This window comes from Castanea sativa, chromosome 1 (assembly GCF_040712315.1).
Source record: "Castanea sativa cultivar Marrone di Chiusa Pesio chromosome 1, ASM4071231v1".
Lineage (NCBI taxonomy): Eukaryota > Viridiplantae > Streptophyta > Magnoliopsida > Fagales > Fagaceae > Castanea > Castanea sativa.
The window spans coordinates 62950658-63094836 of record NC_134013.1 but is presented as its reverse complement, the minus strand read 5'-3'; the positions used below and the strand labels follow the sequence as shown (position 1 = coordinate 63094836).

Here is a 144179-nt window from a genome sequence, read left to right as displayed (position 1 = left end):
ATAAAGCATGTAGGAAATTATAGCACAAAGCTGGAGAAAACCAAAAATCAAGCAAACCCATTTCTGAACGATAAAAAAAAATCCCAAAAAAATCACAGCCATCTCATTGAAACCAACAGCCTAAAACCAATCAAATAGAAAATGAGATCACATACACATTTGTTGACAGACCAAATCAAATGCAGTAATGCACCCATACCAAAATTTAAAATCTATAAGAACAAAAAGATTTAAAGAAAAAAAAAATCTCAAAGTTTATATCTCACAAAAGAAAAAGAAGACTAACCACTGTCGCCAATAAGGAGAAGCTTGATGAGGTAATCGTAATCGGCACGAGCCTTTGCTGGTGGTGCAGCCATCGTTTTATCTCCAAAACCCACAAACTCGATTCCTCTCTATCTCTCTCTCTCTCTCTCTCTCAGTCTCTGCAAAGTGCAAACAAACCCAAAAAATGAAAGAGAAAGATATAAATGGAGTGTGAATGTGAGAGATCGAAGTTTTGGAAATGTTAGCAAGTGGTCTGCAACATATTCAGAAACGATCCAATAGTTATATAGTTTTTTGAGTTTGAGTTTGAGTTTTGGGTTTGGTTTGGTGAATTTGGGTGACTGTGTCTCTCTCCGCGTATAAACTGCGATAAATATAAATATATATATATATATATATATTTATATTTATATTTTGAGAAATCTGCTATAAATATTTTATCACTTCACGCTCTTTTTATTCTTTTTCTTTTTTGACGCACAATATTTAGTAACAATTGCATGCAGAGTTTAATGCACATTTTTTTTTTTTTTTGAGAAGCGTTTAATGCACACATTTTAAAACGTAGAAGGATAATCTTTTTAAGTGGTAAAGAGAGAAATGATATGGTCACAATATTTTTACAATAAATTTTAGGCGAAAATGCACTTTTCGTCCTTACATTTTGGGTCAATTCCTATTTTGGTCCCAAAATTGATTTCGTTACGAATTTCGTCCCTAAAAAAAGAAAATCGTTTTTAAAATGGTCCCTGCCGTCAACCCATTGACGGAAACCTCCTACGTGGCAGACGGAAGGTCCTGCTTGCTGACGTGGCGATGACGTGGCCATTAAAATATTATTAAAAATAATTATTTGGAATTTTTAAATGCCACATCAGCATTTTAATTAATAAAAAATTTTAAATTTTTTTTTAATTCCTCAATTTTAATTTTAATTTTAATTTAAAAAATAAATAAAAAACAAACAAAAATTTTACTTTTTTAGTTTTAAACGATTTTTTTATTTATATAATTAAATTAATTAGAAAATTCAAAAAGCTTGATGTTTCTCATTTCAGAGAACAACAAGCTCAATTGTTTTACTAAACAATACCAAAAACGTCTTCCTCCTCCCTCTCTCTAATCAACAAGAACGAAGGCCAAAAATCAACTCAAACTTTCCTCCTCTCATCAAGAACACCTGAAGCCAAAAACCAAAAAAAGAAAAGAAAAGAGGAAGATATCGATCTGGGTTGAACAAGACGGACTGGGTGGTGGAGGGAACGAGCCGAAGGAAGATTTGAACGATGGAGGTGACGAGCCTCGGTGGATCTGGGCTGTCGGATTTTCTCTCCGATCTCTCTGGGTCGGGTCTTTTGGCTTTGCGTGGTGGGTCAGATCGACCTTTCTCTCCTCCACCGACCCCAACGAGTCCACCTCCACCACCGAAGCAGCGACACTCTTCTTCAGGTCCACCAAGTCGAAGGAAGATCTGAACGGTGGAGGTGACGAGCCTCGGTGGATCTAGGTTGATCTTGATTTTGATCTGGGTCTCCGATCTCTTTTTTTTTTTCTTTTTTTTCTTTTTTTGTTTGTGTTGTTGTGATCTGGATTGGAGTTATTGGTTGTGGGTTTGTGTTCTTGTAATTTGGGTTTGATTGGGAAGAACATTGCTGGGTTTGATTGGGAAGGACATGAAGAACAAGTGTAATGATCTTGTGAAAATTAATAATGATAAGTAATTTTTTTTAAATTAAATTAGATTTAAGGTTTTTTTAAAATTTATTTTATTTTTTATATTAATTTTCTGATGTGATTCTGTTTAAAAAAAAATTAAAATGCTGATGTGGCATTTAAAAATTCCAAATAATTATTTTTAATAATATTTTAATGGCCACATCATCGCCACGTCAGCAAGCAGGACCTTCCGTCTGCCACGTAGGAGGTTTCCGTCAATGGGTTGACGGCAGGGACCATTTTAAAAATGATTTTCTATTTTTAGGGACGAAATTCGTAACGAAATCAATTTTGGGACCAAAATGGAAATTGACCCAAAATGTAAGGACGAAAAGTGCATTTTCGCCTAAATTTTAAGTGACAAGTTGTTCATGTTGGGTTAAAAAAGTAATCTCAATGCTAAATTTAAATTTGAACCAATAACAACTAACTACCTATAATTTGTTGTAAAAATGTTATAGACGTAACATTTCTCAAGTAAAAAGTAGTAAATTGCTGACAATAACGGAGTCAGGAATTCAGAATTTGTGATTTGGGGGCAAATTTTCCTTTCTTGTTTTTGTCCCGACTTTTAATGAAAAACTTGTTTGAGTTTGTTTGTTTGTTTGTTTTCTTTATATCATTTTCATTTTCAATAATATATTAAAAAAAAATGTGATTGTGAGAATGAATAACAGAATATGAAAACAACTTTTTGGAATTATAATTTTTAGCAAAATGAGTTTGATGGCTCTTTTGCAAAAAAAAAAAATTGAAAATTATGAGAAAAGATTATGAGCATATTAGTTGAAAAAAGTAGTTTTTTTTTTTTTTTTTTCATATGTAAGAGTCAAATGTCAAATAGGGTACCCAATACTTTTTGTTTTCACATGAATAAGTCATGTTATATTGTTTTTATAGCCAAATTTCACTTATATTCTCACATAATTAGTTTTAGTAATTTGATACATGTTAATTACAACTTATGTCGCTTATGTTAAACTCATAAAATGGTTAAATTATAGTAATTAAATCCATATAATAACCATTTGGGCATCTAAAGCACTAAAACCCTAGAACTTGACTCAAAAACAACATCAAATTATGATGTTGTATTATTTCCAAATTTTATTACAATACACTCAAACCATTTAATGGCTTAGGATTTGATCTTCTTGGGTTTTACTTTGAATTAGTTTACTTCAAATCAATTTACTTTGATCTAACTTTGAATAATTGTGCTTCGAGTTAGTTTCTTTATTGATAATTCACTTCGAATAAGTGGCATCGGAAATAACACAGACTTAGGAATTAGAACTTATTCTCTAAGGAATTGTAATCACTTTAGCTTTTTCATCTTCCATTGTTAACTTGCATTACAATAAAAAGTCATCTTAATTGTGGCATTTCTAACCCCAAATCCTATTCTATGATGTCAGATTCCACTTTGAGTTGGGTTTTCACGTTAAGTTTCACTTGAAGTAACTTGTAAACATTAATAAAGACCAAGCTTTATTAAAAATTGGTTTCTGCTGACACTTTTCTACAGGTTATGCAATCAGTAAGAGAAGGTGTTCCATTAAAAGGTTTGTACTTCTTTGCAGCAATTTTATCACACTTTTGCATCTAATTCTAAATGCAATTTTGTGGCTCCACATTCATCTACCAAAGTAAACCCACCTCTCGATGCCCATAATTCACTTATAAAACTCGTGACAGAACCAACTGATCTAGAGAAATGCCTTAGTCAATTACCTTCACTATCTCTAAGGAGGACTCCTTCCCCTGCTAGCCTAAGATTACAGATTGAGGAGTCATCTGTATTGAGTTTTCTTCTTTTTCTGGTAAAAATCCGTATTGAGTTTTCACCACTTCAAAGGATGGTAATCATATTAGGCTTGGGATAGACACTTTGGAACCATGAAGAAGAACTCCACAATCTTTTTGAAAAAAAACTTCAAGAAATGAAGTTTTTACCACCCTACTCCTGAAAAAAGAAAAAAATTTCTCTGCAACCATAATTGTTAAATACCATAGGAAATATGAACTTCTAAGGAAAGTGAAATCTACAGAAAGGAAGCCATTGCGAAATGGCAAGTAAAAGGGACTAGCCAAGGGACCAAGAATTCCCATCCTAGTCCAAAAGGATACAAAAGAACAATCCTGAAGTACACATGTTGAATTAATTGTTTTAGTGTGTATATATACACACACACATACCAACAAAGAGGATAAGTAGCAGAAAGATTGAAGCATCTTGAACCGAAAACTTAACAAACCGGGACATTGTTGTGTAAGCACATCCAAAGGCAAAAAAATTAGATTCCAGGCAGGGCAGTAAATAAACTAAGCTGATCTTGAACAACTTGAGCTCGACTCGATAAAAAGCTTGTTCATGTTTGTTTGTTTATAAACAAGCCAAGTTTGAACCTTAGTTCTAGGCTCGTTTAATAAACAAGCTGAGCCTAAGCAAAAAAATTTGTTCATGAATAAGCTTGTAAGCTATTAGGCTTGATACACAACAATTCAAGCATAGATTCATTTATAAGTTTATATGTATTAGAAAAATATACTCATTACACATATCTTAATAATGACATAATCAATATGAGACAACTACTTATATTACCTTAATTTTTTCCTTCCCTTTAAACTGATAAAGAACCACTTTAGACTATAGTTATATTTAAAAATAAATAAATAATTAAGTAGGCCATATATGATCATTCCCTATCAATCAACTAAAGTAAAGATATGAAACATGTTAGTATTTTCTCATTTATAATAGTTACAAATAGATATTTTTCTAGTCCTTTACCATCTAACGTGAATGTAAAAATTGTATTTTGAATAATTATTGAAACTATAGACAATGAATGATGAATGAATGAATAATTATGTAAATTATTAATTTGAATAATGGCTAATCACAAGTAAGACTAGATGCATGATAAAATGAGTATACTATTTTCTTTTTCTTTTTTCTTAATTTTAGAGATTTAAGTATTTAATAATGTAATTTTTTTTAGATCTCAAGTTCAAAAACTTGACCTGAGCTTGAGTTTGAGCTTGATATTAAGCTTGAGTTTGACTTGACTTATTAATCAAGCCAAGCCGAGCTCAAGCTTTTTGGCTTTCCCACAAGCTCAAGCTCAAACACTATTTTTAGACTTGTCACAAGCTCAAGTCAAGCTCAAACTTTTGATTTTTCCTAACGAGCCAAGTTTGAACATGCACTACTTAACAAAGCTCGGCTCGTTTACAGCCCTAATTCCCGGCTTTGCTTCCAAACCCAGCTTCCATATTTAGTAGTAGTGTATTGATACAAAAGATGAGACATTCTTCAATGAGTACAGTTGGTCCACTTTTGAGTTCAGTTCACACTAATGCTGCAGGGAGATATGCCTTATTTTGGTTTGGGAGTCACTACTAGTCTACTACAAGTCTAGCGCCATGATTGGTTTCACAAGTGGTAGCACGCACTAATCTTTGACAAGATGCCATGATGATCACCCATATTTTGCTCATACCTAAAGGTAACTGTAAGTAGCTCATGATGGATACGGTGAGTTGGATTTTTGTTCTATACGTATTCAAACTACTTTGGGGTTCACCATACTCTTTTTGCTGTGGTTTTGGGGGTTCACACAGTCTTCAAAGGGTATGCTTGGAACTCATTGTTTCATCTACTTTGGGTTCATCAACTTTTTTTTCTTTTTCTTTTTCTTTTTTAACTTAATAAATAAATAGTGGATGAATAAGTAAGTAGTCATTCTCATGTTGAGAGTGACCAACACTTTAGGAACTCTTGAAATTAAAAGAAAACAAAAGGTGATACTTGCGAGTCTCAACGTGAATATCAAATTCAAATACGGCTACTGCATTTTCGAAACGCCAAGGTTTCACAAAAGTTGCAAGAGAAAACGTCCTACGTATACATATATGATTCCAAAATTCCTACAGGTCTAATTTAATTTGTGGTCATCAAAAAGTTGTGCTTAGAAGTATATACCAAGAAGATCCTCCAACCAACCCCACCCTTTTCTACACCTACAAAAAGGTCACTCTTTGAATAATTGTGCTTTGAGTTCGTTTTTTTTTTGGCTAACCTTGAGTTAGTTTCTTAATTGATAATTCACTTCGAATAAGTGGCACCAAAAATAGCACAGACTTAGGAATTAGAACTTCGGGGCTATTTGGTAAGGTGTTTTGAGCAATAGTTTTCAGTGTTTAAATAACATTACACGTATTTTCACACTTTTTCACCTACACGTATTTTCAAAAAATACAAACAATGTTACTATACAACATTACCAAACGGCCCCTAAGGAATTGTAATCATTTTAGTTTTTCATCTTCCATGGTTAACTTGCATTACAATAAAAAGTCGTCTTAATTGAGGCATTTATAACCCCAAATCCTATTCCATGACGGTAGATTATGTTGGAGTAAGTGTGTTTCAAACTCTTAATCTATGCTTGTGTCCCACATTGGTTAGAGATGAGCTCTCATATAGGTTTATAAACCATAGCATCTTGAGTGGTAGATTGAAAGAAATGGGCTAAGGGTTAGAGTTGGGCTTAGGTTGAACTTGGACTTGTCTCTATCTCTCTTGGGTCTCATTCCTTTTCTTTCCTTTTGCCTTGGCCCAATCTGATTTTGCCTGTTGGGGCATTTAATGAGCAGCCCGTTGGCTGCACAGTAGCCGTTGGTGCACAGCCCAGCAGCCCTCACATCTTAACTTAAAACCTTAAAAAATCATATTATTCAACACACATAATTTCTCTCTTCTTCTCCAGCCGTATCCCTCTGTTTTCTGCTCTGTTTTTTTTCTTTGCTGCACAAAGATTTCAGCTCAGAAAATTTTAGCTTCAATTTTTTTTAAGAAAATGAAAGGCAAGTAAGGTTGTTCCTAGTTATTCTTGATTGAGTGTGTGATCAACTTGTGGAAATTACTATAGTCTAATCTTGGGGGGTTGTTCGGCCAAGAGAGTCATTCACACCGAGTTCTACTCTGGGTGGCACGAATCAACCTTTAAAGACAATGCATTTTACGTGATTCTATAGTTTGTGAGATTTTTCTAACTCTATCTATTTATTTTTGTCATTGCTAAAATTTTTAGGGTTTGTATTGTTGAATCAAAACTTGTTTATAAACTTGTCATTGCTAAATAATTATTTAGCCATATTTTCCAACAATTTTAAAGGTTGATTAGTGTGTTTTAAAAATGAAGAAACAAGTTGTTGATTCTCTTAAGGTCATTTCGGAAATTACAAAGCTTGAGGCTTTTGATGGAAATAATTTTAAGCGTTGGAAAGAAAGGGTTTTGCCCATTTTGGAATTTACCGAAATTGATCGGGTTCTTTATGAGCCTAAACCCGAAGATGATCCTAAAAATATAGCAAAGTGGGAAAAAACAAATAAATTATGTGTTCATACTATTAAGTGTGGTTTATCTAACAAGTTGTTTGATAATTATTGTCATTTTACTTGTGCTAAAGATTTATGGGATGAACTTAATGATCGTTATGGGTTTGAGGATGAGGGTGCTAAAAAGTTTGCTACGGCTAAATTTATGTCATTTCAAATGGTTGAGGAAAAAAGTGTTTCTAGCCAAATTGAAGATTTTCAAAAATTAGTATCCGACTTAGCTAAAGAGGGTGATGTCTTACCCGAGAGGTTTGTGGCTCATGGCCTTGTGTTTAAGTTGCCGGACTCTTGGAAAGAGTATAAACACCGGTATAGCCACCATAGAACCTATTTGAATCTTCAACAAACTATCGTTGATATTCAAATTGAAGAAACAAATAGGATGTCGGAAAAGGTTTCTAGAGCTAAGGAATTTACTTCCAAGGCTAATATTTGTAAAGGGAGGACCCTCTAGACCTCCACAACAAAATAAGAAACATGATTTCAAAGGAAAAGGAAAAGGAAAAGGAAATTTTCATAATAAAAATGGCCCAAATCCTCAAATCCAAAAGAAAAAGGGTAATTGTTTTATTTGTGGTAAGGTAGGTCATTATGCAGCAACATGTAGGGTGAGGGGGAACTTCAACAACAATAAGAACAACAACAAAGGCTCTACATCAAATAAGGCAAATGTGGTGTAAACTGAAGAGATCATTGCGGCCGTGGTGTGTGAGGCACACTTGGTGACAAAAGTGAAGGGATGGGTAGTTGACTCGGCTTGTACAAGACACATTGGTGCATTCAAAGAGGAGTTTAGTTCCTACACTCCTATGGCGGAAGGAACCGAATGTGTCTATGTTGGGGACAATAGGTCTGTGCCGGTGAGTGGTAAAGGGAAGGTACTCTTGAAGCTAACTTTCGGTAAAACTCTTTCACTCAATAATGTCCTTCATGTACCTCACTTGCGACATAATCTCATTTCGGTACATTTACTTGGTAAAGCCGGTATTAAAGTCTTATTTGATGGTGGCATAGTTACCTTAACTAAGAATGAAGTCTTTGTTGGTAAGGGCTATGATGATGACGGGCTTTTTGTACTTAATGTTGATCAAGTTATTAATGAAAGTGGTTCATCTTCTTGTGCTTACTTAGTTGATTCCATTGATGTTTTGCATGGTAGACTTGGACATGTTAATTTTGGCTATATAAAGAAAATGAAAGAATGTGGAATTATTAACTCACTAAATGAAGCTAATATGGACAAATGTGAAGTTTGTGCCGAAACTAAAATCACCAAGAAACCTTGTAAATCCATAACAAGAGAAACCGAGCTTCTTGGATTGGTACATAGTGACTTGGGTGATTTAAAACACACAATGACTAGAGGTGGTAAAAGATTTTATGTGATATTTGTTGATGACCACTCTAGGTTCACTAAACTTTATTTACTAAGAACCAAAGATGAAGCTTTGGAGATGTTTATAAAGTATAAAAGTGAAGTTGAGAACCAAAAGAATAAAAGAATTAAAAGACTTAGAACCGATAGAGGTGGTGAATATGAGTCTAATCCTTTTAAGGAATTTTGCGAACAAAATGGCATAATACATGAGGTAACTCCACCTTATTCTCCGGAATCTAATGGAATAGCCGAAAGGAAAAATAGAACTCTTAAAGAGATGTTGAATGCTATGCTTGTTAGTTCTGGGCTATCTTCCAACATGTGGGGGGAGGCCATTCTTTCGGCTTGTCATATTCAAAATAAAGTACCCCATAAGAAAACCGGTAAAACTCCTTATGAACTTTGGGAAGGGCGTAAGCCTAACTTGGAACACCTCAAAGTGAGGGGGTGCTTGGCTAAGGTCATGCTACCCGAGCCTAAAAGGAGAAAGCTTGGTTCTAGAACATGTGATTGTATGTTTATTGGTTATGCTTGCAATAGTTCATGCTATAGATTTCTTGTCATCAAAAGTGATATATTAGAATCATACACTATTATTGAATCCGAAAATGCCATATTTTTTGAGCATGTGTTTCCTTTGAAAAATAAGGAAAAAGTATTGCATGATTCTATTGAAATTTCTAATGACTTTATTGATGATGTGCAAGAAATAAGAAGGAGCAAGCAAGCTAGGAAGGAAAAGGATTACGGTAACGATTTCCTTGCCTATGTTGTTGAAGATGAACCTGTAAGTTACTATGATGCAATTAAATCCGTAGATGCACCTTTTTGGTTGGAAGCAATTAATAATGAATTAGAATCTATTATGTCTAATCATACTTGGGAATTAGTTGAGCTTCCACCCAAGGTTAAACCTATTGGTTGCAAATGGGTGTTTAAAAGGAAATTAAAACTGGATGGTACAATTGATAGGTTTAAAGCTCGCTTAGTAGCCAAGGGCTATAAGCAAAAACATAATGTGGATTATTTTGATACTTATTCTCCAGTTACTAGAATTGCATCTATTAGAATTTTATTTGCCATTGCTTCTATTTACAAACTTGTAGTACATCAAATGGATGTTAAAACTCCTTTTCTAAATGGTGATTTAGAAGAAAAAATTTATATGGAGCAACCCGAGGGTTTTGTAGTTCTTGAACAAGAACGTAAAGTTTGTAAGTTGGTTAAATCTTTATATGGTTTAAAACAAGCACCTAAACAATGGCATGAAAAATTTGATAATGTTATGCTTACACATGGGTATGTGATCAATGGTGCCGATAAATGCATATATAGCAAGTTTATTAATAATGAAGGTGTTATTATATGTTTATATGTTGATGACTTACTTATATTTGGAACTAGTCTTGATGTTGTGCATGATGCTAAACACTTTCTTGCCTCTAATTTTGATATGAAAGATTTGGGTGAGGCAAATATAATCTTGGGCATCAAGATTCTTAGGGATAATGATTGCATTACACTATCACAATCTCACTATGTAGAGAAAATTCTTAAAAAGTTTGAACACTTTGATATGTCATCTATGTCTACTCCTTTTGACTCTAAGGTTCACTTGTTTAAAAATCGTGGTGATAGTGTTTCACAAGATAAATATGCACAAATCATTGGTAGTTTGATGTTTTTGACAAACTGTATTCGCCCTGATATTGCATATGCTGTTGGTAGATTGAGTAGATATACTCATAATCCTAGTATTGAACATTGGGATGCAATATCTAGACTATTAAGATATTTAAATGACGCTTTTGATTATGGTTTGTCATATTGTGGTTATCCTGCTATATTAGAAGGATATTGTGATGCTAATTGGATTTCTGATACAGATGAGGTAAAGTCCACTAGTGGATATGTGTTCACACTAGCTGGAGGGGCTGTCTCTTGGAAATCATCCTAGTAGACTTGTATAGCGAGATCCACCATGGAATCAGAGTTAGTAGCCTTAGAAAAGGCTGGGTCCGAAGCCGAGTGGCTTAGGAGTTTGTTAATTGATATACCATTGTATACTAACTCTATTGCCTCTATTTGTATGCATTGTGATTGCCAGGCTGCCATAGCACGTGCTAAGAACAAAATCTATAATGGGAAAAGTCGACATATCCGATGGCGGCACAATATTATAAGGCAGCTCATTGATAATGGTGTAATGTCCTTGGACTTTGTAAGGTCAGAAAGGAATTTGGTTGATCCTTTGACCAAGCCACTAGCAAGAAGGCTGGTGAGTGAGACATCAAGGGGGATAGGACTGATATCCAAATTGTGACACTATGGCCAATGCCCAACCTCTATGATGGGTGATTCCACGCAAGGGGTTAAATGGGTAGAGGTCATTTGTGGTCCATATGGGGACTGTCAGTTTTATGTGTTCCGCTATCTCATTGAGGAGATTAGTGATGAGTCCATCCCTATGGTGTGAGACAGTGCTAAGTTGCAGATTGTTGGAGGTTGAGCTCTAGCTCTTAATGGATCCATAGTCCCTACCTGTTGGGATGGGGTGTACTGCACACACTCTTGATGGATGCCACCTATGTAGGAGTGGAAGTTGTGCCGCTTCCTATGAGACTTGGGTAGGTCTCTAGAGCTCTCATGAAACCCAATGGCGCATGGCCTGTATAAGGCGCCAACCCGCTTATGGAACAACCTTAGTAAAGAAAGGTATGTGGGTGGTAAGTTTGGTTATCTAATAGCTTGGTTAAAAGAGTCTAACTCTACCATTGTCTAGTAGTTCCTACTTATTTATCCTAAGTATGGTTAAAACCTTATGGTACCATATTGATGCATGTCTTCTTGAGTTTATTGCCTTTCCTAGTTTAGTGTTTGTAACATGTGGGGGATTGTTGGAGTAAGTGTGTTTCAAACTCTTAATCTATGCTTGTGTCCCACATTGGTTAGAGATGAGCTCTCATATAGGTTTATAAACCATAACACCTTGAGTGGTAGATTGAAAGAAATGGGCTAAGGGTTAGAGTTGGACTTAGGTTGAACTTGGACTTGTCTCTATCTCTCTTGGGCCTCATTCCTTTTCTTTCCTTTTGCCTTAGCCCAATCTGATTCTGCCCGTTGGGGCATTTAATTTGCAGCCCGTTGAGGCATTTAATGAGCAGCCCGTTGGCTGCACAGTAGCTGTTGCTGCACAGCAGCTGTTGCTGCACAGCCCAGCAGCCCTCACATCTTAGCTTAAAACCCTAAAAAATCATACTATTCAACACACATAATTTCTCTCTTCTTCTCTAGCCGTATTCCTCTGTTTTCTGCTCTGTTTTTTTCTTTGCTGCACAAAGATTTCAGCTCAGAAAATTTCAGCTTCAATTTTTTTTTAAGAAAAGGAAAGGCAAGTAAGGTTGTTCCTAGTTTTTCTTGATTGAGTGTGTGATCAACTTGAGGAAATTACTATAGTCTAATCTTGGGGGATTGTTCGACCAAGAGAGCCATTCACATCGAGTTCTACTCCGGGTGGCACGAATCAACCTTTAAAGACAACGCATTTTGCGTGATTCTATAGTTTGTGAGATTTTTCTAACTCTATTTATTTATTTTTGTCATTGCTAAATTTTTTAGGGTTTGTATTGTTGAATCAAAACTTGTTTATTTAGCCATATTTTCCAACAGATTACACTTTGAGTTGGTTTTCACGTTGAAAGGACATAGAGAAACCAGAAAAACAAAGAGAGAGAGAGAGAGAGAGAGAGAGTTTTTCTGTTATTGAAAGAAACTGAGATTGATGAAAAATGGCTTAATTACAATTGAGTTTGTTATGTAAATATATATATATATCAAGAAGAAAGAGTAAGAAAATATTTAGAAAAATATCTCACAAATCGAGATTTACACGAACAAACAATAACTAACTCTCACACGTGCACATGTATGAACACTTGGCTAATCTAACTCACATAACATAAACAATAGTGTTCTATATAACAAAAATGACATTGTTTCTATACATGAGAGTCTTTCTTCTTGGACGACACCGTTTTTGGTGTTACCATTGGAACAGTGTTTGCTTCATTTGTAACATCAAGCTTTTCAATTCTGCAGCTTGGGCTTTCATCCCCCTCAAACAAAAGGGGAATTTCCACATGAGTTTGGATGTAAGCCAATGAAACCATGGAGAGGCAAACCTTTAGTAAAAATGTCAGCAAGCTGATCATGAGAAGAAATGAATTTCACCAGACGATCATGCTTGAGAACCCTTTCATGAACAAAATGGTAGTCAACCTCTATGTGCTTGGTTTGAGTATGGAACAGAGGGTTCGAAGCAATAGCCAAAGTATTGACATTATCACACCACAGTAGGGGAGGTTGAGGAAGAAAAATACCCAAATCTCTAAGTAGCATACGAATCCAACAAAGTTCAGTAGTTGAAGTGGCTAAGGCTCTATACTCGGCCTCGGTAAAGGATCTAGAAATAGTTGTTTGTTTCTTGGAAGACCAAGTAATGGGGCAATTGCCAAAGAAGACAACAATCCCAGTAATAGACCTACGATCAACTGGATCCTTTGCCCAATATGCATCACTATAAGCAGATAAAGAATAGGGACTAGGTGTAAAAGCAAGACCATAATGTAAGGTGCCTTGAATGTATCTTAAAATACGCTTAGCAGCTTGAAGATGGTTTTGAGTAGGAGAACTCATAAATTGGCATGCCTGCTAGACTACAAAGTACAAGTCAGGCCTAGTGAAAGTGAGATACTGAAGAGCACCAACAAGACTACTACATAGAGTAAGGTCAGAGAGGAGAGAGCTGTCATGAGGAAGAAGGTGTTGATTAGGGAAGCAAGGAGTCTTGTAGGTTTGCAATCAGTTATAGTAAACTTGGGTAACAGATCAGAGGCATACTTGGTCTGATGGACAAACAAACCTGTTGAAGTATAGTCAATTTGAAGTCTAAGAAAGTAGTGAAGACGTCCTAGATCCTTGAGATCAAATTCAGAACTTAGTTGATGAATGAGAGAGGCAGTGAAGGTAGAATTATTGCCAGTGATAATGAGATCATCAACATACAATAAGAGAAAGACTAAATGACAACCATGTCTATAAATGAATAGATTTCCATCTGCACCTGAGGCTGAGAAACCAAAGTGAAACAATTGAGAAGTAAACCTCTCAAACCAGGCCCTAGGGGCTTGTTTAAGACCATAAAGAGTCTTATGAAGTAGGCGGACATGCTTAGGGAATTTAGAATCAACATACCCTTGAGGTTGAGCCATATAAACCTCCTTCTTCAAAAAATCATGCAAAAAATCATTACTCACATCAAGTTGCCTCAATTCCCAATTATGGTTCATTGCCAAAGCCAATAGCAACTTGACAATGGCAAGCTTCACAACAGAACTAAAAGTCTCCTCATAGTCTAATCCATATTGCTGAAGATAGCCCTTAACAATCAATCTAACCTTGTATCTAGCAATTGTACCACCACTATTCCTTTTCAACTTGTACACCCATTTACAAGTAACAATATTCTTATTAGCAAGTCGAGGAACCAAAGACCAAGGCTTCTGCTGTTGAAGAGATTTAAATTCAGAATCCATAGCTGCAACCCACTAAGGATGTTTAGCAGCAACAGCAGAAGATGGTGGTTCTGTCATAGTGCAGTCATGATGAACCTACAAAGCTTTAGGCTTATGTTTTGATCTTGTAACCATAGGATGATTATTATGAGTGACAAGTAAGAAGGAAGTAGGAGTAGGAGTTTGAGTAGAAGGAGAGGGAGAAGGAACAAGAGTGGAGCTAGATGGGTTAGATAGAGAGGCAGTAACAACAAGAGGCAAATCAGGTGGAGATGGTAATAGAGAAGTAGTGAGGTCCAAAAGAATTGAGGAAGGGGAACTACCAAATGAACAAGGAACATCAGCAATATTAGAGATAGAAGTAGATGATGAAGGAAACCAATGAGAAAAATCAAATGTGAAAGGAATATGAGGATCAGTGTATGCAGAATTATGAGCAAAAGGAAAAATAGATTCATTGAACAAAGCAAAACAAGCAATGTAAATTCTATTAGAAGAATCAAGACAGATATAACGCTTGGATAAAGGAGGATATCCAAGGAAGATGCAATCTTTGGACCTGGGTTGAAGCTTATTTTTGTTGTAAAGTGTCAGGTATGGATAGCAGACACAACCAAAAGATTTAAGAAGAAGGGGTGGTCTAGAATAAAGAGTCTCCCAGGGAGACTTGAAATTCAAAATAGAAGAAGTAATCTGTTGATAAGATACACAATAATGGAGAAAGCATAAGACCAGTAGTTATAGGGCAGATGGGATTTGTAGAGAAGAGAAAGGACAATTTCAATTATACACCTATGTTTTCTCTCAAAGACACCATTTTGTTGAGGTGTATGGGGACATGAAGTCTGATGAAGAATTCCATTTGAAGAACAAAAGGCTTGAAAGGCAGTGTTAGTGTACTTAGTACCATTATTTTCCCTAAGGACCTTGATCTTGGTAGAGTATTGGTTTTCAACAAGAGCTATTAAGTGCTTAAACACAAATAAAACTTCATGCTTATGTTTCAATTAAAATAACCATGTAAATCTTGTGCAATCATCGACAAAGATCACATAGTAATTGAAGCCAAGAACAAATGTGAGAGGGGCAAGACCCCAAACATCACTATGAACAATATCCAAGACAAAATTAGACACAATGGAAGTTTTGTTCAAAGGGGATTTGTGCATTTTAGCACTTATACAATATGTACAAGAAGAACAAAGTTCATCAATTTTAGACAAAGACACATTCTTTATTACATCTTTCAAAGTAGAATATAAAAGTCTAGAACTTGGATGTCCAAGTCTGTGGTGCCAAACTAAGAGCTGATAAGGTTTGATAGAAGTGAAAGCAGACACACTGGACTTAGAGTTGAAAGCAGCAGAAGATGAAAGTGTGGAAGCAATTGGAATGGGATACACTTCGTCCTTACTGAACCCTTCGTAGAAGATCCTCCTCGAAGGCAAATCCTGAATTGAGAACTTCTCAGCATCAAAATAACAAAATGCATTATTTTAAAGACACAATTTATGAACGGACAAGAGATTGGATGCAAGATCAGGAACTCTAAGTATATTATTAAGCCTAAAATTATGAGTTGAAGTTTGAAGCTCACTATGACCCACATGAGTGACAGGAACCTCTTGTCCATTGCCTACTATAACTATCTCATTACCTTGAATTGGTTGCTGATGCAGTGACAACTGAGATAGATTGGGGGTAACATGGTCTGAGCATCCAGATGCAGTAAGCCAACCATTGTAGGTCTACACTTATGAAGAGTTAGCTCCATTGAAGCCAACTTAGCAGGAGCATGTTTTCCATGATATGAGAAATCCACCTGTGATAGCAATCTATTGCTAGATGACCATTCTTACCACAGATTTGGCAAGTTGGCCTATTGGATTGAGATTGACCTTGTCCTCCTTGAGACTTAGATTGATTATACTGTGAACCTGAATTAGGATTATAACCTGAATTACCATATCCATCAGAATTGTAACCACCATTACCATATCCACCATAATTATGACCACCATTAGTATTATATCCATGACCTCCCCTTCCTTTTTGATTATTATTTCTACCACCTCTTCCTCGGGGAAAGCCTTGACCTTGAGGCTGAAAATTCATTGCCATGGCCACTGAATTAGGATCAACATCATTATATCTCTTCTTAGTCACTCTCTCTTCAACATTGAGTAGAGTGTTCAATTCTTCAACAGATAGAACATCACTACAAGTCCTGATTGCAGAACTAAAAGAATCACATTCAGATGGTAATCCATCAAGAACTATATGAAGAAGCTCTTCATCATCCAGAAATACTAAAACAGTAGCTAGCTTATCACGAGTTTGCTTGATCTTTTGAAAATAACCATTTATTGAATCAGTATCTTTCTTGATTGCATTCAATTCATTTCGAAAACTCATCACATGAGACCTTGAAATTGAAGCAAATCTCTTTTCTAACACGTTCCACACTCCCTTGGCAGATTTTTGCCCAATAGTGAGAGCAAGAATTGAAGGAACAGAGTTGAATTAATGAAAGAAAACATAGCTTACTCATGGTTTTTTCAAAAAATGGAACTAGGATTAATCTCAGTAGTGAAATTACCAGATGAATCTTTTAGATAACTATTTGAAGCTATGATAGAATCATCAATCACATCAATCATTAAGTAAGTTTCAATAATTACCTCAATTTGATGCTTCCAAACGATGTAATTGTCATAGTCAAGCTTGACAGTCATCATCGAAGACATATTAAATAGCAGAAGCAGTGAGGCATTAGCAGGTAAGGCTGTAGTAGATATAGCGGGTATTGAATTTGAAGTAGAAGATGAAGAAGTTGAGCTTGTGGAAGCCATTGTTGTGGATCGAAGCTCTGATACCATGAAAGAACACAGAGAAACCAGAAAAACAGAGAGAGAGAGAGAGAGAGAGAGAGAGAGAGAGAGAGAGAGCTTTTTTGTTATTGAAAGAAATTGAGATTAATGAAAAATGGCTTAATTACAATTGAGTTTGTTATGTACAAAATATATATATATATATATATATATATATATATATCTAGAAAAATATCTCACAGACCAAGATTTACGCTAACAAACAATAACTAACTCTCACACGTGCACACGTATGAACACTTAGCTAATCTAACTCATAACATAAACGACAACGTTCTATTTAACAAAGACAACATTATTTCTATACATGAGAGTCTTTCTTCTTGGACGACACCATTTTTGGTGTTACCATTGGAACAATGATTAAGCTCTTCAATTCTGCAGCTTGGGCTTTCATACGTTAAGTTTCACTTGAAGTAACTTGTAAACATTAATAAAGACCAAGCTTTATTAAAAATTGGTTTCTGCTTACACTTTTCTACAGGTTATGCAATCAGTAAGAAGGTGATCCATTAAAAGGTTTGTGCTTCTTTGCAGCAAATTTATCACACTTTTGCATCTAATTCTAAATGCAATTTTGTGGATCCACATTCATCTACCAAAGTAAACCCACCTCTCGATGCCCATAATTCACTTATAAAACTCGTGACAGAACCAATTGATCTTGAGAAATGCCTTAGTCAATTACCTTCACTATTAGTCAATTACCTTCACTATCTCTAAGGAGGAGGACTCCTTCCCCTGCTAGCCTAAGATTACAGAATGATGAGTCATCTGTATTGAGTTTTCTTCTTTTTTTGGTAAAAAACCGTATTGAGTTTTCACCACTTCAAAGGATGGTAATAATATTAGGCTTGGGATAGACACTTTGGAACCATGAAGAAGAACTCCACAATCTTTTTGAAAAAAATTTCAAGAAATGAAGTTTTTACCACCCTACTCCTGAAAAAAGAAAAAAATTTCTCTGCAACCATAAATGCTAAATACCATAGGAAATATGAACTTCTAAGGAAAGTGAAATCTACGGAAAGGAAGCCATTCCAAAATGGCAAGTAAAAGGGACTAGCCAAGGCACCAAGAATTCCCATCCTAGTCCAAAAGGATACAAAAGAACAATCCTGAAGTAAACATGTTGAATTAATTGTTTTAGGATATATATATATGTATACACGCACACATACCAACAAAGAGGATAAGTAGCAGAAAGATTGAAGCATCTTGAACTGAAAACTTAACAAACCGGGACATTATTGTGTAAGCATATCCAAAGACAAAAAATTAGATTCCGGGTGTTGCTTCCATACCCAGCTTCCATATTTAGTAGTAGTGTATTGAACTATTGATACAAAAGATGAGACATTCTTCAATGAGTACAGTTGGTCCACTTTTGAGTTCAGTTCACACTAATGCTGCAGGTAGACATGCCTTATTTTGGTTTGGGAGTCACTACTAGTCTACTACAAGTCTAGCGCCATGATTGGTTTCACAAGTGGTAGCACGCACTAATCTTTGACAAGATGCCATGATGGTCACCCATTTTGTGCTCATACCTAAAGGTAACTGTAAGTAGCTCATGATGGATAGTGTGAGTTGGATTTTTGTTCTATACGTATTCAAACTACTTTGGGGTTCACCATACTCTCTTTGCTGTGGTTTTGGAGGCAGTATATCGCGTACCCGGCATATATATATGCCGGGTCTCTCACACACGGTCTTCAAAGGGTGTGCTTGGAACTCATGGTTTCAACTTTGGGGTTCGTCAACATTTTGTTCTTTTTTTCTTTTTTAACTTAATAAAAAAAAATTGTGGATGAATAAGCAAGTAGTCATTCTCATTTGAGAGTGACCAACACTTCTAGGCACTTTTGAAATTAAACAAAGAAAAAGTTGATATTTGAGTCGGAAAACATTTTGCTTAAAAGGTATTTTGCAAGTATCAAAGTGACTATCAAATTCAAATACGGCTACTGCCATTTTCGAAACGCCAAGGTTTCACAAAAGTTGCAAGAGAAAACGTCCTACGTATACATATATGATTCCAAAATTGCTACAGGTAACTTTTAATTTGCGGTCATCAAAAAGTTATGCTTAGAAGTATATGCCAAGAAGATCCTCCAACCCAACCCCACTCTTTTCTACACCTACAAAAAGGCCACTAAGTTTTTTTCAACTTTCTAAGGCTTCATAAACTTGTCTTCCATAATGTCCCTTCACTTTGGCATATATCCACTGTAATTCTTATAGGGATCCTATGGATTTGGAGCCTGCAGGAAGTAGCAGTGACAGTGAGGATGATGCCGATGATGATGACGGCGACAATAAAGAGATACTCATCCTGAAAGTTAGCTCGTGACAGGAAGGAAACTTGCACCACGAGGGCAACTACTATCTTTGGCAATGTAATATATGTGTAACTCTCACTTGAGATGATAATAATCTTAGATGTGCTCAACCCATCTTGAAGGTGGAAGTGCCATATTTACCGTATATCTAATGGCCTCAAAATATATCTCGGAGAAATCCTGCTACATCATGTACTCTTTATCACGTGAGTTTTGGATTTTAATGTTTATATATTTAACTTGTTTAAATATTACCGTTACTATCATATCTTTTATCTCTTCCTTTTAAAAGTATTCACTTCTGATTTGAAAAAGTTTAGCCAAATTTCACAAAAGTAACTTATTTTTTTAAATTTAGAATTTTCAATTGACCTTACATGTATCTCAATCTTCATTTTATAATAAATCCAATTAAAATAATATAAATAATATTTTTTTTTTTCCTCAAACATCCACCATGCCCAACTCAACCCATGTCATATAGGGGCTAAATCAACCCACACCCAACCTCATTATAGCCACCGTAGAAATTAGCTATCTAGAACTAGATCAGCATCACGGTTCAATCAATCCATAACAGAGATTTGACGAGAAGATAACACCAAATTGACCACTGTAAAAGATGTTCCACAACAATAATTCACGACGGCCTATGTTGGCACCTAATGACCACCGCTCATGTGAGAGAGAGAGAGAGAGAGAGAGACCTAACTTCTAAGAGTCAAAGGAAAGAGGAGTTGAAGAGGCCAGAATTGAGAAAGAATAAAAGGTAATTAACAAATAGATGAAAGATATATAATAATTAATAACTCATTGTAGCAATTTAATAATAATAATAATAATAATAATAATAATAATAATAATAATAAAAAGTTGTAGACATGATGTAGAACCAATTTTGTATGTATATGACTATAATTTGACCAAAAATAATATTAAGAGCATTGATATTAATACAATAATATGATTGATTAGAAACTTAATGGACAAAACTTTCTTGCAAACCAAATTGCCATTTATGTAAAAGTCAAAAATCTAATCTCGTATCAACAAACACAAATTTAATGCAATCAAATGTTGCTATTAAAAATAGAGTTGTTTCAAATGATGATCATTCTTTAGTTGGAACTTTTGGGATTTAATCAAATTATAAGATTTCTAGAGACAAAGAGAAGGAATGAGTTAAATTTTTTGATAATTCGATAATTACGATGACAAAGGAGTTAAAGGTAATGAGAGAAATGAGTTAAAAGGTAATGGGAGAACTCATTAGTATTAGCGTTGCTTTGGATCAACTTTTCTCAACCCTCTTAAAGAAATCCATGTCAAATAGAGCTTATGCCCAAACACCAACTATGACTAGAAATTATGTGAGGCTACTCAATTATAGCTAGTTTAGGGTTTGAGAGTATAAAATAGTCAATGTCACTGATGTTTTTGAAATTTGTTATTGGACGAAGTTAAAGTAACTTGATCTAATGGGCAATTTAACACGTTAAAAATACAAATCTAATTCAAGATTCCTTCAACACAGCTAAAGAACTTCCACCTTAAAATATTCAAGCAAATTCTAACAGCGGGAAAAAAAATCTTGGAAATACAAGGAATATGTCTTGTTTTGATATAAGATAACTAATGTTAATTGTTTTTAAATTTTAAACCTAGTTTTAGGTATGCAGTAACCTTTTGGGTCTAAAAAGTGGTTTAAATGGGATTAGACATATAAAAATAGTTGTAAATAATAGTTGTATCAAATTTACTTCAAAATCAAGCCTTTAAAATTTTGGGTGCTTCCATATTCCCTTTGGAATTTTATTTGAAATATGAATTTTTCACATGTATGAACTAAAATTGGTTCTGATTTGATTTTAGACAAACTTGATAAATAAAATTACTTAAATAAACTGATTAATACAATGACCAGACCAAGTGGATACTTCAATGATCAAAGCCTAAAAAATTGTAGTAAATTGTGATTCATATAACCCGATTGAACGATAATCAAACATGTAGTCTATCCAAAGGTGGAAGACTGAGAGAAAATGAAAGGCAACATTACAGTCTTCATAAAATGTGGGTACACAAATTGCCACTCACACAGACACACATTGAATGAAACACAGAACCATCCTATATTAACCGAGTTGGAAATACACCCAAAAATTCCTCTCAAGCAGAAACTTAGAGATCACTCTTGAAATTAAGCCTAGTAAAAAAATCCAAGCACTTTACCACCAACATTCTTTCTCCTAGCCTCTTCGTGATCCATGATACCAGCAGAAGTCGTCAACACAATATATCCAAACTGCAGTTTTCAGAAATATATCACTCAGGGAAAAAAAATAGCAATCTGTATAACCAAATCAAATTAAAAAGATGTAATGCAGATCAAAGTCCACTTTTAAAAAAAAAATATATATATATATATATTTAAGTCACAGAATTTCATTAAAAATGAGCAAGATAAAGTGCCATCCTAATACACAGGGCGTATTAAAAGCATAGCAAAGAAAAGCAAAAAGGGACAAGGAGAGAAAAAGACATAAACAGCTGATAACAACAACAATAACAGATTTGACCATCCTTAACCGATCCCAATTTTTTTGGGATCGGTTATGGATCCTAAACAGATTAGTCAAATGAGGCCATTAATTTACATTAAACATTCTTCATAAATTTAACCATCAGTATAAGCCAATCATCTGAAGATTATATTCACCCTAAACCAAACATCTTTCATCACTCTTACCATTTAATGAAAAAGGAAACGACATAATCATATTAAGGTAAAATAACATATTAGGAGACATCTGGCTTGAAGGCTTGCAGTAATAAAGAAACAGCAAATTTCCTGAAAAAGACTTTACAAGAAGCATGTGGTGCTAACCTGTCTTGAGGGGAGCAGCCTTGCAGTCCAACCTTCAATCTCTTTGACACCCACATCAAAACGAGGACTAATAACCCCACATTTGTTGAGCCTCCCGTTTAGTTCAACAACAATTTTGCCAGCCCTGTGGTCATCAACATACTCAAACTCCCCAATGTAACCTATAGAGCAACATCAAATATATTAAAAGAGAATTTAAAATGTCTGAGTATACAAAAATAAAAAAATAATTAAAGGTGACTTATGATAGTATACCATGCTTCTGCATAACCAGGAGAAATTTAATGATGACTTTTGAGGATGGCCTGATCATGACCTGGCGCTTCCCCCGTTTCTCCGCATTGTACATGCTCTTAAGAGCATCATTCAAAACACTCACTCGCACCATTGCTGCAGCTACATATTTTAATAACCATATCAATGACTAAAACAAGGGTCTGGCACACAAAGCAAATATGCAAAAAGAAGTAGACACACACACACAAAGAAAAAATATTTCTGAATCAAGTATGAAACATTCTATATAATTTTTGTAATGGCCCTGTATCCTTTAAATTTTGGGGGAAAAAAATAAAAAGAAAGAAATGATGCGTATTTATGTCAATCTAAAATATCACAACCACATTACCCTTAACCAATGAAGCCTTCAACGAAGTTTATGCCATTAAGAACAAATCAACTATAACCTACTCTTGTGGCCAGTCATATACATCATATAGCAAAACCCAAAATTTCACAATTGCTACAAAAGCCACTAGCTTTATATCATATGGCAAACCCCAAATCAAGAAATCATTCAATTTAACAACCGTACCCAGAACAATGCAAAACCAATTATATAACACACATCTAGTTGCTAACAACCATACAAACTCAAAGAATAAATGGAAGCAAATGTTTCTATTATGTACGCTCCAAAAAAAAACCACTCATTTGCTTAAATCAGTTGTGCTCTAACCCCACTGATCACCAATCCATTTTTAGATTGAAAAATTCAAACAGGCACGCACATGGTATTAGCTAAAAATCGAAAACCAAAAACCCAGTAACAAGGAGCGAGCACAAAAGCCAAAATGAAACAAAACCATACGACACACGCAGATAGATAATAATAATAAGAATAAAACAACAGATCGAATATCGAAATATTGAAAGTTTGAAACAGAAATCCTAAAACGAATCGTAGAAGTTTGAGGATTTTGTTTTGTTTGGTCTGTTGTTCTTACCGTAGGTATAGAAGTAGAGAGAGAGAGAGAGAGAGAGAGAGAGAGAGCTGAGCAGAGGCGCCTCCAAGAGAGAAAAGCTTAATAGAGCCTTCCTTCGAAATTCCTCTATTTGGTTTTGGAAAAGAAAGACATTGATTTACCAATTTGGTCTTCACCTCAGCTAGGGCTCCAATGGGCTCTCTCCTCTGTTAATGGGCTTTTAAAAGTACTGGTGGTTTACAACTGTGTGTTGGTCCAAGCTCGTCTTAATGTAGAAGCAACCCATAAAGACTTTATAATGGGCCCAATTAAATGTTTGAAATTGGCTCAACTCACTATTTTCTCTTACTTTGCATTATTAAAAAAAAAAAAACTAATTTATTATAAAATAAAAAGGGAAATTAGTAAGGCTAGAGTAACTAAATATAAGATTTTATATGTGGGTTCCAGTTAGCTCAATTAATAAAGTCTCTGATGATTGTATAAGAGATTTGGGGTTTAATTCCCGCCTACACCAAAAACTGATTGGTATCTTGGTTTGATAATAAATAGTTATCATCAAAAGTGGACGCTATAGATTAGAACTCTCTAAAAAAAAATTAGAATTTTATATATAAGTGATCATCCACTTTATATTTGCTGTAGTACAAGTGGTTCTTTTCCTTTTTATACAATATATGTGTCTATTTTTTGCAACTACATACTATATATCATATACTATATAATAAAAGTTGAGTTTAGAAACTGTGGTTACGCCAAGTGACTTCACCAAATTGCAAAAAAAAAAAAAAAAAGATTTAAATATATATATATATATATATATATATATATATATATATATATATATATATATATATATATATATATATATATTTGTTCTTATCTTCTCTTCATATAATTTCTAAGTTGTTAAAAATCTTAATTGAATTACGATGCAAATTCTAATCCTTTTATTATTAATTTATTTTTTACTTAATTTATTAGTCTATTTTTAACTATTTTCTTTAACAAATACTTCTTATAACGTTAGACTTCTATAGCTCCATGAACCTAAACTCTATATACAAGGTTCCTAATAGAGATATACTTATTTTACTATTAAAATGATGGAAATCTTATTAAGCTACAGTCAAAACAAGTCAAATGTTACAAAGTTGATGATATTATAAAAATGAAAATTTAAAACTATCATACGAATTTAGAATTCTAATCCTTTTATTATTACTATATTTTTTACTTAAATTATATTACTACACATATAAATAAACAGCAACGTCACTTTTTTTTTATCTATGAATCCTCTTCACACATAGTTACTTTTTTTTTTTTTTTTGGATTTCCTCTTCACATGCTACTTATTTTTTAGATTTAGATTTTAGCTTCACACTTTCTCACATTTATAGATAAAAACAACTTCTTATTTGTTCTTATCACTAATTTTTAAATAAAAATAACAACAATTTTTTAGATACATGCTAATGCTATCTCGTGAAATTTTAAAGTTTAAAAAAAAAAAAAACCAACGTGCATAGTTAGGAAGAGTTAGACATGTGCATGAGTTGGAGAGTTATATACTTATATCTATTTGATTATTGAGATAAAATTGATCTTCATTGTGAATGAGTTATAGTATAATAGTAATCCCTAAATGGGTAATCTATAATTTATATTTATCCACTATATATATAAGCTAATAAAAAATAAAACAACTTCACAGGATGCAATCAAGCAACTTTACAAGATGTGCAATCATGCAATAAGACACGACAAGAGCTTATGTGTTTATGATGCTATTTTGTTTAACATAAGCCTGGAGGAGATTTAGAGTACAAGGAATAAATCTCAGGCCAAAGCCTCTATTGACTTTCAACATGAATCCCAAGTTAGTTTCAATTGTGCTTATTTTCCTTTTCTTATTCTAAATGTTATGTATGTTGTCAGACTCATTCTTTTTTTTGTTTTTTTGGTTCTAAACTTCCAATTACCCTCTTGGAAAAATAAGGTAAATTTAGATATAATTCTTACTCTTAAGGACAACCATTCAATTCCCATTTAAATAATTTTTTAAGCAATTTTTTTTCTCTATTAACTCTACTTATAATTTTTTCAATAATTTTTTCACTAATGAAAATTGTTGTATATTCATTATGTGATTAGTTATTCCATTCTAACCTTTTGTCTTTCTTAAAGTCATCATTTTTATTCTCATATAATCATCATCTCAATGTATTAAATTTGTCCTTAATTGTGTGTAGTGTTACTATCAGAGAATTAAAATCTCCTTTATAAATTCAAAATTTTTATTTAATTTTTTAAGAAAGTAATTTAATTATATTTTTGAAATAAATTGTTTAATTTACATATACTTGTCTATTAAGCTGTGCGTCAGACAAGTATAACACTAGTATGTAGTAAAGTAAAGTTTGTAGGCCGAAGAGTAACAGATAAAGTAGAATATTTGATTGGAAGGTGTTGTGGTAATTATGCAGCTTGTTAAAAGGCCGTAATTTATCAAAATCAGCTAGCAACCTTATCACTACAGTAAAATCCAGCCAGCAAACTTATCTCAAGTCCAACACAATTATCTTTTTTCTTTATTCAATTTCCTTATCTTTTTTATCTATTATTTATTTTTTAATAATTCAATAATTAGAAGATGGAAGATTTGAAATTTTGAACCACATCATGAGAAGCCAACCAATTGACATACAAGGCTTTTAACATCTTCTTAGTTAATTTATAATAAGATTGTGAAAACAAAACACTATACAATATATGATAATATGATTTTTTTTTTTTTTCGTTTGAGGCATTTCTGTGCGAAACATAAGATGACACAATTTTGGGTTTTGTTAAATTTTTTGGGGGAATATGAAGTTTTGCACTGCTTGAAATACTAAAAGTAGAAATTCTACTCATGGCTGCATTAGGTATCTTGCAACATTAGTATTTTATTTTTTAGCTTCAGGGCCTTCCAAGCAATTAGAAAGTTCACTGCTTGAAATACTAAAAGTAGAAATTCTACTCATGGCTGCATTAGGTATCTTGCAACATTAGTATTTTATTTTTAGCTTCAGGGTCTTCCAAGCAATTAGAAAGTTGTTATGTGTGGATGTTAATTTCCAATGGGGATCTTGATGGTTGTTTTCCAATAAATGATATTCCTTGCAGGGCTTAATGGAATATCATTTGAATGCTAGAGTATTTATTGATTTTGTTACTTATGATAGTTTTTTTAGATACATAGTCTTCATATTTTGTAAAATCACATTGTGTTTTGGTATTGTGGATATGTGGGATTAAATTATTGGTATGGTGATTTTTGTGTGTTTTTTTTTTTATGAACCAAATATTTGAAATTTTTTCTAGAAGTAATCAAATATAAGAAAATAAATTTTTTTTTTCAAAAAAAAAACTTGATGTTTTAAGAAACGGTCTCATAAGATCTCTCTCATAACTTGTGGGACGTCCATGTGTTGTGAGAGGTTATCACATTACAGCATTACTTTTCCCAAAAGCCCAAGATGAGAGAACAAACGACTAACAGTTTCAAAAAAAAACAAACGACTAACAAATTCAAAAGAACGACGTGTCGTTCATTGCTGTGTAAGACGACAGTTCCTTCGAGAAGAATAAGATAAGGTTGCCCAGTACACTCTCTTCTCTGTGTGAATCATTTTGGTTCAGAGACAGAGTAAGAAAGAAAAATGGCGGCCATGTCTATGACTATGAGCTTGAACTTAGCTGGGGCGTTCAGAGGGCTAAGCTTAGCTTCAAGCTCATCTTCCTCCTCTTTCTTCAGAGGCGACTTTGGTGGGTCCTTACAAATGGGTCCCACAAAGCTGGTGCCGGTCACACGGAGAATTCCGCTGACCATTCAGAATGCTCACAAGAAAGGTGCCGGAAGCACCAAGAATGGCCGAGACTCCAAAGGTCAAAGACTCGGCGTCAAGATTTACGGTGACCAGGTCGCCAAGCCTGGCTCCATTATCGTTCGCCAGCGAGGTACCAAGGTATTTGTATTTATCATTATCACTGCCTCTAAATTTTGGAGCTTTATATCTTTGTGCTTGTGGGATTTCATTATAATCACTCGTAATATTGCATATGAAAACTAAAACATTATCACTTATTATATAATTTCACAAATTTAATATATTGTAGTGTAGCCAAGGTCTTAGGTCTTATAATTTCATGTTCAAGGATTTTTCATGTTCATATGGGTTTTGGTTATGACTTATGTGAATTTCTATTTGAGGGGTGCAAATGGAAACAATTGAACAAATTTGTGGTCTTAATCCTAAACTTTTTAAAAAGCTCAGGTTTTAATTTGAAAGCACCCCAAATTGTAAGAAAATTAGGTAATTTACCTAAGCCTTTTAATAAAGTTTAGCTACTTGGTGCAAGAAGAGTGTAACCACTTGTTGTAGAGAGAAGATAACCATTTGGCGTAATTATGGCTTCTAGAACTCAAATTTTATTGTGTAGTATATGATATGGTATGATATGTGGGTTTGTGTCCAATTCGATTTACCAACACTTTGATTTGAAAATTTACACATGCCAATGAGTTATAGTGCAAACGGGATTAGAATCCTCTACATGTCCTAGTGTAACTATTTTGGATTTTTGAAAATCCTATCCATCTATTTTGAAATGAATGTATTGTATGTTGCAATGTCATCAACTCTTAAATAAATGAGTGTCACCATTGGTATATGTATAAATTATTGATGTTGTGCTAAAATCTAATTTACTTGTTTCAAAATGGATGGATAGGATTTTAGAAACTCCAAGGTGGAGTTACCGTAATAACTTTGGAGGATTATAGTCCAGCTCAAATGGAACCTCGTCCCCTCCCTAAGAGAAAGTGTGGACAGTATATTTGTAGGTTCAAAATGCACTCACTGGGCGGGGGGGGTGGGGGGGTTGGGACGGCCAGGGGGTGTAAACTTACCAATTAAAAAAAAGGTTACAGTTTCTGTGTGCATGAGTTTTAATTGTATTTGGGTTTGGTTAATGAATTTAATATATTGAGATTTTAATGAAGCTGTTATTTTGTTTACTTTCCAAAGAAAGTGATTTGAATATTTGATTTTGCACTAATTTTGTTTGATGATTAATGTCCACTTGGGTAAGTGCACCTTTAAAACCACAGGATGACAAATTGAATTTATCTCAAACTAGAGCTGTGTATGTGTAATTATCCCCCACTTTGGTGAGCAATATGAGAGGTACTTATTTTGCTTGTGTTGGAGAAGGGCTAAAAGTAATAACAGTACTTCCTAAGTGCTACCTATATTGCTGCCTTGGTTGATTTATTGGGAAATACTCCCCCAATTGGATATGTCTTGTGTTTGGAATTGTTTTGTTATAATTATTTTTCAATCATGATTTTGCTTGAAGTTGGCATATGCATAACTAATTTTATGTTGCCACAGCTAATTCAGTTGTGCCTGGAAATTTGTCTTCAGTTTTGCTACAGTTCCGAGTTGGCTGGTTAGCTCTTTTTGAAACTGTATATACATGGGCGTAGTTACTAGGCTCCCCTTTGACACTCTTAGGTTACTAAGGTATTCATTTTTCATTGTTCTCATGAGATTACTCATGAATATAGTTAAGAAAAGGAAATTACTGAGGCTAGCTGCGATGGCTAGCTAGGCAGGTTGTAAATAAGTAGAGGAAGTGAAATTGCAAACAAGGGGAAAGGATTGATGCAAACAACATGTTTTGATATTATAAGATTAGATACCACTCCACAAACTACTAAGAGATTACATGAAAGGATTGATACAAACAACAAAGGACAAATCCTTCCCTTGGAATTTATTAAGTCTGATCTGATGCAGTTCTGTAGTATTTACTGTATACACAGAAAATTTTAGAGGTTATGCCTGTCTTTACCAGGGAAATTGCCGTGGTAAAAGAAGCTTGGGCGGGCCTAACCTAGTGGTCCTTGTGGGTCTTTGGTAGTTCCATTTATTCTCAGTTAGGATATGATACTCCATGGTTATCAAGAAAAAGTACTCAAGTTATGTTCCTTTGGAATTGCATAGGTTCTGGTAAGCTGAAATTCATGAGGCTTACAAGCTATAGAGGTCAGGTAGAGGATAGAACTAGTTTATGAGGGTTTCTTAGGAAAATTAAGGCCTTTTGGTCTAACTTTTATTTTCATTATTTGGTGATATTATGAGTTAGGATACTCTTTCTATTTGAGTTTGGGATGACTGACAATAATTGGATCCATTTGAGGAAACAGATTGTTTCGGACTCAAAATTCACAGGTAGGTTTTGGGTTGCAAACTAGTTTGGAACTGAAAGCTACTTTCGGAGATAGATGTTTGAGGGATGCTTAACCCTTTACAGTACTAAAGAGCTTTTGGCATTATGGCTTCACCCCTTAGAATGACTATTCTTATAAGTAGTGGGGGTAAAAAAGGACAACGTAATGAAGAAGTGGGAGCTTTTGGCATAATGAAGAATTTCCCTTGTTTGGGTGAGTTTGATACTTTGATTATGGAGGCTACATGATGTGCAGCCTTCAGTCTTAATTTGTATCTGCCCATGATCGTGCAATTATATGCCAAGAGCTTTGCAGCTCAATTAGCACCTTTTGGTGTTTCCAACTGATGTCCAGGGTTCGAATCTCCCCTCCCTCATTGTAACTATCAAAAAAGATGATCGTGCAATTATATAGAAATTAGAAAAGCAGTACTGCTTAGAACACAATGAATTACATGTATTTCCTTAGTAGAGATAAAAATCTCCATTCTTGTGATTGGCCAGCTGCCAGCATCATGTTCATCAAACTCAGTAAATTGATAATTAAATATAGAGGTTTAGTTGGGAAATTTGCGTATAACCTGTGTATAATTTTTATAGTAATTCTCCACTTCTTTACACAAAATAATTTCAAGCTTCTCTATTAGTATTTAGAAAGGTTATTTATCCCAAGAAAAGAAAAAGTACTTGTTATTAACAGTTCTTCATCCCTCAACGTATTGTCTTCCAATGACACCTAAATGTTTTCTTTGCAATAATTCAGTTTCATGCAGGGAACAATGTGGGGCTTGGCAAAGACCACACGATATTCTCCTTGATAGATGGACTAGTAAAATTTGAGAAGTTTGGGCCCGACAGGAAGAAGGTCAACTTTAAAGTTATTAAACCTTTCAGTTCTTGTTTTGAAGAGCTACATTTTTCATGGTGACTTAGACAATGAAATTCTATAATTGGCAGATCAGTGTTTATCCGCGAGAAGTACAGCCGGAGAACCCTAACAGTTACAAAGCAAGAAAGAGAGAAAACTTCAGGTTGCAACGTGAACGCAAGAAAGCAAGAAAGGAAGCTTACATTGCTCAACCCCAACTAGTTATGGCTTCTGCTGTTGCTGCGCAAGATAGCCATCCCACTTGCTAATTATGACCCGTGTCTCTCTATCCTAATCTTTTTGCTTTGCATATAGATTTGAATCATTGGTTTTTTTTTATTTTTTTGTCCAGTAATTGTTGATATTCTTATTGAGAAGTGTCACTGGAAATACTTGCATCTTATTTGCAGATTTGAGTTCCGATTTGTTTTTATTCTCTCCTTTTCGGATAAGTGGTCCATAGTTTCTGATACTCAGTTCAGGTGTCTGCAACGTTAAAGGTCTCTAAAAGTTATGATTACCTCTAGAAATTTGACAAATGGCTGGTCGTTAAAAGGATTTTCCTTAATGGCCTGTTTGGGAGTTTAGAGAAGAAGGAGAGTAGAGGGGAATAGAGGGGAGGAGAGTAGAGGAGAATGATTACCCTCCACCTTGTTTGGATGCTTTTATAATTAGTAAGGGGGAAGGGAGTAATTAGCCATTCCCTTATTTTTAACATTGTAATTTTATAAATATAATAAGGGTAAATTAGGTAATTTACTTTATCAATAATTTTATGTGCTCTACTCTCCTTCCAAATCTCTCCAATTTGGGGGAATTAAAAATGAGGGGGTTGGAAGTAGTTGAAACCCCTTCAAACCCCTTCAAACCCCTCCCCCTCCTTCCTTAAAAAACTCCCAAACAAGATAATTGAATTACTCCCCTTTCCTCTACTCTACTCCCCCTCTTTTTTTAAACATCCAAACAGGTCATAAATTAACAAGTAAGGCTTTGCACCGACAAAATTCATGACTCGGAACTCGGAAGTAAACAAAAGAAAAATAGCATAATTATGAAATTGTTCCATCACATCTTTGAGGTGGGAATCAACATATGCAGTGTAGGCGAATGTGCAGTCTCATTACCTTAGCCAATCGATTGATAACCCATTGGCCTGTTGACACTTGACACTATTAATTGGTGTAAAACCAACTTAATTCACAACTAGTTGGGGAGAGAACATGTGATGTGTAGGATGTACGAATCACATGGTGAGGTAGACCTTATTGTTGTCATATATATATATATATATATATATATATATATATATATATATATATATTGGTAATTAGAAACAAAGAGAGAACAACTAAGGAAAAGGCTCAGCACAACGCCTGTTTGCAAACAAACCAGCCTTATCACACTCAAAAGCAGACTGAATTTCCTCAGGAGGACAATCATAAACAGAAAATTATGCCGCTTGTTGTCTTCCCATCTGTTAGCCTCTCTAAAGCGGTGCTTAAATCTGACTTGATGAATCCTCAGAACCAGCTGCCTACAATCATCCACTATAGGCGAAATCATCAAGTTTGATTGTAAAGCATTACACAGGACATCACAGACCGCCTTTGCATCCATTTCAATCTCCACAGCTTAGAAATTTCTCTCAATACACAGCAACAGCCCATCTCGAATTGCCCAAAGCTCAGCCATGAATCCAGAAGTGATGCCAATGTGTCTAGAGAAACCAAGGATCCATTCTCCATTCTCATTGCGGAAACTCCACCTCCACCTGCTAGCCCCGGATCACCTAAAGCCGAACCATTTGTATTGAGTTTGATCCATCCTCTTGGGGTTTTATCCCACCTAATTTGTTTCAGAATGTACCTGGTTGGAGCCTTCCAGCTTACTGCACAGTAAAGAAATTCACTTGCTCTTTGACGAACTTCAACATGAAGCTCGGGGGGAAAGGTTTGTTGTGGAACACCAAAGCATTCCTTTTTAGCCACACACACCACACAGCAAATAAGAAAGTAGAACTCCAGTCAGGTTGAGCTCCAACAACCCCCATCTTCCCCTTAACATTAGCCTTAAACCAGCTCAGCATATCACCACTAAAAAAGGCATGATCATTAGGATTAATACCCAAACTCCACCAGACCCTCTTAATCACCTCACAATCACGAAGAATGTGGAGAATAGTTTCCGTTTCCTGCTTACAAACCGGGCAGAGGAGATCTGAGTTAATTCCTCTCTTGGCTAGACAAGATTTCACCCCAATACCAATATGTAGGCACTTCCACACGAAAAATTGAATTTTTGGGATAGTATTAAGTTTCCAGATCCAATCTCCCTTAAAAGGGGCATGGCTATTGACTGTAGCTAACTCATAAGCACTTTTTAAATCAAAAACTCCTTGATTGTTATAAGCCCAGGCAAGCTTATCAGGGCTCGGATTAGAAAAGGCCTGAGAGGTTGCTTGAACTTCTAGTTTAATATGCAAAGGAATAGACATTGATATTTTTGACCAATCCCACCCCCTATCCGAAACAACATCCCGGACTCTAAGACCTTCCTCTTCCTGCGTGAGAGGTCCCTGAATGACACTCCTTAGCGTTCCAAAATTAGCCCATCTATCATGCCAAAGGCTTAAGGTGCTATCTTTACCAAGAGACCATTTAGCACCTTTTTGAAAGGTGCTCATACCCTTCTGTATCCCTTTCCAGACACGGGAACAAGGAAGCTTAGCTTGATTTCGAGCATTTAATCTTTGATGGTTATAATACTTTCTTCTTAAAACAGTAGACCAGTAGGCATCTTGCTCCGTGTGGAACCGCCAATTCAGCTTAGCTAGAAGGGCCGTGTTTCTCCCTTTGGCTGACTGTAAACCCAACCCTCCTTCCTTTTTTGGTCTAGTAACCTTCTGCCAACCCACCCAGTGGAGTTTCTTGGAGTTTTTTGTCATGTATGGTTACTGTCGAAAACCCCTTGCTTTCAGGGTTTAAGTGATAGTCTACTATTGTGATGCCCCATTTCTATGGTTCTACTCCCCCACTATTTACTTATCTTAAAACTCCTTGCTTCAATCCGGAATCTGCACCATATTTGCTGCTAGAGGTTTTATGGCTATTGCCTTTACTGGCATGCCCCTCCATTGTAATTTATTCAGCTGTAGCTTTTAAACTATCAACCAAACAGTGGCCAAAACTATAACGCAAAATGAAAACAAGCCATTATCACTGCATTATAAAGGCTTTTCCCTGTAAAGAAGCAATGGGCAGAGAACAAAACTTATCATTATCTATTATTTATTTGTTAATTTCTAAATTAAAGCCAACAAGGATGATCAATTGATTAATATGGAGAAAACTAACAAGAAGAATGAAACTTGTATTCCATCCTGACAGATTAAAGGGTTATAGACTAAGAATGAAAGTTGCAATATAAACCAGCTCAATTTAACTCAAAAGTCTAATCTGAAAACAAGAAAATGTACTCAAATAATGTATCAAATACAAACAAAAAACGTCAGAATACAGATCTTTGATCTCCCATGTGCTGTGACTACCCTACCGAGAACTACCATCCTTCGTGTTGGCCTGCAATCTAGACTGACCTGCACATTTAACAAACATTTAGAAACTTACCGTTCACCAAAGAGCAAAAAAAGGTTCAAGCACACATTAAACATATATGTGTGTGTATATATATATATATATATATATATATAATCAAATCCCTAGATTCTCTCTCCAAAGAAAAGAAAGAAAAAATGTAAATCCATTTATCTTCAGAGTAGTGCCATTATTAAATGCATCCAACAGAGATGAACATTGACCCTACTAGAGGTGTTGAAAACAAAGCAAAGAGGGTTTGAAAAGTTCATAAACTTCAATCAGACTTATAGAGTCCCAGTCAATCAAGTCATTCACAAACTTATAAAAGAGAAAAAGGATTGTCTAGCACTTCCCATCTGATAAGAAATTCAGTGACAAGAGACAACCGTTAAACTGTACAAAATACCCAACAACCTCAACTACAACACTAAAGTGATAATCTATAGTTGACTAAAGCAATATTAGATTTCATGGCTTAGAGATAAAGACTAGGCAACCAATTTACCAACAATAATTATAAACATATATGCAAACAAGTTTAATCAATAAAGCTGTAATTAAAACTTAATGATGGTATCATCTGTCAAAATGCCACATTGCATCCAATAAACATAGCAACAAAAGGGGATGAAATCTCCACAATATGATAATACAAACTCTGAAAGCCAATATCATATGTTGAACAGTCTTACAGAATATGATGATAATATACATAATTTCTCATTTTGTAGAAAACAAGACGCGCTCATTCCATAGATATATAAACCACTCTAAGAATGCACAAACAATGAAATCCTAATCTCATAAAATTCGATAGGTTCTCAAAAACAAGTCAAACATTCATCATGGATGCAATTTTTACAGCTTGTTTGCAATGAAGGAAAGGATTTATAGGCATTTTTAGGGAGTATTCTATCTATATTCCTGTTATGAAATTTAGTGTTAAGGAATAGAATGGCTATGAGAGGATGCCGAATGTGAATGCTCATTCCATTCCCTCCTAAGCATTCCTCACAAAAGTGGGAGGAACACTCAGAAACAGAGCTGAAATATCAATTTTATGCCCACTATGAACAAATAAAAGACAAAAGAAAGACTAGTAAAATTGCTATTTCTTTCCATTCCGTCCTTTATAAACTTTCGAACACACTAGAGTCTAGAGAATATACAACTCCGTATTACTTTCAATTCCATTCCATTACATAATTTTATAAACTCTCAAATATAAGAAGATTAGTAAAGAGTAAAGATTCAAAATCCAAACTTTCCACTCTTCTCTGGCATCAAATCAGCAAGAAAACAAATCATAAACTCAAAATCCGAATCTCATTAAAGTTAAACATCACAACGGACCAATGCATGAATTTTCCAAATTATTGATACAATGATATGTAATAATTCAACCATAAAGGTTCACAAACAAACAGAAATCCAGAACTTAAGCTACACCCACCAAAAAGCAAGCTCTTTTTTAAGTTTTAACCATAACAACAATAAGCAGATACAGAAAAAAAGTGAGAAATTGAGAGAAAGAAAGAAGCCTATACGTACATCAAGAGGAGCCAACGATGATGTTGTTGATGGGGATGAAGATGAGCTTGACGAAGAAGCCAACGAACCCCATAACCACGAACCCGATGGCCGTACGGAAAGCCACCTTGGTGAACTCTACAGTAACAGTAACCCATCAGATCAAATATTAGGAATCAGAAAAGTCCAATATTTAGAGATCCAACATCGGATCTAAAAAAAGAAGAGGTGGGTTTTGAATATGGTTAGTGAATAGATAGATAGATACCTTTGCGGTCGGGTTTGTGGCAGCGTTTGACGAGGCGGACGCTGTCCTTGGCGAATTCTCTGAGTGGATCGAACACTGAGTCAATGGCCTCCATCTCTCCCTTCTTTTTCTTCTTTTGGTATCACAATCACAATCACAATCACAAACAAAATTTATTAAATTCGACGAGATGAGATTGAAGGATTTGAGGATTTATTATTGAGGATAGCTAAAACCCTTCAAGATAGTGGTGCGACACCGTTTTTGTTTTTTTTATTTATTTATTAATGTTTTTGTTTTTTAAAGTAATAAAAGTATTCGACCAATGGTAAGAGTAATATGACGTGTAACAATAGAGCACAAACACATGACATTATTTGCATTCTCGTTCTTAGGAATTTCTATTTTTATATTTATTTAACCTATATATTACTATATATATATATATATATATATATTATATTATCTATAATTATATCTTACACATGGGGATGGACGGCAAGAGTGTGAGATACACATATTATATATCACACTTACACAAAATACTAATCTTACTTCCACACACATGCAGATAAAGTTCGTAAAATTGTGGAATATATAATGAAAGTCTTAAAATTATTCTTTCTTTTTAATTTATAATGATAAAATTGACTAACAAATTCTTCTCAAAAAAAGGAAAAATGACTAACAAATAAGCACAATTTCATAAACATATTATCATTTTTGTTGGGTATTATTTTTCTTCTTTGTTGAAACTCTGTTTAGTGTTTAGCGTGTGTGTTTGGCAAAAATTAAAAAGTTAGTTTATTTTACCATTCAACTTATTTTTACTACTATTCATGAGTCATACTGCACTTTTTGATACTATTCATAAGTCTTACTGTACTATTTTAGCCAATTTTTACCTTTATCTATAGTATTTTCAACAAAAAAATTTCAATTTTAGCAAAATAAGCAAATCCCAAACAGACTCTTAGTATTCGTGTGCTATATCTTTTAGTAGGAAGATAAATCTTGAGTGCATTTTAGTTGAAATTATAAAAGTTAGTTAATAATTATTCACTAAGGTAAATTAAAATAGTTTAGAAATTTAAAGTCTTCACCTTCATTCATTTTGTTAAAAATTATTTTTCTATAATTTCTTTCCACAATTTTCAGTGTTTGTTTCAATGAAAATTCTTGATCTACAAAAAAATATACATTTCTTGGAGTCTTAAAAAATAGAAGCTAAGCACTCACTGCGATCATTGCCACACAAACCACCTTTGTTGACACTACACCTACAAAAAATATTAGTGACTTTTGCGAGTCAAACAAAAAAAATCTATTTTGGGACGGATTGAGATCCAATAGTCATAGTGATAGAGATGTAAAAATTGATATGGTAATTTTTTTTTAAACCATTTTAACTCTTAACCCTACTAGCTTTTACTTCTCAAATAGAGATGTAATTGCATGGTATAACACCGGATCTAAAGGTTTGAAATGGAGGAAAAGAATAGGTTGAAAATTAAAGAAAACAAGCATTAGTAATATCATGTGGGGATGGGGATTAGAAGTTAGAAGTTCTCTTCAAATTAAAACCAGCCGCTCCTGACAAGCGATTATACTTCATAAATGATTCTTCTGAGGTCTCCATATGAGCCTATGAGGGGACATCTGTGATGTTATGGAAACCACATGGAGTCGCAAAACAAAAGGGGGAAAGGAAAAGCTCAAACTTCCTACCATCTGATACCTCTGATGGAAATTCACAAGGTAGATTCTCAAGAGAGAGAACCTAAACATCATCTACCACATTGAAAGTCTTTCTAATAACCTTTGTTCCCCCTTCTTTTTTAATCAGCTTCAAAAGTTGTAGCAGAATCAATCAACAGAGATGGTGGAAGGAGAGGGTTTTATAGTGAACCCAAATTTGGCCAAAAAGAAGACTTGCTATCTCTTTGTTCCAGCTGATGTCGGGTCTGGCATTTTCTCACGCTGAACGGCGCGAGGGACAAAAGTCAATCCACGAGTGTGGCGGCGACCAAAGCTGACAGATGAAGGAGAGTCTGAAGTGCTTAGTTTGGAGATTCCTGAGATGAGGCCATCGATGGATTCATTGTCTACTTCCATACATGAATCTTCCTCCCTCTTATGAGTAGCTTGTTTGCGTTGGAGTTTTTGCCTCTGTTTCTTTGATAGATGGGCCTTCTTGTAAAACTCAAATGAAGTGGGAAATTTATGCTTGTCCACTAGATGCCGTTGTCGACTTTTATAGCTCTTGAACTTCAAACCACAGCCTTCCACCAGGCATTCATACTGTCAAGCAAAATTTAGGAGGATATTTATGTGAAATCAAATGATAATGACTAAAATCAGATAAATGAAAACTGCACATGAAACATTAAAATACAGGATTTTACTACTGCTGCAAGTAATGATCATCAATTTAGATTCTGCAACCCAGAAAGCATATAAATGGACAAAATGCAATCTAGGAAACATGAGACTTCAAGAGTACCTGATAAAAGAAAGGTTGCATCATCCTTAAGTATAATCCTGATTATTATTCATTTCATTTAATCTCTCTCTACCTCTCCATCTCTCTCTTGGCATAGGTTTGTGTGTGTGTGTGTGTGTGCATGACCCTTGTGAGTGAGGTTGAGGGGACAGGTTGGTCATAGGGCATGTCCCATATAAGAAAATTGCATGTTTGTCCCAGATGACCACCCAAAAGGGAGAAATATAGAAAACAAAGCATAAAACAACTAGAATTTTTATGTTTTGGGAAGTTGTTCTCGCACCACACACAATAATAGGAGTAATATCAATGATGTAGGAATACTACAAAATGCAAGTTGGACTGTCACTTAAACTTAAGAATGACAAAGGTACAAACTACAAAGCACGATATCCTACTAAAGGTTTAAGAATAAAAAGTTTTTGTAAATATTCAGTCACAAACATCAACATATAAGATAGTAAAGAAAATATACCACAGCATAACCACGTGCAACTTTAGCCTGAAAGAATGAATCATGTAGTTCAGATACATGTATGCTGAGCAGACGCGATGTTGGGTAAACTCTAGAGCATACTGAACAGGAGGCAGTATGCCGTGCATTATAATGATCTTCGAAGTTCTCCAAAGAAGTCAAACGTGAACCGCAACCAACAATTGGGCAAAAGATCCCCCTGCGCAGACATTAGTTTTAAAGTTGGGGACATTAAGAACAAGCACATGAACATGAATATATGTCAATGTTACACCATAAAGTTGAAATAAAATAATAAAAGCACACTCCTTTTTTCAAAAACCAGTCAGTTTTGGCCATAACAAAAGGAAGCAGTCCTTATAGTGACAACTGGACTTATATAACTAATGGATGAATGAACTCTCAATGAAAACCATAACAAATTAAACTCAAAAACTGCAAACTTATCACTCCTATCCCACGATTAAATCTTAGAATCGTCTTACCAACTTAAAAAGAGGGGTGAGATAAAGAAGAAAACAAGAGAAAGAGAAACCCACTAACTTGAAATAAAGTTAGAATTTTTTTTTTCCATGTTACAAAACTGCCTTCCTTTTTTTGTGGCTGAGTTTCATTAAGGCTCTCACCTCAAGCACTTTACAATCTGTCCAAGGCACTTGGGCGCTTGCCTAGGCTCTAAAGGCACCTCGCCTCAAGGCTTCAATCCTCAAAGGTGCCTTAGTGGTGCCTATTTTAGCCTGAGCACCTGGGTGAGAGCTCAGCTCACCTTTGATTACACTAAAAGAACTAGAGATCGTTTACACCAACTTGCTCAGCTGATGGAAACACTGAAACTGGACTTCTATAACAAATGAATTAAAAAAAAAAAAATCAGTGAAAACCCTAACAAGCATATGTTTAAAACAGCAAACCTATCACATGACTAAGGCTTAAAAGCATCTCACTAGACCATGAATATTTGGCTTCTCAAACATCACACATGTGAAAGCTATTTACCTTTTAAACTCTTTAAAACTACGCATCTACCAACCCTTATGACTTGACCATCAATTATTAGTATCTCACAATGAAAGAAGTATATAGCAACATATAAACTGTACACTGCACAATAAACTTGTAGACAAAGAATGAAATTACATGTAATGTAATCATTATTACCCGCCTTCCTCAACTACCATATTCTGAAGCTGATGTTTCTCATCTTCAGTTAAGTCCAATGCCACCTGCATATTAAGAGAAAATTGATAAACAACACTAAATATGAAACCAAAGTAATAATTAAATTGTCTCTTAGAAAACCAATTATGTAGGACACAAACAAAATAATAAATTTAAATCATTTTCAGTTATCTAGAGTCACAAAAAATTTCACAACCGCTAAGGTGACACGTCGTTATTCATAGTTAAAAAAGTGGTGTGTAGTGGGTCCAACTAAAAACCAGTAAAAACTTGCAAACTCAACTGTTGTGAAAAACATCGTACTTGTAGTCTTGCAGCATTACTCATCAATTTAACCGAACCCTGTAGTCTTGCAATACTAGCTTGATCTTAAGAAATGCTCAAAAAATCTCCAGCAAAAAAAAAAAAAAAAACTATAAAACCTAGTTGGTTCAAACAAATTTTCTACATTTCTGAGCTTATAATAAATGGGGACATAATAGCATAATTAACAGCCCTGATTCTGATAGCCTAATACTCTACAACTAAGAGAAAAATCGCATTAGTAAAATGATTTACAACATGATTAAGAAATTAAGGACCTGTTTGGCGAGAAGTTCCCTCTCGATGTTTCCAGAAGCAAAGAAAGGAGACTCGGGTCCGAAACTTCGAGGATTCGATTTCCAGTACGGAAACCCTAATTGCTGTTTCTCTTCTTCATCATGTTCTTCCATCGCCATGCTCCTCTATCTACCACTGTGTATGAGAGAGAGAGAGAAAGAGAGAGAGAGAGAGAGAGAGAGAGGAAATTGGTGAATCTGAATTTCAATTTGAACGGTACCGAACCGTTAAGCAAGAAGGTTTCAGTGCAATAAATAAACTGTGGGTTTGGACCGTGTTGTTGTTCGATCATAGTCTCGGCCCAAAAATCAATCTATGTTGGCCCTTTCTTTTGGGATTTTTTTTTTTGATAAGATATTTTTGGGAGTTTAAGTGTCAAAAAAGGCCAAATCGGCCCAATACCACCATTTCTAAAAAAATTTAGGCAGAAAATACTGTTTCGAAACTAATTGGGGATGTACCACTTTTTCCAGTACTCGAGTTTGGTGAACTCGAGTACTGGATTTTACACCTCCACCGTGGCATGCCAGCGTGGAATATCTATTTTAAAAAAATTCACCAAGTACTCGAGTTCTTCAAACTCGAGTACTGGCAAATCTGGTACCCGAGGTTTTCAAACGCGAGTACTAATCTAGATTGACACTGGAATTGCTGTGGGTTATGCCCGAGTAATACTCGAGCTTTATGAGCTCGAGTACTGTGAACAGTACCCGAGTTTTTGAAGCGCGAGTACTAATCTGGATTGGCCCGAAGTTCTTGGGTCATGCCAATTACCATCAACTTGATTTTTTACAGTATTGTTAGTAAGGTCCTGCTCCTTTATATATGCGAAGTACCTGAATTTGTTGAGCCCATTCATTGTTGCCAATCAACATAACAAAGTAGCAAAATATATGCAATAGTTGGCAACTTGGCTTTCTTTTTAGTTTTTACTGCTAGTTGGCAACTTGGTAGTTTCTTTAGGCCAGTCTATATTCACCTTTAATCCATTTAATAAAAAAATGTTGTGTGCACAGCTTCCGCTGCACCCATTAACAAAGAAGGTACTCAATTGCACAAATTACAGAAAAATTATTGAATTAGATTGGTCATTGGAATTCAGTCTGCATTTACAAAGAAATACCTAAAAATATCTATGCATCCCTAAAGTGAATATATTCTAATTTTCTTTTCCACTCCTTCACCAAGAGGCAATCCCATGGGCATTTGTCGATATAGTTACAACTTTTGAGGAAAGAAAGACATAGTTACACCTTTTGAGGAACGAAGTTGTGAGAACGAGGGAAGGTTGTTGAATAATATGTCAAGGGACCAATAAAACATGCACTCACTCTCTTGAACAGCTACTACAGTAGGTGAACATTAAATTTGCAGTCATTGGTTGCACTACATGGTACACAGCTTCTTATAAATACCTGCAAATTAAGAAAAGCAAATTCATTAAGGCATAAGAACTGACCGATGAAGGGGCAAATCTTGCCATTTTATCCACTTTATCAGACCAAAGTGAAGGACTTCTAAACAGTTTAGTGTTGCCACTTCCAAGTTTGTGCATTTGATTTAAAGTATGAATCCAGGCCAAGAAAAAACACAATGCCAGTCTATTATTTTATATGTTATCCTATCAAACATATTCCATCCACTAGTTTGCTGATCAAAAATACTGATTACACAGCAGATTTTCTGCTAACATCCTACAAAATCATTGATTTAGATCATTTAATAAGCAACCACCCATTACGTAACACAAGCTACTTATGGGCCTTCTCATACTCCATGCATCTGAAAACCAAATTTCAGTTTTGAACTTTCATTTGAAGATTATCAACAAGATCTTGCATCTTCCAAGAGAACCTTCAGTTCACTCCAAAAAATTCATTGTTTGTTCTACTCTAATACAATTTCCAGGAGTTGCATAATTAATTTTCCTACGTGGTTAAATTCAATAAATTGTAAATAATAGAGTACAATCAACCTTGTTTTCCACTAGTTTTCTTGTAATATAACTGGCTTGCAGAAAAATTTAAATTTGGTTTATAGCTTCAAAACGTAACAACCAAAACAATCAGAGGATGAAAAATTTATTCATTTGAAAGAGAAACAATCAAATGTCTTTTTTGGACAAACTACATATTTTAAAAAGCTGAATGCGCAACATGGATAACATTCCATACAATCAGGTTCCTCATTTAGAATTTGATAATACAAAATAGAGACCTCAATATTAGAAGTAAGTTTTGTACCTTGCACCTAGGATCTTTTAATTCTGTCGGATTCAAAAGACTGCCACAATTTTCACATTGATCTCCTCGGGCAGACTGGTAATTGCACCACTTCTTTTGGTCTAGTACCCTCGACACTCCGGTCATCTAATAACCTTTTGCATGTATCGCATTATAGATGAATATGGTATGAATAAAGTGTTAGTAACAAGAGGTTAAATAAATTTATCACCATTAAAGTCTATAATTGACATAATAAAAAAGCTGTAGAACAAAAAGGAGACACCAGAAAAATATCCAATAATTGGACAACTAAACAAGAATAGAGAAGTCTTCTTTTTCTTTTTCTTGCATAAAAGAATAGAGTGGTCGAGAATGTTATCATGTACAGAATCACACCAAGTATTAACAAGAAAATAAATCATACTTGCTGCATTGAATTCTCAGAAAGCCAATTGTTCTCCAAAATTTTATTAAAAATCGCTTGGCAAATTTCCGTCTGTTGTGGGGTTGAGGTACGCCCAAATTTATCAAAACTTATACTGAACCAGTCATAGACTTCCTTATGAATATCATGGTATCTGTAAATGCAGAACACATAAGATGGATTGATGCATGTACATATCGAGTAGTCAAAAAATGTTTGTACTCTGCACGTTCAAGAATTAGAAGGATGCCACGGTTGAAACTTAGCGTACCTAGTCCGCGAGACCACCACTGGCCGGGGCCTTATTCCGCTTAGGGCATGTTCTTCGGTTATGCCCCTCTTGGTCACCCAACCCGCATTGCACCTTCCTCCCGCCCTCCTTCCATGGTGTGGTTCTAGGCCGTTTCCCACCCTCGTCCATCTCATTCCTGATTCATGTTGAGATAGGGCGACCTTTCTCTCGAATCAATTGGGGGTTAGGGAGGACCCTTCAAGTTTCTTCAGGATCTGGCCATGATAATCTATCTTTCAAGACAGGGAAAACGGGAGCATAGCTCCGAAACAGTGCGTCCACGCTATAGCATTGGTCAATGTACTGCTCTGCATCATGTCGATACCTAATACAAACTGCAATGACATGTGAACATGGTATCTTATACAATTTCCATTTCTGACATGTGCAAGTTCTTTGCAACAAATTAACTCCATGTGTGTGATCCCTATGTCTAGCAGTCCCTGGATTATGCGGTGTATCTACTTGATATGACTGTTGTTGCGCACTCAATCTTGTCACCCTGTGATGCTCCGCCTTCACCTTATTTCTCATGAAGATATCCAAGGCATATTTACACCATTTTTTCCCTGAATTCAACTGCTCTATGCTCTTATTGCGACGATCATCGAAATAAGCATTCAATTTGAACCATGTGTATTTTACCATTACTGTAATGGGCTGGCTACGAGCACCCTTTAAAACACCATTGAAGCACTCAGAGATATTTGTAGTCATCGCCCCATAACGGTAATCCTTGTCAAAAGTTAGAGCCCATTTCTCTTTCAGCACATCCTTCAGATATTGGTGCGCATCCCGGTTCACATTCTCAATTAAATCGAAGGTGGCATTAAACTTTCGCTCCTGGGTTGCACTTGCTGCCCTCCATACTAGGTTCTTTAAAGTTTCATTGTTCCATCTAATGTTCACGTTACTGCATAGATGACGAAGGCAGTAACGATGTTCTGTCATGGGAGGCTGCAAATAGTCTTGATTAGTGTCTCTGAAGATAGCTTGTATCCCAGGGTGTCTGTCAGATATGACACACAGGTGTCTCTGGTCAGTAACATACCTTCTTATACAAGCCAAGAACCAACCCCAAGTCTCTGTGCTCTCGCTCTCCACAACGGCGAAGGCTAGTGGATAAATCTTATTATTAGCATCTGTTGCCATTGCAATCATCAATTTCCCTTTATATTTTCCATAGAGGTGGGTTGCATCAATACTAATCACAGGCCTACAGTTCTTGAACCCAATAATACATAGACGAAACGCCCAAAATACGGACTTGAATGTACAGGTTCTGGTTCATCATTATCGTCCACGTTTAACTTATACTTTGTACCCGGACTTGCATCCTTAAGTCCTGCCAAAAAACGTGGCAACTCTGCATAAGACTCCTTAAAATCCCCGTATATAGCTGCAACGGCCTTTTGTTTGGCATCCCAAACCTTGTATGTGAACCATAATGATTATGTTAGAAATTAAGTACAAGTCAAATAATTATAGTTGAAGAAAACAAATCAAGACTTGTAAGGCTATAAGATGAAGATAATATTTCTTTCTCTTTATTCGTTTTTTTTTTCAATTCAATTTCATTTTTCATAACATCAGGTATTCATGGGTTTTGGGAATTACAATCATGCTTATACTTCCATGTATTAAAAAAAGAATGCAAGTTAAAGAATACCATGTAGTGAGATACTTCGTGTTTTAAGTCTTCCAAAGCAACGTGACGTAAGTTCTTTATCTTATATGCGGGGTCTTCTCGTATATAGCGCTCAAGTACGTATGCTAGGAACACCGAATCAATCATCCGTCCATCATGAGCATTCTGAATTTTGTCGCACGTGTGGGGGCCCTTGCATTTTGCGATCTTCCAGACATTGTCTCCCTTGCAACAGATCGCACGGACTGACCATGGGCAGGAATCATCCTCACAACTCACCATAAGCCTCTCTGAGTCTGAATGCTCGCCTTTAAACCTAAAATTCTCTCGCAAGGCGTACCAAGTCAATGCATGTCGCACCGCGAATTTAGTCGTGAATACCATTCCTTTCATTGGCTGCCCTGTGCGTCCAACTTGATACTTCTGCTGGCATCACCGGTGCTGGATCAAACATCTTATCCCAAGTGTTTTTGGTGAACCATTCCGGCGTAGGATCGGGACCAGGGCATGTGTCTCTATTCTCTTCTACAACCACATCATCGATATGATCAACATCATCATGTTCACCCATGGTTTCTAGAAGCTCCTCAAACTCATCCCTAGTAACATCAATATCGGTTGCATCGTCACCAAGTCCGTGATCATATTCGGGTTCAGATGTGCCCCCATGCAGCTCATCATGAGATAAATGCTCTCCAAAGGCATGCACTTTCGGGGCCCTTGCTCCTTAACGTGTGAAGCATGGGGAAATGTTTGCCACGGTTCCGCACCATACTCATCTCTTGTGTTTTCTCGCACACCCTTGATAAGATTGTAATGGTATTGACTCAATGTGCTCATCTATAGTTCCATCTAAAACTCGTGTGTTGTGAACCTTCCCGGCCTCTACTATGGTGGGCTCAACGGTAACATAGAGATCCGAAGCAAAAATCCTTTCACCACCATTTGCTCAACAATTTCCCACATCATCTTCACTTGGGCGCCACTCGATAACTGTAGTGAACTGTAGAAAACATGGGTGTCTAGAACTCGTTGAGGTGCTCGATACACGATGGAAATGTTATGCCTAGAGTGGTCTAACCTCATCACCTTCAATATTCTTCGTTGCAATTTCATAAGGCCTATCCCATGCTTCACCCTAACACAATTTTGCTTTTGGTTCGAGCCTTGGTATGACAACCCATGCAAGTCATGATAATACATCTCTCCATCGTAGTATACATAGAAAAAGTGAAAATCCATCACTGACCTGTTGGCATCAATATAAAATTTGTCATAATGTATAACCACTTGCAAATTTGATCTTGGGTATGATAACAACAATTTATATTCAAACACTATTTCGTAATTATGTAAACAAACCTTAATGGTCATATCAAGACTTAATATGATTCTAAACTAAAATTTCTTTTTGATGCCCAATTTATACTTCCAAAAATCCCCAATTTATATTTTAACTAATTATGTAAACAAACCTTAATGGTCATATAAAATATAATATGATTCTAAACTAAAATTTATTTTTGATGCCCAATGTCAATCTACTCTATTTTATTGACAATCTTTCATAATTTTTTTATTATTATTTATAATTTTTCATATTATCAAATTGTTGAAAGATTTATATTTATAATTCTTTTTTTTTAATGTCATTGAAAGATAAGTATTATGCACTTTTGTTAATTTTAAGATATCGATTCTACTTTTTTCAGTTAAAAAAAAGAAAGATAAGTATTAAGCTCAATTTAATTATGGCTAAAATATACTTTTAGTTACTGAAACTTATCCATTAAAAAAAAGTTTCTGAAATTTAGTCCAGATTTGATTTTTCTTCCCTTAAATTTAGAAAGTTACTTTTCCAATTTTAAAATTTCTAAAAATATATCAGTTTTCATTTTTCGCCCATGTCTATGATTAAAGAAATTACATAACTGACTACAAAAATTGACTACATAACTGTCTATGTCGTTGGCATCTAAGATTGACTACAAAAATTTGGAATTAATGTATGTTTCTGTCTCTACTATGATAGGGTTCAAAATTTATGGTATCTTACACAATAATTGCATGCCTTTCACTAACTATTTTAATTTTGGTGTAGATAAAATCCAAATGTCAAAAAATATCACTTACACGAGCATTTTGTTCAAATTAATATTCCTACTTTTGAATTTTATGTCCATGAAGACAATCTCTGAAACTTAAATTCAGATGTGTAAACATCAGCAGTTTTACATGGTTAAAATAATCTCAGTAGGGGGCACAAAAACGCCTCATGCAAACAAGACACGTTGGTCACACAATCTAAAACAAAACACTTAACCATTATCTCTACTTACTGGTCACAGCAGTGTTGACCCAAAGGTTAAATGGACAGCACGTTGGTCTTGAATGGAGAACTGACACTGAGACTCAAAGACTTGCAGATGGTGACCCAACTACTAGTACCTCCAGTTCTTACACAGTAACTGTGCGCTGACTTGAGTTGGAAATATAGGTGATAGTTGGAAAGGTGGTCACAGTTGGACAGCTTCTTGCAGAATTTGGACAGATAGCCGAGAGTAATATGCTTACTCAAAATAGAAAGATGAAAGTTGACGGGGAGGGCATTGTGAAGAGGTACTCGAGCTCCAGAGACGCGAGTACCATTAATTATCCATTGTAGTGGTTACTGCTGCCAGGGAAGTCGGTGTAAGTAATAAGTATGTGAAGGGGTACTCGAGTTCCAGAGACTCGAGTACCATTAATTATCCATTCATTATATTAATTGTGGTGGTTGCTGCTGCCAGGGAAGTCGGTGTAAGTAATACGTATGGCACATACTACTCGAGTTTGAAGAACTCGAGTACAGTGTAATAGTACCCGAGTTCTCTAAACTCGAGTATACCTCGGGTACGGCGTCTAAGAGGTGTGGTTTGACACAGCGTGGTACTCGAGTTTAGAGAACTCGAGTACTTTGTCACAGTACTGGGTCCACTAAATGCATTGCATGACATGCCAACCCCAATGATGTATAACTGCACAGTTGTACTCGAGTTTCTGAGGCGCGAGTACTTTGCTATAGTACCCGAGGCCTAAAAACTCGAGTATGGATCGGGCATACCTCATTATAGGTGTACAAACATACAGCTTAGTACTCGATTTCTTTAGACTCGAGTACTTTTTAAGACGAATAAGCTATCCGCTCTTGAACAGCTCAAAACCTCTGCTGCTGACAGTAATGCCTCCATTTCTCTCTCTCTCTCTCTCTCTCTCTCTCTCTCTCTCATGTAGCTTATTTTCTGTTGCTGTGGTGAATGCATTTCTATATTTTATTTTGGGTGTTTTGAGTGTGAATTTGAGTAAATGTGTTTTCTTTGATTATGAAATCTGTGATTCTTTTGATAAAGCTTGGAGAATTTTTAGTGTTCCACTAATATTGTTTGCTTTGGATTATTGGGACTTAATTAGCAGTAGCATGCCTACTTTACTTATAATTATGAGTCCGTTTGGTTAAGCAATTTGCAATAGCTTATATAAACACACCATGTAGGGAAATTGATGATTTTTTTTTTTTTATATACATTAAGAATATTACAGATACAATCGCTACGACATGCTTGAAATTGTTTCGTGAGAGGCGAATGAGCCTTGACCCAATTCACACTCTTAACAAGTGTGGATTTCCAATTAAAAGAAAAAAAAAAAAAAGGTTTTCTGAGAGATTGTGTGGTTTCTTATATCGACATTCGTATGAATATGGTTATTGGGGTTTTAAAAAAAAAAAAAATTATTATACGAACTTTAGCGTCTTTGAAGTATAAGAAAAGACCTCGGCTAGATTCTTGTACTCTCTCCTCTTTGCTCTTAGTCTAGAATATCCACAATTATCACCTTAATGTACAGACTACAAAGCCTCTAGACAAAACTTAAAGTTTGTGAGTAGAGCGCGAGTAATTGGTTTTTAGTGCATTTCAGATGTTTCTTTGTTGCTATCACAAAAGTAGAAAGACTACCACTTCTTTATATAATGTTTTGTTCTTTTCAAATGCTCACGCATTTTTTGTTGATTGCATGTAGCACAAGGCAATAAGCATTCCTGATAATTTATATTACATGATACCTGTAACAATACATCAAAAGAATGTGGCTGTGTCTGAGACACACATCTCAGAAAGCCAACCCACAGTTTTGGCATTCTCCACACCTGCACTCAATAGGTACATATAAAATCAGTTGTTCCATAATTATGCTTGAGAATCAGAATTGTAAAACATAGAGCAAGCTTGATTAAATTTATTATTTGTATGTTTCAAATAAACTAATTGTATGTTGAGGGAATATACCTGTCTAGTCACAAGTTTGGAAAGAATCTCCATAAGAAAATCAACCTAAATAGAGAAACCAGATTGTTATTTATAATTTGTATCTACCACACATAGACAAACAATACATTCACATTCAGTGGGATACTTCAGGTCATTAATAGTGACAAATACCACCACAATAACAAAGCTTAGTCTCATGTATGTAGGGAATTCCCCAACTTTTATCTATAATGGATCAATTCATATGAAATTTAATAAAAACTTACATTAGCCATCAAAATGCCACAGCCCTCTTTTTTTTTCCGGGGTTGTGACCAATTGTGAGCAAAATATATGACACAAAGCACTAACACATGTGGAGAGAAAATCATATTTAACAAACCTACTGAGCTATGTAAATGGATAGATACACCCAAAATGCTTGTTACTTTGGTTCAAGGCCAAAAATAAGTAGAAAATTTTTTTGGTCAGTAAAAATTCATTAACAGAAAGAAGCAAAAAATCTTCTAAAAAATTTCCCCAAAAAATAACCTGATCACCATCATGCAATGAACCAGAAAGAAAATTTCACAAAGCCCATAGTTTCAACAAACCCAAGATATATGACTCTAAATCTCAAAATTACAGATTTTACCAAGAAGAAGCCAGTCCTGAAATCATTCTCTAACATAAACTCAGCATAGTAAATTGGGATACTAATGTAACATATAGAGGGGAAGAATCTTACCAATGTAGGAAAAGCATCAATTGCTTGAATCACAGTTCTCATGAAAAGAAGAGGTAGAGGAGTTTGATCAACCTGAAATTGTGTTACAGGAAATTATTAAAAAAATACACTTCTATGCTTCCCTTTCCATGCGCAAGTATGCAACACAAAAGCAAATTATAATAGCCACACTATGGTACTATGAAACAGCAAATTTCCTTGAAACATGTAACTTTAGAAAAGCAATTAATCTAATACAACACTAGAAAGAGGAAAAATCATGATCTTATCAACTTAAGGGTGCTTGTTGAATGTGAGATTTCAATTCTTCTTTTCATTCCCTCTATATATTAAACAGCCAAGTGAAGCATAAACAACATGGACACGAGTTATTTCTTTGCAAAAGTACATCCCAAATAAACATGTAAGCATTATCAAAATGTGCACACTTGTTTCTTTGTGTACCACATTCTAAGTTCGCTGGATATATTTCTATAAATTTGAGGTTCACTTGCATCGCTAATCAAAATCAAAACCATGTTAATTTACCCCTGGTTCCTGCCAAGGGGTTCAACCAACAAAAAAAATTTCCTATCTCTTGCTATGACATTAAAAAATACTGCAAATATGGTTAAGCTGCAAGAGATCATGCTAATGCTTCTTGATATGATGCCCAATCATCTATGTGCTTGTAAACTAGCAACTCACATGGCTCATCGTGGTAGTGAGTTTTAGACAGAAATCCCACTCTTCAGGGTTTGATTATCATAAGTCAGGTAACCTACATAAAGCAAAACAATTTAGCCCAAAGAGTAACACAAACTTGTCAATGTATAAGACATTTTCTATAGTACAACACAAAATAAGCATATCCAGAAGCCTACCATAAATTGATTACTTTTCCACATCCTCCTGGATTTGACCATCTGCAGCAGTAGATACACAGATATCTATGAAATTAATTGTATATGACTAAAAGCCAAAAAAAGCCATATAATTCTTGAGAGCCTCACCAGCAAGATTGACTGCCAAGTTTGCTTGAGCATCAGCCTCAGTGTTTAGTTCCTTTGAGAGGTAAAAAGAAAATGTCAGAAAATTGAAAAAGAAGCAACGACATAAAAGCAGCAGTATCAGGATTCTTCTGCAATAAGTAACAAAGAAGTAAATGTTTCTACACATAAGTCCAGGCTGAAAGCATGAAAAGCACAAAGAGTACACCAAAAGGGACATTGATGAAGGCAGTAAGAATAAACAGGAATCCTAAGGATTTACCAGAAAATTTAGTCCTAGGTGAAAGCTGCATGGTGAATAGGAATTGTCTAACACATCCCAAGTAGTTGAAATTAAGGCTTCCTTGAGTTGATGATGATTGTGTCATCAAGAAAAATAATAACAGCAAATTCCTTAAATTTAAATCAATCATTGGCATTTGATTACTAAATTTTAGTATGGATTAATAAATTTTATAATCTTTAATGGTGGCATTTGAGTTAGGAAATTTAATAAGTCATTGGCATCTAAGACATTTGAGTTAGGAAATAGAAGATTCAAGCAGAAAATGATATGTACAATATTCAAGGTTGGATTCTAAGACCTTTGACTGGTCTCACCCTTTGGTTCCACCAATGCGATTGACCATCGAAAATCATCCCCGTTTTCTTCTCCTCACTGGTTCCTTGACTGGTCTCACCTTGCCTGAAAAGAACACAAGCAAATACTCATATTCAAATCATTTCACCATAAAGAGATGCATATGTAATCAGTATAAGAGGGGAGAGTACCATGTCCAGTCCCACAGTCAGGAGGATGTGTCCGTGTCCTTTGCGGCCTGCGCGGCCGATCCTCACTGTGTGAAGCCTCAGGTGGGGGGTGGGTATCTCCGTCTGGATGGCACCAGGGGTGGGTAGCCCAAGGGTGGGCATGAATCTCATCTCATCTCTACCACATACATCTCCGGGGATAGTGCCGATAGTCGGTGGGGGAGAGGATGTGGGTGGGCAGGTATCATCGCGAACCATGGATGGGGACCGACATGTCTGGGCAAACGTATGGGATGGACCCGCATCATCATGTGCCATGGAGCCCATGTCATAACCAGTGTCCAAACACATCTCATCTGATGTCTGACTTGCCTCCTCCATCGTGTGGTCATGCACGGGTGTGTGACGGCCACCCGATGTGTGACGGCTCGCAGTTGTGGGATGCCGACTAGATGCATGGCACTGACTAGATTGACGGCCTCCATGCCCTCGACGTCCACCTGCTTGCCGACCACGCCTTACAACCGGTTCACTTGCGTTGCCCACAGTGCGTACATCATCCAAGGTCAATCGACTGATTTCTTCAACAGATTGCAAGGCATTCATACAATCCGTGTAGATCTCAGACCCTGGTTCGAACTTCGCCATAATCCTCAACTGTGATTCAACCTGTCACAAGTATACAAGAGTAGTGTTAGGATTTGGAACTAAACTATGCAAAGCAAGGTACATTTATAATAGAACAATCTTTGTAAACTTACCAAAATGTCCCAGTATGAGGTCTCTTTTGTAATATGCCAAACAGTGATGGAACGATACCACACCATATACTCGTCATTGTAGCTCATTACCCCATGAAAGGGCGGTGCTTCAGCAATTGTGGCATGCGCAGCCCATCTAGCAATATGAGTGGCATGTTCTTGAACCCAATTTTTTTCCTGCTTGCCTTGGAGCGTTATCTTGTGAAGTTCAATTGAAGTATCGACATTGTTCGGTACGCCTTGCTTCATCCCAAATGGTCGAAGAACACGTTCGGGGTGATGGCCTTCAATCACCCAAAAATGTATGAGCGGCACGATGGACCTCCATATGTGTTGGCCTGCCGTACAATATGCGGGCAGGGAACCCAAATAATCTCTATATGGCTCCCAGACAATCTACAATGATCCAACAAATGCAAACAACCATATTAACAATATATGTGTAACGATATCTTACAAACAACCATACAAACAACCATAAAGTGGTTGGTTCCCACTTGTAAGGCACGATACCTGATTTGGCCAGAGCGAAGCAAGCAACACACGATAGGCGCGTAGGACATGCATTGGATGGTCAGTTGTTATCTTAGCCCCTTTCCATCTATCAAACAACACAGACATAACATTCATATTAATTACTTACATAATTCCCATGCGAAAGAAATTAATGCGGAAATGTAAAACGATAACTAAGTTGAAGATCCTACATACCCGACCAGTGCTGACCCAGGGGCGGTGTACGGGTGTGGATGCCTCATCACGGGACATATTTGTGGAAACCTCGCCCATGCCCACAACCGCACTAATAGCAAGTGCACCACCAATTTGCTTGGCTGTCTTCTCCGATGCCTTACGAGGTGTCTATATAGCCAACTTAGTGTTGCACTACCCCAACTATAATTCTTTCCATTGCGATTGGATTGAAAAATTGTAGATACATGATTGAGAGCCGTTCGCATTTGTCCATAAACAAGATACTACCCAACATTTGGAGTATGTAATACCGAGCATATTGTTGCACACGCACCTCGCGGGCGTCACAGGAAGAGGGTTGCGAACCGCTCCTCCAACCATTTGGCTTTTATCCTCGGCCCTTCCAACACCGCAGTTGTTCTTTTTGTACCAATCAGTCTGTCCGGTGGAAGCAAGCCTAGCAAATCTATGCAAAAGTCACGCCGGCTTGTCCATATGGGTAAATCCTACCACCGGCAAGCCATGTACAGGTACCCCGGGATGACCTCTATGTCTTGTAGCGTGATGGTCATCTCACCGTGTGGCAAGTGGAATGAGTGCGTCCGGCCGCCATCTCTCCACTAAGGCCGTGATCGGTGCATGGTCAAGGTCCATACGTGGGACTCGAAGTAGCCCATCTAACCCCGCATCCGTGATGTAAGTGGCAATCCGTGGATCTAACCCACCATCAAACGAGACCTTTATCTCGGTGACGACAAGTCAAAACACCGGCACTTCCCGCAAACAAAGCAGCTTAGTATTAATAATAACATTCACTAACCACGTAATAATTACACTTCAAACATAATGCCCAAAATCTTTCTACTACATATATTGATTACAATGACACAAGTGCATACCTTGCCTGCCAAAGGAGCATCCCAAAGCAAACTTGAACGATGCATAGGTTGCCTCGTCAAGACAGTCCCTATAGAGGGTCCTGCTCGATGTGGGTCCATACCTGGCATAAATTTAAGGTGATTAATGGCCCATTAGCATATTCATCAAATACCCATAAGCTAAATCAAAATGATAGCATCTCACTAATTTGTTTACTTGTTCCTATATCAATAAATTTTTTATGGCCTTTAAGAGGGGAAATGCTATTGTTGAGGGTGGCTCAAGTGTAATTTTATTGAACCAAATTGCTAAAGTCAGTACAAACAATGTTAGAAATCCTTAAACTCAAACATCGACGACCATGGAGAGATTTTTTGACCACCCCGAAAAAAAAAAAAAAAAAACAAAAAACTATAGAACTTTAAAAGGGGACGTTCCCTTTTTTTTTTTCCCTCAAAAACTCTCCTAAGCACTTGATTGATTTTCTTTAAAGGGCTCTAATCTAAGCCTTTCAATTCATGTGTTCTTTCTATTTTTAAAACTAATAAGTTCTTTCTAATAAGTGAGTTCTTTCAATTCATGTTTTTTAAATTCACAATATCCAAGATTCAACATAGCACAATCACAAACTAATATAATTCTATAGGGAATATTTCCACAACTACCAAATCACAAACTAAATATGTTTTGGAATAATTATAAGAACTTGTACAATTAGATATACATAAAAAGATCATGCTTTTATTAAGAAAGCAAAAGAAAAAGAAAGATGAGACATTTCAACTTTTAAGTTTATGTTCCACAAAGAGAAATGTTTAAGCTAGATTCTAAGGCCTAACACATGAAATGTACACCTCACACTCTAAATGTATAAGATGGTGGATTTTCACAAACCACAACTTAATGGATTCAGTCAACATTGATAACCAACAAAAGTAGATAATGGTTGAATCAAGTTCAACCACCTACACTCACTAGGATAAACCGTAGCCCAATAAAGATTCTACATCATTTTGAGTTATTTAAGCCATGAAAAAACTGGAAGCATAAAGTAAAAGAAGCAACCAGCAAATAACTTAATCAAACACTAATGGAAGCATATTAGTTGGTGAAAATTGAAGAATTGACACTGGTTATGGAGGATAAAAACTGGTAATCTAGTCAAAATTCAACTAAACTCCATCTAGATTCAACTTTAGTATTATTCCAAGATATTTCCTCAAGATTTTAACTACATCTAAGGAAATCCGCTCAAAGATATGGGTAGGGGTAACCCCTATTTGTGAAAAGATAAGAGAGAGTCACTTGAGATGGTTTGGTCATTTTCAAAGGAGAGCGATTAATGCACCGGTAAGAAACAGTGACATGACCCAAGTTTAGGGAGCAAATTAAGGTAGAGAAAGACCCAAATAAAATTAGTTGAAGTAATAAAAAAGGACTTATCAATTAAAGAAATAACCGTATATATGATTCCAAATAGAATAAAATGGAGGAAAAGAACGCGTGGCCGACCCTAACTAATTTGTTGAGGATCCATAGCCCTGTTGTTGTTGTGACTACATCTAGTGCCATTAAGACAGTATTATCAATTTGGCAGGGCTAATGAGCTAGTTATCATCACAAAAAGGGTTAAATGTTATTTTAAATTGGCATTGTGTACCTATTTTTAGAATACACAGTAAACATATATTAAAATCGCTGTGCAAACTGTTTTCAAATAAAATAAAGGACAGAAAATAGATTATAAGCATATTTAATTTCACAAAACTCATCTCTTATTAAATATAGGAATAGGAACAAGAAAAACATGGCTTTTAAAATTAACGGTTTTAAAAATTTATTTCAGTTATTTGCACTCATAACTCTGATAGAGATAAACCCTACACAATTACAGATTAAAATAAAGGTGGGTATTTCATCATTAGGAACTATTCAAAATAACCACAATTGACTTCATCCTAAAACCTTCTAGTCCTTTGCCATCATTGTGTCCTCTCTCTTCACATCATAACCCCAAAAAAAAAAAAAAACTATGCTTATTTTCTTACCAGATTAAGATTTGATTTATGACCAGCATGATAACCGTACCAAAAATAAAGCCCAAATGCAACACAACAGTTCCTTCAAAGAAGAGAACTAATAGGCCGACTTTCTAGAAAACGATATTTAAAGTGCTTCGCTCTTCTCTCACTTATTCCATGTGGGACATAGACACACTATAATAGAACATGTGCCAAGGCCGAGATCTTTTGGATACTCTGGTCATCAGACTCGTTGTATCAGGTGCCCTCATTAGCTTGCTGCCTTTCATAGCCTTAGACCTGGGACATGATGCTTCTAAGACTTGGTATAAATTTCAGGCACAAACCAGGGCATTTTTTGTTGTTGAATGCTATACATTAAAACTTGAACAAATGAATCAAAATCAACAATAAATGCCTACAATCTTCAAGGTTTTCCGCCTAGGAAGCACATCTGGAGGTGCGTTGGCACAAGTAAGCACATCATTATGAACTGTTTTCTAGTTTCTAGAATGATGATTTGACATGCCATGGTGATAGGAGATTTCTAAAAAAAGATCTCAAAGTGAGGTTTCGCTACTCAAATGTACTCATTGGCTTGGTCCCTTTATATAGACAGTATGTAAACAAACAAAGAAGAGAGGTGCAAAATTTTATTCATCTCTAAGTATCTAACTCACTTTTAACATGTTCTAGGTGTTATCCCAATCAAACTATGTACCAGTAGAGAAGCAAAGAAACTCAGTCACAGTTACAAGACAAAAATTACCACAATTAGTTAAAAACTCATGGAAAGAACAAAAAAAAACCCCAAACATTGCTAACCTTTGAGTGCGACGTCGCCGGCGATAAAATGGGTGGATATCTTGCGAGGTCGCCGGCGATGAAATGGGTTTGGGGTTTGAACGCCGGCGCCGGCAAAGAAACGGGTTTGGGAGTCCGACGTTGCCGGCGACGAAGGGGTTTGGGGTTTCTACGGCGGCGCTGGTGATGAAACGGGTTTGGGAGTCCGAGTTTCACCGGCGATGAAATGGGTTTTCGGTTTGGAGAGTGAGAGTGTGCAACTGAGTGAGAAATGAGAGATGAGAGAGGACTGGTTTTAGTTCGCCATACTCGAGTTTGATATAATCGAGTACTTTAAATAATACCCGAGCCCATGAAACTCGAGTAATGGGCATGCAATCCAGATTTATACTCGAGCCTCACATACTCGAGTACCATGAAAAGTACCCGAGTTCTTAAAACTCGAGTACCAATCTGGATATGCAATTTTGTACCAGTCTGGATTGTCCGGCAAGAAGGGATGGGAATCCAGATTAGTACTCGCGTTTGAAAACCTCGAGTACCAGATTTGCCAGTACTCGAGTTTGAAGAACTCGAGTACTTGGTGAATTTTTTTAAAATAGATATTCCACGTTGGCATGCCACGGTGGAGGTGTAAAATTCAGTACTCGAGTTCACCAAACTCGAGTACTGGAAAAAGTGGTACATCCCCAATTAGTTCCGAAACAGTGTTTTCTGCCTAAATTTTTTTAGAAATGGTGGTATTGGGCCGATTCTGCCGTAAAAAAAAGTCCAAATCTTTGAGGCCTTTTTTGGGCTTTTATGCATTTGTGGGCTATCATTCAAGACCCAACCAAAAAGAAAAAAAGAAAAAGAAAAAAGTATTTTTGTGGACAATCCACAATAGTCACGTAGTTTTAAACTGTAAAAAGTAAAAACAGTCACACACAAAGTCATTGTCATGTAATGTAAGATTGAAACTTTACCAATTATAGGGTTTTTGTCATTTTGGTTTAATCTAATAGAAAAAGGATGGTATAAGAGATGAAAGATTATTATTACGAATGGATTCTCTAGAGTCCTCAGGCTTATTATACCATGGAGATCTTCAAATCCTAATTCGGCAATTTTTTTTTTTTTTTTTTTGAGAAGCAAACACATATAAAGAGAGGAAATGATGTTTTAACACAAAAACACATCACAAACTCTACTCAAAATTCATGATAACTTTTAAAAGAGGGTGGAGTAAGTTATTCTATATAACATACTCTTTTAAGCAATGTAGAATAATTATCTATCTTTTTCTTTAAGAAAAACATACAAATAGTGGCAATTTTACATGTAATTCAGGGTGTATACCTTGACTTGCAAAAAAATAGAAGTGAAAAAGGATGAGTAAGTTATACTATACACAATACTTTCTTAAGTATTGTGAGATGTTTACCATTCTATTTTAAAGAAAAAAAAATACACATACACAAGGGTGAATAAATGGATTTATAATATAAAGGCATATCATAAACTTCATTCAAAGCACCATTGTAAACTTTTTATAAGAAAATTGATTTGTGATTTGCAGCCTTCTTGGCTTTGATTCAAATAATTAGTTTGTAATTGGACATTTTTCTTCATATACATTTTGTATAAACACGAGCTATTCATTATTGAGTATGTGGTAAAAAAAATATATCAATTCACTCATTTGAGATGAACAATTGTTTCTCTGAATTTGGGGTTAATTAAATGTGAGGGGTCAAAGTGTGCTTAATCTAATATTCAAAATCTCTGGTCATCTTTGTAGTAGCTAATCAGCAATAACCATGTGTCATGTTTGCTAGTAATAGAGTAATTGGGAACGTTAATTGCAACTTGCAAGTAGCAATTTACATTGTCAATGCATTTATTTTTACTAAAGCTATCACTTAAGACTTAAGAAAGCAATATACTAGCAAATCAGCATGGAAAGATTAAATACTCATATCTAACCAATTATTCCACGTCCATTCTATACAATGATGTGTAACTAGTCTAAAAATCATTGTTTTTGAGAAATAATCTGTGTTTGTTGATGGGTTCTAATAAAAAATTAGTCTGGATAAAAAAAATAAATAAATAAAAAAGCTTTGGATATGCCACCCAATACAATTTAAAATTTGGGACCTTTACAAGTCTTCTTAGTCTTGTAATAACGTATTGTTATAGTGTCATTTTCATTTTCATCGCTCTAATTTTAAAGCAATCTCAACTTCTATGTCCTCAACCTCTCATCCAAAATAAAAATAAATAAACAATTCTAAGTCCTGAACCCATGTTACCCATCTACGCCAACATACCAACTCAAGATTCTCCCAGAAAAAAAAAAAAACCAAGGCAACACGTAACTGCTACCAAATTTATTAAACTCCAATCAATAAGGCCGCTCTTTTTGATAAAAAAAGAGAAAAGACCATTTCAAAGGGTCTGATTGTCACTTGACCTAAAGGACACTGATACAATTTGTAACAGTGGTTGACCATGGAGCATCCACAATAAGAGCATCACCAACGGATTGGGCATATCTCAAATGTAGGCTTATTTTACAATTGAGGCTTAAAATATACACTCAATTAGATGATGTAAACAAGCACTATTGAAAAGAAAAGAAAAATACAATTGTGCTACAGTAAAAAATATATTAATATTTTATGTATTTTCTCTCTCCACAGTCTCTCTCTCTCTCTCATTTTGACTCTCACTTCATCTCTCTCTCCATGGTCAAAGCTTGCACCGGTGCTGGGGCTTGAGGTAGAAGACCTTGGAGACTTGGAGTCGCCGGTGGCAGCGGAGGGGATGAGTCTGGTGTCAAGGAGCTTGAGGATTTTGTCACAGATGTCGGAGAGGTCTGGGTTGCGATCTGGTTTTGTCGCAGACCTTGGATTTTTTGTTGACGACGGTGGGTCGTGGGTTTTGACAATGGTGGAGATCGGTGGGCGGCGAGATTGGCGTGGCGGAGATTGGTGGGTGGCGAAGATCGGTGGAGCTATGGTGGCTGTGGCGTTGTGATCGGCGTGGGTGTTAATGGTTTTTTTTTTTTTCCTGTGTTTGCTGGTATATGTGATCGGCGTTGTGGTGGTTGTGGCGTTGTGATCGGCATGATGGTTTTTTTTTGTTTTTGTTTTCGATTTGGGTTGATATGGATGATAGAGGAGTTGTGTGGAGGAGTTGAGTTGATATGGATGATGGAGGAGGAGTCTAGAAGAAGGTGAAAAGTAAAGTAATAAAGGATTCTGGAAGGTACATGTGTGGAGGATAAAATTGGGAAAAAACAAAAAAGGAAAAAATATATTTTACTGTGAAGATATATTATTATAATGAGTAGAATAGAAAAATAAAAGTTGGGATGTTGGGTGTATTGGAAAATGGTATTGTATAATTGATAAAGTGATTTTTTGGGATGGTAAAATAGGATAGAATTAGAATAACCAATGCTAATGCTCTAAGAAATGCTATCACATCCTATTTTACCATCTTAAAAAACTATTTTATCAATTATACCATACTATTTTACAACACACCCAGCATCCCAACTTTTATTTTCCTATTCTACTCATTAAAATAATATATTTACATAATAAAAAAAAAATATTTTTTGTTTTTTTTTTCCCAATTTTCTCCTCCACAGGCGTATGTATCTTCCTGACTCCTTCATTCCTTTGCTTTTCACCTTCTTCTCCTTCTCCTTCCATCTTCCATCTTCATATCTACCCAATAAAACATACCCAGCAAACATATCCAGCAAATCCATTAAACATACCTAGCAAACCCATTAAAGTACCCAGCAAACCCAATAAAATCTTAACAATATCAGGAAAATCCAAATCAATTCACCAGCAAATCATAACAGAAAACCTAGCAAACCCAAATCAATCCATCACCCATCGATACGCCACATCGGCACCGCCCTGATCTGCCACATTTGCCACCACATCAAACCCACATCAAACCCATGAGCTCCACCTACCCAAGAGACCCAGGGCAGCTTAGTCACGGCGAGCACGGCACCACCCCGATACACAAACCACGACACCACCCCGATCCACCACCACGGCACCACCCTGATCTGCCACATCAAACCATGAGCTCCACCAAATACGAGACCCACAGAGGCTTGATTCAAGGGAAAATAGAGAAAAAGAAAAGAAAAAAAGAAAAGAAAGGGAAGACAGGGACGAGAGAGGGGGAAGGATTGAATAAGAGAATCAGAACTGAAAAAGAATAAAGAAAAAAAAGATAGAGGAGATGAGAGTGGCCGGTGAGAGAGTGAGGCTTTGATAAAGTAAATAGTAAATATAATAAAATATTAATATTTGGTTTTACAATTGACCTACAATGCGATTCTACATTTAGAATCGCATTATAGCACAATTTTATATATATATATATATATATATATATATATATATATATATATTTGCAATAGTTCCATTTTACAACTTCTAATGGAGTGGGCATTTTGGGTCTGAATGGTAAAATAGGATTACATTTGGCATAGGCTTACATTTGGCATTTGCCCTTTCCATTGCCAATGTTCTAACAATGGGCTTTAAGATTAAAAGGGGAAGAGAGAGGGAAAATACTTTATAAGGCATGGTCCATAATCCATTTTGCTACCCCATAAGATTAATAACATTACTTGTTTTTATTAAGATAAACCCAAACCCAATACTAGGCTGTTGTAATATGAAAACACTTTATCATCCCAATATGAAGTTCAAGGTGTGCACATCCTTCTAATCTAGGGCTTCATCAAGCTCTTGTTGGGTTTAAATCTGGGATCAATCACCTTACCCTGTCCTTTGGTTGCAAACATTAATTAAAAAAAAAAGGTGATCACAGATTTGTCATCCTACATTCATACAATAAATTTAGGGATACAATTTTTACTATAAATTTTTTTTTATAACTTGCTCAAATGATTGATTGTGAGTGATAAATAATCACTTTAAAATAAATTTATAAGTTTTCTTCCACCACTTATAGTCATAGATGACCATTTCAACAAGTTTGAAGAATTTGTAGCAAAAACTGTGCCCCTCCACTTATTCACGTTCCAATATCATATTAAGGTAGAATTTGGATGGTGCGTCCAGCGTCTAGCATTTTTTGGTGAGTCTCGTGCACTGTTTACGGGACCGCAAATACTTTTTTAAAAAAATTAAAATTAAAATTGGGTCCTACGGTACTATTTACACATTTAAAAATTATTTTGTTACAGTATTTTCAATTTTTAATTTTCAACAATAAGCGGCATCCAAATGAACCCTAAATACCTTGAATTGCCGATTACCACTCCATCTATTGTTGTCTACAGTGCACAGACGTACATTCTAGGAAATTCCATAGGTTGATTATTAGTCGACTTTAATTATGGTGTGTCTCGGTAGGCTCACCCCCGGACCAAGAAAAAAAAAATCTAATCTATCTAATTTAGGATTAATTTAGGATGAATTAATAATGCACATTTTGTATTCGGGGTACATGTATGTTTATGGTATGCTAATATTTAATGAACCTATTCCTCTATGTAGCCATTGATGAACCGGTGACCTTATTGATTAAAAAAAAAAAATCTGCAATTTTAATTGCGGAGTGAAATATGTGATGTATGATGGAGTCAAAATTTGACTTGGGGGGGACAAAATTTATAATTGACATACATATTTTTACATAGACCTACAAGCATAGGTAACAAGCATGCGCGCGCGCGCGCGCACACACGCGCGCGCACACACGCGCGCGCACACATATATATAATTAAAGTCAAAATTAAGAGAAAATCCAATTAGATTTTAAATTAAATTTTAATTGTTATTTAATTTTGCATCACGTGTCCTATTTCATGTTGTGCAAAAGACAAATAATCTATTATAAATAAATCATAAAAAATCCAATAAAAAAAAAAGAGTAAACTCATGTGTATATCAAAAATAAGGAGAGAGAGAGAGAGAGAGAGAGAGAGAGTAAAACTCATATATGACTTAAAAAAATGTGTAACTCTTACACAAGATATAATTTGAACCCATACATATGTGTAATTATGATTATTTTTTATTGTACTATATGCATATACAAAAGTTATACACTAGCATATATAATACAAAAGATCAATTCAAATATAAAAGAGATGGGTTCAAGTTACACATGGTGTAACTTCACAAGAGTTACATATTTTGTGAACCATTGATTACTATTAGATCTAAGAGTCAAAAAACATTCATAGTAGTATTATTATTACTCTCTAGAAATTAGTGATTTAGGCATTAACTCTTCTTATTAAAGGGAAAAAAAAAACCACAACATTAACTTTTTTTTTTTTTTTCTTCGTCCATATCATCATCTTCTTCCTCTTGTCTTTCTTTTTGCACTATACTTTCAAGCCTCCATCATGAATGGTGGTTGAAATAATTCTGGAAATAACATCTCAAATCTTTTCTTCTTCTTGACTCGTTGTTGGAAAAAATTCTGAAAATAACTCTCAAGTCTTTTTCTTCTTACTAGGCTCGCTGTTGAAAGAATTCTGAATATAACGTCTTTATATATAAACAAAATATTTTAGTCAAGATTCTCTCTTAAAGTTAATGTGAAAATTCTTCTCATAGTTCCTCCACAAAGAAATTTCTTCAATAGAAAACGCATCATCTACTTAAAAACTCCTTTATAGATACAAGACTATTATTAATGGTAGTAATGGAAATCCAAATTTAAGAAATATCTTTTCACAGCAATAGTTTTAGAGCACATGTGGTCTCCTTAACGCCAATTATGAAATTAACTAGTAACATCAGATGAATAAACAAAAGAGAAGCTTTGTGGCTGCTTTTCGACCCAACTATGAGAATTTTATGAATGGTGGAGGCCTGAAAGTATAGTGCAAAAAGAAAGACAAGAGAAAGAAGATGATGATATGGACGGAAAAAAAAAAAAAAAAGAGTTAATGTTGTGGTTTTTTTTTTTTTTTCCTTTAATAAGAAGAGTTAATGCCTAAATCATTAATTTCTAAGGAGTAATAATTATACTACTATGAGTTTTTTTTACCCTTAGATCTAATAGTATAATCACTACTCTCTAGAAATTAGTGATTTAGACATTAACTCTTCTTATTAAAGGGGAAAAAAAAAACCATAGCATAAACTTTTTTTTTTTTTTTTTTCGTCCATATCATCATCTTCTTCCTCTTGTCTTTCTTTTTGCACTATACTTTCAGGCCTTCACCATTCATAAAATTCACATAGTGGGGTCGGAATGCAACCACAGAGCTTCTCTTTTGTTTATTCGTCTGGTATTACTAGGTAATTTCATAGTTGACATTGAGGAGACCACATGTGCTCTAAAACTATTGCAGTGAAAAGATATTTCTTAAATTTGGATTTCCATTACCACCATTAATAATAGTCTTGTATCTATAAAGGAGTTTTTAAGCAGATGACGCATTTTCTGTTATAGAAATTTCTTTGTGGAGGAACCATGAGAAGAACTTTCACATTAACTTTAAGAGAGAATCTTGACTAAATATTTTGTTTATATATAGAGACATTATATTTAGAATTCTTTCAGCGAGCCTAGCAAGAAGAAAACGATTTGAGAGTTATTTTCAGAATTTTTTCTAACAACGAGTCTAAGAAGAAGAAAAGACTTGAGATATTATTTTAGAATTATTCCAACCACCATTCATGATGGAGGCCTGAAAGTATAGTTCAAAAAGAAAGACAAGAGGAAGAAGATGATGATATGGATGAGAAAAAAAAAAGAGTTAATGCTATGGTTTTTTTTCTCCCTTTAATAAGAAGAGTTAATGCCTAAATAACTAATTTTTAGGGAGTAATAGTGATACTACTATGAGTGTTTTTCTACCCTTAGATCTAATAGTAATCAATGGTTCACAAAAGGTTTCTTGTGAAGTTACACCAAGTGTAACTTGAACCCATCTTAACATAAAATAACACTTATATTAATATTCTTAATGTTACACTCCATAAAAAGATAGCAACTACATTCTAATGAGTTTTTTTTTTTTTTGGATTTATTTTCATATAAGAATAAACCTTGTTATTTTTCTAATAGTCAAAATTTCACTTATTATTCGTAGGTAATAGTTTTTACTTTTTAGTAATTAAATAAATGTTAATTACAACTTATATCATTATATTAAACTCAAAATGATTTTTTCTAAAAAAAAAAAAAGAAACTCATAAAATGAATAAATTATAATAATTTAAAATCATATAGTAACCATTTTACCATCTTAAACCCTAGAGTTTAACTTGAAAACAATATAAAATCATGGACACTATATTATTTCCAAATTTTATTATAATACACTCACTTAAAAAAAAAAGAGAGAGTAAATTATTATATAGATATTTGAGGTCTGATTGAAAGATAAATTTTTTTTTTCATAATTTTCACTTCAATTAAAATGTTTGCTTCTTTTTTTAATTTTTTTTTAATCTTGAATTATATTTTATAACTTTTGAATCTTAAAAAAGATTCTGTTACATGGGATGAGTTTTGACAAATAATAGCTATATTAAACAAATATAAAATGCAAAAAAAAATTCAAACCATGAGGGTTGGAGGGCTGTTTTGGGTGGGCTCTACCCCCTCTGGCTCTGACTTTTTTTTTTTTTTCCCTGATGAAAAACTAATACACACAACCATGATCAAGGTTGTGTATGTGTTTTTGTTTTTGTTTTTCTAATTATGGAGTAATTTAGTTATTTCATGTCTGAAGTCTAAAGTCTAAACCATGCAACGATACCAAATTTGAAAAAGAAATTAAACATCATTATTAAATATTAAGAAACAGTGCTCGTTTATTGACAAGTTGTAATAATATAGTTCGACTGTTTGCAATTGACCTCTAGATCGACAGTCTAGAGACTAGACAAGTCTTCTTGAGCTAGCTAGTGGAACTTCCACATTTATTTTGGATTTGTTATCGTGTCATTTTCATCTTTATATAACTTGCAAGCAATAAGGTTATGAGGGTGATGCATCTGATCAATTCCCATAACCCATGCATCTACACTTGTATTTATACCAAAAGAACAAATTAATTGACTGCTACCAAATCCCAAAAAGTAATACTTAACTATTCTTGGATCATGGAGAGTGGTGCTCTTCCCTTTCACATTTATAATAGAGTTCACTCATTAAATTTATGGTAGGGTCCACCATAAATGTAAGAAGAAGAAGCAAATTTATCCATACTATGGGAGTATACTCAATACTTTTTCCAAAATCAATAGCTATTGATTTGCTAGCTGTCTAGTTTGTTCTTCTGGAATGGTCTAGTTTGAGTTTAATTTCTTTGACAGAAGCATGTTACATAACATGCCTTCATATCATAATTTTCACATTAAAAAAATTTCCTACTAATCTTTCAACACGAAATATTATAATAGTACGTAATAAGCCTTACAATTCAAAGTTACATAAATATACTTTTTTAAGTAAATAGAATTCTGTCCTTAAAAAAAGAGTAAATAGAACTCAAACTAGATCATTCCAATTCAATAGTTTGAAAGTTGGGTTTGTCATTTTATTAAAAAAAATGTTTAAGTTATTTGCATCTCTTTTCTATTATCTCATTTTTTTTAAAATAAAATAAAATTTTATAGATCTTAAAAAATTATATGAAAGATGTTTTAAATGGAAGATTGAGGTAAGACTAAATTTTCAAAAGGGTTAAATTTTTTACACAAATTGTTTTACATACACCCTAAAATCAATCGAATTTTTTTTTTTTTCAGTTATTTTTAGGAGGATGCGTAAAACAATTTGTGAGTGATAAAAATATTCTTTTCAAAATGGTTGGTAAAGAGACATTTTCATAGGCGCTTCTACAAAGTACCGTTTAAAATGTAGAAATTGATTGTTTATTTATTTAATATTCTAAAGCTTTTATAGGAGCCGAGCGTAGGAACTTGGAACTTGGAAGTCCACCATGCAATAATGGAATATTATAATGTGGCTAAATCTTACTGGGTAGGCTGTCCTATAGGACTATGACTAAAACCCAATAACACGTTCAAATTAATAAGGTTTGGTTATTAAAATGTTGAATCCTTCGACGCTTAGACCAAGTAGGCTAAGCATGCATCTCTCTATGTTTCTTCCTTTCCTTATATATAACCGTCATCAACATTGAGCTGTAGCTACAGAGAAAGAGAGAGAGATACACACAACACAAGAGGTGATAAGAGAAAAGTTGAATATAGTTAAGCGAGGGAAATGGGGTTATGGAGAGGGATAGTGTTGTTACTAGCTTTTACGATCATAGGGAGAGGAGAGGGGCAACTAGTCGAAAATTTCTACAGGTCGAGCTGCCCAAACGTTGAGTCCATAGTGCAACAGGCAGTTTCTACAAAGTTTAGCCAGACTTTCACCACAATCCCTGCCACTCTTCGTCTATTCTTCCATGATTGCTTTGTTCAGGTATTGAGTTTCTGTCTCAGTTGTATTAACTTGTTAACAATTATTAGGTGTTTGATATTGATAATCTTGACTCCCGAGACAATAATGGTATCACCAATATGCATTCATAGGTGTCACTTGTCAGAGGGTCTTATTTGTTCATACAACAAGGAAGTTCTATATAGAAGGTGTAGTATGGTGATAATAAAAAAACAAAATTGCATTTTGCAGTAAATATGCAATACATGAGGCTCTGAATATACTGATTTTTTTATTATTAAAAAAATAAATTTATTTTATTTAATTATTAATGTAAACAGTCACAATTGGATGCTGTTGTATTCATGCACACCCTGGCAGAACAAAACTTTTGACTAACTAGGAGGTAACTTGAAATACTAAATCACATAATTCTCACTGGATAGCGACATGTAACATTTAAGTCTTCAACAACTATTTGTTTGATTGAGATCACAAGGACACAAATAATTACTAGATATATATATATATATATATCTAAGTAAAATGTTTGTGAGTTTCCTTGGATATAATTCTTCTAGATTTGTCAATGGTTTCTACTTTCTAGTGTCTACATGTGTTTTTCCATTCCACAGGTTTGAAACTTGTACTCTCTGTTTCTTTTCATTCGTGGAATTTATATATGGTCATTAAAGGGATAGTGAGAAATCGACGCATAAATATGCATAGCCTATCTAGAGAAAACTTAATTGACTAATTGTTCATTAGTGTGTATTTGGGGAATGATTATATGCTCTCTTCTTTTTTTTTTTTTTATGTATTGTTTCCGGGTTATTGGGTGGTGATTTACTTTGATACTAAATGTTACAAACTCATGGGTAGAACTCACCATTGAAAACCGGCTTTCAAGAGGAGGGTGTTCAAGAGCTTATAAAAACATAATTAAGCTTATAGTTAATTCATGTGAGACACTAGAATCATAACAGTTTTTTAACTTTTTGTCTTATATTATACAAATAAGCTATTGGAAATAATTTTTAAATGTATATGATAACAATTATAAATATGTTTAGGAAAAGTGTTATTAGGACATACATATGGTTCCAGAACCGTTTACAATTGGCTGTAATGATTCTCTATACTTTTTCATGGTAGGGATGTGATGCCTCAATCATGATAGCATCGCCAAATAATGATGCAGAAAAGGATGCCCCAGATAATACTTCCCTAGCAGGAGATGGGTTTGACACTGTCGTCAAGGCAAAACAAGCCGTGGAACAAGCCTGCCCTGGCAAAGTCTCATGTGCCGACATTTTAGCTATTGCTGCAAGAGATGTTGTTGTCCTGGTAAGACTGGTTTGGTTGCTTATTCAAAAATTTAGTACTTTAAAGCAAAGCTAACTACATTTATATCATACATAATTGAACTAATATATACAAAACTCTCAGGCTGGAGGCCCTTCATTCAATGTAGAACTTGGACGCCGCGATGGCCTTATTTCTCAGGCATCTTTGGTAACTGGTAATTTGCCAGAACCAACCTTTAATCTCAACCAGCTCAACACCATTTTTGCCAAAAACAATCTTAGTCAAAATGATATGATAGCATTGTCTGGAGCTCATACTGTAGGCTTCTCACACTGCAGTCGCTTTTCAGACCGCTTGTACTCATTTTCATCATCCTCTTCTGTCGACCCTTCTTTGAATTCTACTTATGCCCAGCAGTTGGAAGCAGCTTGTCCTCAAAATGTAGACCCCAGCATAGCTGTTGATCTTGATCCTGTAACCCCCCGAACTTTTGACAATGTGTACTACCAAAACTTGGTTGCAGGAAAGGGCTTGTTAACTTCCGATCAGGTGCTCTACACTGACCCAACATCTCAACCTACTATAGTTGATTTTGCAAACAATCCTGGTGATTTCAATGGAGCTTTTATCGCGGCAATGAAGAAGCTCGGTAGAGTTGGTGTTAAGACTGGTAAGGATGGAGAGATTAGGACAGACTGCACAGCATTCAATTCGTGAAGATAGGATATATCCTAGCAACAATTAGAGGTTCTAGTGAGGAAAATATGATCATTGTGACATAATACCCTCCGAAGAACAGAAGAAGTAAAACTATAATCACAAAATTGATTACTATATTAGGTAGCGATTGCTGCACTTGTATTATTATTCATTTAATTAGAATAAGTCGGTTGGGTTGTAACATATATTCAATAATAATGTGTTCCATTATTTAATTCTCGGTTATAAAATTTCTTCCAATAAGAGTGTTCATTAAGCTGGTAATAGATGCCTTACAATTTATTTATTGAGTTGTTGAAGTAGTACCAATTGCATTATTTATTTATTTTAAATTAGTTTGTCAACTTTTTATGAGTTTTTTTTTTTTTTGGGTGTAGGAAGAAGATATTTCATTAAAACAGAGCAATACAAATTCAATACATCAGATCAGTTTGGACTAATGATTTGTAGCCTTCTGGCCCAAATAATTTAATTAGTTTTTAATTGGACATTTTTCTTCAAATACATTTTGTATAAATATGAGCACTAATTATAGAATCCCATTATAAAGATATGATAGAAATAATATACAAGAAAGATGCATGCCTTGACCTCATTCTGTGAAATCTTGGCTATAAACCCAATCCAAGATAATAAATAAATAAATCAAAGATAAAAATATACTTTTGGTCCTTACATTTTAAATTTATTCTCATTTTGGTCACTAAATTGATAAATCAGAAAATTGGTTTCATTTTAGTCCCTGCCGTTAACCTATTAACAAAAAAGTCTGACATGGCAGGCAGAGGGTCTTATTTTGCATTATAAATACCGACGTGGCAAATAAAACAATAATAAAATAGTTTAGTTGGCATTTTTTAAATGACACATCAACATTTTAATTTTTTTTAAATGCCGTGTCAGAAAATTAAAAATAAAATTTTGAATTTATAATTTTTTAAAATTTAATTAAATTAATTTCTTAAATCTTAAAATCAGATATTTGTATCTGGGTTGAGACGAGAGAGAGAGAGAGAGAGAGAGAGGGCCTGAGATGCGGCCGGCAGTGATCAGGTGGTTCGGCTTTGGCTTCAACTTCTCCCTCTTCGACTTCTCTTCGAGTGGTTCGGCTTTGGCTTGAAGATCATCACTGATGCCGAAATCTTCATCCATCAGAGGAGGTAGGTTCAGATCAAATGGCTAGACCCTTGTTGCTATGGCAATCATCGGATGCAACAGGGTTCATGATCTTGACCCTTGTAATCGGATTCGAAACGACCCTGGGCTCACTACAATGCTTGAGGTCGAGGGTTTTTCTGGGAGCAGAGCTCGGAGAAGGCGTAGATGCACCATGGAGATTGAGGGTTCAGAGGAGGAAGCAGTGGTAAAGAAGGTTTATGGTGGTTGTGGTGGTGCCGGCGAGTGTGGGGTTCTGGGAGACTGGGTTTGAGTTCGTGTGGTTCATGGAGTACGAGAGGAACGAGTGTTTGATTTGATTTGGGAGTGGGATCGGTGGCTTGTGTTGCCATTTGATTTTCCACATCTAGGATTGAGGTTGAAGAGGACATTAAGGAATAGGAATTTGATCATGTGAAATTTAATGGGTTTATGGGTTTGCTGGAGATGGATTGGTTACTGTGTTTATGGGTTTATTTCTTGGGTTGATTTATGGTTTGGTTTGGTTTCTTGCTTCTTATTTTCCTGGATTTGATGGAGATTAAATTAGGTTGTTGGATTTTGATTTGGAGCCTACTAAAGATTGGTTTGGTTGCTGAGTTTGTTTCTTGGATTTGGGAAGAGCATGAACAAGTTCCAATATTCTTACGAAAAAAATAGTGAAAAGTAACCAAAATAAATAAATTTAATTGCAATTTTTAATTAAATTAGATTTAAGGTTTTTTTTTAATTTAATTTTTTTCTTTAATTTTCTGACGTGGCTTTTAAAAAAAATTAAAACTGATGTGTCATTTATAAAATGCCAACTAAAATATTTTATTATAATTTTATTTGCCATGTCAGCATTTATTGTGAAAATAGGATACTTCATTTGTCACGTAAGATTTTACTGTTAGTGATTTGGTAGGCGCAAAATCAGTTCAGGACCTAAAAGAAAATAGACGGGAAAATGTAAAAATCAAAGGTGTACTTAAAAAAAATATATATATATATATATAGACACACACACAAGGGTCCAATAAGAGTCCAAACGGTGAAGCGAGGAAACAATGTGGACCATGAGCCCATTTATCATGTAATTGAAATTAGATTGTGAGCCCATTTCCTAGAGGTGAAAACAATTGTGGACCATGAGCCCAACTAGAAAAGTATAAAGAATATTGGGCAAAGGCTCATCCCATGTGGTTGGATACAAGTTTGGGCCTCATTTGAGTTGTAGTTCAAATTATCTTGAACCAAAAGCTTAACCCATGTGGTTGGATACAAGTTCAAATGAAATTACACCACATGGCATGAGAAAAAAATAGCCTCAACACAAGCCCCTTGAAAGCAATGGTAAAGAACAGAAACCAAGAACATACTGGGCAAGCATGTTTTATTCATTTGTGAGGCATAGTGGACAAAACTGGCAGTGATTCTAACAACTTCAAGCCAATTAGGTTATGCTTGGTAACAGTTTTTGTTTTCTATTTTCAAAAACTTGTTTTTGGGAATATAAAGAAAAAACAATTAGACCAGAGAAGATGCCTGAGAAAATTGATCCCCAATTCTGCTGCTGGTAATGGTGTTGATGAGCTTGCTTCTCTGCTTCACAGTCATATATACCGCTAGCAATTAGACTAGAGAAGACTAAAGAACCTACAGGGTTTGCTTGTGTGAGGAAATTGTACAAAGCCCCGAATTTTTTCAAACCAAACAACTCGGAGGCAGCAGCTGGCATAATCGCCCAATGAGCCCCATAACCAAGTCCAAACAACAGCGTACCAATGTACATTTCCCCAGGCCACCCCATTGCAAAGAAAATATGACCAATTGCCATAATGAATTGTGCCATAGCCATTGCCACCGATCTTGGATAAGCATAGTCACTATTGAATAAAATCACATAGGTGAGGGGGAAAAACCTTGTAAGGCAATCTAAAGAAGAAGAAGAAGATACTAATGAAGATGAAACGCACCATATCATTTAAACTTCAAGTTCAATACGCAGCGTTTTGGAGCATCATTTAATGTTTAAGTTTAAACGCATCATTTTATTGTTTAGTTGGTTTAATTTTCTGTTTAGCACGTGTGATTGTTAGTTAATATGTTATAATAAATTTCCTGATTTTACGCTTAGCCTTTGATTAGTATATAAATAGATCTGTGGCTCCACAATGTATTCAATAACTCATTTTCTATGAAAAGATCTTTTTCTTCAGATTTCCTTCTAGAGTTTTCTTTTCATGGTATCGGAGCTGTGCTTCCATGGCTTCCACTAGCTCAGCTTCATCTTCTACCTCAACCACAGCCACAATGACAAATCCACTCACACAGATCAATCCCTCACTGCTTCTACTATCAAATATGTCTTCAATGGTGACAGTCAAGCTAGATTACTCCAACTATATCATCTGGAAACACCAGATTGAGGTAATCCTAGAAACCTACTCAATAATTGATGCAATTGATGAGAATGTTGTGGCACCAGAACAGTTTCTGAAAGATTCCTCTAGGAATGTTACTACTGAGATCAATCCAGCTTTTCTAAGTTGGAAGAATCGTGAGTAGACATTGTTCACATTTCTTAACTCAAGACTTTCTCCTTCTGTTCTAGCTCTCACTGTTGGGCAGAAATCAAGCAGATGAGTGTGGAAAGTCTTGGAAAAGCGTTTTGCTTCAGTGTCTAGGTCTAGTGTAAGAAGTCTCAAGAATGAATTGAACTCTGTAAAGAAAAGCACAAATTCAATTGATGTGTATTTTCAGAGAATTAAGCAAAATCCAAGACAAATTGGCTGCTGTGTTAGTCATACTTGATGATGAAGAACTTCTTCGTGTTGCACTTGATGGTTTGCCATCAAAATATGCTTCTTTCAGTTCTGCTATAAGGACTAGGAGTGATGTTCTCATAGTGGAAGAGCGTAACACTTCTTAATGCAGAAGAGAGAGCAATTAAGAAGAGATCTGGTTTTGTTGATGCTAATAATATGGCAATGGCTGCAAATTTCCAATCTCAAGGGTTTGGTAGAGGCAAAGGCAAAAATAATAATCAAAGAGGCCGTGGTGGTAGAGTTTTCAATGGTGGTAATCATAATACTAGTCTTGCTACTTTCAGTGGTGGGAATGTGTCTCAGTTTCATCAATCCTATCAGGCTAGACCTCTAGGAGTTCAGGGGCAATCAAGTCAAAATGGAGGATTTTAGGGTCAATCAAGTCGGAATCAAAGACCACAGTGCCAGATTTGTGGAAAGAGTGGCCATACAGCTCTTGACTGCTACCATAGGATGGATTTTTCTTTCCAAGGAAGACATGCTCCATAAAAACTAGTAGTAATGGTAGCTAATTCATCTCAAATTCATGGGGCTAATGGTTGGCTTACAAATACTGGTTGTTCAGATCATGTGACGCCCGATCTAGCCAATCTTTCACTTCAACAGCAGCCTACTTCTGATTCAGAAACTATTACTATAGGTAATGGTCAAGAGCTTCCTGTTACCCACATTGGTAGTGGTGAGTTGTGTACCTCCTCTCATAATTTTAGGCTTAATGATATACTTAGAGTTCCTGATCTTGCATTGAACTTACTTTCTGTTCATAAACTTTGCTTGCAAAACAATGCTTGTTGTTATTTTGATGCCTATAGTTTTTCCATTCAGGATATACCTTTGGGGAAGATCCTCTATGAAGGATTGAGTAAAGATGGTGTCTACCCTATTCCATCATCTTCTCTTTCCTCTCTCAATCCTACTGCTTACACTGCATCCCAGATTTCCAACTCATCACAGCCTTCTGATCTATCATCTGGTAGTTCTACTCAAATTTTGCTTTGACATCAAAGACTTGGACATCCAAGTGCAAAGCTTCTTCATTTTGCTCTTCATTATGTTCATCCAAAGTTTACTTTCTATAATGTTGATGTATGTTGTTCATCTTGTAAATTCTATATAAGTGCTAAGATGCATAAACTTCCTTTGAACAAACATGAAATGCAATCAACTTCTATGCTTCAAATTGTGCATTCTGATGTGTGGGGTCAGGCACCCATCTCTTCCTTATTTGGTTTTAATTACTATGCTATTTTCATTGATGACTTTACACATTTTACATGGTTCTTTCTTCTTAAACAAAAGAGTGAGTTGTTTTCAGTGTTGAAACATTTTAAGAATCTTGTTGAGAATCAGTACTTCTCCAAAATTAAGGTTCTTAGATCAGATAAAGGTGGTGAGTATGTTAATTCTCAATTTCACGATTTTTGTTCTGAACATAATATTCTTCATCAAACTTCTTGTCCACACACTCTTCCACAGAATGGTGTCTTTGAAAGGAAGCATAGGCACATTGTAGAAACAAGTCTAACCATGTTGTATCAGTCTCATCTTCCACTCAACTACTGGTCCTATGCCTTTTCCACGGCTTCTTTTCTCATAAATAGACTTCCCTATTCTGTTTTGGGTTTTATCTCTCCTTGGGAAAAGATAAATTCTGTTCCTCCACCTCTTTCAGCCCTTAAGACATTTGGTTATGCTTGTTACCCTTATCTTAGACCCTACAATAAGCATAAGCTTCAACCTAGATCAGTGGAGTGTGTGTTTCTTGGTTATCCTCCTCTCTCTAAAGGTTATTTGTGTTTGGATCCTAATACTAATACTATGTATACTACCTGCTATACTTTATTTGATAAGAATGTTTTTCCTTTTGCCCAAAGGTCTAATCTCACTAATCCACATATTCCTTTCTCTAATTCTCTTATTGATTTTGCTTGGTTTCTATCCACACCTGCAAATACTAATTCTAATCTTGCATCTTCTTCTTCTCAACATCAGTCTATTGATAAGTTTCTTTCTTTCCCATCTGTTGTTCCCTCTTCTGATTCTACTTATTGTCTGCCTAGTTCATCTATCTCAGTTGCTCCATCCATTCCTAGTGCTCCTATTTCTGAATCCTCTTATTCTTTATCTCCTATACTTGATCCTAATGCTTCTATCCCACCTGTTAATCATCACCCAATGATTACAAGGTCAAAACTTGGTATTCTTAAGCCTAAAGTTCTAAGAATTGGTAATGATTATACCTACCAAGAAACTTCTACTTACAATGTTGCTATTAAATACCCTCAATGGGTTGCTATATGGACTCAGAGTTTCAGTCTCTCCTCAGACAGAATACTTGGTCCCTTGTTCCTCCACCTGCTGACAAGAACATAGTTACTTTTAAATGGGTTTTTAAGCTGAAAAGGCACAGTGATGGGACTATTGCAAGGTATAAAGCTAGATTAGTGGCTTCGGGTTACCTCCAACAGTATGGTTTGGATTATGAGGAGACCTTTAACCTTGTTGTGAAACCAACTACTGTGAGATTGCTTCTTGCTTTGGCAGTTAACTATGGTTGGGATCTTAAACAATTGGATGTAAGCAATGCCTTCTTTCATGGTTTGCTTAAAGAAGAAGTGTATATGGCTCAACCTCAAGGTTATGTGGATCGTTCCTGTCCAAATCATGTTTGTCTTTTGTATAAGCCTTTATATGGTTTGAAATAGGCTCTTTGGGCCTGGTTTGAGAGATTTAGTACTCAATTAGTTCAAGTTGGATTTGTGGCTTCAGGTGCTGATGGTAATTTGTTTATTTACAATCATGATTCTCATTTGGTTTTCCTTCTACTCTATGTAGATGATATCATTACCCCTCCTCTATTTCCTCTCTGATTCACTCCTTGAGCCAAGAATATGATCTTAAAGATTTGGGCAGATTACATTACTTCTTGGGACTTCGAATCAACTACACTTCTAATGGTTTGTTTGTCCATCAATCCAAATATGCTTTGGATCTTCTTCACAAGTTCTCCATGTCAAAATGCAAGCCTTGCAAGACTCCCTGCTCTCCCAATGCTCATTTTGTGCCTCATAATAGTCCCTTGCTGCCTGATCCTACCTTGTATAGAAGCATGGTTGGTGCTCTACAATACCTCACTTTTACAAGGCCTGATTTGTCATTTGCTGTTCAACAGGCTTGTCAGTTTATGGCTACTCCCACTTCTAATCATCTTTAAGCTGCTAAGAGGATTTTGAGATATCTTCAAGGGACTGTTCATCAAGGCTTGTCTTTTACACCAGGTCCTCTTGTTCTATCTGCTTATAGTGATGCAGATTGGGCTGGTGATCCTTTAAACTAGAAATCCAACTCTGGTATTTTGGTGTTTCTTGGACATTCCCCTATGACATGGTTTGCTAAGAAGCAGCCTATAGTGTCTTGTTCTTCATCTGAGGCTAAGTATAGGGCTTTAGCTTTTACTGCTGCAGAGCTTTGTTGGATCAAAATGCTTCTTAAGGACTTGGGGGTTTTTCTTCGTGCTACTCCTATTCTTTGGTGTGATAACGTGTCTACTCTTGCCATTGCCTCAAACCCTGTGTTCCATGCTCGTACTAAACACATTGAAGTTGGCTATCATTTTGTTAGGGAACGTGTTCTTAGACATGATCTTCAAGTTAAATTTGTTGCTTCTCAGGATCAGTTGGCAGACCTCTTGACTAAGGGTCTTTCTTCTCCTCGATTTCATCTGTTGTGTTCCAAACTCATGTGGTCTCCTCCCCTGAGTTTAAGGGGGGATGTAAGGTAGTCTGAAGAAGAAGATACTAATGAAGATGAAACACACCATATCATTTAAACTTCAAGTTCAATACGAAGCGTTTTGGAGCATCATTTAATGTTTAAGTTTAAATGCATCATTTTACTGTTCAATTGGTTTAATTTTCTGTTTAGCACGTGTGATTGTTAGTTAATCTGTTATAACAGATTTCTTGATTCTACGCTAGCCTTTGATTAGTATATAAACAGACCTGTGTCTCCACAATGTATTCAATTACTCATTTTCTATGAAAAGATCTTTTTCTTTAGATTTCCTTCTAGAGTTTTCTTTTCAAAACTCAAAATCAAAATTAAAGCTTAATAAACATTCAAGAGAAAATGAGATCAACTCGTACCTCACAATAAGCTCAGAGAAGTAACCACCACCAATTTGACCTAAAAAGTTCCAAATGCTGATCAGTAAAGGATTATCAGCTTCACTTGCTTGTGCTCTGCACAACTCACAGCTCATCCTTTAGAGCTCATGGGACTCACTTCACACATACAGTTTAAGCGAACTGATAAATTACTTTTAAAACTAAATTCCATAGCTCTTAGATCAAGATAAACATAAAATAAAATTATATAAGTTTGATGGAGATAAATAAGAACTCAGAATCCTTTGCTTGGTCAATCTGTAAGCGTTTCTCTTTAACTAATGCTATGTTTGAAAGTTTTGAGAGAGAAGAGAGTAGAGGAGAGTAGAGAGAATGAGAGTAATGGAGAAGAGAGTAGAAGAGAATGATTATCCTTCACCTTGTTTGGATGTTTTTAAAATTAAGTAAGAGAGAAGAGAATAATTGTCATTTCATTTGTAAGTAAGGGCAGATTTGGTAATTTATTTGGTCAAGCATTTTTATGCTCCACTCTCCTTCCAAATCTCTCTAATTTGGGGGAATTAAAAATGAGGGGTTAGAGTAGTTCAAACCCCTCCAAAGCCCTCCAAATTCCTTCCCCGCAATCCTTAAAAAATATCAAAACAAGGTAATTTAATTACTCTCCATTCCTCTACTCTACTCCCCCTCTTTCTCCCAACATCCAAACATAGCATAAATCTTATGTCCTTCTATTTGGTTGGGAAGAGACAGAGAAAAGAAACTTCCCTCTTCTATCACCAAATAAAGCAAGCTATTTCTTGAAGATCATCCGTAAAAAAAGATTCTGGTGAAATACATAGCCAAATAGTAAAGCATATCACTGAAGTATCCAATTCTCAATCATGGCCTTGTATATGTAGTTAACCAACAAAAGAAATACTGGAGTAAAATAACCATCTTGCAAGAAGCAGGACCGACCTTTAAGAAGATATATACTAGAGACCAAGTGTTACAAAAGTTCAATTTAATATTTAGCATGAGAACTAGTTTTTTTTTTTTTTTTTGAATATGAGAACAACTAGTTGGACAATATGATCTGATGGAAAGAACAAATTTCTGATTCAGCAACAATGTTAGAAATCTATATATAATGCACTTAAGGGGCAACATACAAGTCAGACCAAACAATTTGGACCTGCATCTCATAGGTTCTTAACAAGAAGATAAAAACAAAAGAAGACTGTTGCCTTTGGTGCGGACACCAAATATGCCAATTGTACCCGATTGATTCTAATTAATCCTAATTAATGTTGTTTGATGCTGAGCACTTTTAGCATGTAATTAATGCTAATTTATTCTGTGATCATTTAGGTTTGGATTTATTTTTATTTGCTTTTATTTTCGTATTTAATGTAATAGATTCCTTCCAAATAAAACAGAATCACATGAAAGTTTCAACCAAATTTGAAGAATTTGTGGCACAAATTGTGTCCCTCCACTTATTCGCATCCCAATATCATATTAAATACCTTGAATTGCCATTTACCCTTCCAGCTATTGTTGTCTCTTGTTGCCATGTGCACACTGCACAGACGTACATTCTAGGAAATTCTATATGTTGATTATTAGTCGAGTTTAAATATTGGGTGTCTCGGTAGGCCCACCCCCGGACAAAGAAAAAAAAAAAATTCTAAGTTATCTAATTTAGGATGAATTGAATAGTTCTCATTTCTCAGAAGTCAGAATTACGGTTAATAAGGCACAGTTTGTGTTCGTGTTTATGGTATGCTAATATTTAAAGAACCTATTCCTCTATGTAGCCATTGATGAACCGGTGACCTTATTAGTTAAAAAAAAAAAAAAATCTGCAATTTTAATTGCGGGGTGAAATATGTAATATGTGATGGAGTCAAAATTTGACTTGAGGGAGGACAAAATTTATAATTGACACATATTTCCACCAAGATCTACAAGTATATGTAACTACACATATATTATGGCATAATTTGTGTTTGTGTTCACACACATCTATACATACAATTGATTCTCAAAAAAAAAAAAAAAACATCTATACATACAATTAAAGTCAAAGTCCGAAGAAAATCCAATTAAATTTTAAATTGAATTTCAATTGTTGTTTAATTTTGCATTATATGTTCTATTTAATGTCGTGCAAAAGACGAATAATCTAATATAAATAAACCCAATAAACTTAAAAAAGAAAAAGAAAAAAGAGTAAACTCGTGTATATCAAAAATAAGAGAGAGAGAGAGAGAGAGAGAGAGAGAGTAAAACTCATATATGATTTAAAAAAATATATATAACTCTTACGCAATATATAATTTGAATCCATATATATGTGTGTGTGTGTTTGTGTAATTGTGATTATTTTTTTATTGTGTTGTGCATATACAGAAGTTATACACTAGCATATATAATACAAAATATCAATTCAAACATAAAATGAAACTTATATTAATATTCTTAATGTTAGAATTCCATAAATAAATAAAAAAAAGATAGAAACTACATTCTATTGAGTTTTTTTTGTTGGATTTGTTTTCATATAAGAATAAACCATGTTATTTTTTTAATAGTCAAATTTTCACTTATTATTCTTAGGTAATGGTTTTTACTTTTTAGTAATTAAATAAATGTTAATTACAACTTATATCATTATATTAAACTCATAAAGTGGTTTTTTCTCAACAAAAAAAGAAAAAAAAACTCAAAAAATGAATAAATTATAACAATTTAAAATCATATAGTAGCCATTTTACCATCTTAAACCCTAGAGTTTAACTTGAAAACAATATACAATCATGGATACCATATTATTTCCAAATTTTATTATAATACACTCACTTTTATAAAATAAAAAACAGTAAATTATTATATAGATATTTGATGTCTGATTGAAAGATAACAAAAAATTTTAATTATTTTCTCTTCAATTAAAATGTTTGCTTTTTTTTTTTTTTTAATCGTGAATTATATTTTATAACTTTTGAATCTTAAAAAAAATTCTGTTACATGGGATTAGTTTTGACAGATAATATAACTATATTAAACAAATATAAAATGCAAAAAAAAAAAAAAAAAATCAAACCATGAGGGTTGGAGGGCTGTTTTGGGTGGGGCTCTACCCCCTCTAGCTCTGACCTTTTTTTTTTTTTTTTCTTTTTCTTTTTTCTGATGAAAAACAAATACACACAACCTTGATAATGCATCTGTGTATGTGTTTTTTGTTTTTGTTTTTTTAATTATGGAGTAATTTAATTATTTCATATCTGAAGTCTAAAGTCTAAACCGTGCAATGATACCTGTAAGGGCACAAATTGATCCACAGCCCAAGATGTTAAGCCTATGGCCCAATAAGCCCAAAACAATAAATTTGTTAGCGAGTGGGTTTGATGTTGAATGTTTAGTGAATCTAACAAGAATCACTGCGGGTTAGTTTAATCTAAGAATGAAAGTAAATAACAAGCTGAGAAGAAAAGTTCACATTGGTCAAGCCCGAGGATGGTATGTTCTTATATATATTTCTCAGACTTATACAAATATTCAAGTTCTTGGTTACAAAGAAGTTTTCTCTCTTCTTTAAGGGACTTTCTTCTCTTTTATACTTACCCCTTCCTCTCATCTTAACCTTCCATTTGTTGATCAAGTAGCTCATCTTGCTGATACTTGTCCCATCAGAACCTTCTTGAAGTCCTTGGTAGGTAGCTGTAAGGCTAGAAGTCACTGTTCAGGCATCACCTCCATATTAATGCGACCAGTTGTTTAGGTGCAGAGCATTCAATGCAGTGGTAGCAGCTTTAATCCTAGATATTTCTCAATTCCCTGTTGATTCTCCTCTCTCCAGAGCTTATCCTCCTTCCGAGCATGGTTGTCCCTCTCCCAGTACTTGTTGGATGATCGGACTTCAGTTTTCCATTCTGTTTCCCGAGGAGGTTTGTCTCCTCAGACAATATCTCCTACTTGTCCTAACCAGCCCTTGTCCTCGGTCTGACAACCTACTTGCCTTTATTAGTACTTGTTTGTCCTTGAGCTCATTGACGTCCTCAGGTGCGGCCCATGGCCCAATACCCATATCCGAGCTGTCGATCCCCACAATAGCCCCTCGAAACTCCGTTCTTTCTTTCCCCTTGAGAGAAAAATGGGGTTTCGACCTGACATCACTATTATTCCCACACTTATGATGTTTTCACCCGTGTAAGTGTCTTTTCACCTGCCATAGGCACACTCCTGACGCTTCGGCATCTGGGACGCTTCAGCAATTACTCTGCACGACACCCTGTTCCCCACGTTCTACGGTGCGATGAAGATCCTATGGTAGAGATTTCTTCTAAGGATTCAAGCGGGAACTTTCCTGCTTACTTTTCCCTCCTATATAAAATGCTCGAAAACCTAGATGCCTCACTTTTTGAATCTTCAACTCATAAGAACCAGTCCAAGGTGCTCATTTCCTAAAATTGTAAGTAACCTTTAGCCCACTTGATAATTACTAGGACCTCCTTCCTCCTTGGCCTTTCAATTTTTGCCTTACTCTTCTAACATTCCCCACTCACATCTAAAATGTGTAGATTTGCTAGCTTAGTATATACCCCTAAGGGCATAGAGAACTTTAAGGCCCGGTATAACATACCAACTGGGGTTTCCATCCAGCACTGCCTTCAAGGAGAATGGCATGCTTTGAGATCAGAAGGAGAGGTGGTAATCCCTATGATTGCCTTCATAAAGGGAGGGATGAGGATCCCTATGGGTAGAGTAACCAGGGATTTTCTGATTGCCCACAGACTTTGCCAACCTAGTGTTTCCCAAACATGTTTAGGATACTAGGTAGTGTAGATGTCCTTAATGAGAAGATGGGTGTAATCCTCACCCATCACGACGTGAATTGGGTATATAACTGCCAGCTCCTTAAGAGCTCGGGATACTACCTTAAAACTAGGATCCTTGAAGTTAGACTTATCTCATGTCTTCCCAAAACTAACAAGGGCATGGACTAAGATTTTCTGATTGTCTCAGGTGAATGGCATGATAGCCTTCATTGCCCAACACAAGAGGGGAAACTAGGTGGGGTACTTAGGTTTAGGTTCCCAGCTTTAACACTAACATTCTAAGCTAACTTTTCTTTATTCACTGCATTTTTTTTTATAATGACATCTTCATTTTTGGGGTTTTTGCAGACAAGAAGTTCATAGCCCCTAATCTCAGCTTATTCAACGAACCCGACCTGACAAGGATTCTTAAGTCCGAGATCTTTCTCCATATGGACGGGCAGTTGCAAGCAGCTCACGTCATCCTTGGGTACCAACTAATATCCACAAGCTTCCAGGCTCCTACGTACATTATCAAGGCAAAGAATCCTTGGCTTTACCAAATTATCAATATCGTTCCCGGATTCCTCAGCGGTCCTCCCCCCCCAGACACAGCCATTGCAACTTCCTGATCAACGAGCCCCCGAGGAAGAAGCGACCCCTTCAAGCCCAGCTCTCGAGGAAGAAGTCCAGCTTTCGAGGAAGAAGCACTCAAAGTAATAGAGGTCGTAGATTCCGAAGAGAATTTCGAGATCTTTGATTAACCCTCTGCACTTAAAGTAATAGAGGTCGTAGGCCTCTAACCCCTCTCCTTGTCCAGACTTCCCCTCCTGAACAAGCAAACAAGAAAATATATAGGGATAAAAAAGGGAATAATGTAGTTGAGGAAGGCGAAGTTGTTCCTTCCAAGGAGCTTTGGCCACAGAGAGGGGCGAAGATGGGAAAAGAGGCACACAAGAGACCCTCTACTAAGGGAGTGGGCGTGGAAAGAGTTCTAGAGCGCCACCCTAGGGTTCAAATCTGGAACCCTCCATTGGAGTTGGATGGAGCTCCACTCTCCTTATACTCCTCCATTAGGGACTTCCAGAAGGGTAAAGCTAGCTATGTGACCAATGCCTTGGACGGAGCCCTTGCTTCTAACCCAGGACATGGCTGACTTGAGGACTCTGAAGAAGCACAAGGTCTTCTTGACCTTGAAGCGAGATCTTGCCATGGTAAATTTTTCTATCTCTCACCGGTATTGAATACACCTTTTCTTTCCTTCTCTTAGAGAATATATTTTAATGTCTTTTTTTTTTTTTTCCTTTTTATAGGCCATCCAAACAACGAATATTGCTAAAGAATGGGTGGATGATGCCCATAAGCAATTAAAGGACGAGGAGGGCCAACGCATAACTACCGTCGAAACTCTCACCGTTATTGAGAAAAGGATCCAAGACCTCAACACTAAGCTGACTGAGGCGAGTAAGGATAAGAAGAGTGTCGAGGTTGCACTAGCAGGGTCTGAGAGGCAAGCCGAGGATCAACGCCAACAGCTGTGTAGAACCATTGACCAACTTGCCATAGCCAAAGAGCAGATAGAGGCTCTGAAGAAAAAGCTGGAGAAGGTAGAGGAGGTTGCAGCTCAAGTCGAGCAGGAGGGCTATGACATGGGAGTCCAAGAAACTGAAGAGAATCTAAGGGTCTAAGTCACTGGAGTCTGTTGAGGTTACTACCTCTAGGTGTGGACTGAGGCTCTAAACTAGGCATGGGTGGATGCCTCTTCAAAATTAAGGAGGACAGGGAACGTTTGGTATCCCCCGGCCTTGCGTATAGCCAGTCCTCCCAGGTCCCAAGTAGACATCCCTTCCAAAACACTTGTGCCCAGCCATGCCACCCCCGCTAGCACTCTCCTAATCATCTCCGAGGGCCCTAAAAACCTTTTCAAGTACGCACCCAACACAAGGGGAAAGAGGTGACCACAGAGAAGCTTCTCGAGCTAGCTAAGCCTCTACCTCTGCTCAAGAATACCTCTAAGGAGAAGGGGGCAGCCCAAGGTCAAGCATCTGGGCAAGCTAAACCTCCTTTAATGATTAAGGAGGCTCCCAAAGCAAAGGATGTAGCTTCAGCCAAAGTGCCTGAGCCCTCTACCCGGCCAGCATCCAAGAATGATCCTCCTCTAGCCAAGAACAACTAGGATTTTACCCTCTTTTTTATTTTTATAGTATGTACTTCCTTTGCCTTCACAAGGCTTTTATTTAATGAAAAATATCAGTTATCTTTTCATTACCCTTGTGTTTATAGACTTATAGTACCTGTGCATTATTAAGCATGGCCTAACTAAGTACTTAACCATGAATTCCGAATTGTGGGCTTTATCCATTAAAGCATAACATGGCTTTCCATATTAATGTACACTTACAATCAATAACTTAACTACTTAATTCACAATTAGAACTAGTGTACCTTAGATGTTCAGCTCAGACGTGGCTAGGGCTTTGCTCACCACTTAGCCATATAAAAAGTATTGATTTATCCTAAGTCGATGGTCTGTGGGACCAAATATGACTAAGGTGTTGTTTAACACTTAGAGAAATAAATAGTATTAATTTACCCAAGGTATGTGGATCGAGGAACTAGTCACAACCAAGGTTTTATTTAATATTTAGAAAAATAAATAGTATTAATTTACCCAAGGTATGTGGTCCGAGAAACCAGACATGACCAATGTTCTATTTAATACTTAAAAGAATAACTGGAAGTATTAATTTACCCAAGGTATGTGGTCCGAGGAACTAGTCACAACCAAGGTTCTATTTAATACTTAGAGAAATAAGAAGTGTTAATTTACCCGAGGTATGTGGTCCAAGGAGCCAGACATGACCAAGGTTCTGTTTAACATTTAGATAAATAGGAGGTGTTAATTTACCCGAGGTATGTGGTTCGAGGAGCCAGGCATGACTAAGGTTCTGTTTAACACTTATATAAATAAGAAGTGTTAATTTACTCAAGGTATGTGGTCCGAGGAGTCAGACATGACCAAGGTTCTGTTTAACACTTAGATAAATAAGAATAAAACATATAACAGCAAAAAAAAAGAGCAACGAGGCTGATTTTCATTAATAATAATACATTCGTAAATTATTTACACTCCACGGACGTGGTACCACATTTTCATCTAAATCTTTTAGAAAGTAAGCACCTATACCAGCTACCGAGGTTATGTGATATAGCCCCTCCCAATTGGACCCCAGCTTTCCTTAAGATGGGTTCTTTGCAGTACCCACCACTTTTTTCAGCACCAAGTCACTTGGGGCCAATGGTCTTGCCCTCACACCTGTATCATACCCCTGTTTAAGCTTCTGCTGATAATGCACCAATTGTACCATAGCTGCTTCTCTTCGTTCATTAACTAAATCCAAGCTTCTCTCCAATAGCCGATCATTATTGTTCGGAGTGAATAAGCTTGTCCTTAGTATTGGAAACCCAATCTCTAAAGAGATTACAGCCTTGGACCCTTATGCCATTGAAAATGGTGTTTCCCTGGTTAATCGCCAAGGAATGGTCTGATATGTCCAAAGAACATGTGGCAATTCTTCTACCCACCTACCCTACGCTTCATCTAACCTCTTCTTAAGCCCATTGACTATGACTTTGTTGACTGCTTCAGCTTGCCCATTTCCTTGCGAGTAGGCTGGAGTTGAATATCTATTCTCAATGCCCAATTCACAACAGTACCTCCTGAAGGCTTTACTATCAATCTGGAGCCCATTATCTGAGATGAGAGCATGAGGAATTTCAAATCGAGTAACAATATTCTTCCACACAAACTTTTTTGCATCCACGTCCCTAATATTGGATAATGGCTTAGTCTCCACCCACTTCTTGAAGTAATTCATTCCAACCAAAAGCCATCTTTGGTTTCCCACAGCCTTGAGAAAATGCCTTACAATATCCAGACCCCACTTAGTGAATGACCATGAACTAGACAGAGGATTGAGTACACCCCCATGCTGATGAATGTTCAGAGCAAACCTTTGGCATTGATCACATTTTCTAACATACTCTTGCACCTCTTTTTGCATACTTGGCCATTAATACTCTTGGGTAAGAGCTCTATGTGATAATGATCTGCCCTCTGTATGACTTCCACATATTCCCTCATGCAGCTCTTCCAAAAGTGGTTTCACTACCTCGAGATGAACACAAAGCAAGTATGGTCTAGAGAAAGAGCATTTGTATCCTCGGACAACCAAAAACGAGAAGCTTTCCTCCGTACCTTCTCTACCTCCCTACTCTCGTGAGGCAAAACCCCTTCCTTAAGAATTAGGACTATGGGATCCATCCAACTAGGTCTGACCTTGATTTGGTGTACCTGGACTTTCCCATTCTCTTCCTTGATATGCCTATCCAGATCCTTAACAAGTATGACTCGAGGAAGATTTTGTCCAGAAGATGTTGCTAAAGTTGCCAAGGAATCTGCATGCTTGTTTCTACTTCTTGGGATTTGTTGTATAGTGAAAGAATTAAAACCTGAATGCAAACGCCAAGCTTGACTCAGATACCCTTGCATCCTCACATCCTTAGCTTTCAACTCTCCCTTCACTTGCCCCATGACCAGCTTTAAGTCTGAAAATGCTTTAACAGTTTTTCCTCCCATTTTCCTAACAATGGTTATCCCAACCAGTAAAGCCTCATACTCTGCCTCATTATTCATAGTTGAGAAGCCCAACCTCAAGGACTTCTTAATGGTAATTTGATTTAGAGACACTATCACCAACCCAACTCTAGATCCCTTTTAATTTGCCACATTATTTATGTATAACCTCCAAGGTGAGGGCCCATGTAGAGCAACTACTGAAACTTTCTTTCCTTCAACTTTGAGCTCCTCAGACTCTCCTTGTACTGGAGACTTGGTAAACTCTACCACCAAATCTGCAAGCATTTGCCCTTTAATTGAGGTACGAGGCATGTATTTTATGTCAAATGCCCTTAAAATCGTTCCCCATTTAGCAATTCTCCCTGTATAATCAGCCTTTTGTAGCAGTGATTGCATAGGGAGTTGAGTCAGAACTACCACTGTGTGTGCTTGGAAGTAATGGGGAAGCTTCCGCATAGCGTGTACCACGGCCAAGATGGTCTTTTCTAAAGGCAAGTAACGAACTTCAGCTTCTTATAGTGATTTACTCACATAATTGACTGGCATTTGCATCCCATTCTCTACTCTCAATAATATTAAGCTAATCGCATGAGAAGCCACAGCAAAATAGGAAAAAACGACTTCTTCCTTTTTGGGTTTGGATATAATGGGTGGCCGAGAAAGGTAATCCTTTAGTTGTTGGAAGGCGAGAGCACATTCCTCATTCTACTCGAACCCTTTCCACTTGTGCAGCAGTTGGAAGAATGACCTACATCTATCTGCTGACCGAGAGATAAACCTATTTAAGACTGTAGTCATCCCAATTAACTTTTGGACCTCCTTGGGATTATGAGGTGGTTGTAAATCATTAATCGCTTAAATCTGATCAGGGTTAACTTCAATTCCACGGTGTGTGACCATATAACCCAAAAACTTGCCCGAGCTAACACAAAAAAGAACACTTAGAAGCATTAAGACGCAATTTATGCTTCCTCAACATTTCAAAGCCACTCTCGAGGTCCCTCAAATGCTTGGCAACCACCTTGCTTTTCACCATTATATCATTAATGTAGACCTCAATATTCTTGCCTAGCTAGAACTTAAATATTCTAGTCATCATCCTTTGGTAAGTAGACCTTGTATTCTTCAATCCAAAAGGCATCACCTTATAATGATATTTCCTAATGGGAGTCATAAAAGCAGTCTTCTCCTGGTCGGCTAGAGCCAATGGTATCTGATGGTACCCCTGAAAGACATCTAAAAAGCTCATCTGAGGATGTCCAACCGTCGCGTCCACTAACTGGTCTATTTAGGGTATCGGGAAGGGGTCCTTTAGGTAGGTTTTGTTTAAATCTGTGAAATCTACACACACTTGCCATTTCCCATTCTTTTTCTTCACTACCACCGATCTGGCCAACCATTCTGGGTAAAAGACTTCTTTGATTACCCCCGCACACTTAAGCTTTGCCACTTCTTCTTTAACAGCCTCAGCATGCTCTCTAGATGAATGCCGAGGTAGTTGCTTCTTCGGAACAACGTTTGGATTGACATTTAAATGATGACATATGAAATCCAGATTCACCCTAGGGGCTTCACAGGCGCTCCAATCAAAAACATCTAAATTCCTTTGTTGGAAAACTAGTTGTTTCTCCTTCTCTTGAAGAGGCAACTGGACCCCAATTTGAAAAAACTTTTCTTCATCAGCATTTATTGTAACCCTCTCTAACTCCTCGCATTTCGCCTCTTCATACATGGCATCCGAGGATACTTCCACTTCCATTAGTTGCTATAAAGCCTTGTCCGAGGACATCAAGGATTCGTCTTCAAACTGGTGTCTGTTAGCAGCAACCAAGCATTGCCTTGTCATAGCTTGGCTTCCAACTAATTCCTCAACATGGTCCCTAGAAGGATACTTCACCTTCAAGTGCAGAGTTGAAGATACAACTTCCATAACATGAAGCCACGGTTTCGCCAAAATGGCAGTATAAGGTGAATAAGCATCAACCACAATGAAACCGACCTCCACTACTCTAGAGCCACCTGAACGAGCAACTTAATCATACCCTTTGGGACAATAGTCTTCCCATTAAATCCCACTAAGGGGGAATCATAACTGGCCAAATCTTCAAGCTTCAGCTTAAGCCCCATATACAGATCAGGATACATGATCTCTGCACCGCTACCCTGGTCTACCAAGACCTTCCTTACGTCATGACTTCCAATCTGAATGGTAACTACCAAAGCATCATTATGTGGCTGATGGGTTCCGGTCTTATCCTTATCAGAAAAACTCAGGATTGGTCGGGTTTGCACCTTCACTCGCTTCACCATAAAGGCTGAATCCTCAACGTATGAATTTGACACAAACGTCACTTCAGATTGTCATATACTTACCCGACTTGGGGCTGCCAAAATTACATTAATTGTTCTCCTGTTGAAGGACTGACCCGACCTGGCTTCGTTGTGCAGATAGTTGGAACAAAAATTGCTTCAATTTCCCGACCTTGACCAATTGCTCCAAATAGTCCCTCAAAGTTCTGCAATCTTCCGTAGTGTACCCACGATCCTAATGATACTAACAGTGCAAACTTTGATTATGCCGGAAAGGATCCCCGCCCATCTTATTTGGCCACTTAAAGTACAACTCATTTTTTTATCTTGTCAAGGATTTGGTGCACAGGTTCTTTGAAATTGTGTTAACTACTTGTGTAGTGGACAATCCTTCAACCCCTAGAAAGTCCCTTCTGGCCCTATTGTTATTGTATCTATCCGACCTGAAATCTTTTCGATCAGGGGGGATCACTTTGGCCTTCATCTTCCCTTGTTGTTGATCTTCCTCAACCCTTTTGTACTTGTCAATGCGATCCATCAATTGACACATGCTACGCGCAGGATTTCTAGTTAAGGATTTTCTCAACTCACTCTCAGTGGGGAGCCCGACCTTGAACGTCCTTATAGCCACATCTTAAAAGTTTCCATCTATTTCATTAAGCATCTCCCAATACTTGTCTGAGTAGGTCTTCAAAGTTTCCCCCTCCTTCATCACCATTGACAATAAGGAATCCAAGGGATAAGCAACTCTGCTACATGTAACAAATCGAGTCCCAAAGGCCCTGGTAGTTCTTGAAAAGAGCTAATAGTGCCCTCCTTCAGCCCATCAAACCATCTCATTGCCACAGACCCCAAACTGGATGGAAACACTTTACACATCAGTACTTCATTCCTTAAGTGAACTGCCATCCTTTGATTAAAATGGCTTACATGCTCCACCGAGTCCGTCCAACCATTATACATGGTAAAAGTTGGCTGTGTGAACCGCCGAGAAAGCTTTGCCTTCTCGATCCTCCGTGTAAATGGTGACCTTGAAATTTGGCTCAAAGCCTTGCTCACAGCATCATTTCCTAAGCCCCTATAGGTTGGGCTCCTACTCCTTCCCTTATAATGGCGTTCCTCATTGTCAGAGAAAGACTCACTAGGAGGAGTCCTTGATCTGGGCCTGTAACTATAATCTTTCTTAGATTGAAACCTTGAGCTCAATGGAGACCCCCTCCTTTGTCTCCTCGGACAATATCTCCTACTTGTCCTAACCAACCCTTATCCTCAGTCCAATGACCTACTTTCTATTTATCTAAGTGTTAAACAGAACTTTGGTCATGCTTGGCTCCTCGGACCACATACCTCGGTTAAATTAACACTTCCTATTTCTCTAAGTATTAAACAGAACATTGGTTGTGACTGGTTCCTCGGATCACATACCTTGGGTAAATTAGTACTTCCAGTTATTCTTTTAAGTATGAAACAGAACATTGGTCATATCTGGTTCCTCGAACCACATACCTTAGGTAAATTAATACTATTTATTTCTCTAAGTATTAAACAGAACATTGGTTGTGACTGGTTCCTTGGACCACATACCTTGGGTAAATTAATACTTCCAATTATTCTTTTAAGTATTAAGCAGAACCTTGGTCATGTTTGGTTCCTCGGACCACATACATTGGGTTAATTAATACTATTTATTTCTCTAAGTATTAAACAACGCCTTAGTCATATTTGGTTCCACAGACCACCGACTTAGGATAAATCAATACTTTTTATATGGTTAAGTGGTGTTCAAAGCCCTACTGACGTCTGAGCTGAACATCCAGGGTACACTAGTTCTAATTGTGAATTAAGTAGTTAAGTTATTAATTGTAAGTTTAAATTAATATGGAAAGCAATGTTATGCTTTAATGGATAAAGCCCACAATTCGGAATTCATAGTTAAGTACTTAGTTAGGCCATGCTTAATAATGCATAGGTAGTATGAGTCATATAAACACAAGGGTAATGAAAAGATAACGGATATTTTTCATTAAATAAAAGTCTTGTGAAGGCAAAGGAAGTACATACTATAAAAAAAGGGTACATATAAAAATAAAAAAGAGGGTAAAATCCTAGTTGGTCTTGGCTGGAGGAGGGTCATTCTTGGATGTTGGCCGGGCAAAGGGCTAAGGCACTTTGGCTGAAGTTGCATCCTTTGCTTTGGGAGCCTCCTTAATCATCAGAGGAGGTTTAGCTTGCCCAGATGCTTGACCTTAGGCTACCCTCTTCTCCTTGGAGGTATCCTTAGGCAGAGGTAGAGGCTTAGTTGGCTCGGGAAGCTTCTCTGTGGTCACCTCTTTCCCCTTGTCTTGGGCACTTACTCGAACAAGTTCTTTGGGCCCTTAGAGATGATTGGGAGAGTGCTAGTGGGGGTGGCCTGGCTAGGCACAGGCCCCTTGGGAGGGAAGTCTGCTTAGGACTTGCGATGACTAGCTATACGTAGGGCGGGAGGCTACCAAATGTTCCCCGTTCTCCTTAATTCCAAAGAGGCATCCACCCCAGCCTGGTATAGAGCCTCAGTCCACACCTGGAGGCAGTAACCTCGACAGACTCCAGTGACTTGGGCCCTTAGATTCTCTTCGGTTTCTTGGACTCCCACGTCATAGCCCTCCTGCTTGGCTTGAGCTACAGCCTCCTTTGCATTTTCCAGTTTTTTCTTCAGAACCTCTATCTACTCTTTGGCTATGGCAAGTTGGTCCTCGGTTCTACGGAGCTGTTGGTGTTGATACTCGGCTTGCCTCTCAGCCCCTGCCAATGTAGCCTTGACACTCTTCTTATCCCTGCTCGCCTCAGTCAGTTAATGTTGAGGTCTTAGATCTTCTTCTCAGCAACGGTGAGAGTGTCGACGGCAGCTATGCGTCGGCCCTCATCCTTAAATTGCTTATGGGCATCATCGACCCATTCTTCAGCAATATTCATTGTCTGGATGGCCTATAAAAGAAAAAAAAAAAAAGAGAAAAAAAAAGACATTAAAATAAATCCTCTAAGAGAAGGAAAGGGAAGGTGTATTCAATATTAGTGAGAGATAGAACAATTTACCATGGCTAGATCTCGCTGCAAGGTTAGGAAGACCTCGTGCTTCTTTAGAGTCCTCAGGTCGGCCATGTCCTGGGGTAGAAGCAATGGTTGTTCCAAGGCATCGGCCACATAGCTAGCCTTGCCCTCTGGAAGTCCCTAATGGAGGATTCTAAGGGGAATGGAGCTCTGGCCAACTCCACTAGAGGGTTCCAGATCTGAACCATAGGGCGGTGCTCTGGAACTCTTTCCATGCCCGCTCCCTCAGTAGAGGAGCTCTTGTGTGCCTCTTTTGCCATCTTCGCCCCTTTCTGGGGCCAAAGCTCCTTGGAAAGAATGACTTCACCTTCCTCGGCTACATCCTACCCATTTTATCCCTTTTCCTTTTCTTGTCTTCTTGTTTAGGAGGGGAAGTGTGGACAAGGAAAGGGGTTGGAGGTCGAGTCTAGATGGCTACTTTCGAAGCAAACCCTCCGGCGTATGACTCCAGTAGTTCAAGGAGGCTTGTCTTCTTCTTCCTCTGGAGCACCATGCCTTCAGGAATGTTGGATGGTTCTTAAGTGTTGCTTGGGCCGAAGGTAAGTGAGAAAAGGCAGCACGTAAGGAGTCCGAAGCAAAAGGTTGATCAAAGATCTCGAAATCCTCTTAGGAATCTACGACCTCTATTACTTTGAGTGCTTCTTCCTCGGGAGCAGGGCTTGAAAGGGTCACTTCTTCCTCGGGGGCTTGTTGATCGGGAAGTTGCACTAGTTGAATGCCTGCGGGGGGAGGACCGCTGAGGAATCCGGGAATGGCAATGTTAATCTGGTGAAGCCGAGGATCCTTCGCCTTGATGACGTACTTAGGAGCCTAGAAGCTTGTGAATATTGGTTGATACCCAAGGATGACGTGAGCTGCTTGCAACTGCCCGTCTGTATGGAAAAAGATCTCGGACTTAAGAATCCTTGTCAAGTCAGGTTCGTTGACTAAGCTGAGATTGGGAGTTGTGAACTTCTTGTCTGCAAAAACCCTAAAAATGAACATGTTATTAGAAGAAAAAAATGTAGTGAATAAAAAAAAGTTAGTTTAGAATGTTCGTGTTAAAGCAGGGAACCTAAACCTAAGTACCCCACCTGGTTTCCCCTCTCGTTTTGGGCAATGAAGTCCATCATGCCATTCACCTGAGACAATAAAAAAGTCTTAAACCACACCCTTGTTAGTTTCGGGAAGACACGAGATGAGTCTGACTTCAGGGACCCTAGTTTTAAGGTAGTATCCCAAGCTCTTAAGGAGCTGGCAGTTATACCTAGTTCATGTCGTGAGGGGTGAGGTTTACACCCATCTTCTCATTAAGGGTGTCTACAATACTTAGTATCCTAAACATGTTTGGGGAACACTGGGTGGGGAAAAGTCTGTGGGCAATCAAAAAATCCCTGGTTAGTCTACCCATAAGGATCCTCATCCCTCCCTCTATGGAGGCAATCATAGGGATTACCACATCTCCTTCTAATCTCAAAGCATGTCATTCTCCTTGAAGGCAGTGCCAAATGGAAACCCCGGCTGGTATATTATATCGAGCCTTAAAGTTCTCTATGCCCTCAGGGGTATCTACTAAGCTAGCAAATCTACGCATTTTTAGACGTGAGTGGGGGATGTTAGAAGAGAAAGGCAAAAATTGAAAGGCCAAGGAGGAAGGAGGTCCTAATAATTAGCAGGTGGGCTAAAGGTTACTTACAATTTTAGGAAATGAGCACCTCGGACTGGTTCTTGTGAGTTGAAGATTCAAAAAGTGGGGTATCTAGGTTCTTCGGGCATTTTATATAGGAGGGAAAAGTAAGCGGGAAAGTTCCCGCTCGAATCCCTAGAAGAAATCTCTACCGTAAGATCTTCATCGCATCGTAAAACGTGGGGAACAGGCGCCATGAGGAGTAATTGCTGAAGCGTCCCAGATGCAAAAGTGTCAGGAGTGTGCCTATGGCAGGCGAAAAGACACTGACACGGGTGCAAACGACATAAGTGTGGGAAGAATGTGACGTCAGGTCGAAACCCCATTTTTCTCTCAAGGGAAAAGAAAGAACGGAGTTTCGAGGGGCTATTGTGGGGATCAACAGCTCGAATAAAGGTATTGGGCCATGGGTCGCGCCTGAGAACATCAATGAGCCCAAGCACAAACAAGTACTAGTAAAGGCAAGTAGGTCGTCGGACCGAGGACAAGGTCTAGTCAGGACAAGTAGGAGATGTTGTCTGAGGAGACAAACCTCCTCAGGAAACGGAATGGAAACCTGAAGTCCAATCATCCAACAACTATTGGGAGGGGGACGACCATACTTGGGTGGATAAGCTCTGGAAAGAGGAGAATCACAGGGAATTCAGAAATATTTGGGATTAAAATTGCTACCATCGCATTGAATGCTCTGCGCCTAAACAACTGACCGCATTAATGTGGAGGTGATACCTGAACAATGACTTCTAGCCTTACAACTACCCACCAAGGATTTCAAGAAGGTTTTGATGGGACAAGTATCAGCAAGATGAGCTACTTAATCAACAGATAGAAGGTTAAGATGAGAGGAAGGGGGAAGTATAAAAAAGAAGAGAGTCCCTTACAAAAGAGAGAGGGGAAAAAGAAGAGAGAAAACCTCTTTGTAACCAAGAACTTGAATATTTGTATAAGTCTGAGAAATATATACAAGAACATACCATCCTCGAACTTCACTGAGGAGAACTTTTCTTCTCAGCTTGTTATTTACTTTCGTTCTTAGATTAAACTAACCTGTAGTGATTCTTGTTAGACTCACTGAACATTCAACATCAAACCCACTCTCTAACATTTTTATTGTTTTGGGCTTATTAGGCCATGGGCTTAACATGTTGGGCTGTGGATCAATTTGTGCCCTTACAATCGTAATAAGCCCTACATTTCAAAGTTACATAAATATAATCTTTTAAGTAAATAGAATTCGGTCCGAAAAAAAAGAGTAAATAGAACTCAAACTAGACCATTCCAATTCAATAGTTTGAAAGTTAAGTTTGTCATTTTATTTAAAAAAAATGTTTAAGTTATTTGTATTTATTTACTATCATCTCAATTTTTTTTTAAATAAAATAAAATGTCATAGATCTTAGAGCACTAGCATCTGGGGATGCAAAAAAAGTGTCTATTTTGCATCTTCAAAACCTACTTTTATCTATTTTACCGTCCCATCTTACAACTTACCTAACATTCTAGTTTCTATTCCTACATACTATTCATTAAAATAATATAAATTATAACGTCAAATAATATAAAAAAATTTCCCTTTTCTCTCCCTTCTTTTCCATTTCTCTTTCCTCTCTACCTTTTTGTCTCTCTTCGGCAAACCCACACAACCAAAACTTAGTCATTCAGCCACAAACACCAATTTGGCCACCACCAAATTTTCTGCAATATCAGCTCCAGAGTTTAGAAGAAAATGGTGCAATAGAACATCACAACAAACATGGCCAAAAGAGATCATTTTACTTCTAGCAAAGAGATGAAACCAAAACAAGCATCACCCAAACAACCACCATCCCACCACCACACACACCCCAGCAACCACCAAAAAAAAAAACCAGCAACCCTAAAGTTCCCACCACTGCTGCACCATACACACACCACCACCACCTCCAACACACAAACCCACAAAACCCACACCACCATCAACACAACCAAAACCATCATCATCAACCCACTACCTCAAATCATCAAACTCATCTCCAAAAAAAAAAAAACTACCAATTAGTAAACCCACCACCACCACTGATCAATAAGGACCCAACCACACTTAACCCATGGACCCACCAGCACCCACCTCCATGGACCCACCACAATGCTCAACCACCGTCGATCTACACACTCAGCTCACAAACCCACCACCATCCACCTCCATGAACCCCACAATGCTCAGCCACCGCTAATCTACACCCTCAGCCCACAGATCCACCACCGCGGACCCACCACAATGCTTAGCCATTGCCAATCTACCCATGTCTGAGAGATAGCAAGGTTTGAAAAATAGGAGAGAGGGAGAAATAGAGAGCAAAGTCTGAGGGTATGTTTGGTTGGAGTGAAAACAGGGAGGATGAAAAATAGGGAGAGGAAAATACGATGGAAAATGACATTTTTCATTGTTTAGTTGAAGAGAGAAAATAGGAAAGACAAAAAATAGAGAAGAAAATTTTTCCTTCAGGCCCACCTTTTTTTATCCTCCTAATTTGGGAGGAAAATTGGGAGGGAAAAGTGCTGAAAGATGCACTTTACACAAATACCCTCATTATTCATCTCACCTACCCCACTTTATTCATCTCATCCTTATCACTTTACCTTCTCACAGCACATCAACGTCCAGGTTCTCTTCTCTCTCTCTCTCTCTCTCTCTCTCTCTCTCTCTCTCTCTCTCTCTCTCTCTCTCTCTCTCTCTCTCTCTCTCTCTCTCTCTTTTTACATTATAATATGTAATACACTATTATACAGTTTTCCAGTTGCTGACCACGTTTTTTTTTACATTATAATTTTGAATGAGTTTTTTTAATGCAAGTACACTATTGTAATTTTTACATTATAATAATAATAAAAATTTATATGTATGATGTAGTAAATTTTATATTATTTAATGAGTACAAATGAATCTATTTCTTACCTATTATGTAACAAGGGTATAATAGTCAATTTATATAAACTACATTTTCTATCCTCCCTCTTTTTTCTTTTTTTTTTCCAACCAAACAAAAGAGTTTTTCACTCTCCTACTTTTCCACTTCTTCAAACGAGGGAAAACTAAATATTTTCTATTCTCCCACTTTTCCATCCTCCCACTAATTTTTCATCCTCCCATTTTTTTACTCCTCCAACCAAATGGACCCTGAGAAAAAGGGAGAAAGAGAGAGAGACGAGATAGAGTATTTTTAAAAAAATTTATTTGGAGAGAGAGAGGGGAATAAAATATTGTTTTTGGTTTTGCATTCAAAGCTACAGTAGGTTCTTAATATAAGAACCTACTGTTCACAGTTGCTAGATTTTTTTAGGAATGCGAACCCGGATGTATCTTACTTTCAGCAAGTAGGGGATATTTACATTCCCAATGTTAATGTTCTTAAAAGAATTATACAAAGATTTTTTTTTTATTGAGTGCAAGACTAATTTTCAAAAGGGTTAAATTTGTTACACAATCCAAAAAGCAATCAAAAGATGCACAAATTATTTTACAAACGCCCTAAGATCAATCAAAAATCTTTTTGTTTTATTTACTTTTTGAGATGTGTGTAAATATGTGTAAAATGATTTGTGTATAATAAAACTATTCTTTTCAAAATGATTGGTAAAGACACATTTTCATAGGAGCCTCTACAAAGTACCGTTTAAAATGTAGAAATTGATTGTTTATTTATTCAATATTTTAAAGCTTTTATGGGAGCTCTGGGCGTAGGAACTAGGAACTTGGAAGTCCACCATGCAATAATGGAATATTATAATGTGGCTAAATCTGTCTTGGCAGGCAGTCCAATAGGACTATGACTAATACCCAATAACACGTTAAAATAAGGTTTGTTTATTAAAATGTTGAATCCTTCGAGGCTTAGACCAAGTAGGCTAAGCAGGCATCTCTCTACGTTTCTTTCTTTCGTTATATATAACAGTCATCAATATTGAGCTATAGCTACAGAGAAAGAGATAGAGAGATACACACAGAACTAAAGTGGCGAGAAGAGAAAAGTTGAATATAGTTAAGCAAAGGAAATGGGGTTATGGAGAGGGATAGTTTTGTTACTGGCTTTTATGATCATAGGGAGAGGAGAGGGGCAACTAGTCGAAAATTTCTACAGCTTGAGCTGCCCAAACGTTGAGTCCATAGTGCAACAGGCAGTTTCTACAAAGTTTAACGAGACTGTCGTCACAATCCCTGCCACTCTTCGTTTATTTTTCCATGATTGCTTTGTTCAGGTATTGAGTTTCTGTCTCAGTTGTACTAATTTGTTAACAATTATTAGGTGATTGATATTGATACTCTTGACTCTCGAGACAATAATGGTATCACCAATATGTTTTCCTAGTTGTCACTTATCACCTGTCACTTGTCACAGAGTCTTATTTGTTTGATTGAGATCACAAGGACACAAATAACTACTATATATATATATATATATATCCTAGTAAAATGTTTGTGAGTGTCCTTGGATATAATTCTTCTAGATTTGTCAATGATATCTACTTTCTAGTTTCTACATGTGTTCCATTACACAGGTTTGAAACTTTTACTCTTTGTTTCTTTTTATTCGTGGAATTTATATATGGTTATATTATAGGGTAGTGATGGTCTATTTGAATACCTATTATTGTTAAAAATTCAAAATATTGTAGCAAAATAATTTTTAAATGTGTTAATAGTATCGTGTGACCAACATGAGAATTCTAATCAAAGGTCACGGTAAGAGCATCCACAATGGTTTTTGCAATTCTATCCTATTTTACCATCTCAAAAAGACACTTTATCAATTATACAATACAATTTTACAATACTTCCAGCATCCCAACTTTTATTTTCCTATTCTACTCATTAAAATAATATTTCTATACAATCACCATCATTTAAAATACAACACATTATTTATTCTCTCTCTCTCTTTCTTTCTGTTCAAGAACCACAATCACCACCACCACTGCACTACACACACTTGACACCACCACCAGCGACCAATAATCTACCGTCAACACAAAAAAAAAAAAAACCCAGACCATCAACACCACCCTCTCCGATCATCAACACCACAAAAAAAAAAAAAAACACAGCAACCCACCGCCACCTAACACCACCAAAACGACACAACCCACAACCACCGTGACCCACACCACAACCACCGTGACCCACACCTCAACCACACCATGATCCACCGTGACCCACACCTATGACACCTCAACCACACCTCGATCCACCGTGATCCATCAAACTTGAAACCAACCCACACCACATACCCAGCAACCACTGTGAACACAAACCTTAACCACAACCCATTGCCACCACCATCACCACTGAAGAGCATGACTGAGCAAAACCCACCACCAAAAAAAAAAAACCCACACGGTGAGCAAATGCAGACCCACGGCAAGCAAAACCCAAACCCATGGCGGCAAACCCACGGTGAGCAAATCCCAGATTTATGCCGGCAAACTCAGACCCACAGCGAGCACACCCTGATTTCGTTCAACCACCCAAACGCCACTCCAAAACCCATTCCAAAAATCCAACACAATCAATACAAACAAACACCGATCTATGTCGCCACCGTCAACTAGAGAGAGAGAAACCAAGCCACATCGCCGCAGTAAGCCAAGCCGATCTATCGTGGTGTGGTGGCTATGAGTTTTGGGTCTGAAGTCTGAAGAGAGAAGGAAGAAAGCAGAGAAATAACGAGAGAGAGAGAGAGAGAGAGAGAGAGAGAGAGGAGAGAAAATATTGGAATTGTTTAATAAAAAGGAGGAGAGAGAGAGAGAATTAAATAATATTATTTACATTTATAATTCAGCTACAGTGCATTCTACATTTAGAATTACATTGTAGTTGAATTGCAAAAAAATTTACAATTGTTAGCTTTTACAATAACTGATTGAGTGATGTTTTTGGGCTTAAATGACAAATTGAATTTACATTTGCAATATGCCCTATGGGCTGTGGACACAAAAGGCTTATAAGGCTTCCTATAGCAACACGCATAAATATGCATAGCCTATCTAGAGAAAACTTTTGAAGCCTACTAGATAGTATTACGTACACCAATGCAAGTTTTTCAAATGCTATGATTGACTAATTGTTCATTAGTGTGGATTGGGGGAGGATTATATGCTTCTTTTTTTTTTAATGTATTGTTCTTGGGTTCTAACTCCTCCATTACTTTTTGTCTCAGCTTTATTTTAAATAATTTAATTTTTAATATTTTAAAAATAAGTTAATTTTTAACTTTTTGTCTTATATTATACTAATAAGCTATTGGAAATAAGTAATTTTTAAATGTATTTGGTAACAATTATATATAAGGGTGTGCAACCAACCTGCCAACCTGCCAAAATCGACCCGACCCAACTTGACCCAACCCAACCCAATTTGTCGGGTCAGATCGGTTTTTAAGGCTTGGTGGGTTGGGTTGGGTTGGGTTACAAAAAATTTTTTTGATAACGGGTTAGGTTAGGTTCGAGTCATAAAATTCCAAACCCTACCTGACCCATCCATATATTTAAAATATAATTAATAATTTCTTTTTAAATAACCAACTCTTCCCATCCTATATAAAAGCTAATTAGTTCATACAAACCCTAGTAAATTACTATTGTTGTATAGTCATTATTGTTGTTTGCCTTTAAGGAGTTACATTGATACTAATCTTTGGATTTTTTTAATATATTTATATTTATATTTATATTTTTTCTACTTAATTTAATAATAATAAAAAATTGTCCAATTCATGGGTTCAACTCGACCCATGTGAGTTGGGTTGGACTTATGTGATGAGTTGGGTTGGGTTTAATTTTTTTTAACCCACCGTGGTGGGTTGGATAAAAAAATATCCTTAACTTGACCCAACCCGATCCATGCAGACCCCTGTCATTTATAAATATGTTTAGGAAAGGTGTTATTAGAACATACATATGTCCCAGAACCGTTTCCAATTGCCTGTAATGATTTTGTATACTTTTTCATGGTAGGGATGTGATGCCTCAATCATGATAGCATCGCCTAATAATGATGCAGAAAAGGATGCCCCAGATAATATTTCCCTAGCAGGAGATGGGTTTGACACTGTCGTCAAGGCAAAGCAAGCCGTGGAACAAGCCTGCCCTGGCAAAGTCTCATGTGCCGACATTTTAGCTATTGCTGCAAGAGATGTTGTTGTCCTAGTAAGACTGATTTGGTTGCCTATTCAAAAATTTAGTACTTAATAGCAAAGCTAACTACATTTCTGTCTTACATAATTGAACTAATATATACAAAACTCTCAGGCTGGAGGCCCTTCATTCAATGTAGAACTTGGACGCCGCGATGGCCTTATTTCTCAGGCATCTCTAGTAACTGGTAATTTGCCAGAACCAACCTTTAATCTCACCCAGCTCAACACCATTTTTGCCAAAAACAATCTTAGCCAAAATGATATGATAGCATTGTCTGGAGCTCATACTATAGGCTTCTCACACTGCAGTCGTTTTTCAGACCGCTTGTACTCATTTTCATCATCCTCTTCTGTCGACCCTTCTTTGAATTCTACTTATGCCCAGCAGTTGGAAGCAGCTTGTCCTCAAAATGTAGACCCCAACATAGTTTTTGATCTTGATCCTGTAACCCCGCAAACTTTCGACAATGTGTACTACCAAAACCTGGTTGCAGGAATGGGCTTGTTAACTTCGGATCAGGTGCTCTACACTGACCCAACTTCTCAACCTACTATAGTTGATTTTGCAAACAATCCTGGTGATTTCAATGGAGCTTTTATCACGGCAATGAGGAAGCTCGGTAGAGTTGGCGTTAAAACTGGTAACGATGGAGAGATTAGGATAGATTGCACAGCATTCAATTCATGAAGATAGGATATATCCTAGCAACAATTACAGGTTCTAGTGAGGAAAATATGATCATTGTGAAATAATGCCCCTCCGAAGAATAGAAGAAGTAAAACTGTAAGCGCAAAATTGATTACTATATTAGGTAGCAATTGCTGCACTTGTATTATTATTCATTTAATTAGAATAAGTCGGCTGGGTTGTAAGATATATTCAATAATAATGTGTTCCATTATTTAATTCTCGGTTATAAAGTTTCTTCCAATAAGAGCGTTCATTTAGCTGGTAATAGATGCCTTACAATTTATTTATTGGGTTGTTGAAGTAGTACCAATTGCATTATTTATTTTACAGTTTATAAACTTTTTGTGACATTTTTTTTTTTTTTGGGTGGAGGACGAAGATATTTCATTAAAACAGAGCAATACAAATTCAATACATCAGATCAGTTTGGACTAATGATTTTGTAGCCTTCTGGCCCAAATAATTTAATTAGTTTTTAATTGGACATTTTTCTTCAAATACATTTTGTATAAATATGAGAACTAATTGTAGAATCCCATTATAAAGATATGTAAGAAATAAAAATATTATACAAGAAATATGCATGCCTTTCTGTGAAATTTTGGCCATAAACCCAATCCAAGAAAAAAAAAAAAAAAAACCTATACAAGCTAAGGGTCCAATAAGAGTCCAAACGGTGAAGTGAAGAAGTAATATGGACCATGAGCCCATTTAAGATGTAATTGAAATCAGATCGTGAGGCCATTCCCTAGAGGTGAAAACAATTGTGGACCATGAGCGCAACTAGAAAAGTATAAAGAATAGGGCAAAGGCTCATCCCATGTGCTTGGATAGAAGTTTGGGCCTCATTTGCGTTGAAGTTCAAATTATCTTGAACCAAAAGCTCAACCCATGTGGCTGGATACAAGTTCAAATGAAATTACACCACATGGCATGAGAAAAAACAGCCTCAACACATAGCACCATGAAACCAATGGTAAAGAACAGAAACTAAGAACATACTGGGCAAGCATGTTTTATTCATTTGTGAAGCACAGTGGACAAAACTGGCAGTGATTCTAAAAACTTCAAGCCAATTAATGTTTGGAGAGGTAATAAATACAGCATCTCAACATTCAAACGAGAAAATCTCACACAACACAACTAAGCCCTTAGTGACCAACTACAACACATTACAAGGAGCAAAGTCTCACTCTCAAGAGAAGCTTTTGAACCATGCTTTCCTTCACATCATTCTCATGATGTATAATGTACATTTATAATAACATGGAAGATAGCTAGAGAACCTTGAACAAACCACAATAATTTGGATGATGATCTGGTTATGTAAGCCTAGTTGAACTCGATTTCCCGTAGAGGTGAGCATATACAATCTTGGTCCGATAAACAAGAATCATGCTTAATACAACCGCGATAATGCAGAATCCAGACATTATTACTGAAGTTAGAAAGAAGCATACGGCACCTTCACACTTAAGTGGTTCATCCACACCAAACATGCCTGAGAAAATTGATCCCCAATTCTGCTGCTGGTAATGGTGTTGATGAGCTTGCTTCTCTGCTTCACGGTCATATATACTGCTAGCAATTAGACCAGAGAAGACTAAAGAACCTGCAGGGTTTGCCAGTGTGAGGAAATTGTACAAAGCCCCAAATTTTTTCAAACCAAACAACTCGGAGGCAGCAGCTGGCACAATCGCCCAATGAGCCCCATAACCAAGTCCAATCAACAGCGTACCAATGTACATTTCCCCAGGCCACCCCATTGCAAAGAAAATATGACCAATTGCCATAATGAATTGTGCCACAGCCATTGCCACTGGTCTTGGATAAGCATAGTCCCTATTGAATAAAATCACATGGGTGAGGGGGGAAAAAACTCAAAATCAAAATTAAAGCTTAATAAACATCCAGCAGGAAATGAGATCTACTTGTACCTCACAATAAGCTCAGAGAAGTAACCACCACCAATCCGACCTAAAAAGTTCCAAATGCTGATCATGGATACAAATATATGTGTGTTATCATACCCTAGAGACTGGCTCATCTGACCCAGATTATCAATCACTGTCAACCCAGATCCAGAACCCAATAGAAGTGAGAAAAACATAAGCCAAAAGTCTGCTTTAATTAAAGCTTGCATCAGGGTGAAGTCCTCCCCTCTATGTGGACCCCTCCTCCTCTTGACCCTTACTGCTCCATCTGCAGCTGCCTGGAAGAGTCTTGCTTGCAATTGGGCAATTCGTTTTTGCCTCTCTGATGCTGGAAGCAAATCCACTTCCTTAGGCTTTTCATCTTCCAGCTCACTGAATATTAGCTCACTAGACTCCCGTTGAAGTCCGCCAGGTTCTTGTTTCTGTGGCTCAGGCAGAAGTGCCTCTTCTTCTGGAGGTCTTGGATCTATCCAAAAACTCAGTGACACAGGAATCACAATTGGAATCAGGAGAAGGATAAACAAAATTACAGTAAAAACTGTGATCACTGTATGGTTCAAATCAACCAGATCTTCAACAAGCATGACCCCCATCAAATAAGCAGCCAGTAGGATGCACACACTATAGATATATGTGAAGCATATGCCATCAGTTGGTCGGACTTGTTTGTGACCTTTAACAGGTCTGACAAGGAACATTAGAGCAATAACTACCATAGCTGGACCGACTGCAACCATGAAAATCAGAGATGCATGATCAGGGGAATGAATCACTGCATATATCTGAGTCAAAATTGCACCACCCAATCCAGCAAATCCTTTCAGAATTCCAACCACAGGACCCCTACTTTTTGGGAAGTTTTGCACGCAAGAAACCAGAGCAACTGTGTTGAAGTATGTCTCACCATTTGTTCCCACAAATATAAGAATGCACATCTGCATATGATTTCTGTTAATGATATAACCAGCCAAGATGGTATATAAGATTCAAAAGTTTTCTAAATATCTCAGACTCAGAAAACATAAGCACTGTTTCTCAAAAAAAAAAAAAACGTAAGCACTAATGTTGAGCTTTCAGATAATTTTCTTAACATAGCAATACATTCTCGGAATCCAGAAGGGGGGAAAAGAAAATCAGTACGAGTGTGAGCCAAATGTCTGGAGTCCTTAATAGCAATCAAGTAATGTGAAATAGATTGCATCCAAATGTCACCCTAAGGGTCTCAGTAAAGTATGTGCACATTTAATATGACAACTAGTAAGTAACATTGAAAGAAGAAGAAGAACCGCCCTCAATATAGCTGGCCCTGGCTTAATGATCAGTAAAGGATTATCAGCTTCACTTTGCTTGTGCTCGGCACTGCTCACAGCTCATCCTTTAGAGCTCACTGGACTCACTTCACATGTGCAGTTTAAGTGAACAGATAAATTACTTTTAAAACTAAATTCAATAGCTCTTAGACCGAGATAAACATAAAATAAAATTATATAAGTTTGATGGAGACAAATAAGAACTCAGAATCCTTAGCTCGGTCAATCTGTAAGCGTTTCTCTTTAACCAAGTCTTATGTCCTTCTATTCGATTGGGAAGAGACAAAGAAAAGAAACTTCCCTCTTCTATCACCACATAAAGCAAGCTATTTCTTGAAGATCATCCATAAAAAAGATTCTGGTGAAATACATCTCCAAATAGTTAAGCATCTCACTAAAGTATCCAATTCTCAATCATGGCCTTGTATATGTAGTCACCAACAAAAGAAATGCTGGAGTAAAATAACCATCTTGCAAGAAGCAGGACCGACCTTTAAGAAGATATATACGAGAGACCAAGTGTTACAAAAGTTCAATTTAATATTTAACATGAGAACTAATTTTTTTTTTTTTTATGAATATGAGAACAACTAGTTGGACAATATGATCTGATGGAAAGAACAAATTTCTGATTCAGCAACAATGTTAGAAATCTATATTTAATGCATTTGAGGGGCAACAAACAAGTCATAGACCAAACAATTTGGACCTGCATCTCATAGATTCTTAATAAGAAGATAAAAAACAAAAGAAGACTGTTGCCTATGGTGCGGACACCAAATATGCCTGTTGTACCCGATTGATTTTAATTGATCCTAATTAATGCTGATTGATGCTGACAGATGCTGAGAACTTTTAGCATGTAATTAATGCTGATTGATTCTGTGATCATTTAGGTTTGGATTTATTTTTATTTGCTTTTATTTTCGTATTTAATGTAATAGATTCCTTTCAAATAAAACAGAATCACATGAAAGTTTCAACCAAACTATAATATCAGCTAAAATAATTCATTTCACTTTCTTGGTGCAGTAAAACATCAAAACCAGAGAAAATCAAGATCTCTGTACAGAAGATGAGTTCGAAAAAAGGGTAAAAACTAAAAACACAGAACGAAGAAGATTGGTTTTCTTTTGGATCACTGCAACTTTTCCTTTATTTTGAGTTCAGATACTGAAACAAGAATGGATACTGAGCAGGAAATTTTGAATATTCAACGAAAAAATTGGAATAAAAGTCCGAAAACATGTTGCATTAGAATTCTTCTCACTTTTGTATCAAAGTAGAATTCTTCTCTCTTTCAAAGAAGCATACAAACTGTAACACATGCAATTTTAAAATAAATCATCAACTAAATTTGTGATGAATAAAAAATAGGACACAGAAATTTAAATCATCGGAACCTGAAATCATCAGCAAAATCTATGATGAATAAAAAATAAGAGACAGGAAAAAAGGCCATCTCTTGATTGAAAGTTGAAACTCACATAGTCACATGATCCCAAAAACATCAAAACAGCCAAACACGATCAACAAACAAACGAAACATTGAATAGACATATGGCAAAGCTCAAACAAACAAAAACCCAACAAAGAGAAAATAATAAAAATTCAAATGGAAGTGGTACTTACAGCCCACAAAGGCAAAGTCGGGACTCTCCCAGTGACAACAAGCCAAACCCAGCCATACCCAACAAGATTCTGGATAGCACCAACAAGAAGAGCAGCCCACAAGGGCAAAACCTCACACAAGCTCCCAGCCAAGAACCCGACACTGTCACCTAAATCCTTAGCCACACCAAGCCTCGCAACCTGTCTCTGGTTATAGCTAAGCGAGCTCTTTATCACAGGCGATATGCTACCAAACAAGTACCCAATCCCTGCACACGACTGCAACCACATTGCTGCCACAAATACCAGCCATCTGTTGTTCACAAACGAACCTAAACTCTCTCTCCAAAAACCCACCATTGCTGTTGTATCTTTCATTCATTCACTCACTCAGACTCTCTCTCAGTCACTTCACACTATAGCTTCTGAATTAAATTCTCTGAGGGAAAAAAAAGGTTGAGACTTTTTTTATTATGTGGGAACAACGATAACATCAAAAGCGAACAAAGTGTGAGACTCAGAGAGATAGGTGGGGTATGATGATTGACGATGATGATGTTTGACGATGATGTGTTGGGTTGGAACACTGAATTGAGTGGCTGGCTTAGATTTTTTAAAAAATTCTTCGAGAAAAAAAAAAAGCTGGATTGGAATTATGTTCATAAATAAAAAGCCAAAAGCAAAAGCAAATGTACTGTATGACAAAAAAAAATAAATTAATATGGATTCATTTCAGAAATTTACAGGTAATGACACTATGGTGACTCGGTGAGTCATGAGTGACTCGTGAGTGTGTAAAAATTAAAAATAGATGGGCGAATTGACAACGAAGCGACAACATTATATATACTGTATATTCTAATGGCTCTGTGTGACAATGATGTTTTTTTTTTTTTGGGTGCAAAAAAAAGAAAAAGAAGAAAGACAAGGGTTACTGTTTATGGGAAGGAAAAAAAAAATGATGGTGGTTGACCGTTTCCATGGCCGATACTCTTGGTTTCCAACCTCTTTCCCTTATTTTAAATATGGGATGACAAAGTTGAATTGGATACGCAATTTACATTTAGTACATGTTTTTAGATTTGTACTAATTGACATTGATTATTTCCTTTTCAGTTTTCTTTTCTTAAAAAGACAATAATAATAATAACTAGACTCTGAGTACGCGCTCACGCGTGTACTCAGATGTTCTTTTATTTTTTGGATAAGAGTTAATTTAGAGTATTTATTATAATCTGAGATTACTACATTTTTCAATCACAAAAAAAACCTAGGAATGTGATGAGTATTGTGTGTGGTATTTTTATCACTTTTAATAATATCTTCAAGTGAACATAGAAAATATCAATTTCTTATTCACTCTATGCTATTTTCCAACAATTCATTCAAAGATTAGAGAATGAAAATAAAATTTTAACCTTAATTTAATTAAAGGCCCTAAATGGTTTTTTAAAAAAAATCTATCATGCTTCATAAGATCTTCGATTTAAAATCTCTTGGCAGAATGATATCTTGAGGCTACTTTTAAGGGTTCCTCTTTGTAATAATTTAATATGCATAATACAGTGGAAGAAATCTAAATACCCTACTTTGTCAACAAAAAAAAAATTCAAAAAGGATAAATTAATTCCTCCAACCTGTCCTCAAGTGTATTTTCTTTGTGCTATCCGAAATAATAAATCCACTAGCCTCTGAGCACGCGCGTGCTCAGAGGCTCTTCTATTTTTTGGATAAGGGTTAATTTAGAGCATCTATTATAATTTGGGATTACTACATTTTTCAATTACAAAAAAACCTAGGGGTGTGATGAAAAATTATTTCATCGCACATAATACTCATTATAATGCACTACCTCTGCAATACTAAGGTGTGATGAGTATTATGTACGATAAAATAATTTTTCATCACACTCCTAGGTTTTTTTGTGATTGAAAGATATAGTAATCCCAAATTATAATAAATATTCTAAATTAACCCTTATCCAAAAAATAAAAGAGCCGCTGAGCACGCGCGTGAGCGCGTGCTCAGAAGCTAGTATATAATAATTCTTGTAAAGTCTCTCACCCGAACTTATCTAATATTCCATTCCAATGACTCCTCAATGCAATCCAAAAAATTTGTGCGTACGTGAACCTGAGAGAGATAAAAGAATTAGGGTTAAACCAAGTATTTTTCAACTAAATAATAAATAATAAAATCTAATGCCAAAAACATATACAATGATGGTAAAAAAAAAAATAAAAAACTTTAACACCAAAAACATATACAATGAAGGTAAAAAAAAAAAATTCTTAAAAAGAAAAAAAAATACGTAGAAGGAAAAAAAAAAAAAGCAGAAGAAGTGAGGAAATAGAAGATAAAGATTTTTTAGAATTTAACTCTATCATGGACTCTTTAAAATCTAATCACCACGTCATCACAAAATCACATGAAAATCTAGCACAAATCATATGATCTTTAATTCTTTGCTCTTTTGCGGTTCATATCCATAATAAAATCAATTAGGCCTCTATTTTTTGTTCTCAAATATTTTATTCTAAATAATTGAAAGAAGAAGGAGGAGGTATATAGTTGTATCATACTTATAAGTTAACTGCAAGTTGGTCAAATAGAAGCCACTAATGAAGGTAGCAATTTTTTTTAAAGAAACGGACATCTAGGCAAATTAAAATTCAAGCTTAAATCAATTAGGCCTATTTTTTGTTCTCAAATATTTTATTCTAAATAATTGAAAAGAAGAAGAAGAAGAAGAAGAAGAAGAATTGAAGGAGGTATATAGTTGTATCATACTTATAAGTTAATTGCAAGTTGGTCAAATAGAAGCCACTAATGAAGGTAGCAATTTTTTTTTTTTTTAAGAAATGGACATCTAGGCAAATTACAATTCAAGCTTTTCCGGGTGGAAAAATTGACAATGTTCAATAAGATGAGATTTGACGGATTATTTTGAGAAGTCGTCCCTGGGATTTGAGAGAAAGGGAGAGGGAAGATTATAAAAATTAAAAAAAATTTAAAAAAAAGAGTAGAGCTCAAAGAAAGTAAATCATAAACAAAAAAAAAAATAAAAAGAACTTGCAAAAAATAGAACCTAGAAATTTGTTGGAGCCTCTGACAATAAATGTCTTTAATCTGAAGAAAAAGAAAGGAGGATGTAGAGCTAAACTAAATGTCTTCAATCTGAAGAAGAATGAGAGATAGAAAGTGAGATAGAAACTGCAAAGCGTACGTGAGTTTGTGGGTTTTAAAGTGTAGGAGTTTTAATTTACATATTTATCCTCGTTAATTGAAAACTTGTAAGTGGATATGATGAGCGTACTTTAGGCATCTAAAATGTGGAATTTACATATTTATCCTCCTTAGTTGAAAACTTGTAAGCAGATATGATGAGGATACTTTAGGCATCCAAAATGTGAAATCCAAACAGGAGAAGCCCCTTAAATAATAGTATAGATAATAATAAGTTAAATAAATGGACAAAGTTTAGCTACAAAATTGGTTGTAATTTAAGATTATAAACTCACTCAATAAAATAAATATCACAATATATTTTGAAAATTTAACCGTTGAATTGCATGTTCTTTACGCTCTTAATACACATGTTAAATTTTGTGTCAATCAGATATTATTTACTATATGATTTATAAGCTTTTATTTTGTGCATAATTTTAAATTATAAAAATTTGCAATTTAAAAAATTTATTGATGACATAACTATTGATCTTTAATTTTCTTAAAATTTTACAAGTATGAAAGATATAAAAAGAAGATGTAATCTAATGGTAGATTTGTCAAAATTTACCTCCAATAAAAAGATATTAAATAAATTTGTAACTAAACTTTGTCTAAATAAAATAAGCAGGTGAGTTGTGAGATTTGCAAATGATAAAAAAAGTATTAAAAAAAAAAAGCTTACTTCTAAGTATATCTCAAACAAGTACTAAAAAATCATAATATCATTACATGCTTTGGTTATTGATACTTGATAGTTGATACAAATCAGACAGTAACGAAAGTAGACGGGGAGGAATTTGCATTACTTACGGCAAAAATTTCTATCTATTTTAGTATAAGAATCTAATTTTTCTATTTTCCTCAACTGCTTTCCAAAAACATCTACATCTGTTTATTTATTCTAATATTTACTTTTTATTTACATAAATCACTTTTAAAAACTGAAAAATGATATGAGAAATAAATAAAATATATTTTTACGTGTGAACAATAGCTGTGTAAATTTACAAGGTATTGTAATTTTGGATAAGATATGTATAAATTTAGACAAATTGATGTGAATATTTTTTTTATTATTATTGGTTGGCCAAAATTTTGCATTTATGCCATTTTATATTGACTAATGCAAGTTCTATAGTTACAACTTGCAACTATTGAGAAGGACTGAAATTATCTTATTGAATTATAAAGCTCTTTCATTTTCTAAAAATATTTTAAAACCACTATTTTTTTCCAAATATTTTAAGTATCCACTTTGAGAATTAGTTCATGAACATGGCCAGACTTTAATAAATTATTAAACATCTCATTTCCACCTTTTGTTTATGGAATATTTCTCATGTGAAAAAGGGAAGCTATCATCAAGGTTTTCAGACCCGGACCGTTCATTGAACTATAAAAGGGAGAGGTTCAAGGTTTTTGAGATCAAACTGAGGTCAAAACGGGATCGAACCGTGATGACATCATAATTAATTTAATAATTAATTAAAGCCTAAATATAGATATTAAATTTATAAAACTAGCAAAATTGACTAATATATCTATATATGTGAGGGAAATTTAATAATTTTCAAGCATATATTTAATAATTAAATAAGAAAGTCAATAAAATAAAATAATAACTATGAAAACATTAAAATTTATGATTAATTTTTGAAGTAAAGTTGAGTATCTTTGAAGGATTTTAATTATAATTTTGTTTTATTCCTTGTAAGAGATGGATAATTTAATTAAGTGGAATACAATTGTGTTAAGTTTTTTTTTTTTTTTTTTAAAGTTGTTAAGGGGTTGGACCGGGTTCAACCCCGGTTTTAGGGGTTCACGAAATTGTCACATATGCCCAGCTCTCTTTGCTTAAAAAACCAAATTTTCATTTGGTTCTCGATTTTCACTGTCCGACCTCCCGGTCCGGTCCGAGTCTGAAAACCTTGGCTACCATGACTCTCCCTTCTTTAACTCTTTAATTCTTAGGTTTGTGTTTGTAATTGACTGGAGTTGACCCTCATTTCTGCTTTTTATGCTTCTGTTTTTAGATAAATAGGGCAGATAAGGTAATAATAGTACACTCAGAGGCAAGATAAATTATTTTGAGAGACAGAAAGAACCTCCTCCCCCATCAACAACCATAACTTCCATTCCTTAACAATCTACTTCAAACAACTCACTACTAAAGTCTGGAAAGAAAATTTTCAATTTACAACTTACAATAAGGCCACCAAGATCCAGCTTGAATTAACATGTTGGAAAACAAACAGATATGGTGGATTATGGAAATTGATCACTCTAATTTATCCTTTTGTTGCAACAGAGTTCACCCAAAAAAAAAAAAATGGCAAAGATTCGGTCCACAAGTCTAGTGCATTGAAGCTCTACACCCAAGCCAAGTCCAAAAAAAAAAAATTAAAAAAAAAAAAAAACTGAAAAACAAACGTTGTTATTTGGATTGGTGGAAGCAATATTCATCTTTGGTTTGTTTATGAAACCTGCCCTATTTTTGTATAGGAGCAGTAAATTAAGGACAGTTTTCAAATAGGCACTCATAGAAAAGTGCTTGTTTGTAGCTAGACGTGTGACCCAGTAATTTATTTTCTTTTAAATAAAATTCCTCATTGCACCAATATATCTATCTTTGGTCGCAATAATTCAAGTTAGTTACTATTTTGTGTACTACCTTTCCATAAATTCCACCCTTCAATTAATAAACATTACTTTATACTGCATTATGTACAAGTGGTCAATCTCAATACTGAGCGGGGGAGAGAATATTTTACTTATAATTGGAGAGTTATCATTTGGGACATGACTTCAGAAAACACGGGCACTCATCGTCATTGTTTACGTATCTCCATAAAAGCCACGTTAATAATACAATTATCTCAAACTCAATTTTGTAAGTTGCAATTAGTTCAATTAGTAAAGTCTCTGATAGTTATATAAGAGATTTGAGATTCAATCTCTGCTTACACCAAAAATTAATTAGTGTCTTAGTCTGGTAATAAAGAGCTATTATCAAGTGCAGACGCATAAGTTGAAACTCTCTCAAAAAAAAAGAAAAAATCTCAACATCAATTTTGTATTTGTATCCTAAAAAAATAGGTCTGATAACTGATATCCTCAACAATTAAGATACTTTTTTTTTTTTTTTTTTTTGCTGAGTCAACAATTATGATACTACTTCTTTCGTTTTCGTGCTTTTTATTTTAAGTTTTTGGTACGTGGTTGTGGTTGTGATTGTCAGATTATCAACTTGATTTTTTTTTTTTCCCCACGAATGGTAAAATAGACATCACAAGACACAAGCTAGCATATTCGCATATTACATTATTACCAATCCCATAATGTGGGAAGGTAGGATTTACTTTCCAGACCAATAAATCAAATTATAGAATGTTAGGAGAATAGGATTGTATTAAAAGATGGGAATTTGGAAAAGTATTATGTCTACAATATTTTTCACAATATTTTTATAACAAATCTAAAGTGACAAATTGTTATTGACTATTATGTGTAGGCAAAAAAAGTAATTTAAGTAATGGATTTAAATTACAACCAATAACAACTTACCATGTATGATTTGTTGTAAAATTATTATAATGCGTTATCAATTAGGTGATTGAGTGCCTTGTAGCCTAATTGACACATATTCATACACAAAGTGCTTGTGGGTCTAATGGGTTTTAGTTGTATTCTGGTTATATAATGTATTATAAACCTGGTATAAAACACTATTATTATTATTATTATTATTATTATTATTATTATTATTATTATTATGTTTGTATGTGTTCTAATAAGTATTAATATTTACTAAAAAAAAACTGGTAAAGTCTCTGATGGTTTGAATAAGAAATTTGGGATTCGATCTCGGCCTACACCAAAAAATTGATTAGTGTCAAAAAGTGCTTGTGGGTATAAGGAAAAAATATTCAAACTGTAAGGTTAGCAATATATTGTAACTATCTAAAAAAAAAATATTATTATAAACATATTTATAAATAAGGACAAAATTTGGCTATAAACTTTGTTATAGCCAATGGTTACAACTTCCACTAAAAAAATTAACATAACTATATATTTTGAAATATAATCATTAGATTGCGTGTTCTTATCTTAATACACATGTCAATCTGATGTTATTTATTATTCAATCCATAAATTCATTTTTTATGAATAATATGATATTACAAAAATTCATTTAAACATTTGATTTATGACATAGTTATTGATCTTTGATATTCTAGAAATTTTGCAAGCATAGATGATATAAGGAAAAAAAATGTAATCTAATGGTGGATTTGTCAAAATTGACATATTCAATAAAAAAATATTTATTGGAGTTATAGTCATTAGCTACAATTAAGTTTGTAGCCAAATTTTGTCCTATACATAATACCCAAGTAAAATAAGTCATAATTATCTCCAAATATTTAATTATAAAAAATTCTCCCAAATATATGTCAAATGATGATAAGTGTATATAATAGGTTATAAATATGGACAATATTTGGCCCCAAATATGTTTACAGTTATCTTTTTTCACCCCTTACATGACAATTTATAAGATTATCCATGTGTATTATCTAAATAAGTTACATGATTTATTAAGAAAGTCATGTAACTAAAACAACACATGGATAATCTCTTTGATGGCCACATAATAGGTTGGAATAAGATAGCTCTAAACATGTTTGGAGTTAAACTTTTTCCTATAAATATAGCATCAGTGTCCCTCCCTCCCTCCCTCCCTCCCTCCCTCTATTTTGTGTATAGTTTAGCAATATCACAAAGCTTGGCATCTAAGGGAGAAAAGGTTCGAACTGCATGGTTAGTAGCATATTGTGACTAGCTTAAAAAAAATCTCTCTAACATTTATTCCTTTATTAATTATTATGTCATTTAGTTATTAATTATTTTGATCAGGTAATTACAATTTATAATTGATTTAATTACAATCTTGGTCCAGTATACTATCATCAAATTAGTAAAGAAAATGTTTCATATAATATTCATGTGGCTCTAAGCAAATGACATGTGATTTGAGAAAAATATAAGGAATTTAATTTTCAAGTTATATAAATGATAGTGACAAAAACTTTTTACTAAAAACTTGCATTGATATGCTAAATGTTTTTTTTTTTTTTTTGTTTTGAGAAGAAGTGTATGATAAATGTTAAAGACCTGGAGTGTGTCATACATGTATAAAATTCAATTACAGCTAAGCTATCACCACCAAAAGGATCTTTAAATTTTGTCAAATTATAAGAATAAAATAATAGAGTGCCTCTTGGAATAATTTGTCAATTTCTTCATAAATGTAGAAAGCCATGTGGGGAACATGGGGTGGCTATCAAACAAAACTTTAGGAAAATGTCTTGGTCGAAATGGACGACGACACTGATCTTCACGTTTCTCCCATTTTTTTAATATTTTTCATATAGGACCTGTGATTTTTTTGTGATCTACCATCTATCAGTTGTTTGTTCTTTCAATTATCATATTGTACTTTGTAATTGGAATTCGTTCCTAAGCTTTTAAATTTTTGCATTACGACAATGTCTCTATAACATATAGTATTATTTAAAAACACACAGGAAAAATGGCCCTTATAGCATCAAAAGGTCATATGTACCCAAGCCACGTACTTCTTCACTAATTCTTATCCAAAAATATTCCAATTTTGGAAATAGTTGTTGCATACTAGTCTAGAATCTAGATAGCATGGGCTAGATGGGCCTAGTTGGATTTTTATTTTCGGCATGATTGCTGCTATTGCATGAGATTGTATTTATGTTTTTTTTTTTTTGTCCCTTTTAATTGGAAAGATTTAAATTATAATAATAGTAATAATACTCCAAAACTAAAAGCAAAGAACAACTATCAAACATAAGGTTTGTGGGGACGAAAGGCTCAAATAAGGATATTGGGCCATGAGCTGCGCCCGGGAACGCCAAAGAGCCCAAGGACAAACAAGTATTAGTAAAAGCAAGTAGATTTTTGGTCTGAGGACGAGCGTTGGATGCGACAAGCAGGTGATGTTGTCCGAGGAGCCAAACCTTCTTAGAAAACTGAGTGGAAGCTTGAAGTCCGAGCATCTAACAAGTACTAGGCAGTAGACAACCATGCTTGGAAGGAGGATAAGTTTCGGAGAGAGGTGAGTCAACAAAGAATTGAGAAATATTTAGGAAGAAAGCTGCTACCACTACCACATTGAATGCTCTGCACCTAACCAACTGGTCGCATTAATGTGGAGGTGATGCCTAAACAGTGACTTCTAGCCTTATAGCTGCCCACAAAAATTTCAAGAAGGTTCTGATGGGACAAGTATCAAGAAAATTAGTTATTTGATCAACAAGTGGAAGGCTAAGATGAGAGAAGGTAAAGAAGTATAAAAGGGAAATGATTTCATTACAAGGGAGATCATCAAAAAAAAGGAAAGAAACCACTTTGTAATCAAGAACTTGAACATTTGTATAAGTCTGAGAAATATATATAAGAACATACCATCCTCAAATTTGACCGAGAAGTGTTTTTCTTTTTAACTTGTTCTTCTTAGTCATTCCTACACTAAATTAACCCGTTGTGATTCACATTTGACTTGTTAAACGTTCAATATTAACCCACTCTCTAACAAATTTATTGTTGTGGACTTGTTGGGCCATTGTCCAAATCTTTTGGGATGTGGATCAATTTGTGCCTTTACAACGTTTATTATTTAAAAAAAAAAAAAAAAAAAAAACTATCAAACATAAAGTCCACTCTTTGAGAGCTTGATTTGCTGAATTTATACTTCTTGCAAGTTCTAACTTCTATCCCATCTAAACAAGTTTTCGAAAAGGAGGATTAAAGGTTTCATGGTTAAGTAGTAGGAGTGTTTAATTTTCTTCATAGAGAGAAGATGGGAAAAGGGTTGGGCGGCACATGCATGGGTTTTCACCCTATAAAGGGGTTACATAGATAGAACATTGTTTTAATTACACCCGTGCACATCCAGAGATTATAGGCTAGTAAAAATATATGTTTAAAGGGTGTCATTTGCTAACTTGACTAGATAGAAAGACCATGATTCTAAAAAAAAATAAAAAACAAACAAACTAGATAGAAAGACCGAATTGACTCATTTTGACAAAGTGAAGGATTAAATTGACAAAAATTAAACTTTAAGATTTAATTTGACAATTGGATTAAAAGTTAGAAGACTAAATTGAATTTTAGCAAAACATCATAATATTATTAGGAAACCTCTCCCAAATTGGTTGCATTTTAAAGATTATTATTATTATTTTTATAATTGTTACAACTTACAACGATAATAGATGAGGATTTTTTTTTTTTTGTTGGTAGAAACCATAGTTCTCATGACAAGGGAGACCATTACAATTTCTCATAATGGAGTTTTATTTTTGGATCAATTGTTGGACTTGCATCCCATCAAAAACCACTTTTTCCAAACCTTCTTTCCTTACCATAATCACGGAAAATTCTTAGATATTTCCGAAGTGTAGAGAAAGGTGCCCCTTTCTCTCGCATTCATGATGGATCCCATTATAAATTTAATGAGTGAACTCCACCATGAATGTGAGAGGAAATTCTTAGCTAGTTCGAGACTACAAGGTCATCTTGTTGACCTTGTAGTTCGGACCAATTAAAACGAGACACCTAAGAGAAAGTGTTAATATCATTTAACAGGAAACCAAGTCAGTAATAGAGTTAATGACGTTTAGTGTGTTGCTATTCCTTTAGGTTTGAATTCAAATCTCAGCCCTACAACTAATCCAACGGTGGAGAAATGTCATTAAATCGAATGAAATGGGAAAACCCCTATTCTCTAACCTGCCTCTTTTTTTTTTTTTTTTTTCTCAATCATTTCAAAAACTCTCACTTTCTCTCTCTCCTCTGCTCTCAACCCAACCAGGGCTACTGCCACAATCACCTTTACGTGAAGCCGCGTTGTCGCACGACCCACCTCTCGCACCCACTAGTGTCGTGGCCTCTTTCCCTAACGATTCCTTTTACTCTTCTCTCAACCCCAATTGCACTATTGCCGACGCCACTGCCCAATAAGTTTTCTATTTCTCTCTTTGTCATTTTTTTAATTGATTTATTTTAATGACCTCTATTTGGTTGCTGGGAAAAAAGAAGGAATATAAGATCTGTTTTGTGGGATTCATGGATTGTGTTGATCTGGTTTTTCAGATTGTTTAGGTTTGTGGTCTGCTTGGCTTTTATTTTTGAGTTGTACTTTGTAGTCTAAAACAATATAGTCATGTTTAATTTTGAGCTCTTGTAATGATGTTTCAATTTTGAATGAAATGATTATCGTAAATATTATATAATGGAAAATGGAAAAATCCATATGGCTTGCATGAGTTATGGAAAAAGACATGAAATTACAACATATAATAAAATGAGGAGTGATTTTTTTTTTAAGCACATATTACGATTAGGAACTTTGCATTGTCTCTTTATTAAAAAGCCATAGCTGTGCACCATCTGAGAACTTAGTGCATTGTCTACAGAATAATTAGCTCTACTTGTGCCAAATAATCGTTGAAAGAAAATAAAGGTTTCTTCTTTCATCAATATCTCACTTTTTCAATAAGTAATCATTAAGTGTACTACTATTATATTACTATATTTCATCTTCAAGTAATTTTTTAGTTTTTGTGTTGAGGATTTTTTTTTTTGGGTGTAGGCCGTAAGGTGTGGTTCGGGTAGTCTTCTGCAACAATGCGAATGTTGCACATTTTCAAATGGGCTCTTGATTTTGCCAAGGATATGCTCATAGACAAGGTTGTTTCTTCTATTATTCCCCTTCAAATACCTGATATTAAGACATTTGTGAAATTCCCACTTGTTGGCAAAGTCCATACTTTTCTTTCAAATACTCCAATTTATCATGTTGATATTGCTTCTTCATATGTTATAACTGGAGAGAGGCATTATTTTAGTTGCTTCTAGTGCCGCTACAAATTTGAGCATAACTTGATAGTATTCTTAAAGCATTTGGTTGGTTTGGATTGCAATTACAGGTAATGGGGGTGCATCCATTCAAGTATACAACTAGGCTTTTAATTTGGTTTCTGCTCTAATCAAGTAAATGATAGATAAATTGTTGAATTATGGTAGATATAGTTTCTCTTTTGTTGGGTTGCCTTTGTCATGGTACTTGCAGTCTGTTTTTAGCCTAGCTTGAAATAAGGGCTTTCTTATCCAAAAGGTGTGGGTTGTGTGGGGTACTAGAAAAGTGCTTAGAGCAACTATGATTTAAATTCCATTTGAATTTTTGGTTTATTTCACTTGAAACCAAATGAATCATTTTTTGCTAGTAAATAGAGGATTGGTCTTCTAGGATGCTACTGTGCTGATTGAAATTTGTTTTTTAGCATTGCAAGATGATGGAGCCCCAACCAAGCTACATTGCCAGAAAAGATTTTGAAGCATTCATGAGGGATTGAAGTCATTTATCTTGAAGTTAATAGGACTAATTTTCAGTTTTACTGAAGCTTTAAATTTAATATATGTATTGTCCAATTTTGACACTTAGTGTCTTTGTGTATTTATACAAAACCATTACAAGGATGTATGGTACAAACTAAGATAATGTAAGAAAATGCAGTTATTCTTTTCCTAATATTTCAATAGCTATAATGATGTTTGTGATTTATCTTTTGAAATGTTATCAAGCCAATTTATGTGATGGGGAGTGGCATTCTGAAATTGATGCTCAATTGTTATTTGTGCTTCAATGAAGGGGAATGACAATTTGAAATTGGTGCTCAATTACTGTTTTTGATTCAATGAAATTGAAGCTCAATTGCAAAATCTTGATGCCAAATTGTAAAATTGGAAGAAGTACGTTGTGAAGTATATTTTTTGCTATTCACATTGCCGTGCACTGTAGCAAGTTCATGTTATTAGTTGGGTGCTTATCATCAGTTGAATTGCACATTGTCGTGCACTGTATGCAATTTGAAGGGAAATGAATTAAAATGTCTATTTGGTGCTGCTTTTTTTTTCAATTTTATGAAATCAGAAGTAGGAGTTGTCACTAAAGGTACCCAAACTTGCATTGCAATGGCATTGGCATTGTTGAGTGGTTGTAATTACAGTTTATATGGATATTGATTAGCTAGGCTTTTTTAAAATCCAAAATCAGTCCTTATGAAACAAATAGCCAATGCTTGTGATACTTTCTTGGCTTTTGCCTGGTTTAGGAATTCATAAATCATGAATTTTCTTTGAGCAATCTACCATAATGTCAAATCATTCTGTGAGAGGACATACATCTTATAAACGGCAACTTGACAATATCCAAGAGCAAATAATAAAATATATACAAGAACCTGGCTGGTTCACATTCAAGGTCAAAAACCAAAATTCATATGATGACAATGGCAGTGAGATAGCTGTATAGGTGCTTAAAAAAATCACTCCTCCTTTTATTATATGTTGTAATTTCATGTCTTTTTCCTTAGCTCATGCAAGTCATATGGATTTTTCCATTTTTCATTATATAATATTTACAGTAATCATTTCATTCACAATTGAAACAACATTACAAGAGCTCAAAATTAAACATGACTGTATTGTTATAGGCTATAGAGTACAACCCAAGAATAAAATCCAAGTAGACCACAAACCCAAACAATCTGAAAAATCCACAAATGCCACAACTTTTGAAAGAGACCAGATCAACACAATCCACGAATCCCACAAAACAAATCTTACATTCCTTCTTTTTTCCCAGCAACCAAACAGAGCTCATTAAAATAAATCAATTAAAAAAATGACAAAGAGAGAAATAGAAAACTTACTGGGCAGTGGCGTCGGCGACAGCACAGTTGGGTTGAGAGAAGAGTAAAAGGAATTGTTGGGGAAAGAGGCCACGACACTACGAGAGGTGGGTCATGCGACAACGCGACTTCATGTAAAGGTGATTGTGGTAGCAGCCCTAGTTGGGTTGAGAATAGAGGAGAGAGAGAAAATGAGAAAGTGAGAGTTTTTGAAATAATTGAGAAAAAAAAAGAGAGGCAGGTTAGAGAATAGGGTTTCCCATTTCACGTGGATTAATGATGATTCTCCACCATTGGATTAATTGAAGGGCTGAGATTTGAATTTGAACCTAACGGAATAGCAACACATTAAACGCCATCAACTCTATTGTTGACTTGGTTTCCTGTTAAATGATATCAGCACTTTCTCTTAGGTGTCTCATTTTAATTAGTCCGGACTACAAAGTTAGCAAGATGACCTTGTAGTCCCAGACTAGCTAAGAATTTTCCGAATGTGAGAGTAGGGTGCACCATTCTCCGTATTTCCAAAATACCTAAAAATTATGCCACATTCACATCCTGCTCAATTATACTAAGTTTGCTTCACATGAAAAACATTTAATCATTATATAACACCATTTAAGTACTATAAACCTATGGTATAGAACTAGAGATACATTGGCACAAAATGATTGTTATTTAATATATCCTTTTTTTTTATTAGTTGTAATAAATACTTCGACTTGACAAAAACTCATACTCAAAAGAGGTGTAACACCATTACAGAATATATCTCCCTTTATTGTAACTTGTAATTAAAAACCACAAAAAACAAAAAACAAAAAAACAAAACAAAGAGGTGTAACATCCGAAGATGTTACATAATTCATATTTGATCTCAAGAAATAAAGGATGATTTAGGATTGATATATATATATATATATATATATATATATATATATATATATATATATATGTATGTATGTATATATTATGGTTGTCAAAATTTGGATCTGAATCCTACGATCTTACGATTCCACCTACCCAAAATGATCTGGATCTTTCGAGGATTTTGCAATAGTTCAGGTCGATAGGATTGTATGATTCTGACGATCCCAAACGATCCTGATTTCTTGTAATCTTCTTTAACTTGATAGAAGGCTCAGTTGGACCCAGATAGAAAATAACATCCTAATAGACTAAGTTTTGCTATTCTAATGTAGAGATATACAATGTCAGTTGAACCCAAATGAAAAGTAACACCCCAACAAAGTGTCACATTTTAAGGCTTTTGACCTCTTTAAATGATGCTTACAAATGGATGTAATGATGAATGATAATTATATCAAATAGATGCAAATTATGAATGAATGTATAATTTACGTGATTATTTAACATACCAATGTGTTTTTATTGTTTTTTTCTCAAATAATGTAGGATCCTATGATCCATGATTCACGATTCGATTCTACAATTCACGATTCCAACTACCCCTACAATCCTGCGTAGAATCCCGACTTTGATAACCTAATATATATATATGATCTTAAGGTTAAAATTAATTCTTTAGAATTCTTAGGTTAACTCCATCATAGATGTGGGGAGTAAAGGACCCAAGAAAGCATTTGGGCCTTTGGGCTCTAGCAAGGAGAGCCGAACTACTCTTGAGCTAAGGATTTGTTAGAAATGCGAATCGGCCCATACGCCGAGGGTCCGAAGATACAGCCGAGAATGAGTTTCTCCTCGAACAGATCCAAGGGAAGTCAGAGATTCACTACGAAGGTTAAGGCAGAATTCTGGAAAGACAGTTGGTTAAAAGGGGGAAACCCTGAACCTTCTAGATACACCGGTGTTTAGAGAAATACCAAGAGCAAAGGCTGTCACCTCCACATTAAAGACTCTACACCTACCTCCCTAGCCGCATTAATGAGGAAGTGACCCCTGAACAGTAAGACTGAAGCTTTTGGTCACTATTCAAAGGCACTAAGGGAAGAAATATCTAGGGGGGAGTGGGTTTGAGCAGCACGTGGATAAAGTATCAGAAAATGAAGTATTTAAAGGGGATCAGTCTGTAACTAAAGGGTGAGGAAGAATTGTAGTTTTTAAAAAAGAAAGAGAAATAATACAGAAGTAGTCCTCGGCTCACGTCCGAGGAGGTCTATTTGCAATTATTATTTGTTATTTACAAGTGTTTGCACATCTTAGCATATTATTAAGTTCTCAGTACTTCTAATCTAGATTTCAAGTCCACACTCTACAAATTTCATTGTTTAAGGCTCATTGGGCCTGAGCCCGTGATTTTCTCTGGGTCCAGGTGCAATTGTGCACTTACAATAGAGTTTCCAAAATTTTAATTATTTATTAAAACTAAGTGGATTATATATTGTCCAATATGTTTAGGACCACACTATTTGTCACATCTTGTTGGAGTGGTCGACCGTAAATGATGAACAATCACTTTTGCATAGACCTATGTTTTTTCATCATTCTTGAGTCTCGATCATATTAGAGTTATGTCATAAAAGTTGTGTCTATGGGTTTTTTTTTTTGTTGGTTTTCTAGTCATTTAGTGTGCATTTGCCTAATGCTTATGTTTGGTTTTGCGTTTTTAGTGCTGGGTCCCACAACACTATTCATGACTCAGCCAACAAATAAAAAACGCAAGAAACAGGCCCACGGCAGCACTATTACGTTTTAAAAATTATTTCGCTACAGTATTTTCAGTTATAAGTTTTCAGTTTTCAGCAAAATAAATGGTATCCAAACAAATCCTGATTCAAAATAAATGAAAATTATTTTAGAAATTCTACGGTGGATTTTTGATTTTTGATTTAGTTCATAGTTACACTTATAATAATTGTGACGGAGGATTTATATCCTAAATTCCCTTGTAAAGTACAGTTGACCATACTATTGAATTATAAAATCCTTGACTTTAGAATTTAGATAGAATTATTTTTAAAATTATGAAGAATGCTAATATCGTAGTATTTCTTGTCTAAACTTTTGGTGCTATCGACTATATGCATTGTGCTGCCTATTTGTGTATTTTATAATAGGATCACGTAAGGTCCACATCGTCTGAGCTGTCTCTTCCTATCCCTAGCATTAATTGTACTCCATTAAAATAAAAAAAGGTTATGGAAAACAATTCCTCAAGTCAGGCCTACAGGGACTAAACACACTGATCTTAGGCACAAATTAATAATATTTTGGGTTGGAAGGGACAAATTGGAGAGATTAATCTAATCAAAATACAAAATTTAAAATTTAAGTATGAAAGTGAAAGGGAGGTGTAGAATGAAAAGTATTACTCCTATCTAGTATTTAATATGAGTATTAGTTGTTATGATGATTTGTTGGATTTGTGTTCAAAATCAACAGATTCTGTAATATCTAGTAGCCTTGATTTTCTCTTTTCCGTATCTATCCCCTAACAACAACAAAGCAACTTCCTCGCTTTCCTTTTAAAGCTTATCCTCTTCCCCCACCTTATTGCTTGTTACCCCTTACGTGTCAGGACGGTTCTAGGAATATTTTTCAAGGTAGTCATTATTGGCCAAAGTTTAATAAAAAAAAGAACTTTATATATTGACCAAAATACACACATGCATGTACTGTTTGACAATTTTCTTATAGGATTTTTTTTTTGAAATCTTTGCATGATAGTCTTATTATTAATGTTGTAGTTATATCTTTTTCAAAAATTTAGTTAGATAAAAAATTTATTGGTATTTTTCTTTTTGTTTGTAAGGATTTAGTATATTGTTAAATGGGTCAAAATTTAAAGATAACGTTTGGCTACAAACTTAGTTGTAGCCTAAGACTATAACTCTTACTAAACAAATTAAGGTGACTATATATTTTGAAAATTGAACCGTTATTTGCGTGTTTTTTATGTTCTTAAAACGCATGTCAAATTTTATGTTAATTAAATGTTATTTATTATTTGATTTGTAAACTTATATTTTTATGTAATTTTAGACTACAAAAACTCAAAATTTAAAGATTTGATTAATGACATAACTATCAATCTTTGATCTTTTTGAAATTTTGTAAGTATGGAGGATATAAGAAAAAAAATATAATCCAATGGTGATTTTTTTACAATTCACATCTAATAAAAAAAATATTGAGTAGAGTTATAGTTTTAGTTTACAATCAAGTTTGTTGTCAAATTTTTTCCAAAAATTAAGGTTACGTTTAGTAACAGTTTTTGTTTTCTATTTTCAAAAGCTTCTTTTTGGGAATATAAAGAAAAAAAAAATTTTATTGTATTTTTGAAATCAAAACATGTTTGGTTAGTTGATATTAAAGATATAGTTTTTTGAAAAAAAAAATAGAAAATACTAAAATATGTTGTTACTAGGATTTGAACTCTAACGCTAACTCATTAAATGAGATAGATTCATTAAATTAAATGTGTGTTTTTATTGACTTCTGAAAATTAGAAATTGAAAATAGCATTTTACATGTTTTCAGTTTCCTTCACAAATTGGGTTTTGAAAATAGTTTTTGTTTTTTCTCTATTTTAAGTTACTAAACAAGTTTTTTAGTTTCAAAAATTGAAAATTGCTTTTGAAAATAGAAAATAAAGAGAAAAAACAGTTACCAAACATACCTTAATTATGTTGAGCTTAAAAACTTTTAGGACAGTCACAAATATTTTTTAAAAATAATAAAATTATAAAGTTTTAAAATTTATATATAATAATTAATTATTTTACCAGGTGAGGGTAGTCCTGTGACCACCTGGACTTCATGTGAAGCTGCCAATGCCAGTGTCATGGCAAAAGGGCCAAAAAAGGCTCGTGACTTGTGACTTGTGACTTGTGATCAGTAGAGTCAAATTCCACATGGTACCATACTTGAGAAACAAGGGGAATTTTAATGAATTACTCGAACACTGCCATTAGTTAGTGACTTTTGTGGATATAGAGTTTGTTTGGGTTGGTTTTTAAAGAACACACACACAGATATATATATATGTATTGTATATTGCTTAACATTAATAATATTTTGAACAAAGGATTTGTACTAAAACGATTGTACTAAAATTGAAACAAAAGACCTATTAGGCCATCAGCGTCGATATGTCCGAGTGGTTAAGGAGACAGACTTGAAATCTGTTGGGCTTCGCCCGCGCAGGTTCGAACCCTGCTGTCGACGTAATTTTTTATTTTCACAATCAAACCAATAGGCTCCCCCCCCCCCCCCACAAAAAAAAGAAGAAAAAACTACTCTTTTTTTCTCAATCTGACGGCTGTGATTTGCCTTTCTTTTTGCCCTAGCTTACACAATCAAATAATAAGAGGCCCCACAGGAATTTCCAATTCCCAAAAGGTCACACACTTTTGCGAGACACTGAGAGAGAGAGTGAGAGAGAGAGAGAGAAAGAGAGCCGCAAAGCAAAGGTGAGAGAGGATCGACAAAAAAAATGAACCCAGACGAAGTGTCGAAGGCGTTTGTCGAGCACTACTACTCGACTTTCGATTCGAATCGATCTGCTCTGGCGAACCTGTACCAGGATGGTTCGATGCTGACCTTTGAGGGGCAGAAGATCCAGGGCTCACCCAACATCGTCTCTAAGCTCACCTCCCTCCCTTTCCAGCAGTGCAAGCACCACATCACCACCGTCGATTGCCAGCCCTCTGGACCCTCTGGTGGCATGCTCGTCTTCGTCAGTGGAAATCTTCAGATTTCTGGCGAACAACATGCCCTCAAGTTCAGTCAGGTATTTCTTCAAACACCTACCATGCCAATCACGCACCCTTTTGTTTTTGATAAGTAATTCCAAACACAAACATTAGAAAAATAAAATAAAAACACCCAGATGTCCTCGTATCTTGTAATTGTATTCTGTTATATGATAGTCATATTATGGCTGCTTATTGTGAATTACGGAGCATTGTATTTGGTGAATGGATAATGATGTTTGGCATTTAAGTGTGAATGAAATGGGGATGCTGAGATCAATGCCAATGGCATAGCAAGGTTGGAAATAAGATAAGGGAAATGGGCTTGATAGTGAAGTTGTGTTGAGTGGAGTAAGTTAGGCTTGTCTTCAGGGTTGTGATGAGTGAGGTAGTGTCTCATGTAATGGGTGCATGCAAACTCTCTTTCACATACATGTGAGGTCTACAGATGTGGGTCGCATGCATATGTATGAAAGGAGCATTGATAGTGCAGGGAATGCGTAACTATGGACTCGTCTTTTCTCTAAGCTTGATGGGAATTAAAGGGTCTGACATTTTGTTTATTTAGGGTAGGACAAGATGGTGTAGAGAATGGACTGAATGGGTATTGAGGCTTTTGCTATGGTCAACTAATAAGCTGTATGAAAAGAGTGTAGTTGCACACATTTATGTTAATTGTTGCTTGAAGAGTTCTCAAACTGCAAATTACATTGTGTGGAAATTGACAAATATAAGAAAAGTGAAACTAATCTTAGATTGCCAATATTATTTTCTTCTTCTCCTCAGGCATTTTAATTGCCTGAAATATTTAGCTAATGCTTGTTATGAAAGGTGTAGCCATCGATATATGCATGTGTAAGTATTCTATATACCTTAGTCCTAAAAATTTTAAGGTTCACTATGGATCTTCAACAAACAAAGTGAGGTCAGCCTCATTTATTCTTCTACACCATTCTATTACAAGTATAACCAAATTCATAAGTAAAAATGTCCATCTTTGTTATTTCTAGTGCTATTTTAAGCTGTCCCTACCTTTTTTGTTCCATGTACTTGAATCAAAATTATTCTTCTTCATTGGTGCATTAATTCCTCTTTTGCACATGACCAAACTATCTCTAGGGACGTGTAAGTTTGGTTTGTCTCACTGTAAGCCCACTCATTAATCTGTTGCCATCTCTCCTTGTTCATGGGATGTAAATTTTGATAGGTTTTGTATCTTGGTTGTAGTATGTGTAGTGTTGTTAAAAATGTGTTTAAACATGCTTAAAGCTCAAAACCCCAGGTCTAAGCTTTTTTGCTTGGTTGAAGAGAAGCTTATTTAATGAAACATGCTTCAAGCACACTTTTCTGGTGCTTTTCAAGGAAGCACAAAGCATGTCAAGGCTTTTTTTTTTTTTTTTAATTTTTACTAACAAATATTTGAATCATTAAAATTAAAATGCTAAACCTTGAAGGCAATGACATGGACCATTGATTTAGTATACAAACACTGTTCTTAAGGTGCTTTACAGCACAAATAATGTTTCGTTTACATATCCAAAGTATCGAACAAGGATAATTTATGATTTTTGTACTTTTTGGTCTTTGCCTTGTGGATATATTTTGATTAGCGATATACTTTATTCTGATCATGGCTATCATAGAATTAAACTTTATGACTTAATTCTTTTCATATTGTCCATTTATTGATAATTTTTTTTCAAATTTACTATAAAAAGTTTAAGAAATAGAAATATCTTGATGTAAAATTTGGGCTTACAAATCTTGTGCAATTGCACTATCCATTCAAGCTAATACAGAATTTATTACTTTTTTGAGTTTATAAACCTTTTTTTACATATGTATTATATGTTATGAATCTTTTTATTAGAGGTTATCATATCTAAAAATGTGCGCCTTCCTTCAATTAGCTGCATGCTTGCTTGTGTCTAGTCTCTAAGAGACATGTATTTAAGTGCAACTAATGCCTCTACCAACACCAAGTACATGCTGAATAAGGAACACATGAGTATTTAAGAGTATCTTTGCTGAGTCTTTCTTTCTCAATCTTATTTATTGGTCACTGTACTTTTAGAATTTAATTGTGATGTACATATAATATACATTCTGTGTACTTGGTGATTCCTTATTTCTATTAAAACTTATTGCTTTTATGTTAAAAAGAGGTGTATCTTTGCTGAGTCAAGAGTTTGATTATTACTTCACCCAATACTGCAGAATAGCTGGTGATTTTGATTGATTTTTTTGCAATGTGAAACTTACCAAAGGGATGAGATTTTGTTAAAACCTGGCTACCAACCTGCCATAATGGGGGAAATTTGGGATTGGTGTGTTTACAATGTTTTCTGCTAGAATGGTGGGCACTTGGTGTTTGAATGAGTAGATCACTCATCAGTGAAAATGTTCTAGTCAGTCTGGTGTGATTCTTGCCTTCTAACCCTATTTACTGCCTTATTTCTATGTAGATGTTCCATCTGATTCCAACACCGCAGGGGAGCTTTTATGTATTGAATGACATATTCCGCTTGAATTATGCATAAGGACTGTTAAGAGCATCAGAAACTCGACAGGAGGAGTTTTTGTTTTGGTTTTTATTGAACATGAAAAAACAAAACCAAGTTGTGTAGTGTTGTTTAGATTTTATGCTTTTCGAATGGGTAAGGCAAACTTTATCTATGGTTGGCAGATTTGCTTGCTAGTTTTCTATGTTCGATCATCTGAAAGAATACTAATTTGATTGCATGCATTGATTTCAAGTAGTCCACTTGTTTCAAATTTATGAGAATGAGTTGTGCCATGCATTTGGATAAAATATGTGATTTTTAGTCTCAACTTCCTTAATTTGGATGCAAGCACTAGCTTGGGAAGGTTTCACTTTTTTCATACTTGGAAAAGCTGGGAGAGCTAACTTTTTTGGGTAAAATTTATGTACAATACCTTAAGTGTTATTCCTTAGGTTTTCCTCTTAAAATTCAGCCATGTGACTATTTAACAAAAAAATACACTTTCATCTCATGAGAAAAAAGCCACATGACAGAATTTTAAAAGGGAATTTTAAAAGGGGTAAAAAATAACACCTAAGTACTATATCTAAGTTTTGCCTTTTTTTTTAGGGTTAGTTAACTTGGCTAGTGAATTGTTTTGAACATCTTTTTATCCATGTTTTTCTCAAACTTTTGGGTTACCCGTGGAAGTGAACGGCACCACCTCCTTGCCTTTTGTTATAGTCAGGTAGGTTTGTTTGTTTAAAAAAAAAAAAAAAAATATAAAAAAATAAAATTCAGTAGGTTACAACAATGGAGGGGGATGATTTGAACCTTGATCAATAAAGGAGAGAAGACTATTCCGCTGAGCTACAAGCCCTTGGTGGGCAAGGTTAAATTTGCATTGGATACAAGAAATGTATATTATGATTACTTCTTTTTTCTTGAAGATATGTAATATTCAAATTTAGATTCGTGGAAATACATACGGTTCCGATGGAATCAAATAAACATTCAATGTTATAATCAGGTTGGACAGATGAGAATGCAAATTTGTCTATTATTGGAGGGGTATCTAGAAAACTCCCGATAGCACCATATCTTTAGAGATGGGATTAGAGTTTGAATGGTCCCAGTTGGAACTTCATGAGAATCATTTCTTACTATACGTTTTAAACCAAATCCAGTCTGCGACCACAACATCCACATTTCCGGTATGAACTTTTAGATCACCGACAAATTAGACTGTAGTTCTGTCATCTGTGGGGACTGCACAACTGGCTCGTAATTTGGTCCCACATCAAACTGCTAAAAATAGTAGTGGCTTGCCCATGGGGATAGCTACGAAAGTCACCACCAGAATATTGGTCTCATAAGCAATCATAAAAAGTGCTTTTCACACACAGTTTAATTTCCTCGCAAGAGCAACGAGATTATGGAAAAAAGAGGTTAATAAGTCAAGCTTTTACCTATTTTTCGGATTAACTAATAGTTTTGCTAGGATCAATTCAATCATACACATGTACTATATGAGTGTTACATTCGAAGTTTCCTTGACCGTAGTGCATGTGAGGTGTATAATGTAAACGGGTATAGCTTGACGCTGTAACGTTCACTTTCCAAGTCATCAACTCCTTGTCTCTTCCTCTCTCCCAAAGCAAAACCCACCTTTTATAATCATCTTTCTTGGTCTATTTTCCTGCCACTAAAGACTTTTGAGAGAGAGAACAAAAGAGATCTGGTAGAGAGAGAGAAGGTGAAGAAGATGTCTGATTGGGGGCCGGTGTTTGTGGCAGTGGTGCTCTTTATATTGCTCACTCCAGGGTTGCTGGTTCAGATTCCGGGGAAAGGCCGATTCATAGAGTTTGGCAATTTCCAGACAAGCGGAGCATCCATACTCGTTCATTCCATCATCTACTTTGCTCTCATGTGCATCTTCTTATTAGCTATTGGGATTCACATGTACATTGGCTCATAGCATAGCCCCCCACAATAAACAACACCCAACATCCACAAGTTCCACAGTTAGTAAGATTGTTGTGTTCTGCTCTTTGTTATCATGTCCTCTGTATCTTTAATGGGATTGAAATTATTGAAAGTTAGTCATTAATGAAATTAGTTGAATTACAAGCTTGCAAATTCTCCATGGATTCTACCATTAACTAGAAATGGTTTTGTGTTTGACTGGTTGGTATATATTAGAATTTCATACACAGGATGATATGGACTTTGACTGAAATCATTTATTAGAATTTTATCTTGGCTAATATGATTGTCAATTGTAAGGTAAAGAATTCTCTTGATTTTATTAGGATTTAATATACCTTGTTTGTTGCTTTTTGGGTCTCTGATCAATATCTACTATGTCTGAAGTTTTGCTCGAGGATGTACTTTCATATTCATTGATGAATCTCTTTGTGAATAAGTAAGCGTACTTGGAGTGATCCGAAAGGATCTGGCATTATAATTATCACATAAGAAGTTTTATATATCTTACAATACCCATGACCATGGGCTAACTTCCATTCCCATTGTATTACAGGCAAATTTAGCAAAAATTCATTCCTGTAATCGTGTTGTTTATCTTGTTGAGAGGATAGCAATTACATAAATAAGGTGTGTATTCATTATTCAATCTCATGTATAATTGGATTTAGCAATAAATCAGTATGAGGAATGTCTGGAGAGGAGATCTTATCAAGTTGTTTCCTCGGTTCACAAGGCCAAAATGACAGGTTTATATAGAAAACACTGAGTTTTGCATTGAGACTAGCGCATATGGTGAAAGCAAACATAACAATAAGTATGTTTTATAAATGAAGTTTTTGACTCTTGGATTTGGGAGATGAGGGATCAGTTTTGTAGTCCAATGCAAAAATTTGACGCTTATATGTGTTCCCTATTTGAGATTAGACCAGTTGTTTGCATTAATGTGAAAATAAAAGGCTGAATTTAGGATATGCAAGCAGATCCCAATGATAATTTCCCTTATTTTTCTAAGAGTATTAGGCTATTGGCAATCTTATTTAGATCGAACAAAGGCTTATTAAGGAGTATTTCAAAGGCATACGTTGAAAATGTAAATGCTCAATTACGAGTTACAATTCATGCTTATTAACTGGAAAAAAAAAATTGCGATGATTCATCTAATTGCACTCAAAACGTCCAAGTATTAGTAGGTTGTGTATGCTTTTCTTTAATATGATTTCATTTATTTTTTGAAAATAGTAAAAAAAAAATTTAAATATACATTAACTTTGTGTTCTTTAGATACTCATTAATAACTGGGTGAGTTGAGCCGGATGTTATCTACCTCCTTATATCTTAAGTCCATGGGAGAATATGGGAGCCTCAATTATAACCCTTAAGGGAGAGGTGGGATATTATGTAGTATTTTTTTTAAAATAATAATAAAAGGTACTCATTAATAAAACCCAAGAAATAAATTATATATATATATATAAACCGTTCGTGAGCTTAAGGGTAAAGAGCATATTAAAATCCTTGCCTATATGTGTACTAGTACCCAAAATGACAAGGTCTCTCGGAAACTGATGCTTTGCTAAAGAACATATCAGGTGAGGTTATTACTAATTATTTGTCATTATCTTTTGAAATACCACACTGTGATTTGTCTTCCTGCTAGTTCTTAGTTCTTACTCAAATTGCTACCCCAAGAAACATTCTAACCATGTGGCCAGTAACTCTTTCATGAATGGCAAAGTAAATCTCTTTTCCCATAGTAGTGATTAGCTTGAGAAACAACCCTACTAAAAAAATTGTGGGAGACTGAATGATAATTATAATCACTTCATTAGCAAAAAGCTGATTTCTTGAGAGCTTACATAGACCAAAAGCAGTAAACAAAAAAAAGTATACATATATAGCACAAAACTCTGTCCTAGTAGCAGCCTATTGCTTCCTAGACATAGAGGTGAATGTTAAGAATAACAAGAAACAAAATAAGAAGCAAACCGTAGAGAACCGTGTGAACAAATATGGAGCCAATATTAGTCTTCATGCTCATAAATTCAAGTGGCCGATTCTTTCCGGGCATTTGAAACAGTGTTCCTGGTGACAAAAGTGCAAACAGTGCCGCAGCTATGAGTGGTGCAGCCCAATCGTTCATTCTCAGCCTTACCAAATTGTTCAAAACTTAACCTTCCAACACAGAAGAAGAGGAAGAAGAAAAAGAAGAAGAAAGAAGAAAGAAGAATAATCACAAAGACATAAAAAGTATTAAAAGTGCTTTGGATACCTTATTATTATTATGTCCTCAAGACCATGTAGGAGGAAGAATAAGAATCCCCTAAAGCAAGAACATTTAATTATCAATCGATCACTTTATCCTTCTTTTGGGATTTTTCGTTTTCTTTAAAGTTTCTAGTCGCTCCGTTGGATAAGGCAAAGAATCATTTTCTAATGTTGTCAAACTCACAAGTAGGTTGAGTGGATGCATGATTTGCAGCTTGCAATCAATGACAGTATTTAAGTAACAACGTGGTTGGGTCACAATGCATCATCACCGTTCATTTTTGCTCACGCTAGTAGAAGTTTAATATAAGCATTCTTTTGAAAAAGAGGCTAGAGGCTAGAGGCTAGAGGCTAGAGGTTAGGGGGAGGATTGGTCAACATGAATAGCTTGAAATAGAATAAGTCTGGTGCCACATATTTTGCCACTAGGCTTACTCCTTGAAATAAGGAAGTGGGTCCAGTGAAATGGCTTTATGCATATGGAATGGGAGACTAGGAGCACCATTTTGCTCTCACCTTTGGGTTTAGACTTAAGAAATTTGAGACAGCTATGTGAATGTTTGTTTTAAGAGGCATGGGCAATCATGCTTTTGTCTCTTTTGCCCACACTCCAAGGTCTCAATTTATTTAATGGAGCTCAGCTATCATCAAAATTCAATTGTTTCAATGGCAATGGTAGTATTGAATCCTGATTTAAAAAAAAAAAAAAAATTCAAATAAAAAAGTTAGAATAGATCAAATGACCAACTTTGCAAAAATAAATCATAACAATCTAAATATTTTGTTTATATCTATAATTAAAAAAAATAATTACCGATATTGCAACTTGTCTAGCGGAAAGAAATTTTTGATTGGTGCCTATTAGCTAAAATAACATTGTTTGCTATGCATGGTTGTCTTTCTTTATGCAAGGGATATAGTGCATGAATTTAGGGGGTGTGTATGGGTTGACAGGTTGCGTTGGAGGGTTTGTTCAACCTATAATATGATGGTCTAAATTGAGTTGAAAAACTATTAACTTGAACCCAACCTAACTCAATGGTCAAAATAAAATTCTAACCTAACTCAACCCATCAACCCACGAAAATCAATCAAGATGTTGGGTTGGGTTAGTTTCACTAGGTTTGGGTTGGATATTCACTCCTATGCGTGCGCGCGCGCGCACAGAGAGAGAGAGAGAGAGAGAGAGAGATTAAAACTTAAAAAAAGAAGTATAAAATTGATATTTGAATAGTCGAATTAAAGTGCTGAGTATCAAAAACAAATTCTTCATTGATTTTTAACACATATGAACATAATGTTTAAATTGTCATTACTTATAACATTTGCGATTGAAAATGAAAAAAAAAAAATTTAATTTATAGTAACAGACAAAACTATGTTTAGTTAGAAAGAATGGGAAAGAAGGGAGGAGAGTGGGCTCAAATTCCGTTGTTTGATTAGAAGGAAAGAAAGGAAAAAGGAAGATAAATGGTTTTCATGGATCCCAAGTTCCTAACACTTTTTTTTTTTTGTTGTTGATAAGTTGACTATTAGAAGATTTGAACTTGAATGTTTTCGTTGGAAATACTAAAAAATGCCAACTAATTGAGTTATTAAACTGTTGATAGGTTCCACAACTTTTTAATATTTTTTTTTACTTTCTCTCCAAATCCATAAAATTACTCTCATATTCTTTGAAAGTTTTATATTTCTTGTGAAATTACTATCATATCATCATAATTAATTATTAATTTACAAAGATAAAATAGTAAAATAATATATATATATATATATATATATATATATATATATATATATATATATTCTCTTTCTCTTTCCTTTGTATCTAAATGTAGGTGTCAATATTTGATATGACCCATGAACATGACACGAGATTTTACGGGTTAGGGTTGTCCCTTAGCAGGTTTAGGTCATAATTAGGTCAAACTGAAAATGACATTGTAAAAATCATGTCACAAATAGGTTAACTCACAATTGATACGTTTGACATGTTAGTTTATTCGTGTCGACTTGAAATGACCCATATAAAATGTATAACAAATAAATACTCATTTTATTTTAGATTTTTCAAAATACCTTTTATGTCTAACCTCTATTTTAAAACTTATTAAGAGATATAATTGAAACCTTAAATCTCTAAACCCTTCACTATGAACTTCTAAACAACATATTTTAAGTATTTGATGTTCTTGTTAACTTTCAAATTGTATGCTTAATAGGTATTTTAATGTTATGAGTTCGTATTAAATTTAAAACAATACTAATCAGGTCAAACATGTCGAAATGAATTGCCTTTTTGAAGCAAGCTAAATGGGTATATATATAGGGGTTGCAAAATTGGACACAACTATGAACCCAACAAGACACAATACGACACGACACGAAATTATTAGGTTATGGGTTGAGACTTAATAGGTTTGTGAAATATTTGAGTTGACACGACTGACCCCGTTTAGTAAATGGGTCGAGTTAGTGTTCAATACATAGAACTCGTTTGACCCATCTGACCTGTTTAATTGAGTGGCATTTTACCAATATACTCTTCAAACTTTAAGTATATAAACCTATTAGTTGTTGTGGTTTATTTTTTTTGACATATTGTGATTGATTATGTCACGCTCCGAACCCAACTATAAAGATAGGCACATGATAACCGCCGCACGCTTATAAAGTAAGCACCCTACAAGTGTGCAAGGCCTTCTTAGCAACTAAGATTTATTCTCAAAAAATTAAATCAAATAAATCCAAAATACCTCAATAATTTCTTTATGAATAGATTTCCAATAATTTAATAGGAACAAAATCCAAACCTCATGTACATAATGCCAATTGGCCAATGAATATAAAACTATTAGTAGACCCTCCAATCCCAAAATCATTACGCTTCTTTTCTTGCTCACAACACAATATCAAAACTCCTAAAACTTGCTATTCTTCACAATCTGAAATTGGAAGGGAAAAAGGGGTGAGCTAACAACTCAATAAGTAACCAAAATCCTAATAAGTTCTATCAAGCAATAGATCTGTAAATTAATAAGATGTAATATGAGTTTTCAAAAGTTATAATATACTATGAGTTTTCAAAAATAACTAAAGAAGTTTCATAGTCTTAAAATAATAAGTTACAAATAGATCACATACTTTAATCTTACAAATATATATCATAGATGGTTTAGAAAGTAGTCAGTTTTCCATATATCAAAAGTTACAACTTATAATAGGTTCCAAAAGTATATAAGCAATTTAAATGATTCAAAAGAGTTCAAATACTCAAACGTAATTCATATTCTTAACAATCTTATGACTATGATCACACTATATTCTCGTGATTGGGCATCAGAGTACTAATAAATAATCCTCATTGGTTGGGTATTAGAGTACCAATGAATAACCCCCATTGGTTTGGGTATCCGAATACCAATGAATAATCCCCATTGGTTAGGTATCAGAGTACCAATGAATAACTCCCATTGGTTTGGGTATCAGGCTACCAATGAATAACTCTCATTGGTTTGAGTATCACAATTTATTCATAGTCAGACTGTCCATAATTATATATATGAAATCACAGTTTCTAACAAAAATATATCTTATTCAAATACATACATATATACTGTGGGGGGTAAAAAGATCTTAATAGGGATATGGGCCGTTGGGCCTTACTAAGGAAGGCCGACCTGCTCTTGGGTTTAGGGCTTGTTGGTACTTTAGGTCGGCCCATGCGCCGAGGATCCGAGGATCCAGCCGAGGATGTTTTTATCCTCGGACTAACACCAGAGAACCCGGGACTTCATGGTACAGGTTAGTGAATGACACGGTCAAGACTAGTGGTTAAAGGGGGTGAACCCTTGAATGTCCTAGAAGCACCGATGTTGGGAAAGTGTCAAAAGTAAAGGCTGCTACCTCCACATTAAAGACCCTGCACCTACCACCCTGGCCGCATTAATGGAGAGGTGACACTTGAACAGTGGAAGGGAAACTTCTAGTTACTGTTCAAAGGCACTAAGAAAAGAAATATCTAGGCTAAGGGAGGAGTTGGGGCAACACGTGTATAAAGTATTAAAAAGAAGAGTATTTAAGGGGAGATCTAGAACAAAAATGACGACGAACTTTTTGTAACCTAAAAGGAAAAAGGACAAAGAGAGAGAGATAATATAAGAACAGCTCTCGGCCTACGTCCGAGGAGACCTATTTATATTACTTCTTGCTGTTTCCAAATACTGGCAATCTTTAGTTTGTCATTTAATCTTCACTCACTTCTAACCTGGGTTTCAAGCCCACTCTCTACAAATTTTTATTGTTTAAGGCTCATTGGGCCTGAGCCCATAACTGTTCTTGGGTCCAGGTGCAATTGTGCACTTACAATTGGCGTCGTCTGTGGGAACCTAGTCTAGAAGTAGTAGGGATATTATGGCAGGTTTAGGCTCTCACCATGCAGAGTCACAAGGATCACAACCGGAAGATCATTTCGAACGTCTTGAACATCTTAAGGATCGTGAGGGAAGCGTCCATACGAATACCTGTGGGCTAGCCATACTCAAGGAGGGGGTAGCACTACCCACTTATGAGGCTCTAAATCCATGCGAGAAGAAATTAATCGTTCAAGAGGAAGTTACGCCGTGCTAAACGTAAGGTTTCCCCGTCCTCATCTAGTTCTTCCTCGAGAAGGATAGGAGTTGGCTACAGCTCAAGGTCATATTCCCCCACTAGCGCAACATCCTCACGGCGAGGAGAGGACGACCAATCAACTCGCGTACGTAAGAAGCTTCGTTCTAGGGGCTTGCAACGATACCATGAGTAGAGCGTTGCACCAACTTCTAAATCTCCGTTTTCACGGAGGATTGAGAGGGAGGCTTTCCAGAGGTTCACCCAGCCCACCTTTACCATCTATAATGGCCGGACTGATCCGGTGGAACACGTGAGTCACTTCAACCAAAGGATGGCAAGTGCACTCTCATAACGAGACTTTGATGTGTAAAGTCTTCCCCTCCAGCTTGGGACTGTGGCTACGAGATGGTTTAACGGTCTCAAATCGGGGTCTCAGGGCTCGTTTTGGGGAGTTAACTAGGGCATTTGCTTCGCGCTTCATCACGTGTAGCAAGAGTCCCTCGGCCATTGGATTCGTTGCTATCCATGGTCATGAAGGAAGGGGAGACACCGAAAGCATACTCCGACAGATACTGGGAGATGTTTAATGAAATAGATGGCGACTTTGATGAGGTGGCGCTTAATACCTTTAAGGTAGGCCTCCCTACTGATCACGACCTAAGAAAGTCTTTGACGAAAAAGCCCGTCCGCAGCGTACGCCGTCTTATGGATCGTATTGATGAATATAATAGGGTAGAGGAAGATCAAGAGCAAGGAAAAGGAAAGGAGAAGGTTATCCCGCGGAGAGAAGGGATTTCTGTCGGACGATATCACAACAACAAACCAAGGAGGGATTACTGGACAATCCGGCTGAAAGACTGTGTAAATACCGTGTTCCGAGAACCAAGGCATCGATTATTAGAAAAAGTTTGTAAAGAGCCCTTTTCGTATGGCCCGGCAAGATGGCGGGGGACCCCGCGAGAAAGAAATCAAACCTTTTCCGTCGTTACCATCGGGATGTGGGCCACACTACCGAGAACCTGGCTCTGTGGAACCATTTAGAGCAGCTCGTCGGTGAGGGAAAGTTGAAGCAAAGGCATTTGTGTCGGCCCATCAAGGGGTCCGGTCAGTTGGTTCAAACAACCGGAGGAACGATTCATCTCGGCCAGCATTGGGAACAATTAATGTTATCTTTGCCGCACCGGTAGGACCGGCTCAGTCCCACTAGGGTCATGGCGGTTTCCCAACCTCGGGCCGAGGATGTGGGTGGCAAGCCGAAGAGATTAAAGAGCACTTTACTGTCTTGAGTTTCTCCGAGGAGGATAAAATGGGGACTATCCAGCCCCATGACGATGCTCTTGTGGTTACCCTCGGTAGATAGGAATTATGATGCGAGAAGGGTGATGATAGATCAAGGCAGGCGGTGCAGATATCATGTACCCCGATCTATTTAAAGGACCGAGGTTGGAGTTGGAAGATTTAACTCCTTATGATTCTCCACTTATAAGCTTTGAAGGAAGGGCCGTTGTGCAGGGGACAAATCCGTCTACCCGTTCAATCCGGCACAGAAACGGTTGAGGTAGATTTCATTGTGGTTGACGCGTACTCTCCATATACCCATCCTTGCCAGCCATGGCCGCACGCTTTGGGAGCTGTTTCTTCCACCTTACATGTTAAGGTGAAATTCCCCTCGGGGGAGCATGTTGAGGAAATCCCCGGCAAACAGTGTAGTTGCTAGGCAATGCATATGCCGCGGTGCTTCGTCGATCGAAATGGAGTCATCAACCTTGCCCATCCAGAGTCATAGCAATTAATGCTCCAGAGGCACTCGGAGCGATGACAGAGGATGAGGTCAGTCTGCGAGGAGTTAGAGAAGTTTGTAATAGCAGATGACCCTGCAGAGGTTCTTCCAAGTTGGCATACTTTTGCCATACCAAGAGAAGATGGAATTGTTGGAATTCCCGAAGGACAATATAGATGTCTTTGCGTGGGACCCTTATGAGGCTCCGGTGCGTAGATCCGAGCTTTATTTGTCATCGTTTAAACGTCAATCCGGCCATCGTTCCGAGGAGGCAGCCACCTCGGCGATCATCCCGAGAACATTCGAGGCCGTGAAGGAGGAGGTTCTTAAGCTCAAAAGGAGCGGGGGCTATCAAAGAAGTTTTCTACCCCGAATGGTTGGCTCATACTGTTGTCGTTAAGAAGAAGAACGGCAAGTGGAGAGTATGCGTAGACTTACCGATCCGAACAAGGCCTGTCCTAAAGATTCGTTCCCAATGCCACGGATTGATCGAGCCGGGTAGATGCCATCGTCGGACATCCTCGGATGAGTTTTTTGGATGCCTTCCGGGGTTACCACCAAATTCCTCGGCGCTAGAAGATCGGAGAAGGCTGCTTTCATTACACCAACCGGAACTATCATTATAAGGTCATGCCATTTGGGTTAAAAAATGCGGGGGCTACTTACCAAAGAATGATGACCCGAATGTTTGAGCAAGAATCGGGGAAAAATATAGAAGTATACGTGGATGATATGGTGGTGAAGAGTAAGACGGTACCTTCGCACATGACGCATTTTGGCCGACACCTTCCAGAGCGTCGAGGAAGTATAAGTTGCGCCTTAACGCCTCCAAGTGTTCTTTTGGCGTGGGATCCGGAAAGTTCCTAGGATATATGATCACTCATAGGGGCATAGAGGTGAACCTGCGGTCAAGGCTATTCTGCGGCCGCCTCGGAACTCCAAAGGAGATTCGGAAATTGACCGGAATGATCGTCGCGTTGAACAGTTTATTTCTCGATCACTGACCGGTGCCGTCCTTTCTTTCAGCTTGTTGAACAAGTGGAAAGGGTTTCAATGGACCGAGGATTGTGAGTCGCCTTTCCACGGCTTAAGCTAATATCTTTCTCGGCCACCCATTTTATCTCGCCCTGAGGTGGACGAGGTTTTATTTGCTTATCTGGCCGTGGCTATTCATGCGGTGAGTCTAGTTCTTATAAAGAATGAAAATGGAGTGCAGAGGCCGGTCTACTATGTTAGTAAGTCCTTGAATGAGGCCAAGGTGCGCTATCTGCCCTTGGAAAAAGCGCTTCGGCGTAGTCCACGCCACGCGTAGACTCCTCACTATTTCCGATCTCATACCGTTGTGGTTGTTTTGACCCGCTTGCCTCTCAAGGCTGTGTTGCGTAGTGCTGATTATTCTGGCAGGGTGGCAAAATGGGGAACCATCTTGGGAGCCTTTGATGTTAAATACAAGCCTCGCACCTCGGTGAAAGGTCAGGTCCTCGCTGATTTGGTGGCAGAGTTTGCTGAACCATTGTTAGAAGAAACTTCAAAGGAAGCACACATGGGTGAAAAATCGATTGGCGTGATCACAGCCGTATCTCCCACGGCTTGGAACGTGTATGTGGATGGCGCTGCTAATCATAAAGGTTCGGCGTTGGACTTGTTCTAATGTCCCCCGAAGGAATTGTCTTTGAAAAATCTTTGAGATTGGCCTTCTCGGCTACTAATAATGAGGCTGCGTATGAAGCGGTCTTGGTAGGCATGCAAATGGTACGTAAGATGGGTGGCAAGGAAATCCATTTGTTCTCGGACTCTCAGTTAGTAGTCGGCCAAGTCGTGGGTACCATGGAAGCTAGAGATTCCGGAATGAAGGAATATTTGGCCCGAGTCAAGCGGCCACAGGCCGACTCGACTCCTTTGCCTTAGCTCATGTCTCTAGGAGTAGAAATACTCATGCAGATTCTTTGGCTACGTTGGCAACATCCTCGGCTCAAGGTCTACCAAGGGTTATTCTCGTTGAGGATTTGGTAGAACCTTCTCTTATAGTCGCTAACGCACCTCGCATCCATCTAATAAGGCTCGGTCCTAGTTGGATGGATTCGATCATATCTTTTCTCAAAAATGACATCCTTCCCGAAGACAAAGTTGAAGCAGAAAAGGTACGTCGAAAGGCGCCGCGTTTCGGTTGTCCGAGGACCGAGAAGCTATACAAACGATCCTTTTCAGACCGTATTTGTTGTGTGTACACCCCGAATCGACGTAATCATTCTTTGGAGGAATTGCATGAAGGAATTTGTGGGAGTCACACCGGGGGAAGGTCCTTAGCCCATAGAGCCCGACTCGGGGTTATTGGTGGCCTAATATGCAGAGAGGCTCGTGACTATGCCGGAAAATGTGATCAATGTCGTAGATTCGCCCCTAATATCCACCAACCCCGGAGGGGTTCTTAACCCTCTCCAGCCCTTGGCCTTTCGCGCAATGGGGCTTGGACATTGTAGGGCCATTCCCGAGAGCCGCCGGAAACAAAAGATGGCTGCTCGTAGGGACAAACACTTTCACTAAATGGGTCGAAGCCGAGCCCTTAGCCAATATCCGAGATGTTGATTCCAAGAAGTTTATTTGGAAGAATATTGTTACTAGATTTGTTATACCACATACTCTTATCTCGGACATAATGGCGTTCAATTTGACAAACAACGCCTTTAGGCGATCAGGGTGACATGGGTATCACAAATAGATACTCTACCCCAGCTTATCCTCGAGGAAATGGACCGAGGCCGAGGCCGTTAACAGGGTCATAGTCAACGGGCTCAAGAAGAGGTTGGATGATGCGAAAGGCGGATGGGTAGAAGAGCTCCCTCATGTCCTGTGGACGCATCGGACCACACCGCGCATCCACCGGAGAAACACCATTCTCCATGACTTATGGAGCCGAGGCGGTGATACCTTTGGAATCGGTTTTCCTACTGCGAAGACAAGTTCGTTTAGCCCAGAGAATAACGAGGGACTTCTAGGGAGAGATCTTGATTTACTTGAAGAACGGCGTGAGGTGCCTATGGTCCAAATGGCTTATTATCAGCGAAGCTAAAACAAGGACATGATGCCCACGTGAAGCCAAGGCCACTTGCGCCTCGGTGATCTTGTATTAAGGAAAGTTGTAGGCACTTCTAAGAACCCAGCATGGGGTAAGCTAGGACCCAATCGGGGAAGGCCCCTATCGCATTGTTTCAATAGCGGTGCATAGGGTCGTATAGGCTAGTTGACCCGGATGAACGAGTTGTACCACGTCCATGGAATGTAAATAATCTTAGAAGGTATTATTACTAATCAAATAAGCTTTTGTCAAGTAATGTTTCAAAGTTATGGCTAACTCTCGCATTTGAAGTTACAATTTTTAAAGAATCAAACGAAACTTGGTTAAGTGCAGTCCTCGGACCACAAACCTTGTGGAAATTGATGTCTTGTCATTTGTTAAATGTAACCTTAGTTATGCCGGGTCTTCCTGACCTCCTACTTTGGGAAAATTAACATTTGAAGTTACAATTTTTAATAATCAAACGTAAACTTGGTTAAGTGCAGTCCTCGGACCACAAACCTTGTGGAAATTGATGTCTTGTCATTTGTTAAACAACCTTAGTTATGCCGGGTCTTCGACCTCCTACTTTGGGAAAATTAACATTTGAAGTTACAATTTTTAAGAATCAAACGTAAACTTGGTTAAGTGCTCCTCGGACCACAAACCTTGTGGAAATTGATGTCTTGTCATTTGTTAAACAAACCTTAGTTATGCGGGTCCTGACCTCCTACTTTGGGAAAATTAACATTTGAAGTTACAATTTTTAATAATCAAACAAACTTGGTTAAGTGCAGTCCTCGGACCACAAACCTTGTGGAAATTGATGTCTTGTCATTTGTTAAATGTAACCTTAGTTATGCCGGGTCTTCGGACCTCCTACTTTGGGAAAATTAACATTTGAAGTTACAATTTTTAAGAATCAAACAGAAACTTGGTTAAGTGCGTGCTCCTCGGACCACAAACCTTGTGGAAATTGATGTCTTGTCATTTACATTACAATTTTGAAGAATTAAACGAAAGATTGCTTAAGATTTAGCTTCGGACTATGACTTTGATTAAACTTAACTTCG

General features: G+C 36.0%; 13 protein-coding genes, 1 long non-coding RNA gene and 1 other non-coding gene across 16 annotated transcripts in view; 6 read left to right on the top strand and 9 right to left on the bottom strand.

Moving 5' to 3' along the window:
* LOC142622350 (ras-related protein RABE1c-like) overlaps positions 1–644 on the bottom strand; it is a 4648-nt gene extending 4004 nt beyond the window's left edge. Inside the window, exon 1 of the mRNA XM_075795797.1 lies at positions 287–644. Coding sequence (XP_075651912.1) covers positions 287–359 — 73 coding nt within the window. The 5' untranslated portion in view covers positions 360–644. The remainder of the gene's footprint in view (positions 1–286) is intronic.
* Positions 645–21537: 20893 nt separating this feature from the next.
* Positions 21538–23817, bottom strand: LOC142617659 (small ribosomal subunit protein uS8z/uS8w). The gene is made up of 4 exons (XM_075790616.1): positions 23691–23817; positions 22720–22860; positions 22465–22625; positions 21538–21882 (listed from the first exon to the last, which is right to left on the bottom strand). The coding sequence occupies exons 2-4, from the start codon at positions 22850–22852 to the stop codon at positions 21784–21786; spliced, it is 393 nt and encodes a 130-aa protein (XP_075646731.1). The 5' UTR covers positions 22853–22860; positions 23691–23817; the 3' UTR covers positions 21538–21783.
* Positions 23818–27280: 3463 nt separating this feature from the next.
* LOC142618885 (large ribosomal subunit protein bL27c) lies at positions 27281–31252 on the top strand. The gene is made up of 3 exons (XM_075791928.1): positions 27281–27682; positions 30715–30816; positions 30909–31252. Exons 1-3 carry the CDS (start codon positions 27377–27379, stop codon positions 31086–31088), a joined length of 588 nt encoding a protein of 195 aa, XP_075648043.1. The 5' UTR covers positions 27281–27376; the 3' UTR covers positions 31089–31252.
* Positions 31253–34125: 2873 nt separating this feature from the next.
* Positions 34126–36422, bottom strand: LOC142616069 (protein transport protein Sec61 subunit gamma-like). 2 transcript variants are annotated; one of them, XM_075788961.1, is made up of 3 exons: positions 36214–36422; positions 35967–36083; positions 34126–34409 (listed from the first exon to the last, which is right to left on the bottom strand). In XM_075788961.1, the coding sequence occupies exons 1-2, from the start codon at positions 36305–36307 to the stop codon at positions 35968–35970; spliced, it is 210 nt and encodes a 69-aa protein (XP_075645076.1). In that variant the 5' UTR covers positions 36308–36422; the 3' UTR covers positions 34126–34409; position 35967. The 2 variants fall into 2 exon arrangements, with proteins under 2 accessions (XP_075645076.1, XP_075645072.1); XM_075788957.1 differs by having other exon boundaries at positions 34126–34414; positions 36214–36405.
* A 1325-nt stretch (positions 36423–37747) lies between these two features.
* LOC142642253 (uncharacterized) lies at positions 37748–41178 on the bottom strand. The gene is made up of 4 exons (XM_075816590.1): positions 40931–41178; positions 40329–40393; positions 39171–39369; positions 37748–38493 (listed from the first exon to the last, which is right to left on the bottom strand). Exons 1-4 carry the CDS (start codon positions 41066–41068, stop codon positions 38128–38130), a joined length of 768 nt encoding a protein of 255 aa, XP_075672705.1. The 5' UTR covers positions 41069–41178; the 3' UTR covers positions 37748–38127.
* A 2910-nt stretch (positions 41179–44088) lies between these two features.
* On the bottom strand, positions 44089–45042 carry LOC142631770 (uncharacterized). Its single transcript, XM_075806085.1, has one exon. It carries the CDS (start codon positions 45040–45042, stop codon positions 44089–44091), a length of 954 nt encoding a protein of 317 aa, XP_075662200.1.
* Positions 45043–51089: 6047 nt separating this feature from the next.
* Positions 51090–51655, bottom strand: LOC142609102 (uncharacterized). The gene is made up of 3 exons (XR_012839568.1): positions 51565–51655; positions 51436–51477; positions 51090–51332 (listed from the first exon to the last, which is right to left on the bottom strand). It is a non-coding gene; the product is annotated as an uncharacterized LOC142609102 (long non-coding RNA).
* Positions 51656–67574: 15919 nt separating this feature from the next.
* LOC142641969 (peroxidase 51-like) lies at positions 67575–70188 on the top strand. The gene is made up of 3 exons (XM_075816299.1): positions 67575–67924; positions 69038–69229; positions 69332–70188. Exons 1-3 carry the CDS (start codon positions 67721–67723, stop codon positions 69905–69907), a joined length of 972 nt encoding a protein of 323 aa, XP_075672414.1. The 5' UTR covers positions 67575–67720; the 3' UTR covers positions 69908–70188.
* A 15855-nt stretch (positions 70189–86043) lies between these two features.
* Positions 86044–87500, bottom strand: LOC142631758 (uncharacterized). Its single transcript, XM_075806063.1, has 3 exons — positions 87063–87500; positions 86411–86796; positions 86044–86254 (listed from the first exon to the last, which is right to left on the bottom strand). The coding sequence occupies exons 1-3, from the start codon at positions 87498–87500 to the stop codon at positions 86044–86046; spliced, it is 1035 nt and encodes a 344-aa protein (XP_075662178.1).
* Positions 87501–98480: 10980 nt separating this feature from the next.
* Positions 98481–102682, top strand: LOC142610156 (peroxidase 55-like). Its single transcript, XM_075781893.1, has 3 exons — positions 98481–98742; positions 101497–101688; positions 101791–102682. Exons 1-3 carry the CDS (start codon positions 98539–98541, stop codon positions 102364–102366), a joined length of 972 nt encoding a protein of 323 aa, XP_075638008.1. The 5' UTR covers positions 98481–98538; the 3' UTR covers positions 102367–102682.
* A 664-nt stretch (positions 102683–103346) lies between these two features.
* Positions 103347–108195, bottom strand: LOC142621523 (protein NUCLEAR FUSION DEFECTIVE 4). Its single transcript, XM_075794793.1, has 3 exons — positions 107246–108195; positions 104307–105238; positions 103347–104211 (listed from the first exon to the last, which is right to left on the bottom strand). The coding sequence occupies exons 1-3, from the start codon at positions 107600–107602 to the stop codon at positions 103692–103694; spliced, it is 1809 nt and encodes a 602-aa protein (XP_075650908.1). The 5' UTR covers positions 107603–108195; the 3' UTR covers positions 103347–103691.
* Positions 108196–126314: 18119 nt separating this feature from the next.
* On the top strand, positions 126315–126396 carry TRNAS-UGA (transfer RNA serine (anticodon UGA)). The gene has a single exon. It is a non-coding gene; the product is annotated as a tRNA-Ser (tRNA).
* Positions 126397–126561: 165 nt separating this feature from the next.
* LOC142610144 (nuclear transport factor 2B-like) lies at positions 126562–129735 on the top strand. Its single transcript, XM_075781873.1, has 2 exons — positions 126562–126961; positions 129389–129735. Exons 1-2 carry the CDS (start codon positions 126665–126667, stop codon positions 129461–129463), a joined length of 372 nt encoding a protein of 123 aa, XP_075637988.1. The 5' UTR covers positions 126562–126664; the 3' UTR covers positions 129464–129735.
* Positions 129736–131040: 1305 nt separating this feature from the next.
* LOC142610151 (uncharacterized) lies at positions 131041–131545 on the top strand. Its single transcript, XM_075781886.1, has one exon. It carries the CDS (start codon positions 131172–131174, stop codon positions 131382–131384), a length of 213 nt encoding a protein of 70 aa, XP_075638001.1. The 5' UTR covers positions 131041–131171; the 3' UTR covers positions 131385–131545.
* A 1640-nt stretch (positions 131546–133185) lies between these two features.
* On the bottom strand, positions 133186–133851 carry LOC142622595 (uncharacterized). The gene has a single exon (XM_075796109.1). The coding sequence runs from the start codon at positions 133533–133535 to the stop codon at positions 133329–133331; it is 207 nt and encodes a 68-aa protein (XP_075652224.1). The 5' UTR covers positions 133536–133851; the 3' UTR covers positions 133186–133328.
* Between the last annotated feature and the right edge of the window lie 10328 nt (positions 133852–144179).

Coding starts and splice junctions, on each gene's coding strand:
- LOC142617659 (XM_075790616.1), bottom strand. CDS start 22,852: ATGGTGCGAGTGAGTGTTTTGAATGATGCTCTTAAGAGCATGTACAAT. Junction 22,626..22,719: donor CCTGGTTATGCAGAAGCATG/GTATACTATCAT, acceptor GTTGCTCTATAG/GTTACATTGGGGAGTTTGAG. Junction 21,883..22,464: donor GGCTGCTCCCCTCAAGACAG/GTTAGCACCACA, acceptor TGAAAACTGCAG/TTTGGATATATTGTGTTGAC.
- LOC142618885 (XM_075791928.1), top strand. CDS start 27,377: ATGGCGGCCATGTCTATGACTATGAGCTTGAACTTAGCTGGGGCGTTC. Junction 27,683..30,714: donor TTCGCCAGCGAGGTACCAAG/GTATTTGTATTT, acceptor GCAATAATTCAG/TTTCATGCAGGGAACAATGT. Junction 30,817..30,908: donor TTGGGCCCGACAGGAAGAAG/GTCAACTTTAAA, acceptor TATAATTGGCAG/ATCAGTGTTTATCCGCGAGA.
- LOC142616069 (XM_075788961.1), bottom strand. CDS start 36,307: ATGGAGGCCATTGACTCAGTGTTCGATCCACTCAGAGAATTCGCCAAG. Junction 36,084..36,213: donor CCACAAACCCGACCGCAAAG/GTATCTATCTAT, acceptor CTGTTACTGTAG/AGTTCACCAAGGTGGCTTTC.
- LOC142642253 (XM_075816590.1), bottom strand. CDS start 41,068: ATGGCGATGGAAGAACATGATGAAGAAGAGAAACAGCAATTAGGGTTT. Junction 40,394..40,930: donor GGGAACTTCTCGCCAAACAG/GTCCTTAATTTC, acceptor CTTAATATGCAG/GTGGCATTGGACTTAACTGA. Junction 39,370..40,328: donor ATGGTAGTTGAGGAAGGCGG/GTAATAATGATT, acceptor ATGTCTGCGCAG/GGGGATCTTTTGCCCAATTG.
- LOC142631770 (XM_075806085.1), bottom strand. CDS start 45,042: ATGGCAACAGATGCTAATAATAAGATTTATCCACTAGCCTTCGCCGTT.
- LOC142641969 (XM_075816299.1), top strand. CDS start 67,721: ATGGGGTTATGGAGAGGGATAGTGTTGTTACTAGCTTTTACGATCATA. Junction 67,925..69,037: donor TCCATGATTGCTTTGTTCAG/GTATTGAGTTTC, acceptor TTTTCATGGTAG/GGATGTGATGCCTCAATCAT. Junction 69,230..69,331: donor CAAGAGATGTTGTTGTCCTG/GTAAGACTGGTT, acceptor CAAAACTCTCAG/GCTGGAGGCCCTTCATTCAA.
- LOC142631758 (XM_075806063.1), bottom strand. CDS start 87,500: ATGAATAATGAGGCAGAGTATGAGGCTTTACTGGTTGGGATAACCATT. Junction 86,797..87,062: donor AGAGTAGGGAGGTAGAGAAG/GTACGGAGGAAA, acceptor AACATTCATCAG/CATGGGGGTGTACTCAATCC. Junction 86,255..86,410: donor GTCAATGGGCTTAAGAAGAG/GTTAGATGAAGC, acceptor TCCAATACTAAG/GACAAGCTTATTCACTCCGA.
- LOC142610156 (XM_075781893.1), top strand. CDS start 98,539: ATGGGGTTATGGAGAGGGATAGTTTTGTTACTGGCTTTTATGATCATA. Junction 98,743..101,496: donor TCCATGATTGCTTTGTTCAG/GTATTGAGTTTC, acceptor TTTTCATGGTAG/GGATGTGATGCCTCAATCAT. Junction 101,689..101,790: donor CAAGAGATGTTGTTGTCCTA/GTAAGACTGATT, acceptor CAAAACTCTCAG/GCTGGAGGCCCTTCATTCAA.
- LOC142621523 (XM_075794793.1), bottom strand. CDS start 107,602: ATGAAAGATACAACAGCAATGGTGGGTTTTTGGAGAGAGAGTTTAGGT. Junction 105,239..107,245: donor CGACTTTGCCTTTGTGGGCT/GTAAGTACCACT, acceptor AATCATATGCAG/ATGTGCATTCTTATATTTGT. Junction 104,212..104,306: donor TTCTCTGAGCTTATTGTGAG/GTACAAGTAGAT, acceptor TTTATTCAATAG/GGACTATGCTTATCCAAGAC.
- LOC142610144 (XM_075781873.1), top strand. CDS start 126,665: ATGAACCCAGACGAAGTGTCGAAGGCGTTTGTCGAGCACTACTACTCG. Junction 126,962..129,388: donor ATGCCCTCAAGTTCAGTCAG/GTATTTCTTCAA, acceptor ATTTCTATGTAG/ATGTTCCATCTGATTCCAAC.
- LOC142610151 (XM_075781886.1), top strand. CDS start 131,172: ATGTCTGATTGGGGGCCGGTGTTTGTGGCAGTGGTGCTCTTTATATTG.
- LOC142622595 (XM_075796109.1), bottom strand. CDS start 133,535: ATGAACGATTGGGCTGCACCACTCATAGCTGCGGCACTGTTTGCACTT.